The sequence below is a fragment of the Meriones unguiculatus genome, chromosome 10 (genome assembly GCF_030254825.1).
Source record: "Meriones unguiculatus strain TT.TT164.6M chromosome 10, Bangor_MerUng_6.1, whole genome shotgun sequence".
Taxonomy (NCBI): domain Eukaryota; kingdom Metazoa; phylum Chordata; class Mammalia; order Rodentia; family Muridae; genus Meriones; species Meriones unguiculatus.
In genome coordinates, this window is record NC_083358.1 from 118,605,249 (window position 1) to 118,749,427 (window position 144,179).

At 46.4% G+C, this 144,179-nt stretch overlaps 1 protein-coding gene, 1 non-coding gene and 1 pseudogene across 3 annotated transcripts; all 3 read right to left on the reverse strand.

Moving 5' to 3' along the window:
* Window positions 1–10,872: 10,872 nt before the first annotated feature.
* Window positions 10,873–12,470, reverse strand: LOC110547830 (large ribosomal subunit protein eL42-like; annotated as a pseudogene).
* Window positions 12,471–51,130: 38,660 nt separating this feature from the next.
* Window positions 51,131–112,519, reverse strand: Smad1 (SMAD family member 1). 2 transcript variants are annotated; one of them, XM_021635641.2, is made up of 7 exons: window positions 112,311–112,519; window positions 87,334–87,885; window positions 70,174–70,431; window positions 67,341–67,457; window positions 63,614–63,835; window positions 57,990–58,246; window positions 51,131–52,501 (listed from the first exon to the last, which is right to left on the reverse strand). In XM_021635641.2, exons 2-7 carry the CDS (start codon window positions 87,731–87,733, stop codon window positions 52,358–52,360), a joined length of 1,398 nt encoding a protein of 465 aa, XP_021491316.1. In that variant the 5' UTR covers window positions 87,734–87,885; window positions 112,311–112,519; the 3' UTR covers window positions 51,131–52,357. The 2 variants fall into 2 exon arrangements, with proteins under 2 accessions (XP_021491316.1, XP_060249197.1); XM_060393214.1 differs by lacking the exon at window positions 112,311–112,519 and adding an exon at window positions 111,316–111,582.
* A 30,093-nt stretch (window positions 112,520–142,612) lies between these two features.
* LOC132646148 (U6 spliceosomal RNA) lies at window positions 142,613–142,717 on the reverse strand. The gene has a single exon (XR_009584271.1). It is a non-coding gene; the product is annotated as a U6 spliceosomal RNA (small nuclear RNA).
* Between the last annotated feature and the right edge of the window lie 1,462 nt (window positions 142,718–144,179).

Genomic DNA, 144,179 nt, shown 5'->3' on the forward strand with positions numbered 1-144,179 from the left:
ACACCTAACAACCACTCCTGGGACCCATAACAGAAAGAACTGACTTCTAGAGGTTATCCTACCTCTAAATAAGTACATGAGTGTGTGCACATACACAATAAGAATGACAATAAATAATAAATGTAAAAAATAACATACAAAATCTCTAGACTGATATTTTCTGCCATGTTTTTTCTTGCATTCATCTTAATTGATTTCTTTAGGTCAACATACCCGATTCTGAAGCATGCACAAAAGACTCTTTCAGAAGATTCCCTCTGATGCTGGCATCTTATTCATTCTCTGCATAAGAAGAGTGATTAAGAGTGCAGCACTTGAGGCGCAAGTTGAGGTACACGCATGTACTCAGAGAGGCGCCCTGAATAAACTGACATAAGCACACAATCAACAACAATCAGCCTTGATGTGGAGGAAAGCGCGTAGGCCGGGTAGTGAGCAGAGCAGTGCACCTCAGCGATGGTCACAGGAGCCTGGGGCTTGTTCAGAGCACCTATACCCAGCCCCACACCAGCCTCTGAGGATGAGCATGCTCAGGTCGGAATCACCACCAGGTAAAAGCCTTTTCAGACTCACTCACCACAACTTCTCATCACGTTAGAGAAAGCTGACGTGCATGTCAAGTCAGACGGGACAAAAATTATGAGCCGTGGCCGCTCACTTTTGCTATTATGACTTAGGGCAAGTTATATAACGATTCTGTGCTCCAGTCTCCCCTGGAGTACACAGAACAGGGAAGAGCAGCGCGGCTGCAAGGATTAAATGACTTGAGTCCTATGAAAAGCCCAGAGTGGTCCGCATTAGCCCTTGCTGTTATTTTATCATCTTGTAAAACACTGTAATGCTAGGTCACACAGCCACTTCCAGGGGGAAGCTAGGATTTATAGGTGGACAGAACCTACTCGGCTGAAGTGTTGGTTTCCCTATACTTTGTGGCACATTGACTTACTTTATCACTTCAAGGTGCTTTCTCTAAATGGTACTCAAAGGCCAAAGAATATGAAATTTATTTCAGTTAATAAAAAACACTCTATTATGAATAAAGAAGAAATGGGTTAAAGTTTTTAATTTGTAGAATTAGAGCCATTCTGTTTTTCCAAGGCAGCAATCTTTTTTTTTTCTGTTTTGAGAAAGGTTGTGATGGCTATTCTTGGTTGTCAACTTGAACACATCTGGAATTAACTACAACTCAAATAACTGGGCACACCTGTGAGAGAGTTTTTTCTTAAATGATTTGAAGTTGGAAGACTTACTTCTAATCCAGACCTTTGAGCTGGGAGAATACATGTTTAATCCAGATCTTCTGAGGTGGGAAAATCTACCTCTCATCTGGGTACACCTTCTGCTAGCAGCCTATTTAAAGGAGACAAAAGGAGGAAGCCTTCCCTCTTTGTCTCCTTTCTCTGGCTCTTGCTCTGCTAGCAAACCCATTTAAATCTTCATTGGCATTAGAGCCTACTTCTTCAGGATTCCAGTGTGTACATCCAGTCTCATGAACTGAGCAACTACTGGATTCTTAGACTGTTGTCTTAGCTGAAATACAGTCTGTAAGCCAGTCTAATAAATCACATACATACGATTTATATATGGGTATATACATAGGAGAGCTTCATTTTATATGCTCTATTACTCTAGAGAACCCTGACTAACACAAAGGTACTATAACTTGTTTATATAAAATAATCTTACTCTAAAAGGACAATTAATAGATTATAATATAAATACATCATTTCTCCCTTCCCTTTCCCCATTCCAAATCCTTCGATATACACCCCCTTGCTCTCTTTCAAATCCATGGGCTCTTTTTCTATTAACTGTTACAAGCATGCATATTTATGTGTGCGTATTCCTATATATACACACATATATTCTTAAATATGACCTGCTCAGTCTATATAATGTTACTTATATGTATGTATTGAGAGCTAACCATTTTGTATTGAATAACCAACTGGTGTGCTCTTTCCTGGAGAAGACTATTTCTCCCACTCTCAGCATTCCTCAGTTATAGTTCTTATAGGGTTGAGGCCTTGTGGACTTTCCCTCATCCACTTCAGCATGTCTATTGTTACCCTTGTTCAGCTCATGTTTAGGCAATCATATGGTGAGATTTCATGTGTGTAACTTCTGGCTTCTTTAGGAGACACAGTCTCAGAGAAAATATTGTGATAAAAGGACAATTAAAAATGTGTAAAAAGAATTAAAGACCCATCACTACCTCTTATATATATTTTTTTAAGGTAGGGGCTAGAACGATGACTCTGTGTTTAAGAGCACATACTGCTTATGTTTCATTCCCAGTACCCACATCAGGTAGCTCATTCTACCGTATTTCCAATAGGGGATCTGATGCCCTCTTCTGGCCTCTGTGGACACCTGCACTCACTTGCACATATACACACAACATAAAATTAAAAAATAAAATTAAATATTTTAGGGGCTAGATAGGTGGCTCAGTGGTTAGGAGCACTGGCTGCTCTTCCAGAGGACCTGAGTTCAATTCCTAGCACCCACATGGCAGCTCACAAGTGTCTGTGACTCCAGTTCCAGGGAATCTGACACCCTCTTCTGACCTCTGATAGCACTGCAATGCAAGTACACAGGCTTATATGCCAGCAAAACACCCATACTAATAAAGTAACTTTTTTTTTTTTTGAAGCAGGATTTCTCTGTGTAGTCCTGGCTGTCCTGGAACTCTCAGAACTCACAGAGGTCTGCCTGCCTCTGCCTCTCAAGAGTGTTTACATTAAAGGCATGCATCACACCTGGTTTATAAAATACATTTTTAAATACATCTTTTTAAAAAATATTAAGAGGACTCTATCTTCAAAGGCTTCTTTCAGCGTAACTTTAAGCATAATTCTTATCACCACTACTACCAGTACCACTAGACCAACAGGGCATGGGCAAGACTGTATTTTCATTCAACTACTCTTTTCTGAGGACATACTATTCCCCAAGGTGATCAGAATATAGTGAAACATGGGTGGTGACAGAACTGATGCTAATGGTTTCTGCCTGCTCTGGCCTAAATGGGACCTGTTCCCTATGAGCCCGTCTATGGTCCCTAACTGCTGACAGTCTTAGGAAATCGTAGAACCTTTAGGAGTTGGGACTTGGCTGACACAGACAGTGGTTTGCTATAGAAGAAAACCTTTGGTGGTTGATTCTTTTTGCTTCTGACCCCAAGCTCTTGACTTTCTGTATGCCTGGGTGATATGAAAAGCCCCAACATCTATTCTAACCACCATGTCTTCCTCACCATAATGTGCTCAAATCATCTGGGAAAATGAGCCAAAATAAGGCTTTCCTCCCCTAAGTCACTTCTATGAGGTATTTTGGTCAGTGATAAGAAACAATAAAACAATACACAGCCATTACCTTTAATGTTCTATTTAGTTCCTCAGCAGTTCTAACAAATTACTATACTGGAATTAATTGCTACATTCCAACAAAAAGATGATTTTTCCAAGTAGGGTCACATTTCCAGGTTCAAGGATTAGGATGTGAATATATCCTGTGAGATTCCTATTCAACCTACTACATCTTCCTAGGATGTATGTTTCATTTTCTTCAGTGACATAGTCCTAGTACTTCAAAGAACTCACAGAATAATACATACCATGTTTAAGCAAAACAAAACAGCAAAGAGCCTAAACCACAAAGTGCTAAGGGAATAGTCACGATGATAGGAGCTGACTCTCCCTGAGGAGTTCAAATCACCAAGTAAGCAGTCAATGCCAAGACTAAGTCTGAAACATTAAAAAACCTAAAGAAGGTCAAGGCAGGTTTTCCAGGCTGAGGCCCTGAATGCTTAAGTTCAGAGCAGGTACTTGGTCTACTCACTGCTATATTACAGAAGACTGGAAAAGTCAGTGAAGGCAGAAGGCCAGGGTATACAGAACTAGCGATGGGAGATGAGGTTTGAACCAGGACAAAATCTGAGGCCCAAACCACCCTTTGTCTGTTGTCATGGGCAAATGGAAGAAACTTTCACAGAGGTAACACAATCAATTGCAGCAGCAGCAGCAGCTGATGCATCTAGAAGCACTGTGAGAATTCAAGAGTGGTGAGACTCTAATAATACAGAGCCAGGGCTACAGACCTGAGCAAGGGTCCCTAGAAAAAAAGCACAGGAGAAGGGGAGAACATACACTTGGGTGGGGCATTAAGGGAGAGACACAGAAGCCAGATTAAAGAGCTTCCTGCCCCTGTTAGACCCCACAAGGCCGACACATTTGGCATGCTGTAGTAACTTAAAAACAACCAACCAACCACAGAGGAAAGACGCTGCTGAACTTACTTCTTCTCCACTTCCCTGGCACTTCAGAGTTTGTAAACACTTTATATTATTCTCCAGCGCTATGAAGACAGTATGAGGACAGTTGATGGTCTCATTTAACATAGAAAAAAAATCAAGAGTGAATTAAGTATCTGTAGTCACAGATACTAAAACTAAAACTAAAATCCAGGACTTTCTGCTCTTTCTGACATTTTTTTCTTAATGAAGTATGTTAGTATAAAAGAGATGTTGTGTGGCTAAAAGGGAAATAGATATTCATAACTGCCTATCTTTCAAATTGTGTAACAAGAATTTTAGGTTACAATGAAGAGAGGCCAGACAACAGAGGAAAACAGCCTCATGTCAAAGAACATTCTTATTATCAAACCTAGTCCTGCCATCCTATGAAAAGATACTGTCACATGTTGTCTAAAAGCAAATCAGAACTGTTTAAATACATCCTTTTGTATTAACAGGTCCTACCATGACTACCTCTGGTTTCCAAACCAGCCCAAAGTAATACACTGAGGGTAGAGGGGAACCCCAAACCAAGCAGATGATGAAGAGTCATCGGTAAATGGCTGAGCATTTACTATGTTCCATGTACTAGCATAGCACTGGGAACACGGCAGCAACAACAAAAAATGCTGCTGCCATCATGAAGTTTATGTTCTTAGGAGAAAATCAATCTACTGTCTGTCAGTCAGGCAGTCAGGCACTGTGGCTGCATCTGAATGAACCACAGGAACAGTACAGGAGAGACAGTCAAAGGCAGGTTGAATACAGAACTTTACAGACAGATGAGTGTACTAACTTTGAGTGACATGGGAAGCCAGGACAAAGAACTTATTATACATATTTACTTTATCTATCTATTTATCTATCTATCTGCCTATCTGTCTGTCTGTCTATCTATCTATCTATCTATCTACCTATCTATTAATTGTATATGACTGCCCTAATTTCATGCATACCAGAAGAGTGAATCAGATTCCATTACAAAAAGTTGTAAGCCACCATGTGGTTGCTGGGAATTGAACTCAGGACCTCTGGAAGAGCAGTCAGTGCTCTTAACTGCTAAACCATCTCTCTAGCCCATTACACACGCATGCACACACGCACGCACACATTTTAGAGGATTTCTAGCTGCTTAATGTAAAATTCCAAAGTAGGTAGCAGGGAGCAAGATGTACAAACAAAGATGAGAAAACAAGTGAGGAAATTATTGTAACTGTACCTATGAGAGATGATGGCTTAGACCAAGTGGGGGTGATGATGAGCAAATTCTCAAGAATCCTCAAGGAGCTGTTTTCATACAAGATGTTGGATAGGAAACGAAGCAGTTAAGGCCCAGGTAAAGGTCTATCCTGAGCATGGGTATTTGTGCATGATAGCCAGGCATGTATATGTCACATGTATATGAAGGCTATAGGTTGATGTCAGATGTTTTCCTTGATTTCTCTCCATCTTGTATACTGAGGTAGGGTTGCTCACTTGAGCTCACTGTTCACCAATTTGACTAATCTAGTTAGCTAGCTTGCTCTGGGGATCCCTCTATCTGCTTCCTGGGTGCTCAGTTTACAGGCTTGTCACCATGTCTGACAGGTACTTATGTGGGAGCTGAGGATCTGAACACCAGTCCTCACACTTGGGTGACAAGTGCTTTATCTACTGAGCCATCCCAGCCCCAGACTTGATTTTTAAAAAGGCCCATTGGATATTCAAATGCATTTCAGACTTAGGTTTAGTGCCGAAATCAGAGCTGAGGCATAATTTGGGTATCAATGACATTTAGATGTTGTTTAAATCCATGAGCTAGAAGCTTATCTTAAAACTGATTAGAGATAGAAAAGGTAAAGGACATTTTTTTAAAAATCAAACTTCACATACATTAGAATTACCATGGCGCGTCTATGTTGCTTTTGGCAGACCATGTTTTTATGATTTTTAAAAGCAGCATATTGTTATAGTGTATAAGAATGGCATCTCTGACAGCTTCCATGTCTCTGACTTCCTCAGCTCTGAGAACATATTGTATTACTTTACAAACGGGAACTGAAATATGCTAGTAGAACTCAGGGTACTAGTTCGCTAAATTTAAGATAAAGAGATGAATCTATTAATCCAAGTTGACATCATGGAACCACCAAGGCCCTTTAAAATGAGGAGGGAGGCAGAAAAAAGAACAACCTGATAGCATGCGGATTCAATCCACTCTTGCTGGCTTTGAGGTTGGAGTATAAGGACCAAGAGCCAACCAATGAAGCTGACTGGAAAGTCTGAAAAACTCAAAGAGGCAGAATTCACTGGGGTGAGGATGGAAGAAAGCAGCAACAGCACCCTTGACTTTAGCCCACTAACCCATTGACCGATCAAACTCTAAGACAACAAATCTGTTGGTCCAGCAGGATAGTTCAGCAGGTACAGATGCGACCAGGCAAGCCTAGTCACCTGACTTGGATCCCCAGAACCCAAGTAAAAGTGGACAGAGAAAACTATCTCTGCTAAGTTGTTCTCTGACCTCCACATGCTGGATTTGGCATGGACGCTTTCCCTCACAAATCAATTAATTAGGAAGAAAAGAAATGTGTTGTCTTCAGGCCCTAAGTGTGTGATAATTTGCTACACCCTAAGAACACCAACGGAAAACTAATGCAGTTGCTATAGCAACCACAAAATCTTTTTTAAAGATTAGAATTTAGATTTTTAAATGAGAAATGTCTAATAAGCACTCATGATTTAATTATCTTTGCCATAACCTGTGACCTCTTCACTCCTCGCTTATATCGCCTCCTAACCCAGGACTCAACTTGATGGGTCTTTACTATTTACTGTCACCTTCAGTGTTACATTCAATCTATGTGCACGTCAACTTCCAAATTAGACATAAAATTAGCATATCTTCCCAAAAAGAAAGTAGTGAGAAGAATTACATGCCGGGTGAAAAGGGTAGCTACTGTTTTCACTATGCTTCTACACACAGATTTTTATCGGAATCAGACAGAGATTAGAAGTGCAACCACACTCTGAAAGGTGTTATCCGTGGGCCACTGCTCTAGTATTCCGCATTAATTTTTTTTGACTGACAAATGTCTCTTGAGTTGAAACAGCACCTCCTCTGAGACACATTTCTTCTAACCTTCCCAGGCAGTTAGCTGAGCTAGTTAATGCTCCATAACTTTTTGTTCACTTCTGCCACACAGTACTTGTTGCTTTGTCTTGCAATCTATTAACCAATTCTCATCAATCCTGTCAGCTGACGATCCTCGCACAGAAAGGGCAGTATATAGTCTTTACCTCCTCAGGCTCTAAAGCAGAGCCTGGGACACAGCAGACTTTCAAAACTGTTCTTTTAAACTTGTCAACACAACTCAGACTATGGGGAAGAGCTTCACCAACAATAAAACCTGTGTAATTTAAGAACCTTTACAAAACACATTCTGTTCTTCCAAGCACCATGCTGTCAATCAAGACAACTATGACATCTAACCAAACGTCCAAAGAAGAAACTAAATATGGAAGGAACCAATCCCACAAGAACTTGACCAGACTGTTCATTCATAACACAAATTCCCTTAAACAAATGACTAAAAACTGTATAATAAAAATAGTATAATTCCTTTAACACATAAAAAGCCATTTCTCAAAACAATCTAAAGATACTTTTATTAGCTGAGAATTTCATGCATGCAATGTCCTACAACAAATTATTGACAGTCTCTCTCCCTGCTATCTCATCAGCTTAGGGTCTGTTCCGCAGGCAGTTCTTTCATGCACATACAGATCTTAAAAGTCCTCTCAGTGAAACACCAGAACTAAGAAAAGAATGGTATTATTTTTACCTGTTCACAATAAAAAAAAGCTCAGAGTCGACTGTACCGTGCAGACTAATTCTGTGGCTTACTGTTTTTGCCCCATCTCTTGGAATTATGTAGATGGCAGACACCGACAACGCTGTCTCCCTTCATATGGAGGATGTGTGAGTTGTGTGTACTTTCCTAAATAATCCAAGCAATAATCCTACAACAAAGGTGAAGAAGCTCAGCACTGAGGTGGATTGGCAAGGCCTCACAACTAGTGGTGGGATTTTGCAAACACAGATCTATATGATGAGACCTCAAGAGAACATAAAACAGCCTTCACATTTGAATGTGTCATGGTTACATCTGGATTTTTTTTTTTCATTTTTGTCAAAATTAGAAAGTCAGCATGAAGTCCCAATAGTGAGTTAGGTACAGAACAGATTAAAATGCAAACAATTTAAAGTGTTTTTCATTTTACAGAAAAGTCACACCCAATAAATCCAAAACTTATATAACCCCATTATTTAATTAAACTGATTTTAAAGGGGCCAATACATTTCTTAAAAGTAAATATAACTTATGAACAACTTTTTATAATGAATATGCATGTCACAAGGAAGGACAGAGAAATAAGCTTGTAATTTTTTATTGACATTCTAGCAGGCTCTGTCCATTATACTGGCAGATGATCTAAGTGGGGACAAGGATCCCTCACTTGCTCATGTAACTAAGCATCTCTGCCTGAAGCACAGACACCAAAGACTGTGGCCATCAATCATATCAAACTATTCAATTAATTGCCATGATCTCTGACAGTAAGGCTTCATCCTTACAATCTGTAAGCTATGCGCTACCAAAACACTGAACTCTGTAGCATTCACAACATTCAGTCACTTACTTCAAAGTGCTGTCATACTGTCAAACCTAATCAAACCAGGATGCCAGTGTCTTAATAGTCAATGAAAAATAGTAAGTAGGCACAAAAACTGAAATAGATTAAGTCATGACTTCATGCTATGGCTTGGATCTTAAAAGTACTAAAGGTCTATGTGTAAGACGCTTGGTTCTAAGCCTTTGGTGCTATTAGGTTCAATAGAGTCTTAAGAAAATAGGGCCTCATGGAAGCTGTGCCACGGGGGTTGGGGGGGTGGAGGGAGGGCGGTACCCTCAAAGGAATACTGGAGCCCCTTCTCTCCTCCATTCCTGGCTCCATGAGGCAGGTATCTTCTCTGTCACACACCACCATAATACACTGTGCCACCATAGAGCCAACAGGGACAGTTGGTCATGGACCAAAGTCTCCAAAACTGAACCAAAATAAACCTTTGCTTTGTTACAGGAACAAAAATTAAATATACTTGTGTTGAGAGACAGAGTTCACATGGATAGTAACATGTTAAGTTCACGTCTACGTTCCTCAAAAATGACTTATTTATTCTTTCTTTTCCATTCCCCACATCTCTTTAATGTAATGGGTTTCAAGCTCTGTATACCCTAAGAAATATATTTAGAACACACATGTACACACATATGCAAGGAACACAAATATCACCAATACCATGTATCCCTTTTCCACATTAAGAACTCTACTATTGTCTCTTCTCGTTTTCTAATGCAGACTGCAATGAATACAGCCACAGCATCACTTGGTATATGTGAGCTTTTCTTCACAGAACAGTAACCACCTGAGGGTGGGGGGCAAGCAGTTAACAATTAAATGCACCTCCCCTATCAGTGGCCTTGGGGAGGGGCATGCATGCAGAGGGTGGAGGAAGGGAGGGATCGGGACGGGAGGAGGGAGGAAACCACAGGGAGGATACAAAGTGAATAAAGTGTAATTAATAAAGAATTAAAAGAACAACTAAATGCAAAGCACCAGACCTTGCTCCAATAGTGAGCTTAGAAGACCACAGTCCACTACAGCCATCTCTTACCATTCTGTAGTCGTCCTCCACACGGCCACGCATCCCACGTCCATATCATTCTCCTTAAAACATTGGAAGGTGTAACAAAAGTCTTCTTTTCTATGCAGAAGCTACTACAGGCAGGGTACTGCCCTAGACCGTGAAACGCGCTGACACATGGGGCAGGCATGACTCCTGGAATCGTGGAGTTCACAATCTCCCCAAGCCAGGCAGTGTGTAAGTATCTTATACTCCTTGTGAACTCTCGTCATCCTCTCCAACTTACCCCACCCCCTCACTTTCACTTCCCTGCTCTAACCATTCTGGCCTGCACATGGACCCCAGAGAAGGCTATCCTCTTTTCTAGAATGATTGTCATCATACTCTATGTGGCATGTCTTTTCCTCATCATCTCACAGAATCCTCTCAGCCTTCAAGAACAAGCTCAAGCGCTACTCTACAGAGCCACAGATGGCTCTCTTGATGTCTGTGGCTCATTCCTGCCTCTCTGACAGCCCTCATCACACTGCACTGGGGTCTCTTTTAAGATGGCAGGCTTCTGTAGACCACAGTTTCTCTGGACCTATGGCTTCCTGTTCACAAAATCAAAGAATATATGCAATAATTTTACATGAGCCTATGACACTGACTGCTGCTATTTTGAAAACAGAATACTTGTAAATATGCAGTTTTCTTTTTTCAAAGTCTGTTTTTCTTCATTAGGAGTCTGCAAGGCAAACTTCAGGGTCTGAATTAGGATATGATCAAATGAATATTTTTTTTCCACGCACAAACTTTAGTTTATTCCCGCTCAAAAGACCAACTACAATCAAATGAGGTGAACAAAAGCTCATGATTTTATTTTATTATCTTCATAATCAAATCACCTTAGAACTGAATCACTTGGCCCTTTCTCGTCTTATCGCCACCCAGTTCAAAATGCTTGCATCTTTCAAGAGCCAGCATTCTTTTAGATCTGCAGTTGGACTCAACACACTCAAGTCTCAGCACAAGCTTCTTTGTAGTTTTAGCCTTTTTGCGGAAAATAGGCTTAGTCTGCCCACCAAAGCTACTGTTTCCTGTCATAAGGCCACTTCCCCTGGGCATACAAAGAATCCTTGCCCTTCTTGTACTGTGTCACTTTGTGGGGCTGGTGCTTGCCACATTTCTTGCAGAATGTCCAGTGGGTCTTACGAACATTCACCATTTTCACGGGAGTGATATCAGCTCACAAACTCAAGTGAATATTCTTAATTATAGCAATTACCTCGGCAAGAAAAGGCATTTCAAACTCAGTATGAGGTAGCACTCTCCTCAAAGGCCATGAAATTGCCCCAGGCCTGGAGTCTTTTGGTTTGAGAGCCAAGCTGTTGGATAGGACTAACCTACTCTCATCTCCACCTCCCCTCTTCAAATGATCCAGGGGGTTTTGCTGGGTGGACCAACTTTGTTAAAGCAACTACTAAGCAAGGCTTACGCAGGTCAGTGATGTGTGAAAGTGACATGGGAGGGCTTCTGTGAGGCTCCCTGCCCACTTCACCTTTCACTGTTTCCAGAAACAGTCCAAATACCTACTCTGAGGTAAATTTCTGGTGGCAACCTCTCACTATCAAATGTTTTTATCCTTCTTCTGCTCTGACTGGGGTTCGAATCTGCAATGTTATGGGCTCTGAGACTATCAAGTAACTGAGCACTCTCCTACAGTCTCAGATTCTTCCTGTGCAAAATGTAAATAGGCTGACAGGCCAGTGGAAGAGCAAGCATGAATGTCTGCGCATACTCAGCTTGCATGAGGACCTGGCACCAAGCTCATGTGCATTAGCACTAAGAACACAGCTCTTCTCTCCAACTCCAGGCCCCTTGGACTGCACAACAATATTCATCTTGGAGCATGAATCTAGGCCTTTTACTCTCTTCAAATTCTTCCATATCCTAGGACAGCAAATCCCCAAACCATATCAGGAATACCTGATGAGAGGGAAAATCTCGGGCCCTGCTCCAGGCTTTCTGACACAGACTGTGGGGTGGAGCCCAACAGCATGAGGTTCCTAAGCCTTCTGTTTGACAACCGCCGCCCTGGGAACAAAGTCCAGCAGTCCCTATCTGGATCAGTTTCTGCTGAGCTATTTCCCTCCACTCCCCTTTCAAACCTCCTCCAAGGAGATTTTGTCTCCCAACCCACCACTTGGCTTTCCCGACTTCCAGATTCGGCCTACAGGTCGAGCCTCTCCTCTTCTACATTTCTCCTCCATTCAAGTCCCCTGTTTTCTTAAATCCTCTCCTGATGATCTTAGCCTTTGGGATTCTTTTCTTCTCTAATTCCAATTATTCTGAATACTACCTTGGGTGATAATCTTCACAGATCACTGTTCCTGGCACACAGACAGTGCATATTAACTCCACTGAACTCACATTAAAACCAAGGGAAGGCCCATATAAACGCTGAGATCCGAGCTGCAGATCAGATCTCTGTAAAAGACCCACCCGCACCTTTCTTACACACAGGATTAGGTCGTTGCTTTTCCCACATGACACCAATCAGCGACCGCAAGTTTCAACTCTCCATTTGCTTTATCCATTCCAAATAGATTCGTGTAACACCTTCAAATTCGTAAGCACCGATTCACGTGCATAATGGTTATGTAACTTGCCATGTTTACATCCTCTCCTAATAGGAAACAAAGTCTTAAGAGAACCATCCTTTTAAGCTGCTGCCCCTGAATGTTACTTTGTGAAAGAACATTCTGAATATTGTAGATGAGCCCCTAAATGTTTCGTTTCTCCTGGAAATTGCTTTCCTAACAGCTTAAACTCTTTTTATAGTCTCTTTGTTCTCCAAAATATATGCGTGGGCCACAACTCTTAAAGGCCGCAGTAAGAAACCCTTTTCACGTTATTATGGCTTAGGCCGTCTTTCATTTTTTCAAAAGAGAAACGCATATCTGAAGTCACATGACCTCTGCGGAGCAAACCCAGAACTGCTTCAGACTCCTAGTTTGAACCCTGCTTATATCCCGGTTTGAAGGTCCTTCCACAGGCGGAGCGGCCGCCTGGCCGGTCTCCCTCCCTGCGGCCCGCAGCAGTGAGTGTCTGCGACGCCTTCTAACGCGGGGAAAGCGCGCTGCCTCAGAGGCCTCCCTCCGGGCCGACCGCAGACGGCCCGCCCCCAGTTCAGCCACGTCCTCCTCTGCGGCCCCCGCGGGCCTCCAGGGGGCGCCCCCGACGGCGGGGCTGACCCCGGGCGGAGGACGCAAGGGCCCGGGCAGCCGGCCTCCGCGCGCACGGGGCCCCACACTCACCCTCGCGAGGCCGCGCGGCGTCGCACCGCCCCTTCCGCCCGCTCCGCCCGCCCCTTCCGCCGCCGGACGCACGCGGGCGCGGCGTGACGCTCCGCGCAGGCGCAGGCGCCGGTGGGCGGTCGGTCTCGTGGCTTCGTGTGTGCGCGCGGCAGGCATGGACGGCCTGGGCGGGAAGCGGGGTGGAGGCCGCGCGGCCGACCCGGCCTTTCCCCTCCGGAGCGCGACCCGGCTTGCGGCCTTCCGGTCCTGCCGAGCCTCGCCGCCCAGCCCCCTCCTCCCGCGCCTGGGAGCCCGACGTGGGTCACTGATGACGGTGTGGACAAAGTTTGCGAGCACGTGGCCTCCTGTTCCAATGACCGCTCCACGCCGAGATACAAGTGTGAAGGGTGGCGTGGAGAGCCTGAGGGCCCTCAGTGTGTCTCTTTAAAACTGACGCATAGTGGTAATATTTCGTAACATGCTCCGCATTCAGGGGCCGGCGCTCTCCGCCTCAGCACCGCCGGAGGAAGTGCCCCGGCCTGGGCAGGCTCTCCCTCGAATAACCTGACCGTGCGTGCGTTGGGCGTGAAGGGTAATTTGTGTGTGTGTGTTTTGAGGCAGGGTCTCGCGGTCTGTGCTGGAACGCACTGTGTAAACCCGGCTGACCTCTAGCAGATCCATCTGCCTCTGCCACCCAAATGCTGGGAGTAAAGGTGTGCCCCACGGTGCCTACTAAAACAAAAACCTTACATGATGTAACTGGTGGCGGAGCCGTTGTATAGTGGGACAAGGTTTTTAGGAGAGAGTTTTTCTAATACTCTAATAAGGCAACATCCACACTGACCTACACAGTATTTTTCTTTTTTTGATAAAAGTTAAGTTTTATGACAGATAAGTTTATGAGGAGGCTTTTGCCAATTAGAAAAGTGACTTCCAGCCGTTACTTGCTGTTTCCTCCGCAGACTCTAAAATTGAGTATTCCCCAACTCTTGGGGAATATCACCCCTTTGGGAAATGTGGAAAATGTTAGTAGATGCTAAAGCAGAAGTGCTGTCACCATGGGGCAGGGGTCAACGGCTGGAACCTACCTTGGAGGCTGTGTGAGTTCAACCCGTGTGCAGCGTTCTTCCCAAAAGGGTTAGTCTGAATGTCATTGTTAAGAGTTGTGCAGAAAAAAAAAAATCAAAATTGGTTTTATTTGGTCTTCAGAAATGTCAGTATCGAAAAGCATAATTATGTTTAAGGCAACTGAGCAATCGTAGGTGGCAGTAAGGGTTTAAAATTTTAACTCGAATACGCATGATTGACTTGAATGTCTCAGGAATGAATGACCTTGTAGAAGGATCCTTTTGTTTTTAGTCCTTGTGTAAGCAAATAGGTCTGAGGTCATGAGGTCTGCAGATTTCAGGTAATCCAGAAAAAAAAAGGATATCTTAAACACAGGTAGTTTAAGTGACAGCTATAAGTGTTGGAGCTATGGCTCAGCGATGAAGAACATACTGGCTGCTTTGCAGAAGAGCCAAGTTGGGTGCCCACAACCCACAAGGCAGTTCACAACTGTCTTCAACTCCAGTTCCAAAATAATCATTACCCTCTTCTAGCCTCTGTGAACACCAGGCACACACGTGGAACACATGCACACTTACAGAAACATACAAATATTTTTGAAAGTTAAAAATCAGGGAAACATTGTATTTGGCAATTATGTAATTACACGTTCACATATGAGAAATACAAAATTCATGGTACAGCAGTGCTCTCATAATCTGACCTTAAGAAATGCTGCACCATGTCTAAGAACTTCGTGTGGAAAGGGTTTAGAAATGACCTCACTGTTACAGGTATCACATTTAACTCCATAGACTGAGGCCTGGGAATTCACCAACCAAAGCAGTGTGTATCACCTCTTGGTCTCTGTGTGGCATGCTATAATAAGACTTGTGAGTTTTTGTAATCGGTCAGTTATGACTTTTTAAATATTTAGCAAATTTGAATAGCTGCCATGTGCAGGTTCCTGGAACTCCTGATAACACACTCATTCCCTTTTATAGGGCGGCATTGTGTTTCCATCTTTAGCTTGTTTAAAAAACACAACAGGGAAACCGGATTGGGTGCTATAAGCCACAATGAAGGGCAGGAATTGGATCAGCTGGGCAGTGAAGGGTTAGAGTATGTATCAAGCATATGCCTTTGCCTTCTTCCTCAGGTGAATTACCTTGTAGGAATCTCTTACTGTAATGCTAGGATATAGTAACTATATGTATCACTGTATTTGCTTTCTATTACTGCCATAAAAATTGCTACAAACTTAGTTTAAAAAAGAACCGAAATTTACTATTTTCTGTAGGTCAGGGTGCAACTATCCTTCCTGTGCTTAAGTCAGCCTGTCAGTGGACTTCATTCCTTTCCAGAATCTTAGAAAAGAGTGTTGCTATGCTCTTTGTAGTTTCTAGAAGCCACCAAGGTGCTTGCTTTCTTTTTCTTTCTTTCTTTTTTTTTTTTTTTACTTTCAAAGCCAGTAGCATCAGTAAAAGGTTCTCTAATTTTCAGGATTGGTATGGCAAAACTGAGTCCACTTAGGATAATCTTCCCATCACAAAGTCTTTAATCGTACCTATTTGCATTTTGTAAGGAAACATATTCACATGTGTTGGTGATGAGGGCATGGAAATCTTTGTGAACGGAGGGCTTTCCCTACCACAGTCCACCATCTGGCCCCCAAAGATTCTTAGGGTTTCCATGCAGAATCCATTCAGCCCTCGTTCCCCAGAGGAACCCTCACAGTTTCAAAACATTATAACATCTCACTTGAGTACAGTTCTTCTTTGCACTTAATTTCTTCATTAGCCCAAGTCAAATGATTAATTGCCAGTATTTACCTTTAAGTAAACACTTGATCAGTACTTCTGAAGTTCAGCATTTTAAGGAACTGCATTTTAAGCCATGAGAAGTGCAGATATGCCATCTAGTTTCTATGGGTGAAAAAGAATATAGTTTCAGTTTTATATTCAGGTCTCATTTTATATGCATCTCATTTATCCTAAAATTGCTCATTTCTTTCGGGCCCAAAGGCATTTTTTTATGTTCACTTTCATGGAACAGGCAAAGCTTTGCATACAAGGTCATCTCCGTAAACCTTTTAAGGATGCTGGAAGCCCGTTTTGCTTCCCAGTAGGTGGCAGCAGATGAGTGCTCAGTAAGGTGCAAGCCTTCACCCTAGTTGTCCTGTCCTGGTTAACGTGTTGGATGTGGCAAGCTCACCTTTCTTAGGAAGAAGAGCAAAAAGAATACTGAAGCAGCCCTTCTGGAATTTGAATCCGCTTATTGCCTGGTTGGGAGAATGTACTTAAATTACATAACTAAATTTTATTCTGCAGTTAATATTTTTTCATTTTTTCTTTAAACTTTGCTAAGGCATTTTATGTGGGACTTTGCATCTGTATTTATGGGTGATACTGGTCTGTGACCTTTTTTCTAAAGTCTGTCAGTTTTTCTAAGAGTAATGTCATTGTGCTTGGTGTCTAAACTTATGTAAGATTTTAAAATAACGTGTTAGCACTCAGGGAGGCAGAGGCAGGCGGATTTCTGTGAGTTTGAGGACAGCCTGGTTTAAAAAGTGAGTCCAGGACAGCCAAGGCTACACAGAAACCCTGTCTCAAAAAACCAAAATAATAATAATAATAATAATAATAATAAAATTGACATATGTTACCACTTATATTCCCATGTTATTGCCAAGGATGAACATACTATCCATAACCATCAATAAATTAATATCATCAGCATTATCTCAGAATTTATGCAATGCAGCTGATGTATTCTTATAGCCAAATATATATTTTAAGACTTTATTTAAAAAAACAGAGAAAAAATTAAAGCATTGAGACAGGGCCAGCACACTGGGGCACGGGACAGGTGAATGCACAGCCTGTTTTTGTGCACTGCAAAATTCTAGTAAAAACTACTAGAGGGATAAGGATAAAGAGACCCACTAGCCATATCTGGAGGAACTGAACACTTCTCTGTAGGCGTAAGATAAGAACCTTCAGTTGATCCAGTGCCAGGGCATGATGGTAATGGCTGGGGCCATATTTGGTTGTCACAATCCGGCACTACTCTTAATGGTGTAGATGAAGTGAGGGAAGCAGCTAAACATTCTGATATGCACACAACTATCTCCCTCAACCTTGCTGACCTCAAGTATTAGTGGTCCAAAGGTGGACAAATCCTATTTAAAACTGTTAAAGAAGAATACTATAAACCAATTTAGATCAATAAAATCAGATAACAGAATAAATTAATAAATTCAATCAAAACAAAAACTGAAGAGGAAATAGAAATTTTGAGTTAACAATTTTAAAATAATTTACAAAAAAAATTTCTAGGTCCATATGGTTTCACTGGTGAAATCTGTAAACATTTAAAAAACATGTGATGTCAGTAGTACATAAATTTGGAAAATAAGAAGAAATAATGGCAGCATAATCTTATAAAAACTGAGATGTTTGAAAAACAAGTCACCAAAAGTACCACGTAGAAGCACAGATGCAGAATTCTTACACAAAAGACCAGCAGATTTTCACAGCAAAAAAAGAAAAAAGAAATACAACAGCAAACAATGAGGTTTGTTCCAGAATGTAACTTTCACCCAACATAAATAAATCAAAAGCCTGATGGCACAGGCCTGTAATTCTAGCTTCTCAGGAGGCTAAGGTAGGATCACAAATTCAAAGCCGGCCTAGGCCATTGAAGTCCAGTCAGGTAGTTAGTGAGAGACAGAAACAGAAAGACATACACCCCAGCAGCAATGAACTCAACTCATGATTAAAACAACTGTGGAACTAGAAAGAGGCGCTTTATTACATAATGATGTTTGTGAATGACAAGGGGCCACCAGCAAGCTCACTGGTGAGTCAGTTGTAGGACTGACAACCAAATGAGGCTGTCTGCTCAAACAACTTATGTTGAGCTTTCTCAACAAGTCTCACAAGTATTCCAAAGAGGAAATTAGAGAGGAAGAGAGTTAAACTATTCACAGCTCAGCAGAGACAGCTCTGCCTTCAGTACTAATTCTCCCTGTAGGCTGAATGTACAGAGAGTCTTCATTCTGCTGGAGTGAATGCTAGGTCATGGGGAAGAAACTGTGTAAAAATATTTCTACATGCTAGCAAGTAAAAATTGGAACATGAAATTTTAAAACAGCAAAAAAATACTTAAAAATGCTTTTAATGAGAAATTGGAGATGTATTCTGAGACTACCAAAATGATTAACTGAAAACATTTAATTAAATGAAGTATGACCACATTCGAGATGGTTGGCCTGACACTCAGTGTCAGTCAGGATGGTTCAGACTGACACTCAGGGTGTGTTCTCCTCTGCGTGTGGATTCACGTGGGAAAAGAGTGTGGTATTATTGGTACCAATTCCCAAACAATTGCACTGACCTGGTTCTGCCCTGAACCAGGAATATTCTGGAAACACCTGAAACTGGATGTTTTTCTTCTTAATGTTATACCAGAAGTCGAATTATAGTCTATTTAAAATTCACAAGGTTATTGTTTCTTGTGTTCCTTCCCGCTGATGGCTTTAGTTGAGAAAACAGAAAATCTGTCTCTTTTGATGACTTTAGTAAATAGACAGAATGTAGACCACGTCCGCCTGATGGCGTAACAAAAATTCATCGAACAATGCTGTCTCTGCGGAAATTGCCATTTGCAAAGTAAGATTCTGGTTCACAAGATGACTCATTCTGTTTTATAGAGAGGCACAGTTTCAAGAAGGAAGCCCCTGGGATTTCCTCTGCCAGCTAAATCTCTCTCATCCTATTATTCCAATAAAATACTTGAAATTCATTCTTAATGAAAAATTGCAGCATCCAGCTTTGTGCTAACTGTCTCCCTTCCAAGGATTTATGAAGGTACTAATTTGGGTTTAATAGATCTTTTAGAAGTTTGGACTTTACATAATTTTTAATGTTAAAAATCCTTTGAAAAAACTTTTTGAAAGTGACTCTTAAAAAGGTTTTAAGTTATTCTTCTCTGTGCTTATTTTGACTGTCAATCATGTTTAATTTAGCAAGATTACTTTTCAAACTTTGCTCACACACAAACTTTGCGCACGTGTGTGTGTGTGTGTGTGTGTGTGTGTGTGTGTGTGTGTGTGTGATGTGTGCCTAGAGCATTCAGAAGCCAGATGACAGTGTCAGATCCCATGGACATTTGCACAGTTGTGAGCTACTTCATGGATACTGGGAATTGAACCTAGGTCCTCTGGAAGAGCAGCCAGCGCTTTTAACCACTGGGCCATTTCTTCAGCCCTAAAATTTGCTTCCATCTAGTGTTCTGAAAAATTTCCCCACGTTTCCTTCTCTTCTTCTAAAAAGAACACACACACACACACACACACATTTTTGAGCTATTATTTCAGTTTCTATGTTTTGCACTTTTTAATCCTGATAACTTCTAATCATTCTGAAAACAAGAATCTATTTTCCATAATCTCTGGGGATGTCTTCTTCTCTGAAACTCTTCCCATGAAGGGGACACCAAACATGACATCTCGTCTACAACTTTGCAGCTGAGGACTGAGTTGTAAGGTGGCTCCTGTCCTCACTGTGTCCCACCGTTAACTGTTCCTTCCCGTGTCCCTGGGGAGCAGATCTCCCAAGTCCTCATTTACCTGGGGAATCCCCTGTCCCTAGGAGTCAGCCCTGGTTCTGGAGTATGTGACAGTTCACAAGCCCAGGCTCCTCCTGATATTCCCTGCATCCCAATCGGCAGTAGGTTTACTCTCCTATCACCAAGCTATTTTGGCAATTTCAACGTGATCCTTCTATGAGATATCATAGACTATAATGGCACCCTACTGGCAAATTTTCCAGTGTTACTCAAAATTCCCACATGATGGTGCCAGTGAAATCATCCATATACTGATACTCATGAGGCCTAAATACGTCAATAGAAGGTAATTAAAGGTTTTTAGAATATAATTGTAAAAAGAGGATCCACAAAACATTATAGGCTAAGGCATCTTTTTTAAATGTAAGGAATGAAAAGACTACACCTATAAAGGGGGTAAGAGTGGCTGACTCATAGAAGTTAAAAATAAAGAGGTAAGAGACAAACCTTTGTATTCAGAAGGTATGTGGGACAGAGGTCAAAGCCTTTCCGCAGGAAGGAAAACAGCACAGCGAAGGAAGTGAATTAGATGACAGCAGGTGACTTTAAAACAAAGTAAGGCCAGCTGGACAGTGATGTAGTGCAGGGCTGGTAAGATTCCACAGTGGGCACAGGGGCAGAGCCCCATCACAGACGGTTTCCTTTTCTTACTAGGAAAAACATGCTGTTTTTTCCTGTAAAATCAAAGATAGCACCGACTATGGAAGAAATGAACAGTGCCTTTTAGAGACCACTGAAACAGATCTTCACACACTGTGCTATTACAATTTGACAATAAATTTAATCATTTCGGATCAGCAGAATCAGTATCCCCTGAGGTTGTCAGATGTGCATATTCCTTGCTTTTACCCCAGACTTACTGAGTCAGAATCTCGGGTCAGATGTTTCATGTGCTCACGCCAAAGCTCAAGATCTGTCCAACTACTGAGAAAGCAAAGGAAACTCCCTGAAGCCTTATAGTGACATAAAAGCATTAAGAATTATAGTCTAGCATTAAATAAGTAACAAGCAAGTGATAGACTATACCCAGGCATTTAAACATGATTCTGTGAACCCTTCCTGACAGTGGGACATGTCTGTGATGTAACAGTGGAAGTCTGTACATAAAATTCTTCTTCCGGCGGGGGTAGCTCTGTGAGCAAACAACCCCCTGGGCCACCATGTGTACCTGAGTTTGGAGCCCCAGCACCCACGAGGAGCCAGGCACAGGGCTGGAGAGGTTGCTCAGTGGGTAAGAGCGCTCGTTGCACTTTGGAATGCCTGAGTTTGACTCCCAACACCTACGCTGTGGTTCACAACTCCAGTCTCACAGGCCCTGATGTCCTCTTCTGACCTCTGGGGGCATTAAGCAGCCCCACAGGCACATACATAGGCAAAACACCTACACAAGAAATACAGTCTGCAGACAAGGAATTTTTAAAACCAGGCACAGCCACATGCAGCTATTGTAACTCCAGTTCAAGGCCACAGAGACAGGTGGCTCTCTGGCGTTCTCTGGCCAGCTAGTGTGGCTGGGGAGGTGAGAGACCCTGTCTCAAAAAACAAGGTGGAGTGCAACAAAAGACACCTGATGTCAGCCTCTGGCCTTCAGAGTGTGCACCTTCACACACATGCACCTCCATCATATGTGTGCTCACTTCTTGAAACATTTATAGAAAAAAAACATTAGAGGAAAACAAGGAAAATTGTTAACATTGGCCCTTGGGCCCTTAGGGTTGTATGCATATTCCCTCTTGTTTATGCTTCCAGTTTTTGCTCTTGTATTTTGAAAACAAAAAAAAAAAACTTATCATCACAGTGATTAAGGAAGGAGAAAGAAAAAGGGGTAGAGTAGGAATAAGAGAGAACTTGCCAGTTTGGCCAAGAGAGAAGAAAGCAAAAATCACTCTTGACAGACTGCAGTTTGCTTCACAGAGACAAGATCCTCAGCCAGTGTCTTGCAGATATGGACCACTGTTTGAGGAGAATGTGCCTTCGGGACTAGAAGGCAGCAGTGTCCAGTCCTGATGTTCACTAGAGACTCGCTGCTTCCCCACACAGTCCCCAGAAGCCAGCCAGGCACAGCCGAACACGCTGCAGCTGCCCAGCACCAAGCGAAGTGTGTTCCAAACAGTATCAACTGTAGAAGCGATTCAAAACTAGCCACCTCACCGCCATTGCCCCCGTTCCCTTTAAAACCACCCTTCCTTCCCCTGGATGGCACGCTTCTCTGCGCCCATCTCCCAGTTTCTAAATCTGTTCTACGCCTTTAAAAAAAAATTGTTACATTTACTTCAGCTAACTTCATGATTTCTTTGTAAATGAGGCAAAATAACAAACTTTACAAAGTCCTATTTAGACCTAACATTGGTAACCCGTGAGCCCTGCTAGGAAACATAATGACAGGAGCAAGGGACCAAAGCATTCCAAGCAGCCTCCTTGATCTTCCTTCAGGGACACAGAAAAAAGTTAATTTGTGTTCAGCATTGAAAGGGATAAAGGGAATAAAAAATGAAAAAGTGAGTGGAGAATTTTACTGCGACACTACACTTTGCTCTTTCAAGTATATTGTTACTAAAAATATTAAGTGTGCTAACGTGCTATTATGGGAAACTTCTTCACATTTAAATATGCTTAAATAAATTACTCTTAGGAAGGAATTTTGCTTGCTTGTTTGTTTTTTCAAGACAGGGTTCCTCTGTGTAGTCCTGGCTGTCCTGGACTCACTCTATAGACCAGGCTGGCCTTGAACTCACAGAGATCCACCTGCCTCTGCCTCCCAAGTGCTGGGATTATAGGTGTTTGCTGCTTTGTCGAGCTGGATTATTTTTAAATTACATTTATATATGTGTATGTGGTATATGTGCGCGCGAGCGTGTGTGTGTGTGTGTGTGTGTGTGTGTGTGTGTGTGTGTGTTTACATGTGCAGGAGCATGCTTCTGTGACAGCCCGGTGTCAATTGTGGGAGCTGGTCTCTCATTCCACCAGGTGGGTCCTGGGCATCAGGCTTGGTGGCAAGTGCCTTTACCCGCTGAGCCACCTCGCTGCCCATCTCATTTCACAGTTCTGCTATTTGAATTGAAAATCTGACTACTAAATGAGGGGACTCTGAGTAGAGTTCTAAAGTTAATACCTACCTGCCTGCTCACCCTCGCTTAATTTTGAATAGGATTATTTTTTGACAAGGATCAGGGCACTAGCAACTCAGAATTAGGACATCGAGATGTCTCAATGTGTGAAAGTGCTTGTCTCTGAGCCTGGGGCCACATGGCAGAAGAAAAGAACTGGCTCCTACAAGTTGTCCTCTGACACACACATGTATGCTATGGCACAGACACCTGCAGGTAAACCATGCGCATGTGTGTACACGCACACATACACACACACCACATAGGAAACTGATAAACGTGGCAAATATTTTGAAAATGTCCCAAATAGACCACATTTCTATTCTCTAATAAAACAATATGAAGATTAATACAAAATAATTGAATGAGGAGGGGCCAATCATTTGGAAATGTGAGGTGTGGGAAGATTCCATGTCTTAGGACCAAAAAAAAAAAAAAACAAAACACAATCAAACGTATAATTGTAGATTTTGGAAAAGCTATGAAATAATGAAACTAATGGAATGTGCACAAATGAACCAAAACTCAACTCATTTATTTAGGTATTTTCATCATATAAAAAAGTTGAATGAAATATTTAATTCAAAAATTAGAAAAATAACTTCTTCCTAAAAAAATTACCAATAAAGAAATAAATAATACACCCCTGACAAATCAGGAGAAAAGTAAGTATAAAGGTAGCTGAATTAAGAGCAGGTGCAAGACCAGCGCTCGGACCACGGGTCCATGGGCAGCCTGGTGTGTGGAACAGGCGGTCTCAAGAACAGCAGTGGAAACGTAGGAAACATGAAATAAAAGCTATTGGTTAAAAAGTAGGCTTAGGAGCTGCGCCTTTGGACAAAGCTAATGCAATGCAGCCCAAGAGAAGCACACACCCTAATACTACCTAAAACTAACACAACGTGCTGATGCTTGGAGAATGAGAAACAGGACAGCAATTGTATGATATATATGTTCTTTTTAACTGTAAAGGAGGTTGCCATTCTCACAATATGGTAGGCAGGCTAGGTCATCAGACCAGCTGTCTCCACAGGGATGGGGGCCACTGAGCATATCAAACAAACCCTTTAAAGCAATAAAGACCCAGTAAAACCATAAGGAGTTCCAAACGGAGAAGATTCCAGAGATGTTGGCGCAGCACAGAAATTGCTGTTATTCTAGGAACGTTTGCTAAGCCAGGTAAAAGCTGGCTTTAGTCCTTCCCAGTGTCAACAACAGAAATGAGAACCCAGGGCTGATCCAAGGTAAAGACCCAAAAGGAGGCACTTCTCCCACAGAGTCCAGCTGGAGGGTGATTTGCTCAATGTGAGCTTGAGCCCATAGTGGCCTTGCCCTGCATCCATGGACAGAGTGGCCTCAGCTCCAGATGAAGCAGCACTGGAAAACAAACAACTTAGAGAAACTGTTTCCTGATGAATGTCTCAGGAGCTCCAAGGTGGTATGAGAAACCCTAAGCCCAAGTTTAGCTGTTTCTGAATTGGTGGAGGGTCCTTGCACCAGGCAGAAGAGGCATCTCTGCTTTGGCCCTTAGAGATTCTCAGAAATAATTTGCCCAGGGAAGCCCAAAAGCAGCTGATAGAAGCAAGCAAGGCACAGGGAAACAAATCATGGTGAGCAAGAGCTGGGGAACAGCAAACAGCAAAGCCGAATCTTAACAAACAAAACCTAGGATGTTTGTAAGGACTAAACAAAACTTCTTGAAATGCAAAACAACAATGAAAGTACAAGTCTCAGATTTACCAAGGCACAGGAAACACCTAAAGGAGAATCACAGTGTTTGAAGACAGATGTGAAGAAGTTACTCAGAATGCAAGAGACACCAACAGGGAAATACAAACAAGAGTTTGTGTAATGTGGAGCTGAGAATCCGAAGGTCTGCCTTATATCTACTCAGAGTTCCAGGAAAAGGAAAGAGATAAGCTGCTGCTGGTGGTACACACCTTTAATTCCAGCTTTAAATCCAGACAGCTGGATCTCTTTGAGTTGGAGACCAGCCTGTTCTACATAGTGAGATCCGGGACAGCCAGGGCTACACAGAGAGACAACATCTTGAAAAACAAAACAAACAAAAAAGAAATCATACCTAGTGATGGGGTTTAATTTTAATATGATAGCACACTTTTTAAAGATTACATTAATAGAATGATCTGTTACCCTGCAGAATAATTCGGTACTGGCCCGAATCTTTGTGCATTTCTGTTGAACTTGGCAAAGGGGGCTTTGCTGTTGGGTGACTATTATCCAACGGCCTGTGATAATATTCTCTGCACCTTTACAACCAACGTAGTGTCTTGTTTTGTTTCTTTTCAATTTCACAAGAAAAGGGAACAGGATTGGAATGCAACTGCTTCTTGTTTGATCTCCGGCACTATTCCAGATTGTGGAATAAATGAGAAATGCCTGGTGATTTAATTAAAAGAACCCCGGTGGCTGCACTAGCCTGCCTGCCTTCTGATGCCCAGGCGAGCGCATTGATAAAAAGGCTCAAAAGTTGCACATTCACTTGTCCCAGATTTTGCTCGTCTATCGTGATATCTTTTGAGACCATGGGTCAATTTCTCAAAAATGGTTTATTGTAAGCCTTGCACTACCCAGTGCCTACATGGTATACTGTAAATCATTATTTTCTCCCTAGGGATAACTGGTGAACTCTCTTCAGAAATATATCCTTCTTGTCCATTGGCTCAAATAGCTGATTGGGAGGAGGCCAGCTGTCTCCTGGGGAGCACTGGCTGTCCTCCACAAGGAGGCCCCTGGAACTGGAGCCACTGCATGGGGAAGAATGCACTACCCTCCATGCAGACCCAGTTCCTGGCCTCTGAGGATATAGCTCCAGCATAAGACCTCCAGTAAAGACTCCTGCTCGGCCAAGTCACGGAGACTAGCAGGTGTGATCAGGGGGCCATGGCACAGCCTCGTCAGTCATTCTACAGGGGAGTTACCACTAACCGAACCTCAGGAGAAAAGCAAGGTGACCTCAGAGGCTGAGTGGTCCACCTGAAACACCAGCTCCCAGCCCTGCACTGCCTGTCAAAGTTCTTGTGAATATAACCTTTACATGCCTGAGCAAGCAGTCAGGTGATATCGGGTAAAAGTTACTTCTATTATTGTTCTAAAGATTTGTTTTGTTCTTTATTTGTGTATGGGGTTGTATGTTGTATATGTGTGGTGCGTTTGGGTCATACATGTGTATGCAAACATGTAGAGAACAGAGAAGTGTCCCAGTTGTCTTCCTCTGTTCCTGTCTATCTTATTGCCTTGAGGCAGAGTTTCTCACTGACTGGAAACTTGTGTTTTGGCTAGGCTGAATGGCCAGTGGTCTCTTGGGATCTTCCTCTCTTTGCCCCCTGCTTTCCCCAGTGCTGGGGGTTTGGACTTAGGTCCTCATGCATACAGAGCAAGCACTTTTGCCCGCTGAGCTCCAGGCCAGCTATGTTCTTTATAAATATTTTTAACATTCTAAGGTCTAGTTATATTTTCCTCTTTCATGTCCTGGGAAAGAAATCTCACTTCTAGAATAAAGCAATATGGGAACATGAATCCTGTCTGCTTGCCTCACCACTGTACACCCAGGGCCCAGAGCTGTGCCTGTAACAGAGTGGAAACAAAACACAGAAAAAGTCATTGCACAAGGAATCAAAGAAAAAGAGCAAGCCACGCCCAAGTATTTGTGCTCTGCCCTTCGCTGGGAAGAAACGGGTAGTGAGTACTTACACAGAGCTCTCTCCAGGAGGAGTTCCCCAGCAGACCCAGCGCTCATTGTGCAGGCCTTTGAGCTGTCAGTTTAAGCACTTCTTTTTCTTGGTGCCTGCCCAATCAGCGTTAATAGTTGGCGATTTGTTGGTGCCCCTGAGGTTCTCTCATAGGCTCCTAGAAGGCAGGCACCATGTGTGGTTTGTATGCAGTCTGTATCAATCGCTCCTCTTCCTGCTCTGACCTTCACGGTAACAAACACCGACTTGGGTCTGGTGAGCCAGGTCTACCTCACAAGCACAGGAGCAGTAGGTAACAGCGTGAGGGCTCTGCCTGATGGAACATTTCAGAGGCTGGGCAGCCATTTTGACGGGCTGAAGCCCTTCCCTCAGGGTTGATGTGCATCACTGACGTGCTCGGCTGGAACAGGGAGAAGGGTGCCTGTGGTTCCGTCCACGTCTGGCCTGTGCATTTGAAGGTTAAGACGGACTTCTGTTTAGCAAGAACGTGGCCACCTAGTTAATAATTCCCGTGTTCCCAAGTGAAGTCCCGCTCAGCTGAGAGCCAATGGTGTGCTTTGCCTCAACTACCATAGCTTACGTCTTTAAATGCTATTTACATCTAATCCCACATTTTGCGCTGTGTGCTGTGACAGCCGATTCACAGCAGAGAATCAGGGCCTTGAACGTTGTGAGCATGGAGCAGAAATCTGATGCACGTTTGGAATGCCCGGCTGGAGAGTATGTGAAAACTGACCTTTATCAGTTGCCCTCAGCGTGTCTCTGGCATCTGCGGCACCGGTGAAACCTCGTTAGAGTGGCAAAAAGCCACCGACACACGTGGTGTTTTCACAGGACCCAGGTGTTTCCCAGAAACAGACCGAATTGTTCCTAACGACCACAGAATAACGCTTTTGAATAGGAGGTTGATACGTTGTGTCATTTAAAGGAAGAGAAGGACACAGGTCCTAAAGCAAGATGATTCAAAGCGGGCACCCCAAAACAAATAAGAAGCCACGATGCTCAGGAGAGACCCTGATTGGATGCCGGGAGCTCCTTGGTCCCGATGGGCTGGCGTTTGTACGTTAGGCCGTGCTGATGGTACAGAGCACAGCGCACAGGACTGTGCCTGCTGACCCTGGGAAAGAACAGAGCTGCAGGGTCCCCCTCAGCCCGGGGCACGGAGGTGCAAAGCATTCTGGGAGACACAGAGCCAATGCCAGGGGACCTGCCCTCCAACCCTCCCCACCCGCCTCCTCTCTCTTGGGCTTCACTTTTTCAGTCCAAGAAAGAGGCCCAGGGAAGCATTTTCTCCTCTCACTGTGATTTTTCTTGTCATTAGATAGCTGAAATTCTCACACACAGGTCCCACCCAAAAGGCAAAGACATGTATAAAAGCGTTCGCCGAGTTACTGGCTAGAGTACAGCCCCATCTCCACCTGGAGGAGTATCTCCCTGCAGAAGCCAACGGTTCTGTGAGCATGATGGGGGCTCACACGAAAACTAGACACCAGCAGCAGCTGTAACTGGGGCACAAGCGGCTGCTTTCTGCTGAACAGAACCAGCCGCCCCCTCACCCATGATCTCATCCCCGGAGAGCAGCTTGTGGAAGCGCTCTGTGCTCTCAGACTGCTGCTCCAAGGGCCCGCTCTGGTCCGTGCTTCGGGAGAAAGGTGACAAGGCTAGCCTGGTGCAGAAGTGCCGCTCACTTCCATGAGAAGCATTTGCATACGGCTTGGAAACCTAGGCACGGGGTTGCCTTTTTATGATCCCACCGACCTCCTTCCCTCCCTCCTTCCCTCCCCTCTCCCTAAAGAAACGCAGTTTTATCAAGCAGCACATCACTTGCTTTGGTCCATCATGTCAGAGTGTATGCTTTCTTATCCTCCTGACTATAGTTATTGGAATTTCTTATGAAAACAAAAATCACGGCATGAATATCTTAACAAATTTGATTTCCACACTTTTTACCTTTTTTATTCACCAGAGAAATCAGTGATGTGACGAGATGCGGGTATACTCACATTTAACAAATAAACAAACAAAACAGATAAGATAAAGACAAGAAAATCAGAGTGGAGCATGGTGGCTCCCAGCACTCAGGAGGCAGAGGCAGGAGGATCTCTGAGCTCGAGGCCAGCCTTGTCTACAAAATGAGTTCCAGGACAGCCAGGGCTACACAGAGAAGCCCTGTCTAAAAAAAAAGACAAGAAAATCCAGACGATGCTCGCACATCTGCAGAAACACTTTTCAAAGCCATAAGGAAACAGTAAAGTAGGGCTCTGTTCATCACCATCTCCAAGGGAAACCCAAAGCATCCGTGTAATTAATTTATGTGCTTGTTTATGTGTGCACGTGTATGTGTGTGCAACCTGAAGGCATGGAGGCCAGAAGAGAGCAGCCTGCGCTCTTCCCTGTCGCTGTCCCTATTCTCTTGAGCCAGTCTGTCTCTTAACCTGAGGCTCTTGTTTTCTTTTTTATTTTTTTTGGAGGGAGAGGGGAAGGCATTTATCAAGAAACCAGGCAACGTATAGATTACTTCTGTGCAAGTTCAAGAGCACTGACGACAGAGAGGGCAGGAAGAGATTGGAGCCAGCCCTCCATGGATGACACCCTCATTGTGGGAGGGGAGCCGAGGGCGCAGTTTCAAGGTGTTATTCTTGTTGAGCTTCCTATTGCCTACTACCCTTCTGGGTGGTCTCTCAAATGTGAGGGGACCTAAGGAATTTGGGAGCTTTCCTCATCTGCTACCTATTTCAAGGTCTAGGAATAAAGCCTGAATTTATTATCTCCACCCACAATTTTCTTCCAACTTGTCAACCTCATTTCTGGACATCTTCATTCTGGCTGTAAAACGACTTTTGACACATTCAAGAGAGCTTAAGATATTCCTTCCCAAACTGTTTTCTCGAGGAAGGGATCTTTGTTTCCACCCTCTCTCACACATTTCATATCCAGTTCAGTGGTCAGTCCGGCATGCTCAAGCTCCCAGATATATTATTACTCAATTCTCTTAATTTCCATATTTTTCAACACCACAGTCAACGCTCCACAGCCTTAGGAACAGTCTTTCACCTTCTCTATCCAGCAACATTAAAAAAAAAAATGTAAATAAGATCAAGAAGTAATATGAAGGCCAAACCCTTGCTATTTCTGCAGTTCCAAGAAAGCCTCCAGTCTCTTGTGCCTTTGGTTTAAAACGTTATCCCTTCAGCACTTTTCTCCACCTTGGAAGACTCTTCCTTCTCCAGTTCTTTTCCTCTTAAACCTGGAGAGGCCTTCTCACCACTCCATCCAGTCTGGGGCAGCTCCTATCTTCTGCAATCATTTGCTTATTAATGAAAAGTTCAGGAAGAAGGCATCTTTCTTTTTGTCATTTGCTCATCTTGATAATGAAACTAGCCTTCATTGTCACATGAAACCTGAGTCCGGGTTCCCTTGGGTGGCCTTTCTAAAGGCAAGCACCTCTGCAGCCTCCTAGAACTGGCCCTGTCGCCTTCCATCTACATTCGAAAAGTCTGAAGGGTCCCAAGCCAGACCTCACCCACATGCCACTTCCCTTAGGCAGATCTCCCAAGGCCACGGCAGTGACACCAAGCCGCCTCACGAGGCTGGGGTCACACTGGTACATCTCCCAGCAACCCCACACCAGCACCCCATCCCTGCCCCAAGGAAGCCAACCCCTTTCCTCAATGCCCTGCAAGTGGACTCAGTAGGTGTCAGTCCTGCCTTCCCCCACCTACGGGAGACGGCTGGGAGGATGAGGTTCTTGTTTTCATGGTTAGGCTGGAAGGCCAGAAGTCCCAGCAATCCTCCTGTTTCAGGCTCCTTGAAGCTGTGTGTATAAATGTACATGGGTTCTTTTGATAGTGCAATAAGTTCTCTTAACTGCTGAGCCATCCGCAGCTAGTCCATAGCTCTACAGCAAATACCATATAGTCTGAGGTCATGTTGGAACCATGCATTTAGGGACAATCTTTCCCATCTTGATGACTAATAATTGTGATTAGTGCTTCCTATTCTAGGAGATACAGTATGAGAAGAGAAAAGACCCACGTGAGCACAAGTCTCTGCCTCAAACTTGCACGTTGTTACAAAAATCTCTGGTGGAAGATTGCACATAGGGTCATGCTGCCCCATATGAAATTATTATAACTTATGACTATGATTATGTTCATCACAATTATTGTGAATAAAAATGTTCTGTTTTGAATGAACACTGGAAAAATTATGGTAAGTGAATTAAGCCAAGAACAAAAGGACAAAGACATATTGATTGATTCATTTTCTTTGAGGTGCTTAAGTAGTAAATTCATGCAGAAAGAAAGTAAAATAGAAGCTACTGCTGGCTGTGGGAGACAGCCATGAAGAGTTAATAGTTCCACAGTGTCTTTTGGAATAATACGGAAGCTACAAATGTGGATGCTGGCAATGACAATATGAGCCTAAGTACGACCGAAGCATGTTCTTAAGAGTGGTTAAAATAATGAACTTTATTATGCATATTTTAGTGCAGTAAAAACTGTCTTTAATTATAACACAACTGCACTTACATGTATCCTAAATCGTGACTCCTGGGAGTACCAAACACCAGGGGCTGGTCTGTGGAGTCTGGAAGCCTCTCTTCACACTCTCAGTAGGAAGCATTGTTTCTGCAGAGCAGAGGAGGTGAGAGCAGATGGGGAGGAGAGAGAGGAGGGCTGACCCTGAAGCAGAGGCTGAGGCTGCTAGGGGCGGGCTGGACTCGCTTTTGAGACACCTGCTAGCACCCACACACACTCATTTAGGTCCGACCTTGCAGCACTCCGCCCTGTGCAATGACTTCCCTCCCGTCTACGAAGCCGGTGACAAAGATAAACAGAAAGCGTTCTAATTTCCTCCTCACTGAGGACAGCCCTGTGATAGACCTCAGTGGGCCATGGCGTACAATGCCTTTGTCCCTATTTCTGTTGCATTTTTATCTCAGTGAGCACGCTGATGTGAGAGTCTGTTTGCAGAGCTCCTTGTTTAAGTGAAGTTGTCACAACAGGAGGCCTTTGCAACTGAACGCAAAGATAGAGGTCTCTGTGGACTTTACTTGAAGATGGCATTTCCTATGGTTCCTATGAAAATGGAGTCTGTGGTTAAGTAATTGCTGTAACACAATTTTTCACTGCAGAACTTTCTGGGGTGCATTTTAAATTGGCAAAGGGGCTCAAAATCCTTTTTATCAATGTTCCTGGGGGAAGGATGCTAGGGATCATCAAACCCAAGGGCTTGTAGATGAAAGTAAGGTCTCCACCCAAGCTACTTCCTGATCCTGTCCCATAGGTGTGAACTGTTTTGGTTTGCGCTATGGACATGTGTTTGGGGAACACATTTTGGAAAAGGTTGACCTGTAAAAAAATAACTATTATATTGTTACTCATCAGCGTCTCACCTGCTAAGCTTTTCTGTGATCTGTGAGTGGCCCTGCTACCGTCTTTTTACCCTCATCCGTGTTACTCCTACATCAATGTATGGATCTCATCAGCTCTTCCATCCCTTCATGCTGAATCTTTGCTAATTAGGTGTAGCCACAGTTGATGGGATGCTATATGTAATGATAACACATTGACTTATTTTTTAAATTCGTTTATTTTTATTTTATGTATATGGAAATTTTGCCTGCATGTATGTCTGTGCATCACATTTAAGCAATATCCACAGAGGCCAGAGGAGGGCATTAGGTTCCCTGGAACTAGAATTGCATGTGGTTGTGAGCCATCATGTGGGTGCTGGGAACCGAACCCAGGACCTCTGGAAGAGCAGTCAGTGTTCTTAACTGCTGAGCCATTTCTCCAGCCCCACACCTTGTCTTTATAAAATAACTCTGAGAAAAAACATTTGAGAGACACCTGCTAGCAGTTTACACGAATTTATTCACGCATGCTGCTGCCTCGACGCACACTGGAACGGACGCGGCCATCAGCCGCTGACACGCAAAGCTCGAGACAAGGAACTGGGAGAATGCAGAGGACTCACTGTCGTGCAGGGGCCGTCCCCCACCGGCTCAGACGTCCGATCACGTGGTCGCAGCTGGTGGTGCTGTGTGGGGAGGTTTAAGTGGTTGCCTGCTGGAGGAAAGTGCGTCATTGGGGATGGGCTGTGAGACGAGAGGCCTGGAGGCATTTATTTCCAGGTCGCCCTCTCTGTTCCATGCTTGCGATGACGGTGTGAACTCAGCCTCTTGCTCCTGCCACCCCTCCTGCCACTCGCCGCCTTGCTTCCCTGCCGTGACAGACTCGTCCTTCTGGAACTATACGCTCTCGTACACCCTCTTTCTGTAAGTTGCCTTGGTCAAGGTGTGTGGCCGCAGCAACGGAAAAGTAAGCAATACACATACCAAGACCCTGCTTCTCTGAACTGAGGTCTGCAGAGAACGCCACTTTCTAAGGCCCACGCTGTGTAAACACTTCCCTGTGTGCTTCAAACTCCACTCCCCGTGTGTTCACACAACAAAAGACCTTGGGAGATCCAAAAAGGTGGAGGACCTCTGCCTGGTGGAGGAGCCATTGCTGCCCAGGCAAGGAGAATGTGGGTCCAAGAGATAGACCATCTAGCCTTTGCTTTGTTCCAGTGCTTGTGCCCCACCCCTTCTCAGTGGCCTTTCATCTTTGCTTTCTGCCCCCAAGCCTCTCAAAGGACTCAGCAGAGTCACCCCTTTCCTGGACTTCAGCTGAAGCACACCTGAGCTGCCACTCTTCAGCCTCGCCGATGGTGAAACAATGGTTACACACGTCACTAACCTGAAACTTCTGAAGAGCAAGAGGATTTAGTCCCAGTGAGGAATTAAAGTTATTAGTGGCTATGGGTACAACATTGTGCCAGACTGCTGGCCCAGAATTCAAGAGGCTCTGGCCTAGATCCCAGTACCTCAAATAAAATATTAAAAAAGAAACCAAAGGCATGAATATACCAGGGATGTCTTGGGAATAGCTTAGAAGACAAAAGTGTATATCTTTATTTAAAAACACATGGACAAATAATTCATTCAGAGCTTTAGTATCTAAACTGTGGGTATTGCTAATGAAGGATAAAGAAAGCCCACTGCAGAGCAAAGGGTTAAAGATCACACAGATCAAGAAGCACAGCTAGCCCGATTTGTTTGTTTGTTTATCTATTAATTTAAAGTTGTTAGGTAATTTTTAAAATATTTCAGTTTATTTACTTTACATCCCAAAGGTGCCCCCTCCCTCCTCTCCTGCAAGTACCCCCCTCCCCCTCCTTCTCCCTTTTCCTCTCCCTTTTCCCCTAGAAAAGGGGATTCTCTCCCCCAACACCTCGTATCAACCCTCCCCAGCACATCAAGTCACATCAGGACTGAGTATGTCCTCATCTACCGAGGCCAGGCCAGGCTGCCTTGCCAGGGGGAGGTGATCCAAAAGCTGCAATAGAGTCCATGTTAGAAACAGCCCTCACCTCCGCCCTCCAGGCAACCCATATGAAATCTAAGCCTCCCATCAGCCACATACGTGCAGGGGGCCTAAGTCCAGACCACGCATGCTCCTTAGTTGATGTCTCAGTCTCTGAAAGTCCCCATGGGACTGGGATAGTTGTCTCTGTTGGTGTTCTTGTGACGTTTCTGTTGGCTTCAGGTCCTTCCATCTTTCCCCCAACATTTCCTCAGAACCCCCAGAATTGTGCCCCATTCTTGGCTGCAAGTCCCAGCATCTGTCTCCATCCACTGCTGGCTGGAGCTTCTCAGATGACAGTCACGTTAGCTAGCCCAACTTTAGAAGTGAGTTTAAATGCTGTTGCTTTTCCAGCCCTGAATTTGAACCGAGGCTTGCTGCATGCTAGACAGCTGCTCTTCCCCGTCCCTGTTGCAGTCTGTTGATCTTATGCAAGCTTCTTCTTAAAATCTGTCAAATCATCTGGACAACCTAAGAAAGTTACCGTTTCTGAGGACTGAAAACAGTCATCTCACAATTCCCAAAGAGATCTTTTGTTGCCATAAACAGAGTACCCAAACAGACTCATCCATCTGCTCTCATAAATAATATTGCAATGGCAATAGCGAACACTGTTATGTTAACATTTTAGTCATTTACAAGTCTGAAATACACTCAGGAGCCAAAGTCCCATGGGACTACTTCATACCTAACAACTAATCAAGATTCCATTCTTTAGTCAACATGACTCCCAGAAATAATGAAATATGTGTTTGCTTATGTCAAGTCATTTTAAGTGAAAACGGAAGTCATTCTTATTTTGCATGTACATGTTTAACTGTTCTCTCTTCCAATGTGTGTATACAGAGAGGTGTGTACCTATGATTAAACAACAGTCAAAATGCTTTTCAAAGAAACTGTATTTTAGAACAGAAAGTATATGTATGTGTGACATATAATGCAAACCTGACTCTTAATGCACACATTCATATTTTGAATGTGTAAATTACCTAACAGATCATTCACCCAAGCTTATTATTTAACAGATGAAAAATAGAATAAAATACAGCCCACAAAAGAAGCTCCGTGGAACTGGGTGGGGGTCATGCAGGCATGGTGTTCAGCGCTAGCTGAAAAGACCTCCCACACCTCCTGATTGTGCCTCTGCTGTGCCTGGTGTGATCAGGCTGACCTGTGCACATGCGCACACAAAGGTAAACTGTGCAATAGCATTAGCTGATACTGTGTTCTCCTTACAGTCACCCCAGCTGCTGCAAAGCACAGGCCATCGATGCCATTTTCTAGAGGCCCCTGTGATTGCAGGAGGCATGCAGGGAATCTGTCTGACCTTTGCCCCCCACTGTGTCTTCAGTCCCAGACAGTAGTTGGTACAAAACATATATTTAACCAACTGTGTATTGAATGAATGATTTCCACAAGATGGTAGACCAACGGACACGATTGATCTGTGTTCGTTCGAGGATCCCATTAATACGATAATTTAAAATGGGAAACTTGCCCCAGCAATAGCAATCATTTTTAAAATGGCAAAGGACTCATCAGTTTCTGAATTGTGTAAGGAGAATGACGAATGCTAACCCCACAGCAGCTGTGAGGCAGCAGCATCCATAACCTTAGAGATGAGGGCCACAGCTGTGCGCAGAAGATTGGCACAGGCTGGCGTCACCCTAAAGGCATGGGAGATGAGGCAGAGAACTGTTCATCGCAGCTGCTGTCCATGCTTTTGCCTTATTTAGGCTTATGGGGTCACTTGCATCTCTTGGCTTGTTGCACCATCCTCCAGATCAAAGCCAACAGCCTAGCTCCTTCCTCACCTGTTTTTCTCTCTCATGAAAGACTGCCATGACAGACAGAAAATCAGAAGAAAACTAGAGAGATAATAGACAGGCAGAGAGAGAATAGACACACAAGGACTGGTAGAAGACAGATGATTGACAGACAGGCAAGGAAGGCGCTCGTGATGGTGGCCAGCTGTGCAGCTCTGCCATCCTCAGGCTGTCCAGAACTGAAGCTCATGGCCAGTGAGAAATACAGGCCCAAGCTGAAGCTACTGTTCACTGGAGCAATGGCCTCTAGTCTCTTAGGGAAACTTCCACCTTATTTTTAAGGATTAAGTCAGACCTTTTAATCCTGTCTGCTTAGAATCAGTAGACTAGGGACTTTACACCATTCATGTTTGAAAAACTGAACACTCTACATTAGGCAAATTGACAAAGCAAAAGACCAATCGAGATAGACAGACAGACAGACAGACAGATAGACAGATAGATAGAATCAGAAACTGGTATAGTGATGATGTCCCTTGTAATTCCCAAACTATGGCAGCTGAAGCAGGGGGACTGTGAGTTTGAGGTCAGCCTGAATTACCTAATAAGACTGTCTGAGGCAAACAAAGGGGCAAATTAAAAAAAGGATCAAGAACTATATGGAGGACTCCCCTCATCGGTAAGTTATAGTCTATTGTTGTTTTTTATTTTGTGACATTCGCTTGTGTCTGTGTGTGCAAGCATGTGCGTGTGTGCATGCTGCAGTATGCTTGCGGCGCAGTGTGCATGCTGCAGTATGCTTGTGGCGCAGTGTGCATGCTGCAGTATGCTTGCGGCGCAGTGTGCATGCTGCAGTATGCTTGCGGCGCAGTGTGCATGCTGCAGTATGCTTGTGGCGCAGTGTGCATGCTGCAGTATGCTTGCGGCGCAGTGTGCATGCTGCAGTATGCTTGCGGCGCAGTGTGCATGCTGCAGTATGCTTGTGGCGCAGTGTGCATGCTGCAGTATGCTTGCGGCGCAGTGTGCATGCTTGCAGTATGCTGAGAGGATGGCCACAGGGGTCAGGCCCCCTCTTCCACTGTGTGGGCCTTTAGAAATGAAAATCAGGTTGTCAGGCTTGGTGGCAAGTGCCCTCAGTGAGCCATCTCACCAGCAGCTCGTGTTTGGGACAGGGTCTTGTGCAGCCCGTGCTGTCTTCCAACTCACTATGCTGAAATCACTGACCTTGAACTCCTGATCCTCTTGCCTCCGCTTCTGAAGGCTGGGACTGCAGGTGTGTGCCTGCCTGTCCGGGCATTATGATCGAATGCAAACCAAACTGAAATGACAACACATGAAACACTCGTGCATTTGAACTTGGCCCTGGAAACATTTTCCCCTCAAGGGCTCAGCGGGTGGACCTTGGAGCCAGAGAGGAGCAAGGAGAGTTACCTAGAGTTCAGTGCGGGGGGGGGGGGGGCTCAGTGCGGGGGGGGGGCACTTGACAGCTGGGATAACGTATATGCTTTTATTGCCTTGGACACTTAGCATCCACAGAGGACAAATCGCTGAGACTTGGCTTAATGAAAAGACTGTGGAGTAAATGCCATCAGCCCTGACACCACTGTAGAAGCTCAGGGACCAGGGCCAGCTGTGAACTCTGTGTCTTCATCTAAGAGCCAGGGAAGAGGAGCCATGTGCAGTGCTGCTATGAGAAAGGGCGCATTACAGTTTGCAAGCATGAGGCCAGGGAGGAGGGGAGAACCACAACATTACTACTCGGGGAGCAGGCAGGAAGGGGATGTGGGAGCCTCGGAAGCCAGCTAAATCCTCTGTCACAGGCGGAAATCAATAAATAAGGCCTGAAGTTAATAAACCAGAAATAGACAGAGAAGTTTATTATTTAGAGCTATGGAGATGGCAACCCAGAGGAGAACAGTAACAAACGCTGGTGACGGCTCGCCCCAGGGAAGCAACATTTAAAGAGAGGACCAGTGGAGGCCAGCGCTGTACGGAATCATGTCTTTCTGTAATATTTAGTTATTAACTAGCCAAACGCCTGTTATCCCAATACAAAATTTTAAACTAATGTATTTAAAACACTAAAAAGTCCCAAACAAGACCAGAGCGGTGGTGTAGAAGACGAGACAAGGCATGAGGACACGTGGAATGAGCGTGGGATTAGCAAAGGGCGTCCTGGCGGTCATGCAGCTTCCTTCCGCCTCACTACATCTGCACCGAAGCTCCCAGAGTCGGGTTTGGAGACAGTGGGGCAGGTCAGCCGGGCAAGACACAGCAGGTCTGGCCCCTGGGAAGGATGCTGACTAGCTATGCAAGGATCAGGCAATAATTAAAAAAATAAAGCATTTGACCTCTAATTAGGACCCATCTGTGCCTTTTGCCACTCAGTCTGCAGCTGGACAGATGTGTGAGGGACCCCTGAGTGGAAGGGACTATTCTACCAGGGACTCCTGTCTTATTTGAATATGACCGCACACTGCAGGTGACCAAGGCTCTCACTGGATGGCTTCCAGGCTTTACTTCCTCCTTGCAATTTCCTGGCAGCCCTGCTCCAATGTTAAATAAACCTTTCCTCTTGCCAGAGGGTTTCAGTACGGGTGCACCGAACGAAGAAACACCAGAAGCTTCTTCCCCTCCTCCTCTTCCTCCCAGTCTTCCTTCCCATTTTCTCCCTCCCCCATTTCTTCTGGGTTTTGCCTGGCCATCCCTCTTGCTCACGTCCTCTGCTCTCTCCCGAAGTTGCAATTTGCATGCATTTGACCTTGTATATGCATAATGCTAATGTTTTATTTTACCGCATTTGCATAATGCTCAGATCTGTTTTTCTTCTGTCTTTTCTTTTTTCATAATTTCTCTTCTGTAAAGTATCCTTGGAGAAGGGGAACTAAGGCCTTCTGGCCCCCTTTGGCTTTTCTTTTCTTTTTTTTTTTTTTTTTAAATAATAATAGAACTCTTCAGAAGTTGGCCATAGTCTCTCCTTCCCTTGCCCCATTGGAGCAAGTTTTTTGCGATAAAGCCAGCTGTGAGTGGAACTGAGGCAGGCTGGCCAGCATCACAATAAGGCCACTCAAACATGGAAAGTCAAGACCACCTCAGCCAGCTGGAACCATGCTGCACCACGATGGTCCACAGCGGAATGTTCTTTGCTTCACAATCATGACATCTCCACATGGTCAGTCCTGCAGAACTGGCCATTCCAATCATACATCTGGGCGCATGTCTATCCACAAACCCCATGCAAGGATAGGAGAAGGACTTGAACTGTTCTGGACAAACTTGACTTTTTCCAAAGTCACTCAACCTGTCCCCACCTTATGGAGCTAGTGAATGACCCTCCCCTCCTTAGGACTGCTGTGATATAGATGGTCCATTTGGGGGTGACTTTCTCTGAGAATGCCAACAGTCTGCCTTTGGGTGTGTACCATCAGCAGGCGCGGGGCCCTTTTGCAGTTCCATTGTCCCAGAGAAGAAATTAAAAAACAGAATCTGAAATGAACTGAAGGACCCTGTTGGGGCTGGAGGGAAAACAAACAAACAAGCAAAAAACCAGCAGCTCGAGCGAGCTAGAGACCATCCAGTTGCCTGGAGGAGAGAGAGGGTGAAAGGAGAAAAGGGATGTTAGTTCTCTGAGATAGAAGTCAATAAAGCCAGCAACTACATTAATGCAAGTCTATGCAAGTTGTTGCATGGCAGGAGAGCCTTCCTAGAGCATGAGAAGGCCCAGCGTGCCAGGAAGCCTCTTAGGCAAGCAGGCACAGGATGTTGGCAAACGTCTGGAGAAGGGAACAAGGAGGAGGAGAAACACTTTCTAAGCTAGAACTCAGAATTTGAGGTTGACCAGTCCATCTGCATGCCACTGCATGGGGTGGGGGGTGGGGTTTCTGGAGTGTATAGGCACATATCCTATTTAAGGGGTTAATTATTTATCCTGTTTTCTTGTCCTGTCTGCAGGTGTGTCATGTTTCTTTCCAAATTCTGGCCTTAAGCTGCTGCTCATAGGTTGTAAAACAGGATCTGTTTCTTACCAAAGGTCTGGCCAAGGGAAGCACCTGCTGTCCACATCAAAAGGGCGTTCTCGGGCCACTAACCAAGCCATTTGGAAAGGGTTTTTCTGATCATCCACTAAGCTATTCAAGCAGAGGATGTTGATATTCCACTGCCCCCAAGGGGCCCCAGTATGGGAGGCACCTGCTGCCTCCATCAGGAAGGATGTTATCAGCCATGGTTCATGCCGTTTGTAGCACAGGGAGCTGACGCAGATACTCCTGTGGCTCAAAGGGTGCCGGGAAACAGCTGCCTGCAAATGTTCCTTCTCATGTTCTTCCTCCCTGCCAAGCATCTCCATCTCACTTTCACTCAGTGATAAAGCTTCCTCCCAACCCTTACATTGTCTTTGCATTCTTTCTTCAGCAAGAGCCTAAACTACTAGGCAGAGATCTTAATCTGGACCACTCTCTCTCTGCGTTCTCTCCGCAGCTTTCAGAGCAGGCTGTAGCTTCACCAAAGCAGGGGCATGACCTGGGAAGAGCTTCCCACTATCCTTCAGCATTATTCAAAAGCTATGAACGTGGGGCTGAGGATGGTCAGTCAGTCAAGTGCAGGCTGCACAGCAGGAGAGCGGGAGTTCAGATCCCCAGCACCATGGGAGATGTTAGTGCTGTGATCCCAGCCTGGGACTCAGTGGCCAGCTGGGCCTGCCAAATCAGTGAGGCTTAGGTTGAGTGAGAGACCCTGCCATAAAACAAACACACAAATAAACAAACAAAAAACAAAAAAAACCTCAAAAAGTCACTAAGTGACTGAGGTATGCATTCAATGTCAATCTATAGCCTACACACGCACGCACAAGCCACATACACGCCAACGCACACACACAATAAATAAATGCTGTGAACAGATAACCGGATGAGGGACTACGTTAGCCACACACATCAGCGGTTTTACCAAGTCACAGTACTAAAGACGCCACATTCACCAGCAACAAAAACACACAGCTTCCTCCTTATCAATGCCACACTAAAGGTGCAGGATGCTTTTATTTCCAAATAGATACAGGTGGAATTGAAACAAGAATCTTCCAAGGGCCTCAGATCATCATTTCCTACAGAGCCAACGAATGCATAGACCCTTTAGGAGTTAAAATAGTGTGGCTGCTGCATAAGTACAGCAAGTCATGTTTATTTTAGAAACTAAGAGCCTGTGAAACTACTACTTTAAAAGCTCAAACACAGCCCAGTAATTTCATTGCATATTTTGCCTTTTGACAATGTAAGTGGAATTAGAAAGAGTGTCCACAGCATTGTGGGGGGGGGGGGCAGGAAGGACCCTGAAAGTATCCTAGTGTAATGACATTATCTGGTGTGAAATGGACACCAAATGTAATAAGCATATCATTCACCCCTGTTTTAAATATTATATTTAATTTAAGATACATAGAACACTGCCAACAATTTATGAGGTGGTTATGGCTTAAATGCAAACTGTCCCCCACAGATTTGTGTATTAAATCACTAGGCACTGTTTTGGGAAGTTGTGGAATCTTGGGAGATGGGGGCCTACTTGGAAAAAGTGAGTCTCTGGGGGAAACAGGGAAACATTTCTTAAGCGAGTCTCGGTGGAATAGGTCTTGGGATTCACAGCCCAGCCTCTCTCTGCTGAATTAAGGCAACAACCAAGTGGCTACCACCGCAGCCCAAGCTGCTCCTGCCACAACCACCGCACTCCCTTCTGAGATGGCCACACCCTCAAAGCTGCCCCAGTGCAGTCTTTCCCACCATAAGTTGTTTCTCAACAGGTCCTTGTTTGCAGTGACAGGAAGGTAGCTAAGACAGAAGATGGGCACTGAGAAATAGTGCTGTTGGTGATAAGCTGACCGTCTTGTTCTTAGACCTTTGGAACCGGCTGCTGGAGGAATTCGGAAGAGTTAGAGGTGTTGTCTAAAGAAGTCCTGGAATACTGTAAGCAGAACTGAACAGCCAGATCTGGTGGGGATGTGAAAAGCCAGACTGCCCGCGGAAATGTGGATAGCAAGGGGAAACTCGTGCGGCTTCAGAGTGAGCACTGAGCTGGAGGCCGTTCCCGTTACTTTCTGGCCACATCTTACTACTGTCCTGAGACTTTTAGTGAGGCTGAATCAGCAGTGACGGACTAATTTGTTTAGCAGAGTAAATTACATGACAGCATAGCACTCAGGCTGTGGCACAGAAAGATAAAATGTGGTAGGTGCAGGAGGAGGTTAAAGTTATGGAGAAGGTGCCGTGGACAAAGCGCCTGCAGACAAGTACTGGGGTGCTCTGGGGCTCAGGCAAACACCCTGATTGGCCCAGTTTCTCCACCAAGGAAGAGGATGACTGGTAGGGTAGATGGTGGGTGCTTGTCAACAATCAATGGATTTGAGGATTTAATGAAGGCAATGGGCCCTTCTGCCCCCACCTTTCCAGGGCAAATACACACTGAAATTTACACGAAACATCCTATAATCAACGTCAGAGTTTCATCCTTTGAATCTAACCCCGCCTGTGGACCATCCGAGGGTTTACGGGATACATCATCAACCTGGTCCCTCAGACTTTCCTATGCCCAAAGCTGGGCTGTCTCAGTTTAACTGTGAACCAGGAGGGGCTACATTCTCTACTCTTTTGGAAACCCTATTACAATTGTATGTTCACAAATCCCTTCAATAAAATCGTGCTGGTCTACAGTGCACTCTTCACCTGCCTTCACATGGCTATGGCCTTATTAGACAACACACGGAAGAGCTGGAACCCAGCCATCCAAGGAAAGCTGAAGCTGTGTGTCCTAGCTGCATGAGGCCTGTATGTGGAAAAAGCAGTCATGTTCATCGTGTAAAACAGGCCAGAAGAAGGTGCCGATCCCTGGGAGCTGGACACGAAAGTAGTTCTGCGCTTCCTGACGTGGTGCTGGGATCTGAAGATGGGTCCTCTGGAAGAGCAGTAAAGCACATCAACCATTGAGCTATCTCTCCAGCCCCATGCTCAACTTCTAAAGGGTAAAAAGATCAGACTTAAGGTAGGAATGTACCTCTGTCATAGATATTTTCTTTAGTGCTCTGGCCAAATCCCTGGCAAGGAGCAACTTAAGAAAATAGGAGTCGCTTGGCTCAGAGTTTGAAGGTGCAAGTTCACATGGCTGGAAGCACAGCAGCCAGAAAGCCTGTGGTGGGTAAGCAAGAGAGCAAGGCGGCTCCTCCCTCTGCTCACAGTGAGGAAGAGAATGCTGGATGCCAAATGCTCGGCGTCCCAGCCTATAAGCTGGGTCCATTCACATTCAGGGGGAAAATTCCTTTCTCAGTTTAACCTCTGTAATGGAAGTTTGTGTTTCTTTGTAAACTCAGTTGTGTTATATAAATATGTTTTTGTTTTAATCCCAAGTGTGGGATTTTAGTTTCGGCTTTAGTTTGTCCCCAGATGGTAATTGTCTTGTGTGGACATGGCCTTTGGTAGCTGATAATGGCCTGCCTTCTGAGGTGTGGAAAGGGGCATAGTTTAGGACTCTGAGGGATATAAATAAAGAAGCCCAAAGAGAGAAGGCGTGGTGCAGCAGCTTGGAGGAGACTGCTTGTTACGTTTTCTGTTGATGGAGATTGGTATAGCCCTAAACAACCCCTCAACCTCATACAGCCAGGAGAAGGAAAAGGGTCTGTGCTCCCTCTCCCCACTGACCTTCTCTTTCCTACCTAAGGTTGGGGGGTTGGAAGAGAGAGGCTTTAAGGAACCCCAAATAAAGTAGAGTTTAAAAATGAGCACAAGTAACCACTCTGCAAATCCCCTCACAGACTCATCTAGAGTTGAATCTTGTAGGTGACTCCAGCACAGCCAAGGGGACCACAAAGTCTAACCATCCCGGTGTGTTCCTCTGTGGGAAGGGCTATCACGTAGCGCTGGTTCATTTGTCTGCTCATACAAGTACTTGAGAGCACTGCAAACTGTCACCTTCAAGCTCTGGAGCCCTGAGAGGAGTGCGATACGCTCCTTCTTCAAAGTAAAACTAGTAGAGTTGGGGGCTGACTGGAAAATCTCACTGGAAATATTTATTGCTTGAGATAGTGTTGTGTTCTGTAATGATGAATGTTGGTTGTGACTTGATTGGATCAGCTAAGATGTGTGTCTCTGCGTGGGTCTGTAAGGGTGTGTTCTGGAGGGATTCACTGAGAGAAGACTCCTCCAGAGAGAGTGACACCTTCCAAAGCAGGCACAGATACAAGGAGGTCCAAGGGGAAAGCTATTGGGTTGTGCTTGCTGCCTTCTCTCCCTGGTGGTGAGCACATCCACTCTGATGTCGTCACTGCTGCTGTCACTCTTCAGTGACATTGAAACCCATCTTTTCTGGTCTTCCAACGTGCACTAAAGACCCACAGTTCTCCGGGAATCCTCCAGGCCTTCATCACCAGATTGGGAATGCTAAACCCTTCAGGCTGTGGACTTTATCTCTCCCCAGCATATGACTGATCATTTAGAGGAGGCCAGTGTGTGTGTGTGTGTGTGTGTGTGTGTGTGCGTGTGTGTGTGTGTGTGTGCGCGCACGTGCGCGTGTGTGTATATATGTGTGTTTATGATGTGGGTGTATGATTGTGTGTGTGGTGTTTATGATGTGTGTGTATGGTTGTGTGTGTTTATGATGTGTGTGTATGGTTGTGTGTGTATGGTTGTGTGTGTATGGTTGTGTGTGGTGTTTATGTGTGTGTGTGGTTGTGTGTGTGTGTGTGTGTGTGGTGTTTATTATGTGTGTGTATGGTTGTGTGTGTGTTTATGATGTGTGTGTATGGTTGTGTGTGGTGTTTATGTGTGTGTGTGGTTGTGTGTGTGTGGTGTTTATTATGTGTGTGTATGGTTATGTGTGTGTTTATGATGTGTGTGTATGGTTGTGTGTGGTGTTTATGTGTGTGTATAGTTGTGTGTGTATGGTTGTATGTGGTGTTTATGTGTGTGTATGGTTGCATTTGTTTGGTGTTTATGATGTGTTTGGTTGTGTGTGTGTGTTTATGGTGTGTGTGTATAGTTGTGTGCTTGTGTTTATGTGCATGGGTAAAGGGTGGAGGCAGGGGGCTTACTGACGATTTTGATGTGGGATGAATGACAGTGGTCAGTAGTGACCAAGAAAGAGAAGATTGAACTATGAGTGAGAGCTTGATATGGACTCAAGAGTTCAGTTGTACCCAGCTAAGTCTGGGATGACCTTGGCAAGGAGAGACATGCCAAATTAGAGCTACAAGCTCTTGAGCGGCCGTGCCCTGCCTAGAGCCTCATCCAGGGCCAGCAGTGCGTGGGAGAGATTCAGAGCCCTGGGACTGATTAAAGAATGCAGGTAGCAGGGAGAAAGGGTGAATGGAGGAGAGAGGAACAGTCAGGACAGAGCCTTGGGGACCACAATACTATTAAACAAAATACTTCTCTATTAATTATTCCATTAAGAGGAACACTGACATTTCACACATTAATTTTAATGGGAATAATTAATGATTGATGACACTAGTTTTGGCTTATGGGTAAAAATTTTGGAACTAATTATACTCATTTATCAAAGCACGAAGATGTACTCCTTTATGTATTTCAAATTATTTCCCGATGCAGAGCATGGATATTATAATAATAGTATGCTATAAAAGTAGTAACTAATGTTTGCATTAAGGACAGACTACCTGAGGGAGCTCTCAGGCTCGGGGTGTCACGAAAGTGGCAGCTGAGGTGCAGTAATCGATATAAATTGATCACCCACAGCACAGGACTAGGGTTTTTCAGTTTAAAAGTCACTTACATATTTCCTAAGAGAATTTGATGGCTTCCACTTTCTAAGTCAAAGAAAATGCACAACCTTATTTAAGTATAACTTCCATACTATGCATACAACTTTAATATCTGAACTTGAAAGGTTACTGTACATTTTCAAACACACACACACACACACACACAGTGAGAAAGAGTGAGCACACACGTGAGATCTATCACCACACCAGCATATCCACACATAATAATATAACTACAATAGCCGTTGAGCAGGTAAGAGTTATGACCAACAGGACCTAATTATTCCTAATCTCCCAACATTCATGACAAGTAGGCCCCTTCCCCTTCATATAGAAAATATAGCTTCAATAGATCTTGAGAACTTTCCAGAAACTACTCAGGATGTCTGGAAGCAGGTCTCAGTACTCAAAGCCTTTTCTCCTGTCCTTTATTCGGTTTCCTAAGAGACGGAAGCTGGAGTCTGGAATAAATACAGAGCCCTTTGCCCACTTTAAAGATAGATTAATGTCACAACTCATTGATACTGGAGCCATGCTGGTTTGAACTTTAAAGCACTTTACTGTCATACGGGGATTAACTTTAAAGAAATGTCTGAAGGATGTTATGCTTAATGCCTATGCTAAAGCAGAATTACACAGCCTATAAATGTTAAATTCACTTACGTCTCCTTCCTCCGAGAAAGCAGGACCTATGCTAACTTAAGTTTCCAACTATATTTAGACAAGAGCCGAGTGCGGGATGAAGTAAAGACACCGGTGGGACAAGTGAATGGACCTTACACGCTACGGTGGGCAACTGGAGCCCGAGAGGTGAGGGCCCTGAGGCTTGCTTGGTCGATCCAGAAGCTGAGAGTGGGAGTTGGGAGTACAGGGTCTGGCGGAGTGTCTGTTCAAGACAGAACAGCCAGAGGTCAATCCCGGAATATCCCGCAGCATTCACGAAGACAGCGTTGTCCCCGAAGTACCAGAGAAACAGGGAACGGTGGCACACGTCTGTAACCCCAGCATTTGGAAAAGGGAGGACAGGAGGACACGAAGCTCAGGGTTATCTTTAGCTGCACGCTGAGTTGGAGTTTGTGGCCATTGTAGGACACATCACTCACTGCCTCAGAAGCTTTTAAGAGTTGTTAATACTTAATCTTTAAAAAGGAGAAGATGCATCCATGGCTCTCTGCTTCCAGACTGTAGATGCGGCGTGAGCAGCCACCTTGAGGCTCATGCCACCGTGCCTTCTGCACCATCGTGGACTCTGACCTACAACTACGAGCCCAACAACAAAACAAAACAACAAACAAAACAAAACAACAAACAGAACAAAATCCTCTTTCTGTACGCTGCTTTCGTCAGGTGTTTGGTCACTGCAATGAGACAAGTGACTAAAACAGGCCACAGTGTGGTGAAAATATGCAATATAGCCACACAGGCCTTACTCCTCCCGTGATCCCTGTTTGACTTCCCCAGGACTGCCTTGTCAACCCGAAGCTCTAGGAACTTGACCACAGTCTTGTTCCCTGTCCCCTGGTTCCAGCTGCAGGAACTGGATCGACGGGCCTACTGCCTACCTCAACCACGCACACAGTACTTCTTGAGGATGCTTGGTTCGTTAGGTAGCGCCCCCTTTCTTCTCCCACAGCAGGTTCTCCAGCTTCACCTCCGTCCCATGGATGGCTCACTAGGGAGACAGCTGTCACAGCTGTGCTCACAGTGCCTGTCCTAACACAAGCGTTCTTCCTGTTCATTCATCTTTCTGCCTCCATATTCTGTCCTTCTTCACCTTTGTCTCCTCCTCACCAATTTCTAGGCCTCAAAAATACTGCTTCCACTCCTCCCAACTCAGACTGCCAAACTGTTATGTGCTCCAGCTGCCCTGTCCCCAACCTGAGTTAACTGTCAGTGTCTCGAAATCTAGAATCACCTGGGAGACAGCCAGGAGGGGATTATGTTGATGTCTTGGTTAAGGTTTCCAGTCCGTGGCCACGATGACTCTGCAAAGGAAAGCATTTAACTGGGGCTGGCTTACAGCCTGTCATGATGGGAAGCACTGCAGTGTACAGGCGGCTCCGTGCTGGAGGATGGCAGGAAGTGAGTGCCACGCTGGGCATGCTTTGAGCATCTGAGGCTTCAAAGCCCATCTTCAGTGACACACTTCCTCCAACAAAGCCAACCCGACTCCAGCAAGGCCACACCTCCTGCGGGCCACGCATTCAGACATGTGAGTGTAATGGGCCTGTCCAAACCACCACAGTGGACCTTGTTCTTTGAGGTGGGTGGCTGCATTCGCAATACAAGTCCTAGACTGTGGAAATGGAGAAAGGGAGCCCGGCTGCAGCACTGCAGAGACCACGTGTCTGCTCCTGACGGTAGATGCAGAGTGGGCAGCTGCTGTAGGCGCCTGCCTTGACTCCCTCACCATGATGGAGTCCCACAGTAAGATCTTCCTCCCATAGTTATTTTGTCAGTGTGTCTCATCACAGTGATAGGACAAGAGGCTTAACACTCCCCAAACTCGTAGGTCAGCAAAGGTACCATAATTCCTAAGTGTAAGCCTATTCTCAGGCCCTGCCCTTCTCTGTCCTGCGTTGGCCTCCTATAAAGCAGACCTTGCTGTGGAAGCTTGCTGTCTTCTCCGTTTCTTTCTGCGATCCTTCCCTGGAATTGCATGTTGGGTGTGTGTTTGATCCTCAAGTGATCCTGTCAATCAAGGGGCTATAACCATAGGGGGGAAATCCCATTCCTTAGTATAATGCACCCAAGAGCATTAATGGTGTGGCCCTTGTCTGACTACCCTACACTTCCTGGTGTTCCCAAGTGCACCTGGCCCTCCTGCCCACCTGTACTTTTCTATCGTCTGCCTTGTTTGTATTCACACTTCTCCTCAGTAGTCTTTCACAGGTATAATCTCTAGGTAGCATACAGACAGCTCAGAGGCATCATCTCTGATGACTGGAGTGTGGCCTCCGAGGTCAAACCAAACAGTAGGCATTACTCACAGGTACCGGTGATCTCACTCTTCTACCTAGAAGTGTCTCCAACATCCAAATCCTTCCCAGGTTCATACTTAGAATGCCACCTCTGTAAAATCCCTATCCATCTCCCTTCAACAGCCAACACGATTTCCTCTCTCCCCCGTCCCTTGTTTTGTAGTAAGTCTATGTTTATACCAGGAGGCTTTGGACAAGAGAGCTAGCTTCTGGGCTGGCTTGTTTATATTTTATTAAACATCACTGCTGTGCAAGCCTTTCTTGGGGAGGTGTGTGCAGGTCCGACAGGGAACCGACAACGCTAAACAGGCCTACCTATGTCCGTTTGTTCATCGTGCTTATTTACAGGAACACGGTGAGAGGCTAGAGGAGCATGGGTAACCAGAAAAGGAACCACATGGCTGAAGCCTCACCCATTGGGCATGACCTCCTTATGGCTGCCTGGATGGGGTCTCTCTCCACATTCCATACCTATTCAAGCAGCAACCAGGACCCTGTGCTGATAGCTGCGGTGGAGGGGAAGGGAGTGGCCAGCCTCTCCAGAGGGCGGAGGGCCCTGCTCTCCCGAGACCTGGCTTTGAGGAATTCTTGCGGGCAGTTCTGCTTGAGGTGGTAGCGACTGTTATGCTCAGGGGACAGCCTTTCACAGCAGCTGTCTTAAAGGCTTGGCTTGCAGAACTGTGCTATCAGGAGATGGTGAAGCCTTTAAGGGGTGAGACTTAATCAGGTCTTCAGGCATGCTTTCCAGGGGGATAGTTAGACACCAATCCCGCATCTCCCCGCTGCTCGGCCAAGAGGCGAGCAGCCCACCTCTACACTGCGCTCCGGCAATGGCTCCTCCCCCCCCCCCCCCCCGTTTCTTAGAGGCCTGAAAGCAACGACTCTTCTTGGTAAAGCCATGGACCACAACCTCCACACCGTGAGCCGAACATAAGTGGTTTATTTCCTACACTGACCATCTTAATCGCTTATTTCAGCAAAGGGTGACAGGCGTTGGGGATGGAGTAGTTAAGTACCTCCTATGCTGTGAGGAAGGGAGGAACGATGTGGGAAAGGCCCTGGCACAGCGCCTGGAGCACAGAGACCTAGGCATTCATGGACTACCAGCATCCTCCTCTTCAGACTCCTCGGTGACAGGATTTCTGACTGTTTACTCTTTTAAAGGCAAAGTCTTCTCCAAATGCCAGCTGGATCAGAGCCCTGTCCCAGACAGACTTGGTAAGGTTTCATCACGTTCTGAGGCGTTCTGAGGGCTGTGCGTATGTCTGATCTCAAGATGACCCGATGAGGCTGGCTTTCCTATCTCCATCCACAGATGAGGGAACATGTGCGAGGAACTCAAGATTTTCTCGCTCGAACCCTGTCTAAGGACAGATGTGGTGGTGGAGGCTGTTTCATACCTCCGCTGCGGATTCTCAGAAAGCAGTCCACATCACCTTTGTCATGTTACTGGTCCTCTCATTATCTAGACAAACAGTTGCTTCGATTTTTCTCATTCTTTTAACAAAATACTTCCAAGAGACTAGCTCACGGACCTCCTCTGGGTGATGAGAATGTTTTTCATCAAGATTTTACCAGAATTCCATGTAATTGCCCTAAGCACAAAGGCCTTCTTCACAAGCACCCTGGGCTCTCCTCTAGGAGCTCTCAATGGAGAGATGACCCTCTTCTCCATCCAGCACGCCTTCAAGGCACTAACAGTGCAAAACTCAACTCGCTAGTATCCAACTCACTAAACGTTCAGCAGCCAACAAACGACCTCAAGGAAGGCAAAGGCGGCTTTCCACCAGGAAAGTCGAGAACTCTTGACCCGAGCTGTCTCTAGACACATTTCCAGGTATACTTAGTGGTAATCTTTCTTACTCCCATTTCATGGGTTTGTGGTGTGTATGTTGGCATGTGGGTATGTGCACACACGCATCGTTTTCCTCTCGTGTGGCCTCTGCTCTCAGCCACCTCGGCTGCATCCTTCCATGGTTACCCGACATATGTAGCTTTACTTCCAGCATCTGTTCTCCTGGTTCACCAAGGTGCCATCAGCAACTGTATCACTGCAAGTTCCTTACATTAAAACTCTATACATCTGCGGGCTGGTAAGATGGCTCAGTGGGGAGTGGCGTTTGCCCTCAATCCTGATGACCTCAGTTCGATCTCTGAAACCCACATCATGGGACGAGGAGCCAACACCACAACCTATCCCCCGACCCCCTCGGGTGCACCATGCACGGGACCCTCCACAAAAAATTGTTTTTAAGTTCACATATGTAAATGTTACCGCCTTTTCTTATTTTCCCCCCACTTTTCTGTATCCATTCTCTTCTGATTCCGAATCACTCTGCTCTCTTAGCAGTTCGGGTTCCATGTCTTGCTTCTGGCAGCCTACTCAAAAGAGCACCGTATCTTACTGATCCAAAATTTTAACAGGCAAAGAAAGAAAAATGACACATTTTTAATCAAAGTAAGCAATAATGACAGGTTTATTTAAAATTTTCCAGTAGAGAAAACCCTGCTAGCATTGGAATAAAAGTACTCAATGTATAAGAGCAAAGGAGAATAGAAAAAATTAACAGAAGAAAACAAAAGCAAACAGTACAAAAAACAAAACAAAACAAGACCATTTGATGTGGATTCCAATAGAGATTCTTTAAACCCATGACTAAGGTTTGGCAAACAATTTATTTGGAAATTAAAGCCTGTGTCTGAACTGTAAACTCCACAAAACTTGCTCATTGAACTCAAGTTTTTCATGTACTGGGTACTGAAATATAGAGCCAGTTGATTTGTGAATAGAAGAAACTGACCACTTGCTCTCACAGACACAGGGACTAACCAGCTGCTTAAATGTGCTGTGGAGTGGACAAGATAGAAGAAAAGAAAGAAAAGTCAGATAAAACTCTAAGAAAACTGAAACACAGCAAGTTCAGACTCCAGCATATTCGTTTAAGGCAACAAACTGAACTTTTATGGTCTGGTCTACATCTGTGTTGTCATTTCCTCACCCCCACCCGCCCCTCAGACACCTTCTAGATCCACTAGCCATTTAGACTGTTCATAACCTCCAAATGTTCTGTATATACATATTTAGCAAAGAGCATATGCCTGATATCATTCTGACAGCAGTACAGCCAGGATACAGTTTTACAAAGATTACTATGCATGTCATAAAGATTAACCTTTACTTTAAAAACAAACAAAAACCATTCATTTCTAAACAAGTTATTTTACAATATCATGAAAAACCATGAGAAGATGATTCGATGTGGGCTCTGAACCTGACGAGAAGTACACCTCAGAAAGACTACTGATGCCGGCCTTCTGCCAAAAGGATTGCTTAGTTTCCCTAATAGATATTTGTCCCTGGCTTGGCCATCTCTCTCTCTCTCTCTCTCTCTCTCTCTCTCTCTCTCTCTCTCTCTCTCTCAACTATACACAAAAGTTCTGCTAAAGGTCAGCATTTTAGTTGATTTCACAACAGAATTCACAATGTAAACTAAGCAGGTTCTCGATATCAACAGCATGTTACCAAGGCTTGTCAATTTCTCAATCCAACAGTTGGTCACAGAGGTCAAGTATTATCAAGGCTCTTTTGTCGGCTTTTCATCCTGTCTGACTTATCCATCCTTCAAGTACATGCAAGGCTCAAGAGTTTGCAAGAGACAGAAGTCCGAGGCCCTTAAGACACTGATGAAATAGGATTGTGGGGCGAGCCCATCTGGGTGAGCACTTTATCCAGCCACTGGAGAGGACCGTGCAGATGAATCTCGATCCAGCAGGGGGTGCTAGTGACATCCTGCCTGTGGTATTCTGCTCCCCAACCCTGGAAAAAGGAGACATGGGGGTCATTTAACTCCTTTATCTCAGCAATTCAGCGGAGTAAGTAAAACGATCATACAGTCAGTTCCTACAATTCAGTTTGGACCCATGGCTATGTCCGACATACACAGAAGCCACAAATGCATGCGTGATTTAGTGGTAATTTTGGGGGATGGACACTGACCACTGGAAGCCTATCCAAGGACCCCAGATTAGCCATTTTGTTGGGTATGGTGGCATACATCTTTAATCTCAGCATTTGGGAGGCAGGAGCTGGAAGACCTCTGTGATTCCAGCCCAGTCAGGGGTACAGAATGAGACCTTTTTTCAAATAAACGAGCAAACAAACAAACAAACAAACAAATACATATTAGTGGTCTTTATAATTAAAAGTTTAAAATATACTCAACAGCTGTTTGAATAAAGGCACTTTAAATGCTTGTTCCTGTCATGTTACTGTTGTGCTGGGCTTGATTATCTTTTACTGGCAGGTTCCCACTATGTCGCTGACTGGTCTGGGACTCCCTGTGTCAACCCGACTGGCCTCAAACCCAGAGCTCCCCGCCTCTGGTCCCTGAGCACGGGGCTTAAGGGCGTGCATCAGCAAACTTGGCTTTAGTTATATTTTTATGATTTTACTTTAAAAATCACGGGTGTGTTTGAATGTGGATTTATCTACAAATGCAGCGCCTGTGGAGTGTAGACGGTGTCGGGTGCCCCGGAGCTGCCGCTGTGGGCTGCTGTGAGCCATCTCAGCTGGGTGCTGGGAACCGAACCCGGGACCTCCACAAGTGCACTGCACACTCATAACTGAGTAACCCCTTACTCGCGTGTGCGTGCGTGCGTGTGTGTGTGTGTGTGTGTGTGTGTGTTCATTTCTGAAGAGGGCAGAGGTCAACACGGTCTGCCTGCCTCAGTCACTCTCCACTGCATTTTCTGAGACAAGGTCTCTCGCTGAGCCTGGGGTGTTTGCGCTGGGATTCCTGGGTGTGCAGCAACGCACCCAGCTGTTTTTTTAACTGCTGCACGTGTGTGTGTGCACGCCGGTGTACAGGCGGAGCTCTGGGAACAGCGTTGTGTAGCGGTGTCTATGAAGAGAAGACCTCCGACCTTCGAGGGGAGCTCTGTCACTGCCATGCATTCTAAGGCAAGGTGAAAGAGCCTCGAGGCAGACCCCTCAAACCTCGGGCAGAATCAACACACGAAACCGATTCACTGGGCCCCTCTTCCCTACGCTGAAGGAGCAGCAGGGGCGGCTGCGGCACTCAGGCCAGCTGGGCTGCGGGAGGCCTCGCGTCCCCGGAGCTCCTGGGAAGACCCTTTCCAGCCTGCGGAGCCACCTGCATGCTGTGCAGCGAGCTCCAGCTCTTGGGAACCGTCACCCATGCTGGAGTGAGTTTGGGCGACACAGGCTGTCATTGAGACACTTCTGTTCCTATGAGCAACCTCAATAAAACTCACTGGTTCACCATGATGGACATCAGTGGTATCCGTACTTAGGTCTGTCCCTGTTCTTCATGTCTCCCCAACAACCATGGGCCTCCCAGGGACTGAACTCCAGTGCCAGGCTTGTGTAGTAGGTGCCTTTGCCCACCAAACATCGCACCAGAACCCCGGAATTTTCTCTTTTCGAAATGGGTGTTAGCGACGCAAATTCAGGTCTTTATCACTGCACGGCAAGCCTTCTACTGACGGAACCATCTCAGTCCCTGTTTATTTTTTTCAGAGAGGGTCTTACTCCATCGTCCTGCCGGCCTGAAACTCACTATCCAGTCCTAGCTGGCTGCAAACTTGTAGCAATCCTCAGTCTCAGCCTCCCATGTGCTGGGATTACAAGTGTGGGCTGCCACGCTTGGCTCCCCTTGCCCGTGGAACCCAAGGTCTTTCACATGCTAAACAACACTCCACCGAATGATATCCCCAGGCCTCATAAAGCTGGGGACCATTACATTATCCCTTTATCCTCAATAAACACATAAAGGTGATGTCAGACAGACTGACATTCTGTCTCTTCCCCACTCTGGCAGATAAAATTCTACCTGTCAACAACACACACCTCTTGATCTTCCAGTTTCAAAATTGACAGGACAACAGTCACCTCCCCACCCCCAAATTTCATCCTGACATCTAGTCATTGCCTTGAAGCAATGGGCTCCATCATTCATCTGCTCAAGAAGGTAGTTTGCTACATGGTGTCAGAATGACCAATTAACGTTGGACAGCGATCAGCATGAAAGCCAGGTGATGGGATGTGCCTATAACCCTAGCACTAGTGACAAGAAGATCAACAAAGCCAAAATATCCGACCCCAGGGAGCCCAGCAGTGACTGATGCATCAAACAAGGACGATGCTTGGAGAGGCCCTAGATGCCCTGCTCAGAATTAGCCCATAGGCAGCTCAGTCACAAGTGGACTTCCTAGTAAGTGAGAGGCTGTGGCAGGAGGATCACAAATGACTTCAAAGTCTGGGCTACACTGAGTCTGAGCCAACCTGGGTTATACAATGAGACCCTGTCTTAACTGAAAAAACAATGGTGTTGGTGTGGAAAAGAAAGAGCATAGAGGTCTGAGTGATCCTTGTTTGCAAAGAGTAATGGCTACTGGGGGTCTCTGCTACGTCCCTTCTCCAGCGACTGTAAGAAATACACCTGAATATGAAGACATACGACAAAGCTGGGCACGTGAACTCCACATGTGGTTTGTGCACTCAGCAGCTACAGTTCCGTGCAGGGAACTCTCTTTGGACAGATGAGTTCTTTGAAGACGGGGGCTGCTATCTGACCTCCAACATCCTGGACTGTCACCAGTCTGAGGCAAATGCTCCACACCTACTTTCTGGGCCAGATTGATTTGGGTTTTTAACATTCATAAAGCATAGTTTTATATTAACACCAAACATGATCATCTCAAAACCAACATGTTTTCACCATTAACTTTAGTACAGTCCTCTGGATACTTTCTCCAAGACGCCAAGGAGGCGAGGCAAAGCCAGCATCCCTCCCAGCAGGGAGCAGAAAACAGGGCCACAGAAAGTGTGCAAGCTTTTGTTACTACCATACGGCTTCTTGGTGTGTGGAGCCTGCCATGTCCCAGGTCACCGAGCTTTTACAAAGATTTGTTATGTATTACCTGCTCATGGGGGTGGCTATGTGTATACAGGTGCCCTCAGAGGACAAAAGAAGGCATTAGATTTTTGGAGACAATCCTGAGAACAGGATTCTGGTCCTCTGTAAGAGCCCTCTCTCTCGCCCATTACCAACTTTTTAGTACGTGAGATCTGTCCGGCCTAAACTGCCAGCCATATCCATCCTACCTGGCACAGTTGCCATGCTAGTATCTGCTCAAATTCTTTTATGCTGTGTCACTATTAAGGCCACAGGGAGCCGATGCGTCCTGAAGCCAGAGACTTCAGACGCGGGTTGTTTCCTTCTCTGTGTTGTTGTTGTTTTCAATAGTATTTGCAGAAAGAATGAAGTCAATAAATCTTTAATCCACAGCTTCGGGCTGAAGAGATGACTGAGCAGTTAAGAGCATTTGCTGCTCCTCCAGAGGACCTGAGCTTGGTTCCAGGCTCCCACAATGGCATACAACAGCCTGTAACTCCTATACTCCTATAAGAAATAGGACACCTTCTTCTGGCCTCCATTGGCACTCTCTCTCTCTCTCTCTCTCTCTCTCTCTTTCTCTCTCACACACACACACACACACGTTGCACTCATACATATACACACACTGATAAGAGTAAAAAAAAAATCTTTAAATACCTTAAATTAGTGCAAACATCGTTCTTAGTTGTTTTTAGTTTTACACAACGGGAAATAAATGCCATGGAGACAGCTTATTGGAGCACCAAGAGCCAAAACTTCTTCAAGAATAATCACAGCCCCGGTACACAGGTCCCAGTTCCCTCCAGCCCCAGTTTACAGACCCTGAGCAGGAGGTCTGAGAACAACCCTGATGCCTCAACCACAGTTAAAACATCTGTTCTCAAGAGTTGTTCTTTCTCCCAAACAAAAACCTGGTAAGTGGCTGGCCTCATTTTGAAAATCGTCTGAGCCAAGATGCTAAGTCAAAGCTGAAATGGTGATTGTGAATAATGAACACGGAGAGGCTCTGTGGTCACATTTGCATACAATATACAGGTCAACTGCTTTAAGGGGTTTTGAAAAAGCCTCCTTTACTATTAGAGAGGTGCCACAACCAGCTGAGGAGGAGGAAGGGTGCCTTTGATCTGGACGGTGATGAAGAAAGCGGCTCCAGAATTGCCCAGTGATGAAGACGTCTCAAAACAGGCCCAGCAAGAAGTCAGGGCGCTTTTGAAGGCAGCACATGAAAGGGAACGTGCCTCGCCCAGGTCTGTAATTAGCTCCTTCCTCAAGGTAAAGCGGGATAAAGATTGACCTCTGAGACTTCAGAAACAAGCCAGTTACTAGAATGTGCCATCATCAGATATACTTTAAAAAAAAAATTCAATGGCATCTTAAAAACTTTCCTTCTTAGTGGCAGAAGTGGACAGAGGTATTTGCTGTAAGCAATGACTTGGGCCTTCTCCCGTCTTTGATATTATAGAACACTCTTGAAGCTGAGGGTAAGGGCTCTGCTAGCTTTTCAATTATACACAACGCACAAAATTTACTAGAGAGACTTAAAAAGAAAAACCTGACCAACGGAAAATAATTTCCATGTGATGTTTCTCACCTACTTGTTTTGCTCCATTTATCTACTCCCCTCCCAACCCCGTACGTGAGTGTGTGTGTACATGTGGAGGTCAGAGAACAACCTGAGGGTTCCTGGGTCTCTCTCCACCTCGTGAGCCCCAGGAACCATAAGGCTTAGCAGAAGGTCCCTTGCCGTGCCACCTCATGGGCCCCTGACCGCTGAACTGCAACCAACAGGCTCTGGCAACCTGACAGGACTAAAAGCTAAGACTGGGGAACAAAGGCGAATTTATTCTGCTGACCTCCTAGGATGATCGCGTACTTAAGCTACACGGTCAATCCGTCATTTTCTACGGTGTTAGAGCAGCTATGGAGCTACACACACAGAGCACCTCGGGAGGAGCACCGGCCTAGCACGGCAGAGACCGTACAATGAGGCAGTAGCGGCCCACGGGCCTGGACTCCTAGCCACTCCAGAGGTGGAGCTGACGGATAAGGACTTCAGACTGAGCTTCGGCCTCAACCCAGACACCTGGGCTATGTTAGAGCCTCTCAAAACTAACCAAAATGTGAGCAGGGCCAGCAAGGTGGCTCAGCGGGGAAAAACGCCTGCCACCAAGCCTGGAGATCTGAGTTCTATCCCTGGGACCTACGTGGTGGGAGGAGAGGATGACGTTGCTAATGTTCCAATGACAATCTCTGAGACACTAACCCTCTGGTTACAGGTTTGAAAAATCCCTTTGTAGTAAGTCTGCCTATAGGAATATATCCCGAGATTTATATATTGTGAGAACGCACGGCGGGGGCGGGGGCGGGGGGCGGGGGCGCGCTCACCTTCACGAAGCTCATCCGAATAGTGCACATTTTGGTGAGTTCATACACTGTCTCGAAACCGTGGTTCACAGACTGCGCCAGTAGCTGAGCAAATTCCTGGTTGTTGAAGATTTTCAGGCTGCACCCGCTGGGGATCTTGCAGACAGTGGTGGGATGGAACCCATGGTGGTAGTTGCAGTTCCGACTCTGCACAAAAATGCTGCTGTCACTGAGGCACTCGGCATACACTTCTCCTCCAACGTAATAAAGGTGGACTCCTGCAGGAGGGCACAGCACACAAGTCAGAGCGCGGACGGGCACCCAGGCGGGCAGGCTGGGCCGCTCACAGAGGCCCTGGCAAGACCCTCAGGTAACCACGTTACCCCGTGTCAGCCAGTGTGCTCGGGAAAGAACAAAAGTCTCTCAAAAATAATAAAGTGTAACACTTTCATTTCAGCAGTGTTTAACGCCCCACTTGGCCAGAGTTGAAAGTATATCTGCACTCTAAAAATAGAGTGCAAAAAAGCCAGGAGTTTACTGGGGCACCCCGTGCGTTTAAAGTCTCCTGCCTTCATGCCAGGGCTAAACTGTTCAGAAAACTTCAGAGAGAGAGAGAGAGAATGGATGATTAATAAACATGGAGGAACGAAACCCAGGCTGAAGAGGTACTGCTGGAAACTGGACAACAGGCATTCTAGTTAAAACAGGAGCTTTTTAAACAGAAGGACTGTGTGAAATAAGAGCTCACCAAAATAACTACTAAAAAATAACTGAAAATGTCTTATAACTTAGAATGCCAGGATCTGGGCAACAGCCCCCTTCAAGCAGGGGAGGATGGGCAGCGACCTGGACCCCTTCCTGGTAAGCGTGGAAGGAGAACCAATTCAGCAAAGCCGCCCTCTGAATGCCACATGCAAAATAATTACAAATACATCTTTAACGGCAAGAAGGAAAGCCCCCTGAAGAAGCCTTGGGAGGGGGCAAGAAGTGCCCAGCACACGGGGGTGGGGTGGGGTGCGGCTTCCAGCCTGCAGGTCACTGTGGCACAGCTCAGACACAAGCGCTGCACGACTGTGTGAAGACACAGCACTTGTCATTCCTACAGACTCCCAGGGCCAAGACTTCAGGGTCAGCTCCACCCACTGGGGTAGAAATCCATTTTGTTTAGTTATAGAGGAATATACTTAAGAGAGAAAAATACAGAGTAAACGATTTAAAAGGAAAAAACTCCTTTGATCCTGATAATTAAGATGATGAGTCTCTATTGTAGAAAATTAAGGCAGTGTATGAAAACGTAAAGGTGTGGAAAATGTTAACGATCCAGCAGAAAGATGCTTGCTAGTGGTGTGTGTGAGCATGCTGGGTTTTGCCATCAGTAAAGCTTCTGTACTAATGTCTAAACTTCTGCATGACTGTCCTGCTGTATCTCCCCAGCCTCCTTCAGCACCCCAGTGCTGACACACATTTTCTGTTACTGCGGTCATGACGGATGTCACTGGACTGTTTTTACTACTATCCATAGATGCCTGAAGTTAAGTGGCTGGAGGGAAGGCCTTTGCGTCACTCGGCCAAACGCCTTTGCAGAATGAGTGTGTCAGTTCACAGCCGCATCAGTGTGAATGCTGCACGCGTTTGACCCGCTCCAGCACTGGGCCTGAGCAAAGTGTTCGTAGCTGGAAAATGATGTAACTGTTTTCATTTGCACATGGCACTGGGCGTGCTCTTGTGGTTTAATGGCCATTTGGTGTCTCTCGTCCACTCTCTGTCTTGACTTCTCACTTGTTTTCTCCCCCTGGAGTTGTAGGATTTTTATTATTATTATTTTTTATGAGCTGTGCATTCAGGGCCAGATACAAATAATTTATTTTGCGTTTTCCTGTTACTCCTTTGTCTTTCAATCTTATTCATTGTATATGTGTGTGTTTGTGTTTGTAGATAGACAGATTAGATAGATAGATAGATAGATAGATAGATAGATAGATAGATAGATAGATAGAGATAGACAGACAGGCAGGCAGGCAGGCAGGCAGGCAGGCAGGCAGGCAGGCAGGCAGATGTTTCAACCTAGAGCAGTTTAAAACCCTTTAGTTTAATTTTTTATGATTTTTGTTGAGGCAAAAATACTACCTTTCTGATTAAACATATCTTAATTGTTGGCCCTTCCATAGACGGACATTAACTTGCTCACACGTGTGGTGTGTTCTACAGACTGACATTAACTTGCTCACTCGTGTGGTGTGTTCTACAGATGGACATTAACTTGCTCACTCGTGTGGTGTGTTCTACAGATGGACATTAACTTGCTCACTCGTGTGGTGTGTTCTGCGGGACCGTTAGGGGATGCTACTGACCTGTAGGTCATCACTTAAGCTCTCATGTTCAGAACAGTCAGAGTCTAATCTCACTTCACTGTTTTGTCTACGTGCTGATTGATGTACTCGGAGTTTTACTAGCCCGAATGTCGAGATTTTTTTCTTCACTCATCCATTAACATTGTTGGCATCACAGCATGCAGCCTCCACAAAGTGTCATACTGTAATCTAACTTGTGTTAAGTCAAAAATTAATGTATGAAGGCTCCCTGTCCACTTGAAATGCTCTTGCTGCGCTCAGCCGCCCCTTCAAGGGACAGAGGCTGCCTGTACATGCAGTCCTCTCTCTCAGTATAGCCCTGTGGGAGAAGTATCGCTAGAGGGGGCCTCTGAGATGCCGGCTTGTGCCGTTTCTAGTTCCCTCTGTTTCGTGATTCTGGTTGTGAACCTTCTGACTCTGCTCTAACCACCACGCCTCCTGCCCCACGCTTCCCTGTCATGACGGACTCTCATCCCTCTGGAACCATAAACCTAAATAAACTCTTTCTTCTCTGAGTTGCCCTGGTCATGGCGTTTTATCAGAGCAACAGAAAACTAACAGAGACACCAGGTGAGGAAAAGACCTTGTACAAATGTCTGGGCAAACAGAACGGACAGCCGGAACTTCACGAGCAGTCCAGGGCGAGGGGAAACAGCACAAGTCTATTTCTAGCAGAAGTACAAACTAGTAACAACTTTCTCAAAAAATGTATAACCAAGAGCTTCTGGCCTACTAGATTCATTCTGAGGGTCCATCCCAAGAACATGATCAATTATGACGTCTACATAATGTCTCTGCGTCCTGCTTCCGGTTCAAGATGTGAGCTCCCAGCTTCTACTTTTACGGTGATCTTGGCCTCTTTCTCCTCTCTAATTCTACACGGAGTCCACTCCTCAGGCATCTGGAGCGCCTTCAGTAAATGTACCCCCAGAATCCTTACCTCCTTCCAAACTTGCTGAAGAGGAGAGAAATTCTACAGTGTGGCTTTTTGCTACTTTGGGGGCACAGTGACCTTAAAATTTAGCGCAACACACACTTCTCCATTCTGAATGTACTTACATGAAACTTCCAAGGTTCGCGGGTGCAGGAAATGCCATCTGTGTCAGCTCACATTGGCATGTCCACCTGCCCTTCCTTTGATCGTATGAAGGAAATGTCTATCGAGTCCTACCTCACAGCTGTTGGCTTCCTCTAAGAACAAATCTTAAAATATTTTCTCAAGTGTCTCTTAAGCCCTTATTGAAATAGCCTTTTTGTTTTTTCCTTTATTTATTTAGAGACAGTGTCTCACTACATAGTCCTGGCTGGCCCGGAACTCACAGAGCTCTGCCTGCCTCTGCCTCCTCCGTGCATGCCACCCATCACCACTGGTGATGTCAAGATAGGGGATCAGTCAATTCACTGGCTACGCACATTTATCCACTGTATAATGTATTTTAATTCTGCCTTGCAACTAAAATAGCTTGTAGAGAAATATTTTAACACATATAAATGCCCTGATTCTCATAAAATTCTCTTCCTATCTGGTAAACATTTTTGGTTCTTTGTTTTTATTACATTCGTTTGCTTGTTTTATTGTGTGTGTATGCTGTGTGTGTGAGGCACAAGCCATTGTATGTGGGGATCAGAGGACTGTGTAGGAGCTGGCTTTCTCCTACCATGCGGTCCTGGGGATTGAACTAAGGTCATTAGACTTGGCAGCAAACCCCTTTCCCCACGGAGCCATCGCACCAGCCCTATGCTGATGACACTGGCTTGCTCCTTCCTACAGTGGTTACAAAGTGATGCTTTTGTATCCTCGAACTCACTGTCCATTTAGCAACTGCACTTCCCAATTAATCCATTTCTCTAGCAATGATTAGTAAGGCTGTGTCAAATAAAATGTACTTATTGGACAGAATCTCACTATGTAGCCCAACCTGGCTTGGGATTCTGCATTTTCTGCTTCAAGCCTCCCAAGTGATGGCATTACAGGAGTTTACCACCACGCCCAGCAGTATCTTAAGATCCACTACTGTGGTAAATTACAGTTGCTCTTCAGTATCTGTGCATCTGGAATCCAGTCTCAGGTACGCACAGATGGAAATGATTTCTTTAATGGCACCACCATTAGCATGTACAGACTTGCTTCTCACGATTCACTCTGCAACTGTTCACAAGACACAAACCCTGGAGCAGGTGTGACTCCCACAGGGACACTTGAATGGTGAAGCGTGTCATGTTTAAACATGGCAGGGAACTGAGCATCCATGGGCTTTAGCTTCCAAGGGTCTCAGAACGCCGCCGCCAGGGACACCAAAGGACAAATGTATTTTGGTACTTAAAACTGCACAGAACTGTAAGGTGTGAGTTGGATCCCAAGCCGCAACACCATTTTCAGAAGTCTTCTTCTTGTTCTGTCACATGAGATCCTCCAGGCTCACCCCACCCCAGCTTTGGAGGCAACCGTAGTGCCTCTTGGTGGGGACAGACATTGGCAACACCATTTTTTCCCTGGGTGTGCTTACTGCTGCTCTGCATCTTTACTCCTTTGCCCTTTCAGTAGGCAGGAAAAAACTACATGCATGTTCTGAAAACATACAGATAGGTATATGCATGATATAAGATATCATGGTATAAGATAGATATATGCAGGAGAGCATATAAACACACGCCGTGTCATTAAATTACGATTTTACACCAACACTCCCAAGGAAGGCCACACCCCTTCTTGATTCCTCGTTCCTTCTTCCACAGGGAGAACTGAGCTCTGATCGCTGCCCACACATTTAGTCATCTGCTTAATCACATAATATACACACATAAACGTTACAGAAGTGTTTTAATCTGCCACTAATAAATAATTAAGTCTATTAAGAGAGATAGGTGGGAAATCGACATGCCTCACTAGGAAGAGGTGCTTGCCACCAGGCCTAATGACTTGAATTCAATTTCCGGTGTCCGCAAGGTAGAAGGAGAGAACTGACCCCTACAAGCTGTCCTTTGATCAAGTTCACGCATGCACACATGCACACGAGTAACAAATAAATGTGAACACTGTTTTACTTTATAACAAAAACGCAAGGTTGCATAGTGCCCACAGAAGCAAGCCCAGTCTAAGCTAATTCCTATCAACATCCTGAGAGCTGGAAAACCCCTTGTAGCAAAGACCAGAACGATCTTCACACAGTTGGAATCTGAAAACACTTCAAATGGCAGCACGTGAACAGTTGCTGCTGTTTGCCACACGAGTGACTGAGTCACTTCTACAAGAGCAAGAGGAGACGTTTGCGAGAGGGTGAAAGGAGGGCTCGCCTTTTCCAATGTGCCGCCTGGTGTTTTCGATGGTGGAATTCCGGTTAACGTTGGAGAGCAGCCCGAGGCAGAATCGGTTCTTGTTGTTGGAAGGATCGGTGAAACCATCCACCAGCACGCTGGTGGAGGAGGCGTGGAATGCTTCCCCCACTCGGTTGTTGAGCTCATAGTACACGATGGAGCACCAGTGCTTTGGCTCCTCGTAGGCGACTGCTTGCACATCTGTAAGAAGGAAGGAAGGTCTGTTGCTCCGGGTTTGCTCCGGGTTTGCGCCGGGAGCGCCCCAAACCGAAACCACACTGTAAAACTGGCTGAGCACCATGGAATGAAGACAGGCAAGGGCAGCTACGATGACCACATGGATCGTTTCTGAGAGCTGAAGTGCTTCTTATTAAGGGTGGCGTTCTCCTTTAATTGGGTAACAATCGTCTCCAATGACTAGCAGAATACCAGCTCAGCAAGCCCAGAGACAGCTTTTGCTGAATACTAACGACCTCTTACTTGCTCATTAACATACAGGAATAATAGGAACCCCTCCTCCTGGCACACTACCTACAAGAAATACAACAAGAGGCCAGTGAAAAAGCAAGGGGCACAGAAACAAGGGGATGTACCAATGGGGCTGCCGTAGAAGGAACTACTTTTGGCAAAGCCTTGGTGAACCTCTGCTTTCTCAAAGCACCGAAAATAACTTCTACCTGTCATGGAGAAACTGCCTGCCTTCCCAAGAGCCAGTGATGGCTCCAGTTTTGCTGTGATTCTAGCTGAGGAAGAAATCTTGCCAGCTGGCCATTCTCCCTGAATGAATCATCTCTCTCTCTCATCCAGACTCCATGCTAACTTCCTTATATTTGCTTTAAGTCATGCCGAGCAGGTGTGTTTTGTCTCTCCCTTCCCAGAATGGGCCAACAATGGAAACTACCCAGCTTTCCTGACAGGACGCAGCTTGTTCAGTCCAATCTCTTAAGACTGATGAATCTCCAAACAGAAAATGCATTAAAAGCTTTCAACCAAAAGGCTGGGAGATGAATCCTTTCCGCAGCAAACCTCCTAGAACGTACCTTTGAGACCCCAGGGATACAAATCACACTATCGCTAACTTAATTATTACTGAGCTGAGCTTCACGGGGCCTCCATGGTCATCAGGGTGGTGAAAGGAGAACTTCCATGTTCTTCCTTAGTTACTCTGTTACCTAAGTGGCTAAGCTGAAAATAAACCATTTCCCTTGCTTTCTAAATAACTCCTCCCTGTCAGTCACTCTGCTGTTCTTCAAGAAGCAAAGCTTTATTAGTTCACAAGTGTCAGACCTCAAAGAGGGCTGCATCCGAGTCACACAGGCCTTTTATCAACTTTCAGCATTGTTCAAAATGCTATTCATCTAGGTTAGACACGGATACATTTTTCCCCCTCTAAAAGGCCAGAAAGATTTTGTGGGACAAATGGTCTTCATCACAACTATTCCCCTCTGCCTTTGTATCACACAAAGACAGCCATTTATAATGTGTAACAAATGGGCACAGCTGTGTTCTAATAAAGCTTTATTTATAAAAACAGAGAGTAGGCTGAACTGTCTGTGGGCTGTACTCTGCTGAGCCCTGCTCTGGGAAAACCACCAAAGGTAACAACAGGAAAAAAGCCAACTTTTTTTTCCTTTGAAGATACTAGGTGATTTTAAATTGGCTCTAATGGGGAACATTTTAAAAGCTGCTTAACAGGAAAAAAAAATCTTAAAAGGAAGGTCTCTATGCGGGGTATTACAGCTAATCTCATCAGTGCTGTTACAGGGTCCACACAGGGTATCCTGATCCCCAAATAAAAGTTCCAAAAATGGGTCATATAGAGGCTATTCTCTCACTCTTTACTTGTTGACTTCTAACTTCTAACGATGACCAAGACCCATAAAATACAGAGAGCCTATAAAAAAAATTTCAAAACAAAATTACTGATTTATATATGTTCTAATTTACTTAACTGTACATCTAAGGTTCTTTGAAGTTATCATTATAATTTTTAAATTTTATTTTTGGAGCAGTTTTGGGTCACTGCAAAACTGGCACAGAGACTTCTCCTATGCCTTCTTATGAAGACGTCAGAGTGTGCATTCGGTGATAACCAAGAACCAACATGGCACATTATCAGGCCCAGCCCGGAGTTAGCATTAGGGCTTGTTCCTGGTGTTGTAGTTTACGGGTCCGAACACATATGAACAGGGCATGCTGCTACCATCACACCGCCATACACACAGCATAACATACAAGCCCTTAAAACCTATCAGTAACTCAGACAAAACCCAAGGTCCAAGACAAATTCAGCAGTCCCCTTGCTTTCTAGGTTCAGTTTGCTTCACACCTGGGCTGCATACTTAGCGGAGAACTCCCCGAAAAAAATTCTGACTGGGGGTTCTGAATTGCCAGCACTGCATGGCACCTCATGGGGTAATGAGTGCTTGGTGTTCATGGCAGGGTCTGCACTTTTGGTCTCTGCATTCTCTGCTCCCTGAAGCCTCGTCAACGGGCCACTGTGGCCATGGGAAGCAGGTGATGCCATCCACCAGGTCCCTACTGTGCTGACATGCACCTGACGGTGAAGACCAGCCGCTCCCCAAGAAGGAAAAGTGAACTTCAGTTCAGCTGTAAAGTCTTTGAGGGGAGAGGGGTAAATTCTCATCTTTTCAGTTCTTCTGGTAACAAAGAGGGAGGCAAGTGTCATTACTTGTTTCAGCAACAGGTAAGGGCTATAAAATACACGAGGCTTATGAGCATCTACTCCAACCCAAAGGCAGCGGTCTGGATTTCTAGTGAGATCACCTATGGGAAACCTGCACTGCACTCCTGTGGATGGCCAGTTCCTCTTGGCCCACTGAAAAACACTTCTCGCAGCATCGATCCAAGTTCTTAATTACTGAAGGCTGAACACATGACCATCTAAATAACAGACATACCTGTTGTGTAAAGTAGGACTCAATCGTTTCCTCCCTGCCAGCTCCTCATGCCCAAGAGATCTCTAACAACCTCATGGGTATACAGGTACATAAAACAGCTATACAAAACACACTATTAAAAATAAACAGTTGTTTGGCCGGTTTGTCTGTCTGTCTGTCTGTCTATCTATCTATCACACTTAAGCATTTACTAAAGGTAAAAGCAAAGTAGCATGCTAATGAGATAAATATGCTTTTTTTTTTTTTCAAGACAAGGTTTCTCTGTGTATCCCTGGCTGTCCTGGAACTCACTTTGTAGACCAGGCTGGCCTCAAACTCAAGAGATCTGCCTGCCTCTGCCTCCCTAGTGCTGGGATTAAAGGCGTGGGCCACCATGTCCAGCCCGCTTGTTTATTCTTCACAGGAACAATAAATGTTGGCTGAATATTTGGTGCTGATGAACACCCAGCTTGCTGGTTGTCTTCAGAGCTCACTGACAGCTTGGTGATCACCAAAGCTGAGAACTCATTTCATCTAACCGTGCAGGACCAAATGCAAGAAGGGTGCTCACAGCCATTTCAGAGTCTATTGGAAACCTGAGACCTCTGTCTTCGGTTCTGAGATCTTTTGTGGGAAGGCGACAGAGTTTAAGCAAAGAGCTGGGCTCCACACAATTCTCCCATTATGCTTAAAACAACAACAAGAACCTGTTCTTCTACGCATCTCCAACAGCTGGTTTTTAAGGGTAAAAGTAACATCTGGACATACAGACAACTCTAAAGGGAGAAAGTAGCAACTGATTTTACCTCCTCTGTTGATTTCCGAGGGCAGTGAAGGTGCCATCATATTCGTGTCCATTGGCTGGGAGCCATCCTGGGCCATGGGGTCTTCAGGAGGCAGGTAAGCAGGCGGGGGGGTGTCAGCTACAATGTTTTAAAGAAAAACAAAGACACGCTTCAGGCCTGTACTCTCCTCTGTGTTGACAGTCTCGTGTATGTGCCCACCTGTCCATGTGCCTGCAGACGCACACGTGTGCACATGTATGTGGGGGTCAGAGGAGGGACATGTTGGGAGTGAGAGCATAACTTGGGAGTCAGGTCTCTTCACCATGTACGTTCCAGGGACTGAATTCAGATTTTCACGATGGCAACAAGCATCTTAACCCACTGGGCCATCTGGTCAACCCTCATGGGGGGAGGGGAGGTTCAGGGAAGCAAGGTCTCTCAGTGGCCTGGAGCTCTTGGCCAGTGAGCCCAGGGGTCTGCCTGTCCCTGTTTCCCTGTGCTGAGGTTATTAAGCACTCAGGTCGGATCAACCACCTTAACAAAAGGCTGTGGTGACATATGCCTACAATCCTAGCAGTTGGGAAACAGAAGCAGGAGAGGTCAAGGCAACCTCGGCTATATCATACCCTGCCTCAACGACCCCCCTAAAGACTAGATGAAGTTAAGGTACAGTTTCAAAAAATGATCATATTCCCAAACTTTGTTTCCAGTGTCTTTTCAGTGAGAAGAGAGAAAAAAAATGTAAGTCATCCCAGGAGTTTCCTTCTATCTGCGATCACATCACTTTCAATCCACTGCGCGCATCTGATCATGCTCTCTCTAATGCAGTGACTCTGAGAGCCTTTAAGTTTGGTTTCACAGGTGTACAAGCTGCCTGATAAGAGTTGGTAGGGAGAAAGTTTTTCCACGACCTCTGATGTTAAAACTATGGGCAGGAATTTGCTGTCTGGGCTCCTTACAACCTAGGTTTCCCATGACTTTAAGCAATCTCTTAGAAGATTGCCCCAACCATTTAAGCAATGACTAGCTTAAAAATCCCCAGTTACAGAATAGTAGGAAATAAATCAGTTTAGCTCAGCTGTCTTCTGTTTCAGAGTTTACATAGATCTCCTCTGAACACTTTCTAACATTTAATACTGAAACCGCTCACATTAATGCAAGACTGGTGTTTTCTTACTGCGAAACACAAGACATTCGTTTCCCTGCACTCAAAAGCCGAGTTCCTCACTGGCTTATGAGCTCGCCCAGCATGTAGAGCCCAGCCTTGAGAAGGAAACGTTACTTTAAGGATCCACGAATGCTTGGGTAAATACTTAGGGACAACTGAGGAACCCAAATAGCAAACTCTGCTCCTTCACGGCTCCCTGGCAACTCCTCCCACCCCTGACCCTGGCAGAATCACCACCCAGCTGCCAAAGAGCAGGGAGCCAGCCAGGCTCCCGGGCCTTCTTGGTGCTTCTCAGCTGTAAGGTCAACTCTTTTGCCTCAAGCCAGGGGCAAAGCAAGGAGCCTCTTAGAGCCCAATGGATTCCCACCAACTGGCTGGTGAGAATCTCATTAGCAACCTGTGGCAGCAGCAGGGCGCAGAGGGACTGGTGCTTACCATCTCCCTATCTTACCATCTTACACGCCCTTCCCCCGAGCTGCTGCTCTTCAGGGTTTCTGCTCCAATCCCGGGCAGCCAAGGACAAGAGTGAATTCTAGCAGCAGTCTTTGATTCTCTTTCCTGAGGCTCACCTGGGGTTGCCCCTGCTCAGAAGTCCTCTCAAACGGACCCTTTGACCACCAACCCATCCATCAGACAACAGGCGTGCCAGGGGATGGGTAGACACAAAAACACCGAATGTTATTAAAATAATCTATCTTCTCCCAATACCCAGGGAGTCAGAGGCAGGTGGCTCTCTGTGGGTCTGAGGCCAGCCTGGTCTACAAAGGGAGTCCAGAACAGCCAGGGCTACACAGAGAAACCCCGTCTTGAAAAACAAACAAGCAAAAATCTATCTTCCATCTTCATCCCAAACAGAAAAGTATAATGCCACCTTAAACAAGATGAAAAATAGGTGATTAAAAAAAGAGAAAGTAAACAGTAATAAAGTGTGGACCAGTTTTCAATTTCTGAAGGCTCTACATGGATGATGGATTAAATTTTAATTTAAAGCACTTTTAAGTGGCTTTGTAAATATGCCTGCCCGGTCATTTTCCCTCATAAAAATATTCAGATTTCAAGATGATCTTTTGTTTTTAGTATCCTTCTTGATGTTGACGGAGATGCTTGCCTACTAACCTGGGATTTGAAAAATGTAACATTCTAATCAATCACTTATTTTGATAACTATTACACCATCCGTTATGACTAAAACAGGAAAATAACTTTTTTGTTGTTGTTGTTTTGTCTTAGCTAAGTTAAACAAGCAGATGGTCTCCAGCACACTTCTGTTGCAATTTTTTGTTGTTAGAAGTAGATGCTTCTTGGGATTACATCACCGGCTAAATGGACCTAATTAACCTGGGGGTGCGATCCCTCGGGAAACGGTTCTTTGGTGGCTGTGCTGACAGCAGGGCTCTTCATTCGGAAATGCTGGCGGAACCACTTCTCAGAACAGCACTGCGTAACATGGCATTTCCCCCTCTCCTCTGTGGAGAGCAGAGACTGCAACAGCTTGCCACTCCCAGAAGGATGCAGCTGCTTCAAAACTTCTGAAAACAGGGGGAAAATACAGGCCATTTCCTTCTCTGGCCATGAGACTCCTCTGTGTAGAACTGGTGATCTGAAGACGGCTCACAGGGTTCAGACCTCCCTGGCCTCGCTCACCCACCTCCCCAAGCCCCAGGGTCCCAGAACGTAACCTCCTACCTGGCATCTGGAAAGGGCTGCCTGGGTCCGAGCTGGTGGGGGAGTGAGGGTAGGTGCTGCTGCTGCTGCCGGGGGAGTTGGGGTAGCTGCTGCCGGGGGAGTGGGGGAAAGGGTGGCTGTTGGGCTGCTGGAAGGAGTCTGGGAACGTGGCGTTCAGCGGCATGTGTGGCTCGTTCTGTCCCAGGTTGCGGAACTGAGCCAGAAGGCTGTGCTGAGGGTTGTACTCGCTGTGTCTCGGAACCAGCACCGGGGGGAGAACTGGAAATGGAAAGAAGAAACAGAGAGACAAATGAGAAAGGTGAAAACTGGTAACTGCCTCCCAGGAAGGGAGGACAAATGACCCGAACACCAGCTGTCACCTGGACAGCACGGACTAGAGGGACAGCGACTCTCCACTCCGGAGCAAGGACAGCCCAGACCACAGGACCCAGCCAGTGAGCAGCACCACTGGCCCGATGACCCAGGGATACCCCAAAACACAGCTTCAGATGAAAATGTGTTGCTTTATTCCCGTCTTAATTTTTCTATTCACAAAGAGCTAACACACAACTAACAATATACACGACTGGCCAACCAGATGGTCGCAGGAGTGAGGGGCTTGTCACACACTGGTTGGCCAACCAGATGGTCGCAGGAGTGAGGGGCTTGTCACACACTGGACAACCCGAGTTTGAGCCCTAGAACTCAGGCAAAGGCAGAGGGGCAGAAGAGATTCCACAAAGCAGGTCTGTGGCATGTGCATACCTCCACACACATTTCACACACACACACACACACACAACCAACTACACATACTGCACACAGACACTATACATACACACTGCACACACATTATATGCACATACTGCATATACACACTATACATACAAACACAGACACTATACTTACATATTGCACACACAATTACATGTTAATACTGTACCTGCACACACACACACACACACACAGCACTGTGGCATACACCCACAACCCAAGTCCTCAGGAATGCAAGGCAAAGGGTGCTCAGGCTGGAGTCTAGCCTGGGCTACCCTGTTTGCTATTTACGTATCACCACTGACATTCACTTGACAGCCTGCCAAGCTCTGAGTTCCTATGTATTATTTGCCAGGAAGTGTTTTAACTGACACTTTAACTCCTTTCAGAATAAAAGGCGGTGTCACAGCGGGCACGTGACACCCAGCAGCCCGGGAAGATGGTTGGTTACTTGGCTCTGACAGTCTGCGTGTCCTAGCAGCCACACGGACAAACAGCCTTTCTCTGAGGATCTGGATGAAGGTCCCTACTTCTCCATGACCCCCAGAACAGGATCCAGGACGACCCGGAAGTTATAGTCACATTTTGCTGAGGGCCCCAAGATAGGAAGGTCTGAGGCAGGTACCTAGACAAAAGCAAACGGCGCCGTGTGTCCTGAAAGCTATAGGTTAAAAACCTAAGATGATGGAAATCAGCACAATTAGACCCGCAAATCCTGGCAGAGCCACCACCAAAATGGTGACCTAGAAGGGAAAGGTTGCCTAATGCTAACCAGGGCGCCCTGAGTGACAAAGACCTTCAGAAGTCTGCCTTGTAGTCACAAAACGGTAGAGAAAAGCAACATGTTTTAAAGCTGCCTGAGAGAAGGAAGGAGGCTTTAAAATCGGCTACTGCAAATGCTGACTGGATACCCCAGTGCATTTCTCTAAAGAAACATTCAGTGACATCAGAAATGCGGTTGACATTTGGGGCTGTCCAGGAACCCTATTCCTGGTTTACAGTGCTTCTGCTGGAAGGCACGTGAAACACTGGGGCTGTCACTGGCTTAAGCTGTAAACTGTTCATGAAGTAGATTTTAATACTTGGGGAAATATTAAAATTCCTCACACTACATCCCATTTGTCAATTATGTAGTGACGGCACTTGTGGATTTCCTGCTATACAAGTATAATAAATAGAATTTGTTAATAGAGTAGCGATGCACTATGCCCAAAGCAAGTCATTATTTTCTGCTTCTACCTTCCAACAGTCAACTGAGGTGGAAACTATGTCAGAGAAATCCCTGGTCAAGGCCTTCCTACTGCCAGCAGAAATCTATCTTAAGAAGTAAATCTGTGCTCTGAAAACAGCTCAATATCTTAAAATTACTTATGTATCCATAAATTCCATCTTTTAGCTGCTGCAGCCTAAGTTCATTCCCCAACTGGCTACTCCAGTCACTTGCTCACTCCTTCCTTCCTTTCTTCCTTCCTTCCTTTTGGGGGCCTCATAGAACCCACACTGGCCTTGAATGTCCTACGCAGCTGAGAAGAACCTTTGGGTGCCAGGATCCCAGGCACGCACCAGCATGCCTGGCTTTCTTTCCCAGCATGCCTGGCTTTCTTTCCCAGCATGCCTGGCTTTCTTTCCCAGCATGCCTGGCTTTCCCATCTTGCCTTTCCCTGTCATCAGCAAGAGCTCCTCCAGTTAACCACATACTACAAATGCAGCACGAACAGCTTTTACTCTGTTAAGCAGATTGTACTTCGTAAGGCACCGGTTTTCACGGCTCTCACTGCCTGACAGCTTCAGAACAAGGAACTCAACTGTTCCCACTGCCAGCAGGTGGCAGAGGCCATGGAGGGCAAAGGGCACTGTGCCTCTGTATCCCAAATAGTCCTGCCATCACCTCGTTGCTTGATAGTGGTTCTCCTCAAGGCGCAGTGCCGAGATGGCCCCAGTGCACATCACAGCGAGAGCAAGCAGCATTCTTAGGTGACCACAGTCAAGAACTATCAAGAAAAGTGGAGAGGCTCTAGATGGATGCTCTCACAAATCCATGCCGGTGGCTGCTGCCCATGAGCGGGAGGCAGGAAGGACGGAGGAAGGCTGCTTAGGTTAGGGTTCTGACCGGGAAGTAAGGGTAACAGAATGAAAGAAAAGGCATTGTACAGCCATCCAGGCGAAGCTGGTTGAAGGGAAATAACATTCAGGCATGGTGAAGCCAGATGAGAAGTGCAAGGTTTACTCAGTCTGGAGCACCTGTCAACTGGAAATTACAAAAGAAGCAGTGGTGTGGGCAGCAGGCGATCTGGGCAGCAGGCGATCTGGGCAGCAGGCGATCTGGGCAGCAGGCGATCTGGGCAGCAGGCGATCTGGGCAGCAGTCTAACCAGGCAATTGAAAGGAATGGGCAGATGTGCTTGGCTTCTGGGCAGGCACCCAGAGAAGGGAATAGTGTCATCTGCAAACCTCGGTAGCCAAGAATTGCTGGGTTTAATTATGAGGCGATACCAGAGGAACCCAAGTGAAGAGGCAGTCTGTGAAGAGTCATAGCTAAGTGTGTCCGTTCCTGTGTCCATAATGTTCTCCTGTACACGCTGGCACTGCCAGGCAGTAGTTCCTCTTGACCTGTGGACCTACACCAGCAGCGGTGGGGTCACCTTAGGTGAAGGGCCGAGCATAGCTAGTGGTAGTGTACATGCTTTTAGTGTGTGCAGGCACTGGGCTGATCACAGCATTGTGAAATGCAGAACAACCAGAGATGAGGGGGAAAGGTCATTTGTCACAGCATAAATGGGCTGAAATGTTCCTGTTCTTGTCTATTTTTGTGGTTCATACTGTCCAAAAATTGGCCACTGTTTGCTTTTTGTCCCTTTAGAACACGCTACCACTCTTTTAAGCATTTCTTTGATTTGTGAAACTCAGTGTTCCAGATGTTTCTTTTGCTTCTCCCTCTTCATCCCTGGGACCCCATGTTCCTGTTAATGAGGGATGTCATAGAACCCGAAACCTGGGTTCTAACAGTCTTCTGGTGTCACACTAACTCTAGCTCTGTGTGTGTGTGTGTGTGAAGTCCTTGGTTTCCAATGCTCTCCCAAGTCCAATCCAGCTTCATGAACTTTTTATTTGTCCTCTTTTATGTTACTGATTTGGGAATCTTGAGACAGGGCAGAGGCTAACCTCAAACTCGTGGCTGGGGATAATTCTGAATTGCTGATCCTCCTGCCTCCACTTCCCGAGCACAGGGATGACTGCCATGAGTCAACAATGCATGCCACGAATTCATGCATTCCCTTAATTCTAAATACACTAACGTTTATTTTTTTCAAAATTACTATATTAATACCATCTTATGAACTACACCTAGGAATTTGGAATCTGTTTTCTCCTTAAATTTACTTTTGCGTCCAAAATACAAGTATTCATTTCCATTTGTTCAACATTTGTTTGGTACAACTCCCACCTTCAGTGTTAAGCTCATCTGCACAGTTCACTGTCCATCCTCACTGTTCTCCCCAGTTCTTGGTAAACCCAGAAAGCACTAACCTGGCTCTGAAGGTCAGACCCACACGCCTCCTCTCCCGGCTCCTCTGCTCAGTCGCCTCATTCTACCCTTTTCACAGGGTGGCTACCCACGGTCTTGTTTGTTTGCTCACCCTCTGGCTCTGTGTGTGTGTGTCTCTCTGTCTTTGTGTGTGTGTGTTTGCACACACCCATGCTAAACAGCAGAACTCGCCCCTGCACCCGTCTGGGGCGTGCAGAGTCCCCAGTTTGTTTAGGTTTCTGATTACGAGCTTTACCTGTGGTGTGAGGAAAGCATCTACTTTTACCTTCTTCTAAATGGTTAGCCAGCCCCTTACATGCCACTGATCAGAGTGCCTCCTGGCCCTGGGGGCTGAGGGGTTACCTCTTCATGATGCCCTGTGTATGACCTGCCTGTTCTCAGACATTTCAATCTAATCTGTGTCCATGACGCCATTTTGATTTCTTAAATTACATATTATTAATTGTGTGTTCGTGTGCATGAGTATGCTGTGCGCTTGTACACACGCTGCTGCTGTGTTCTCTGTGTTTCCTGGCGCTCCTGGAACTCGCTCTGTACACCAGGCTGGCCTTGAACTCAGAAATGAGCCTGCTTCTGCCCCCTGAGTGCTGGGATGAAAGGTGGGTGCCACCACCGGGGGTTTCAATGATTGGCAGGTCCAGCTCCTGCTGCTTTCTCTTCTCAGTTGTCTTTTTCCAAATGGCTTTGGTTACTGCCCAGCTACCTTTCAGAAACAAAAAGTTCTTGATTCCTCATTGAGAGGCCATTACATTCCAGTTGACAGAAAAGCATGTTGGTGTTGAAAAGTCTTCAGAGTGAGTAAGAACTGGGCTGTAGATGAAGGCAGGAGGGTGCTGAGTGCAAAGCTAGCCTGGGCAACTTAGCGAGACTATTCAAAAGGAAAAATAGAGAGGCTGGGGAGCTGGCTCGGCGGTGAAGACCACACACTGCTCTTCCAGATCCCAGCACCCACACGCCCAGCACACCGTTACCAGGAAGAGAAAGCACGCACAGCTTAGCGGCACAGCGCTTGCCTCCCATGCACGGGGACCCGGGCTCATCTCCAGCACGGGAAGAACAAACAAAAGCACCAGAAAGGCCTGTCCAAGTCTCTGTGACTTGGGGACACTGTCTCCATTGGTTTCCTAGGTAGGCTGTAATGAAATCCCAAAGAGTGGTGACGGCAGAAACAGAAATTCAGTTTCCTGTGGTCCTGCAGGCTAAAGCCAAAATGAAAGGAGTGGCGGGCTGGATTCCCCCCAGGCCTCTGTTCTGGCTCCTGATGGCCTCTGCCCCATCTTACAAGGGTGTTAAGCAGCCTACATTAGGGACCCCTACAATGCCTTCTTCTTAGTTTATCTTTTCCTTAAAAGGGCCTGTCTCTAAAACCCACATTCCATGGTATTTGGAGTTAGAGCGTCAACATTAATTTAGGGACACACATAACCTGGTCTGAAAGGCATGTGCAGAGTCTTCCAAGTTCTCCTACACCCCTAACTTCATATTAAGAACAGCATGCCTGGTTTCAGCATGTTCCCCTATGTTTCTGAAATGCTTCATTCTGTAAGACACTGTGGAGGAACCAGATTCCAAATGTGCTTTCTAAACATTGTCAGTCCTCTGCTCTTTTTGCCTTAGGTTTATCCTTGGATGTTAAGCCTTGTGGTTTTATTGAAATTGATTGAGTTGTGTGTTAGGGAAACCCTGGGAACTGACACCCTAGCCTGGTTGAGCCCTGTGCCCTTCCTGAAACAGGAGCCTGGCTGAGTGGAGCCTTTCTCGTACCTGACAAACACGCACGCGCGCGCGCGCGCGCGCGCGCACACACACACACACATTCATACACACATGCACGCGGAGGCCAGAGGTTGACATCAGCTGTTTTCCTCAATTATTTTCCCACTTTACCTTTTGGGAAAAGGTCTCTCACTCAGCATGGAGCTCACCAATTTCACTGAACTGGATGGGCCTCAAGCTATAGGGATCTTCCTCCCCACAGCTTGCAGGTGCTAGAATTTCAGACCCACGGGCCCATGGAGCTCCGCCCTGTGTGTGGGCGGGGGTCTAAGCCTCGGTCCTCAGACTTGTGTAGGAAGCATGTCACCAACTAAGCCATCCTCTCCCTCTCTCTCTCTCTCAAGTCTTTATTTTTAAAAACTATTTTTATTTTTACTTTTTATTCTTTAACTATGCATATGTATGTGGGTATCTGTGGATAGATCTGTACATATATGTGAATGCTGGTACCCTCTACGGCCAGATCTGACCAAGGTGGAGGTAGAGGCAGCTGTAAGATGCCCAATGTGGGTGCCAGGAATCGAACTTGGGTCCTCTATAAGAGCATTATGTGCTCTTCAGCACTGAGCTATCTTTCCAGACCCCTGCTGTAAGCCTTTAAAAGTGTGACACTCTCTCTTATCTTTTCCTGACCTTTTGGAAGGGAGGAGCCAGATTTCTCCCTTCCCTTCCTGCAGTTAAGGCTGCTTTTCAAACTCTGCATTACTTTCCGTGAAAAAATAAAACCCCTTTCCTGCTAACAGGAAAACCAAACTGAGACTAAAACTCTAGGATGCTGATGTCTGAGGAGACATTTGTGATTCTGCTCCTGGACTCTGTTTCCCGTGCCAAGGCGCACGGGAAAGGAATGACCAGGAACGGCTAAAATTACACAGCAGATCGCCACATTGGATCGCCATCCAGAGTCTCAGGCGTGGCCTGAAATTCTACACCAAATGGTCAGCGGCAACGTGTTCTGGTCTAAACCTGGCAAGTCTTCAGCTGCGCTGTGACCCTCCAAATGTTCTCCCAAAGGCAGCTGGCTTCGCTTTACCACATCTCGGACGAGGAGGCTGCCAGCCCCTCTGCCTGTGTTTGTCCATGCAGACAGAATGGCAATCCAAGCTACCAAACGCTTCCTGCCTGGTTCCGCGTGGCTGGGGAGGTCACTGGCTCAGCGACCTGAGCGGGACAACCACCTCCACGGCTCTGAGCGAATCATCAGACTTCTTGGGGCTTCTCACTCACCCTTGCTTTCCTCAGGCTGCCCTACACTCTGCACGTCTGTTGCCATGAATTCGGGCACCAAATTCTAGTTCTGCAGAGCTCAGTCCAGGTGACAGCACAGACATCTCACTGCGGTAAGAGCCGTGAGGTGGCCCAACCAGCCTCGAAGCAGCAACTCTTACCGAAAGGGTGAGCTGCCAGAGCAGCCAGCTAAGACAGATGTCTCTGACAGAGCGCTGGGTGCCCTTGTGGGCCAAGACTTTCATGAAAAGAGGTGGGGGTAAAACTGTTTCCAAGCTAATAGTATGTTTGTTTGCAAAATTAAACTCCTTACTTCAAGGTAGGTCTCAGAAACTGAAGAAATGGTTCTCTGCATCTTAACCAAGGTTAAATTTTAACAGCAATAAACAACAGCTACAAACCCTTTATCTTTTTGTTTGCTCATTGGTGGTGAGCTGAGGGTGGGCAGGTCTGAAGTGTCAGATGAGGTCTCCCGAGCTGCGATTATAAAAGTGAACGGGAGAGCACGGCCCCGCCACAGGTGTTTCTGTGCTGATTCGTTACAACTGCAATCAGTGTTTCTTGGGGAGCAGGCACAGCCTGGCTAAGTACCCCATTCTGGATCTAGTACCTGATGAAAGAGGCCTGAGTGAAAGCCTGCTCACAGCCAGGGGGCTCGAGTTAGACCACAAATCTGAGAGGAGGGCGTAAAGGCCAGTGCAGTTCTCCCAGTTTCTGACGTGTGTGTGTGTGTGTGTGTGTGCGTGTGTGTGGTGGGTGTGCATGCACACGTGTGTGTATGTGTGTGTGGTGTGTGTAGCTGAGTGTGTCTCCGTGTATGCAGAACATGTGTTCAAGTGTGAGAGTGTGTGCACATGTGAGAAAGTGGTGTGTGAGAGACACACACAGAAACAGTGTGTATGTGAGAGAGAGAGACAGAGAGAGGGGTGGTGTGAGTGAGAGAAAAACTGGGTTGGGCAGCGTGTGTGTATGTGTGAGAAACAGAGACAGAGAGAGAAAAAAGTGGATTAGGCTGGGAGAGAGAGAGAGGAGACAGAGACAGACTAGGTTGACCTCATTTCCTCAATCGCTTCTCTACTTTTATTTCTGATTTCTTGAGACAGGCTCTCACAAAGCCTTGAGTTCACTGTTTTGATGGACTGGCTGGGCCCTTGAGCCCCTGGACTGTCTGTCTCCTTCCCCCAGTATGGGGATCACCACTGTGGCAGGTGTGTTCCGTGTGCACTGAAGACTGAACTCAGGCCCTCACGTTTGCACAGCAAGCACTTTACTGAGCCATCTTCCCACACCCGTGATGAGGTTGCTGTTCTGAGAATCACATTTTCAAGAGACTGTTTTACACAAGGAGGACATTGTAGAATCTACTTTGTAGGAATGCAGCAATCACTCTGAAGTACATTCACAGAAGACAAGAGTGCAAACACAATTTCAACACACACAGAGGGATGAACTGTATTTAATACCTGTATTGAGCTTTTTTTTTTTTTTAATAAAAGCCAAACCTTCAATTTACTTTAAAAAATAGCCTAAGTGTAACTCAGCTTCTGAAAATTCAACTTCCTGGAAAATGGCAGCCAGTGATTTCTGGTCCACCAGGATGGCCCCTGTGAAATGTGTCTCTGTGAGACTGTGCCCACTCATGCTGGCTATGACTGGGGCCCGCCCGAGGTTCCTGCTCTCACCTACCTTAGAGGTAAGTTCGCCCTCCCCAGCGAGCTACGCCAATCGGCTGCAGTCTCCTAGCTGTCTCTGCCCACCTCCAACCCTCAGCTCCTTATCTTTCACAGGCACCTTCCCCAACCGCTGCTCCTCAGCAGGAGCACCTCCCTCCACCTCAGCAGGAGCACCCCCCTCCACCTCAGCAGGAGCACCCCCCTCCACCTCAGCAGGAGCACCCCCCTCCACCTCAGCAAGAGCACCCCCCTCCACCTCAGCAGGAGCACCTCCCTCCACCTCAGCAGGAGCACCTCCCTCCACCTCAGCAGGAGCACCTCCCTCCACCTCAGCGGGAGCACCTCCCTCCACCTCAGCAGGAGCACCTCCCTCCACCTCAGCAGGAGCACCATGCCCCAGAGTGGCTGCATGGTGGCGACTGCCATTTTATTACTCCTGTCACTTCCCTCAGCTGAGAGCGTCCAGTCTGCGAGGTGGCGGAACCGTTGCTCCGTCTTTGACATAAGCGTCACGTGTTCCCAGGCAGTAGGCCTGGGAGTCTGAACTCGACGCCGGTTTAAGCTGACGCGCACGGTGCAGCCCTTTTCTACGTGTGCCCCTCACAGCCTTGCCTAACACAGGAGACTGAGGACACCCTCCCAGACACACCGAATCAGAGCCGGGACCGGGCGGTCAGCCGGGGGAGGGATGCTGAGGGGCCACTGTACACCGGTACGGGATTTGGGTCTCTCTTTTTTTAATTAAATTTTTATTTTATATTAATTACAGTTTATTCACTTTGTATCCCAGCTGTAGCCCCCTCCCTCCTCACCTCCCAATCCCAGCCTCCCTCCCTCATCTGCTCTTAGATCCCTCAAAATGTTTTATTTATTTTTATCTTATGTGTTATTTTGGTGTTTTGCCTGCATGTCTGTATGTATGAGGGTGTATGATACTAGAGTTACAGACAGCTGTAAACTGCCATGTGGGCGCTGGGACTTGAACCCAGGCCCTCTGGAAGAGCAGCTGGTGCTCTTCACCGCTGAGCCATCTCTCCAGCCCAGGCCTTGGGGCTCTTGTTCATGTCTCTAGCATGAAGACCGAACTTCCAGTTTCTCACCTGTGTCAGGTATCTAGCAAGGACCCCTGCCTCTCTAAGACTACAGCGGGGGCTACAGTCCTCGGTGGAATACAGACTCAAGCTACAGGACTGGCCGGCCTGGCCTTGTACTGCTCACAGAAAGCAGCGTCCAGGGGCTGGCAAGACAGTGTAAAAAGCGAAGGTGCTTGTTGCTAAGCCCAGGGACCTGAGTGTGACTCCTGGAGGAGAACTGGCTCCTGCCAGTTGCGCTCAGAACGGCATTTGCCGCTCCGCACAAAGACAGACAGATATAAAGCAAAGCAAACAAACAATGTTCAGCAGAAAACATTAGCTGTCACTCAGGGCAGCTCGGGTCCCCGCTGCCAGCACTTGTTAGGCAGCACAGGCTCCTGCCTGGCTTTCCACACAGGTATCCCATGGCCTGAGTTGGTGACAGGCTCCTCCTACCACCAGACCCCTTTCCATCTCCCACCCCTGGGCCTCTTCTCTTTCCACTCTTTGCTCAGGTTCCTGTCCTTTGTTGAACATTCATTTGCTTCACTTCCACAGAGGAAGAGTGCTAAGAGAGGACAGGAGTCCTCTGAGGTAGAAAATAACTTTAGGGCATAAGCTAAAATTATCATACCAGGAGTTAAAACCAAACCAAAACCAAACAACCCACTGTGGGCAGTGCATGAGAGAGAACAATATAGTTTTAGATCCCCAAACTTAGGATTTTGCTTAACTCTTCATCAGATAAGTATCAGGAGAGATTTTTTTAACCCTTTTTCCTTTTCCTTTTTATTTATTTATTTATGTTTGTTTGTTGTTTTTCTAGACAGGGTTTCTCTGTGTAGCCTTGGCTGTCCTGGGCTCGCTTTGTAGACCAGGCTGGCCTCAAAGTCACACAGATCCTCCTGCCTCTGCCTCCCTGAGTGCTGGGAGTGGCCAGCTTAGTCTTTCCTTTTAATAGTAGACCTGGAACAACGGTTCCTCCGTCCAACACGCAGCACTTACGTACGCTGACGGCTACGTCACACGCTAACTGATGGAGCTAACCTTTGTGTTAGCTGATAAAGCCTCCCAACAACTGCGCTCTTACGCGTGAGCGTGAGCTCCCCCTGCCTCCTAAAAAAGAAACTGGGGGACTGGAGTGCTCGCAGCTAAGTGTTCTGTCTTCACAGAGGACTGGGGTTGGGCTCCCAGCACCCACACTGGGGCCCACGCGTCTGGCCTCCATGGCATCTGCACATGTGCGCATGTACATGCAGCAAGCATCACCCTTTTCTGTCCTGGACCTAAGAGTTCCAGGCTACCAGTCTAGGATGGGCTGGGCCCCTCTCACAGACACCACATGGGAGCTTTCAGGATGTCTGACCTGTCATCACCGACTCTTCACATCCCACTTCTGCTTTAAGGGCTTTGCTGATCAAACGGCCTCAAGTTTGAGGCCGAGTCTCCCGCCCCTGCTGCTGAAATGTGTGTGAGCTTCTGGCCCTGTCTCTCTTCCTACCTTGCCATAGTGGCTCTGGGATTACAGATGTGGCCCTTACATCTGGATTTAAAGAAGAAACAACACAAAATGCCCATGAGTTCCAGCCGCAGAAACAGAAACACCCAACTAGAGACAGGTCGTCCTCTGAGCTCTGCCTGGGTGACAGGTTGTCCTCTGAGCTCTGCCTGGGTGACGGCCGCACGTGCTGACCCTGCTCTCCTCCCACAAAACAAGAAAGAGAAACCTTCCAATTCTCTTGCCAAGGCCAGCTCTGACTGAACCTTTCCGAGGCGGGGGCTCTTTAGGTCATCTCATGGTTGTTAGCCTTACTTTGCTAATACAAACTCAACAAAAAGTCAGATGAAAGGGGGGAGGCTTGGGGGGTTGTCACAGGGTTCCAGCGGTTTTAGGTTGTTTGTCTTGGTCCCATGGGCCTTGGTGCCACGGCACAATACACATGGAGCACAGGGCACGCAGAGCTGCCCCGTCACGGCAAGCAGGGTCAGCAAGGACAGAGCCAGGCCCAATACCCCTTAAGAGTACACACCCCAGTGCCGGCCCACCTTCCACCAGGCACCACCCGCAGGGGCTCAGGCTGCTGCCACCTCCCCAGACTGGCGCACAGCGCATCTGTACGACTGCAATGCCTGTGCGCACATACTCGCTCATCTTCCCTGGTCTTGATCTTTTCCGTTAAACTTGTTTTCCTTGACTGCTTCTTAATAATGCTCGTTTGCTTTATTCCCTCTCCACCTAAACACTGACGGCAGTCCTCTGTACAGGGCTTGTTGGGAAAGGGCGTGGCCTGCAAGCATGAAGACCTGAGTTTCACCCCCCAGAATCGACACAATTCCAGGCATAAAGACTCACAATGGCCGCCCCCCCGCCAGCTGCAGAGGCGGGGACAGCAGGAGCCCCGTCAGGGCCGGCGACTAGCGACTGTGAGAGAATCCGCTGCAAAGGACTGGGCTCCTGAGAATGACGGTCAGTGTTGCGTTCTGGACACCAAGTGCGCACATACGGTAACAAATAAAAAAGTCCTTGGGATAGTGGACATCCGGGGACACCTCTGCACTGCACTACAGGCCAGTGTTGGCAAGAACACGCTGCCCAGGTGTGTTTCGGTTGAGGAAGTCTTTGTTAGAGCTATTCTGAGCTTTCTCACTTACGCTCACCCTTCATCCACACCCGTCATTCAATTCGGCATGTGCCACTATAATTACGCACCATCTCTTTTGGTGGGCACAGTTCCTGCAGACTCCCGTGTTTACTGTAAATGTCAGAAGGAAGAGAAATTCAGAAGTACTGGATCACAGTGCACGCAGCCTTGCTTTGATTGTTATAGTTAATAGAGTCAATTGTTCTCCACTCTTTATAACGACCACATCGTGGTATCTGACTTATGACTTCAAAACCTTCAAGGAAGTCAGGACCTGCTCCCTCCCCAGCAAACGTTCCTATTTACTGCCCAGAAGCTCGGTGACCCCCACCTACCCAGCTAACCCTAAAGCTCAGCATGCAGCACCGTGGGGACATCAGCCCCTCTGGAACGTCAAAGGATGCTGTGTGTGACGGGAACTCACCCCTCTGCAATGTCAAAGGATGCTGTGTGTGCCACGCTTCTCCCGTGATCACCAGCACTGTGCTGCCACTGCGAGCCCAGGAAAGAATCAGATTCGGAGGGGCCGGGGTCACTAAGGCGCTTCTGCACCTCCTACAGGGCCCCTGGTTCTCAGGGCAGAGCACTTGGGGCTGAGCCGTGAGACGCACCGATGCTGCTTCTCCACAGAACGCTTTTTGAGTCGAGATCACTACAGATTCATATGCAGCTTCTGCCACTGGCACTGACACTGTCACCTTCAGAAAAACTCCAGCACCCTCCAGACCCCCGGCTCACCTCGGTCCTAGGCATCTACTTCCCTGCCCTATCCTTGCTGGGCAATAAGGAATCATTCTCCAGTTCTATAACTTTTAAAAGTTTCTCTTTTAGGCAAAATTTACCAAGCCACAAATTACAGGCTGAGCAGGGCAGCTGGAGCTGAAGCCCATACTCAGTCAACAGGTGAGGAGGATTTTCAGTGTGTTTTAATCTTAAGCAGCCACTAAGCTGAGACTTCCATTTTCACTGTTAATGGAAATCTCAGACTTAATTGTTTGGGGGTGGTGTCTTATGAGACAGGGTCTTGCTATGTGGACCCAAACAATCTTTTCCTCAGCCCTCTGAGCGCTGGGATCATAGGAATGTACTGGCACACCAGACAAAAATCTCAGAATTTTAAGCTCAAGTTTCGTAAGGGCTTCCATAGTGAAGTTTAAAGTGCAAAAATAAATTTCAAGAACCACATGAGCAAAAATAAAATAAGAAACATAATGGCTTCCATGGTGAAGTTCAAAGTGCAAAATTAATTTTCAAGAACCACATGAGAAAAAAAAAACATGGAAGGAAGGAAGGAAGGAAGGAAGGAAGGAAGGAAGGAAGGAAGGAAGGAAGGAAGGAAACAAAGAGACCAGTGGACAGGAAAGCCCCATTAAGGCCCTTTGGGAGGAGCGGACAACAGCCGAATGGCCCTCTCAATACCACAATTAGGTGACTTACTCAGCCTCTGTCAGCATTTACTTTGGGAAAAGAAAGAGAAGCAATATTTAATCCAACCACTAATAAGCAGCCTCCACTGGGAAGGCTGCTGAAGTCCAAGCTACCAGCTGGACTGCTCCATCAGCAGCAGGGTTAGTCTCCGGACCTCTGAGAACCGTCTGCTCTATGCAAGTGTCTACATGTGTGTGGGAGGGAAATCCAAACGCATTCCGAGACACGTACGTTTCGATGGTGGCCTGAGCCCGACCTTCTGCAGAAGGAAGGGTCCCCGAAGCTATAGTGAGTACAAGAGACAATGTTTCTCAAAGTGCTGGGGTTTCCGTACCACTGTTTTTACACTATTTTATTTGTAACAAGATACACACCACAGGTTAAGGAGAAACCATTACTTGAAGCAATGAAATTATTTTGGGGCAAAGAAAAAGAAAGTGAAGGCATTCAAAGAAACAGGAATAAAATCGGCACAGAGACAAATGAAAACAGAATGAATTCTTTCTCTCACTAGCCTTGATGGGTATCTAAAGGAAGAATGTCAACTTTCTATATCTGTATTAGAACAAACACTCCCAAATGCTGAATGACTTAAAAGACTGACTCACTGGCACCCCTGCATGGGAGAATCTCACCAGGACGATGGGACTTGACTAGCCTGGACACTTAACCAGGGGTTCAGCAGCCAGCACCTCGGCAAAGCACAGCTGTCATGTGACCACACACATGCACCCTAAGGACACAATGCCACTTCACGGTGTGAAAAGAAAAACTAAAACCCCTGGTCTATTCAAATCAGAAACATCTCATCCTTACCCTCAACAGATCTCCAGAACTGTCCTGTGAATAGCTGGTAAGGTTCTTGGCTGAAGAGGAGAAAGGACATGAAACTCAGAGTCTAGCCAGCTCTCCACCTCCCCATCCCCTTAGGTTAGAGCACATTACAAAGTAACAGAGCTGCGCCAGGAATGGCTTCTGTCTTTATCTTACACCAGCAAGGAAATGACCGAAGACGGGAAGATGGTTTTCAAAGGATGCGGACAAACTGAAAACTCATCTCTAGGAAGACAGACAGATGGCCACATGGATAAACGAGTCACAGAGTTTTCAGTGATGGAGATGACTGGAGTCAGTGTGGCGGCTGCTGAGAGGAGGACGCCAGCACGCACGGTGCCGGCCCACACTTGCTTCACTCACAGAGAGCTGCTGAACAGCAGACGGCTGTGAAGTTTCTCGGGAAGAAGCGTGGGGTGGCTATGGCAAAGGCTAATCTCTGGGCAAGAAAAAGGCAGACTCAAGGAAGAGTTCTACCTAAACAGACCTCTACTCACTTTAGACTTAAAGGAGAAGGCCAAGTGAGCTGAGACAGGAGTTAGAAACCGAGGGAAAGGCACAGAAGTCAGGCACACAGCCATACAGGAAATGGAAAAGAACTGGGAAGTGGGGACCAGAAGCAGAACGGGCAGAGACTCCTGAAGAGCAATGGGAAGAGGACTTTTCGGTCACAGCCTCTCTCAGTGGACCACGAGCTGCAAGGCTAACCCAGCCGACAGCGTGGGGCTGCAGCAGAGCCGGGCAAAATGCTGGCAGGCTGGCGCAGCGGAGCGAGAGTGGGCGGCTGCAGAGGACTCACGCACGCAGTGCTCCTAACCGTGATCCTAGGTGCCAGAGTACTTTCCGTGCTCAGACCCCTCTGCTTTCCAGACGTCGGACACACAAGTCCCTTGGCTTGGAGGAGTCGCTTTCGTTACTAATGCGACATGAAATATTCCCTGTGGACCGTGAGCACCGGAACACACGCACCCAAGGATCTAATCTGTACATATTGCTTGCACGGTACTTTTTACTCTCCAAGACCCCCCAAGTCCACTTCAGTTCTGGCTAAAAGAAAACTGTGTCTGTATATAAGCTGCTCCTAAAAATACACAGTAGAATGGGCTGATTCACCCCAAGGCTATGAAATGGAGCCCACTGCCGAGGCGACGCTGTGGTGCTCACAAAGCTGAGATCGCCAGTGCAAGCCAACCTATACAAGAGCGGACAGCAACCACAGCTCACACTCGGGGCATCAGCACGTGGTGGCCATCCTGTGGTGGGGCAGAGGAGGCAGACCTACCCGCTAAGCGCTCCTGAGCCTGAGCCCCAGAAGCAATGGAGTCTGCTGACTTTTTCAGCCGCTAAAACCAAAAGAGAGACTGTCAGGAAGGAGGGGTCTCCTGCCCAGTAGAGACAGAGTTCCTTGGCTCAACGTTTTCAACTGGCTTCTACGGGTGGGTCCACAGACACCAAGACAGAGACTCCTACAGAGCAGACAGCAGCAGATCCTTGCATGGGAGAACACAGTCCTGCAGGGAACACATGGCAGGACACTTCCACACAGATGACAAAAGGCACCGCCATGAAACACGAAGCGGCTCTGATCAGGGCTGCCACGCGCCGCCCTTCCTTCGGGGCACACCGAGAGAGCCCCTGCTGTTGTCGTCTGGCACTGCATCGCATCGCACAGCTAATCTTTCGAGAGAGATACTCGGAGCAAATGCGCATCATACAAAGCAAGTTCAGACACTAAACCCAACTCTCAGAACCTGCTCCTTAGAGAGAAAGTCACTGAGAGAGAAGGGGTGTTACCGAGCGTGAAATACTCAGGGCTGCTCGGTCTGGATCTGGGAAGCACCCTGAAAACGTCGCAGGGCTGAAGGCTGCCCCAGAGCCTGCTGGGATGTCTCCCCGTCAGTGACGGGGAGAACGGGGCTCCAGCCGCTCCCTCTTTTGGCGTGAGTTCTGCACTGCCACCCACCAACCCTGGCAGTGCTGCGGGTCAGGTTCCGGACCCCGTGAGACCAAGGACTGATCCTTTCAAATCAAAGCGAACCTTCTCTCTTTATACAGTGGCTGCTACAGGTACTAGCTACGGCGAGCGAAGGCTGACTAACATACGAGCATTCCTGTGCTCTTTCCCTTTTGCACACGCATGTACGAATACATGCCAACTTTCCCCCAAACTTTCCCCTCGGCCACACAAAGTGCATGGAAGTCACTCACCAGGGCTTTCCACTCGCTTATAGTGGTAGGGGTTGATGCAGACCTCTTTCTGCTTGGAACCGAATGGGAACTCACAGCATTCCAGGGGTTTCAGTTCGTGGTGGCTCTGCAGGTCCGGCCAGCGCCACACGCGGCAGTAAATGACGTGCGGCAGTCCCTTCCGGTGGGACACCTGCAGCCTGCCGTCCAGGGAGCGGGGGATGGTGACACAGTTACTGGGCTGCCCTGGGCAGCTCAGGGCCTTCTCCAGCTCTTCCATGGCCCCTTTCTTCTTCTTCAGCTTTTTCACCAAAGCGTCCACAGCTTTCTCTGCCCATTTTTCTTCCTCGTCACCCTGCTTCCACCCTAGGAGTCTCTTCACAGCTGGACTCGTGAAGGAAAACAAACTGGTCACATTCATAGCGACTGGTCGAGTTCCACACCCTCCTCAGACGGCGAGGCTGACAGCTCCAGCAGGCCGAGACGGCAGCTTCTTTACATAGGTTCTCTTTAGCCTCTCGGTCTGTGCTTCTAAAAGGTAGAAAATGCCGTTCCTCCCGTTCCAGCTAGTACCTGCAAGGGAAAAGAGAAGAAGCGGCTTAAAATGACCTCTAGACAAGTCACAATTAGCTACGTGCTGGGGGCTGCAGAGGTGGTCCCCGGCTCATGTTATTCAGCCTCACAATTCAGTGTCTTTATTAGAAAGATGCAACCCCATGCTGAACTCACAAGCATTTACAGTCTATGATGACAGGAACTGAACTGTGTTCTCCTAAAATTCCCAAGTTAAAGGCCCAGTGACCATCGAAACCACTGAGACCAACTGTATTTGGGCTTGGAGCGGCTAAGGAACTCAGTAGGGTTAAATTAGATGATAGGGGTGGGGCCTTGAGGCAACAGGATTGACGGCCTTAGAGGAGGAAGAGAATAGATGATCACAGCAGCACCCAGGCCCTGGACAAAGGTCATGTGAAGTGTTTCCGGCACAGTGATCAATTTGCATATCGCCACCACCACCTGTGCATGCCAGTGACAAGCCTCAACAGACAACAGGCAGAAAACTGCACAGAATCAGAACAACTCTTGCATGCCAGTCGGTCCTATGGGAGACTGACATATTAACTGAGAAGTAAGAACTGACAACTACAGAAGAGTACAGTGTAAAATGGGACCAACTTTTATATGCAAAACCAACGTAGGAAGGAGTAAAATCATTTGGAGGATCAGATTTTGGGGGCAGAGGTCCTAGCTCAGTGTCTAAAGTGCTTGCCTTGTAAGCATGAGGGACTGAGTTCGATACTCAGAGCCCACACTAAGAGTTCTGTGTGCTTATAACCCCTCCCTGAGGAGGGCACGGCAGGGCTCTGAACTTGGTGGCCAGCCAGCCCCGACCACTTGGCAAGCTCGGATCAGTAAGGAACCCTGTCTGGAGAATGAACAAACAAACAAGGCAGCCAAGGGGGGCCAGGCCTGATGTCTGTGAGGTGCGCAAACAATCACATGTAACAAACAACACTAAAGGACCCCTCAGTTCTAACACAGCAAGGAATGCAACAATGATATTGTTATTGGAAATAACCACGTTTCAACCATGAGTCAAAGAAGAAATTACAGGAGACAAAGTATTTGAACTGAATGATTGTAAAAATGTGACGCCAAATATAGTAAGATGTGACAAGCTGTAATCATATGGGAATTTATAGCTAAAATCCATTTACTGGAAGAGAAAAAAAAAGCCGAAAAACTATGTTCTATGTAACCAACATGGGGAGGTGGACAGCGATTTAAGTCCAAAGGAAAATACAAGGAACTGAGAAATTATTTTTTTAAAAAGTGTACTAGAGAAAACCTATGAAGTCAAAACACTAATAAAATTGTGTCTTTTAGCAAGGCTGGTCAATAAAATAAAAAAGTCACAAATGACTCACAACAGAAGGAGCTGAGGAAAACCTGGTGGTCAAACTTAAAGCTACGATGACGAATGGTGCTGGCAGCTAAGTGGGCTAGCTGCACTTCCGTCTTCATCACTGGGGGAACCAATCTGGCCACGCTATCTCAGTGCCCTATCTTTGGAGCACAGCACGGTACCTGGTACTGGACAGACTCAGTAAATGCTCGGTGACTAACTCAGCTCCAGGAAGAGCTGATACTGAGATGAAAAGATTCCATATTCCCCAAGTTCCTCCAACATGAAGGCTGCACTTCGGTCAACGGAGAACTACTCGTTCTCTTTAAAGAGCTTCCCCCACATTTACTAGTTACTTTGAAGTTTTCACTTAACTGGAAAGGAGAGAGGACAGGGGTAAGCCACTATCGGAAGTCTCGCTTGATTGGCAGACACCTATTGATACGGTGATTCGCTGCTCAGTAAAACGGGGGGGGGGGGGGGTGTTGTTTTGTGTTATTTTGTTTTGTTTCAGAACTGGAAAGACTGGTTCTTTCCAGGTCTCCTGCAGCAAATTAGAGAGGCCTTGACTTTCTTCCAGGATCCCAAATAAACTTTTAATATTTAGTAACTGACTTTCAAATAGGAGGGATTATTTATCTCAAAGACACTTGAGGGTTATTTTCTGATGAGGGTTTACTACAGGAAATGAGTGTGTTGGGGTGGAGGGGTACCTAAGCACCACCACTGTGGATCTTTATGACCCTCAAAACAGTCTCCTACATACCTGGGACATAGTGGGTCGGGGGAGCGGTGACGCCCGGAAGGAGCTCGAAGTTTAAGGGACGAACACGTTGGAAACATCCCTGCAACGCCTACTGAGCAAGTGGCTATCCGATGCCAGGGCCCCAGGACTGCGCAGGGCCTCTGCAGCTACTCCAGGCCTCTGCCAGGAGGAAGGCTGATACAGCACCTAGGAGATGTGCCGTCGTCAAACACGCAGAAGCCAGGCTGACACGCACGCGTGTCCCCAAGGTCTTACTCTGAAATCCCAAGTCCTTATAGTATGAGGAGGTGTCCCCTGGGAGGGGGTCAGGTCACGGGAATAAAGCCTCCACTGAAGATACTGCACGGGATCTAATGTTGGGGCATTACAGGCTACGGTCCAGCCTGTTACACAAGCTTGGACAGGTGAAGTCAAACACCAGTACAGAACAGACAGGACGAAAGGGAGTGAAGAACGAACTCCAGGATTATCAGGAAGTTGTTCCAAAGAGGACGCCTCAGACGGCCTGTGAGAGACAAGAGTGAGACAGCGTCCTGAGCGCCCCCAACCCCCCGGTGCAATCCTCCAGCAAACCCTGAAAGGGGCTTCCGTGGTCTTCACTTTAGACACGAGGAAGTGGAATTCTGAAGAGTGAAGTGTTTTGCTTCATGCTCTGTGTCTGTCTGTGAGAGGCAGAGAGGCAAGGTGTGAAGACCTTTTCCCCAAGTCTACTGCACAGACTGCTGAAATGCCACCCTAACCTGCCTGCCTACAGACCAGGGACAGGTATCCTCGGTCTGGAGTGACAGAGCTGAAGCAGCAGCAGCAGCAGCAGCAGCAGCAGCCTCGGACAGTGTATCGGCAGGAGGCTGAGGCCAGGCCTGGATGTGACTCAAAGGTAATGCCTTCGGGGAAGCAGGGTCTCTCAGAACCACTTGGGAGTGGTCATCCGTGCAGCTGAGGTCTGGACGGCGCTCTCAATGATAAAACAAAATGGTCGAGCCTCGAATGTAAGCATGATGGCCACAAAAAGTACAGACCGACAACGCTTATGGGAGAGAGCTAAGGCTTTTCCAGCTGCCAGCCAAACAGGCAGCTCACATGAGGGACTCCAACATGAGCTCTACACACTTGGCAACACAACCAGATTTTTTTCCTGTCCCTTTTTGTACTTCCTGCCTTAGTTTATGTCAGAAGCTAACTGGCCTTATCAGTTTAAAGCGCAACGTAAAACCATGAGTCAGCATGCAGAGATTTCCTTCCCTCCTGTGCAAATACAAACAATTCACACTGACCAAAGGGGGGAAATCATCCAGTAAGGAACACTCCAGTCAACCCAGCCACTTCACCAGAAGCTTACATTTACCTGCAGAGGATATTCTAAATTGGCAAAGGGGGAAAAAAAGGAACAAAACTTCACACCAAAATTTTCAGCATAAAATTATCTACCACTGGAAAATAGCTATGCACACATCCACTGGGTGGACTTTATCAGCCCTGACACCGCGCTCACAGACCCGCTGGAGAGCAGACAGTGGCTCAGAGAAGTGGGGTACACAGTGGGCAGGGTGAGTATGCCAACAGTAACAGCAGCTGGAGCTCACAGAACAATGTCTCCCTCCCACTTCCCCAAACTTTCCAAGCAGTCTCTACAAAAAGGTTTTGAAACTTCATTATACAAATATTTGCTAACTAAACAACAACAGAAAGCTGGAATTGGAGAGTGTGCAAGCTCTTGCACACATGCACACACACACATGCACACACTAAGTTGCTGAAGCTGCCTGACTCCTTAGTCAGGTGGGTAAGAGAAAGCAGGAGAGATGATGGCTCGGCAGTTAAGGCTGGTCCTCCCCTTGCAGAGAGCAGCAGGCCCCAGGGGGTCCAGTGTCTCTAGCCTCATGCCTCTGTGGGGTCCTGCCTCACGCACATAACAGGATTGGCAGTGTGACCCGCTCCAGAAATAAAAGGGTAATCTTAAAGTGGTTCTCAATCCAGAAAAAGTCTCAGCACAGGAAGGATTTCAATCAGTACCATTGGAGACCAGGTCAGCAGCAGAATATTTATTTTTAAATGGCTAACTTTGAAAGTTATGGAGTATTCTTTATCGTAAAGGGGGGTGAAATTTAAATACTCGTAATTGCTGAGTAATTTGCTTTGTGTTAGAGGAAACTCAATCAACCAATTGCACAATGGACAGTTTCCTTATCTCTGACTCATCTGGTAAAGAAACATGTAATTACCTAATTGTGTAAATATCAGCAAAATGCAGCGTCTGCATTCAATGCCGAGTTCCTTCAGGAAGTTTTAACAGGCTGGCTAGCTTGTACCTGAAGACACAGCTGGCCCTCCATGTTTGTGAGTTCTGTACCTGTGGATTCAACCAACAGCTAATAAATCTATGAAAATGCTCGTGGGCAGGCAGGACGGCTCTGTGGGAAAAGGGCCCCGAGTCTTGGCAATCTGAGTTTGATCCCTGGAACTCACAGAAAAGGGGGAGAAAAGTGACCACACACACACACACACACACACACACACACACCACGGCCTGTGTGTCCACATGCACACATCATTCATATATGCACACACGTTCATTTTTAAAGTGTGTGGGCACGGAACACTTCACTTCCCTTCAACAGCGGAGACCTCTTTGCAGAGCGTCCCTACGGAGTTTAGGAACAGTGTTAGCGGCCCAGAAAGATGGGCTTACCTCCAAACCCTGCAGTCTGAGATCTCCACAGGCCCAAAGGCCTGAGGGGGCCTTGAATAAGATGGAGGGAAACGAGACATGTAAAGACGGTCACTCTTGGTCTCAGCTTGGACAGAGAGCTGTCTGTGGATTCCTACCTGGACATGGAAACCAGTGGACTAGACAGAGCACATGATTTCATATGTATAGAGGGGCTAATTAAATTTTCTAGTAAGATAGTCTCAGAAAAATGACTGAGAAAAATACAATCAAAGGCACCTACGGCCTTTAAAAGGTGACAGATAAGTGCTGGGCTGTAAGAGGCAGGCCGGCTGCCCCTCCCCCACCCCCTACCAGTCCTTCCATCTTAAAGAATGGCCTGTTTCCCCGACCACAGGTTAACAGAGATGGGCTGACCCTGGACCCAGAGTAAGCAAGGCCACAGAGAGGCTGGCAGAGCTGTGTCATTTGCTATCTTTACTACAGAAGACCGTCTTGCCACCGGCCCTGGGATCACCGCAGCCTACCCACCGGGAGACCGCTGTCCGGAGCAGCGGTTCTCAACCTTCCCAAAGCTGGGCGCTTTAACACGCTTCTCCATGTTGTGCTAGCCCCAACCACTGGAGCACTCTGTGCTGCTTCCTGACTTTAACTTTCTACTGTTGTGAACTGTAATGGAAATCCTGTTCTCCTACTATCTTAGGTGACACCTGTGAGAGCGTCATTCAAACTCCCTAAAGGGGTCTCTCCCTGAAGGCTGAGGACAACTGGTACAGAGTCCTCAGTGGGGCCTGAATCAGCATCTGAGAAAGGTACAACCAACCCATTCCAGTATCCAGTCTTAGGGAGGGGAATCACTGCTTCCTCGGAAAGCACCAAAAAGAGGCAAAGGAGCACACCAGACTCTACGATGAGACTTTTATTACTCCAGATGGATTTTTAAAAAGTTTAAGTCTTCACACTCACCGAAACCACAGCTAACAGAAGACTAGAGGCTGCAAAAGACAAAGGATGTAAAGGAGGTTTCCTTTTTCACAGGCTTACTGACAGTAATATATTATAAAACATAAAAAGCCACCAAAACCTATAATTCAGTGAAGAAATACAGTGAGTTTCATCGGTAAGAATAGGATGGAGAAGTTAAAAAGAGGGGGGGGTACAAAACCATCATTATAATCATTAGGCTTATGTGAAATTAGGCCACTGGGTTAACCAGAACTTCAGAAGACCAAAGTGCTCAAAACTTTGAATAAAGTATTTCTTATTTAAAAAGCCAGACAGCAGAATCCCCATGGAATGGGCCCAAAACAGCTACACCCTCACTGCCTGACAGACATCAGCTTTCTTAAAGTAATCTTGATTGTCAACTTGATTAGGTTAAGAAGTTCCGAAATTAGTGACTCACACCTCTGGATCTATCTGCCCAGAGGTTTTCCAGAGAAGATTAGCTAAAGGTGGTAGAAGCCCAGCCTGATTGCCGGCTGCCCCTCCTCCCGCCCTGGATTAAGGGCTGGAGGGGATTGGCAAGGCAGAGTCAGGAACCCCTTTCCTCTCAAAGCTCTGGTAGGCAGAAATATGTGAACCTCTGAGTTTGAAGACAGCCTAGTCTACAGACTGAGGTGGGGTGTGTGAAAATCTGGTATGTCTAGGCCTCTCCCACAACAAGCAGAAGAAAAAGTTACTGTACTCTGGTTAAGGAAAATGGTAAGACAAGCAGGAGAAAAGAAGTTAAAATTGCTATACGATTCAGTGCCATTACATGAGCATAAAAATGAAGGTGGGCCTCACTACGCTGCTTTCAGAAAATATCTTCTAGTAGAAATGCTTTGGTCTGGGTCACATGGTTGGACGGGTTTGCTCTGCGGGCAGACACAGTTGAACTGCCTGCTCATTCCTTGTTCCCACTGAAAACAGCAGTCAACTGTAAATATATCCCCATCAGAACCCAGGTCAAGAGCAGATGGTAACCCTTGCTGCTGACCCAAAGAAAAAAGAAAAACCCTAGAACAAAAGGAAATTGAAAGTCATACAACCTCTCAATATTCCTTCTATGGCATCTAACTAAATTTTTGAATTACATTTATTTACTTGTTAATTTGTGTGTGTGTATGTGTGTGTGTGTGACGTGCACATGCAGAGGCCAGAGAACAACTTTCAGGAGTCAGTTTCCTCCTGAACTGACTGACTCTGGCCAGCAGGCTTTTTGGAGTACTTTAAAGGTACTTTAAAGCAAGTACCTTTACCTACTGAGCCCTGTCTCTGACCCTTGATGTATGTTTTAAAGACTTTATTTCACTGCCAGAAAATTGGGCTAAAATGAACTTAGTCAAGTCCCAGAAAAAAAAATGTTTACAAAATTGCTAAGAAAATAATATGAAGATGTTCAGAGATCACAGGAGTCTTCCCTGTCCTGATCAATGACGGGATTGATGACGCACAGTATCTAATTTACCTTGTTTTCATTTAAAAAAAAAGAACAAAACCTTTTCCAGCGTTGGATTTTCCTCAGTGGGGGAGGGGTGGTAGGCAGCGACAGGAAAGAGAGCCAGGAGGTAGAGGGCTCAGCTGGCACAGATGCCCTTAAGATGCAGGCATTAACAGCCAGGCTTCCAGCCTCAGTGTGACAGGCTATCAGGCCATATGTTCTCTCCTGAGCGCTGATGAAGCAGAAGCCTTAGAAATCAGCAGAGAGAGTGTGTGAATCCCACATTACCGTTACAAACCTAGGAGGGCTGTGACATTGCAAATGACTTCAGAAGTGGTATCCCCTTGATGAAGAATCAAAGAGTTTATGGCTGCCACCCCAACAGGGCTTCTCAGGACTCCAGTGCAGTTTACTGTTTAGATGACCAGGTATGTGTGTCAGGGTGGCCTTCCTAGTCTATCAGAAAACCCTACCCTCTGCATTCACAAACCCTTTCCCCAACATGTAGGCGCAAGTGGGGTGCTTGGCTCATTTCACTCAGATTCTCAAAGAATAGCCAAGTTCAGGATTTTTTTTCTTAATCTCCTTAGATAATTACTTCTTTGAGTGAGATTATTGCCAATTCAAAGTTTCCTTACCATCCCTGACTTCAAACATCAGCCTTGTTTTTTCTCCATCTCCTTGACATTTCCCCTAAACCCTACTGGATGATGTTTCTTCAGCCAGCATGAAGGAACCTTGGGCAGATCCAGAACCCCATGACCTTCCCCGAAATAGCTCATCTGTGTACTCATTCCTGAAGAGCAGGGGAGATGAGCCCCTTAGTTGTCCCCTACGATAAACACAGGAGCAAACAAACAAAACCCCACTATTCTCTTTGACTTGTTAAACAGTACTTTTACAGACTACAGAAGGCTAAACGGGACAAACTTCTGCTGGTGCCCAGTAGTGGTGCTGTTAGCTGAGCTCCTGCTGGGAACAGGGGCTGCTTCTGCATCTCACAGACCCTCCTCCTAAGATCTATGGCTCTCTCACTTTTACCAAGAGTCTGGATGCTCAGAGGTTCAGTAGCTTCTCTGGAACACACTGGAATAAGAACCTACGCTTAGCCAGTACTGACATAAAGGCAGTAATCTGCCAGGTACCGTTCTGCACAGCTTTAACCCACCACTTGGGAAGCTGAGGCAGGTGGATCACCTTGAGTTCAAGGACAGCCCTGGTTACCTGGCAAGTTGCAGGCCAACCAAGAGATACACAGTGAGACCTAAAAAAAAAAAAAAAAGAGCAAGAAAGAAAAGAAAAAGTTGATGAATCAGGTTCTAAAAACCAAGCAATTCAATGGCAAATCCACAGATGCGAAGGTGTTTGAGCTCAGGCGGGAAAACCATCCCTTTCGCCTCCAGCTCCCACTGCCCAGCATCTTTCAGAGCACAGTCTGTTTTCTTGCTGAACCTGCAGGTGCTGTTTGTCACAACAGCCACATCTGTGGGGCGTGCTGGGGTATGCTGCGCAGGACAGCCTGAACTCTCTCCCTATATTTAGAGCCGCTAGCTCCTGTCTTAGCTGCTTAATTTACTCAGTGCCCTCTAGAAGGGAAACACATCCATGCCCATCACAGGCATCAAAGGAAACATCTTTGCAAGTTATATCCTTTTGCAAACCAACATATGGTCTCACGCCACTCTCCCAATTGTTGAGGCCCTCCTGTGGGAAGAGCATGGAATTTTATTTCTTTTTATCACTTGAAAAAATCACTTCCCTCCTAATTCAGTTAAGCTGGGTGGAGGCCACTTCCTCCACAGGTGAGAGAAATAAAACTTGTTGCTTTGACATTGTCAGGAATTTTAGCATTAACCATTTATGTTTTCAAAATGGAAACAAAAGGCAAACTTTAACCAAAATTAGCCAGAGCCTGTTTTTCAGGCGTTCAAAGAAAGCCTTTTTTTTTTTTTCGGTGATTTTATGATGGCTCCTAAATAAAAAGCAGAGTCCTTAACTTGAAGACGCTTAAGGTGCGGCTCCCCACTGAACAGCTGCCGCCCCTCTGACCCGCAGTTCCCTCTGCCACGGCCTGCTGAAGCCACTACCAGCCTGCCCAGGATTAAATGTGAATATATAAGGGTGGTCTGGAGAGGTAGCAAACGAAATCTGAACATACTCTGTTAACGGAGCAATTTGCCAAGTGATGCTCTTGAAACTGGTTCATTTTCTTTTTGTTTAAGTTCTAACCTTATCTTTTTAGTATTTAAAAAAAAATAACTTCCACAGTTACTTAATTCAGCGAACCCCAATGTGGACCAAGAACTGCTGTAAGTGCGGAGACAAAGGCAGTGCTCTGAAATCTACGGCTCCCATATTCTGCTGTCAAGGGAGCCTCGCGGAGAACACGCCCTGAAGAGAGATCCAGGAAATGCACGGTGAACAGCGGGAGCGGGAGCAAAGACCATCTGTCAGGAACTGCCCACAGGGTTCCCGGAAAGCCGGAAGCGCAGTACGCTGCGGCGAAGCTCGAAGCTCGGTGAAGGGGACGAGGGGACAGGGCCGGGCAGGGGACCAGCGTGGGGCGGGAGCTCAATCAGTCACATCCGACTCTAACACAATTGCTGCAGCCTGCTGGGCTGTGACAGACTGAAGGGGCAGAGAGTGTGAGTGGGAGAGTCTGAGGGGGGGTGTTAAAGGCCGGGACTAGCAGAGGTGGAGGTGACTAAAGGAAAGCTTAGCTTCCTTAGAACGACCGTGGATATCTGTGCTCACACAGATCTAAAGAACGCAGGCACCTGACAGTACCAGATTTAAACACACTGGGCACACACGCCTATTTCTGAATATGCAAAAAAAGGAGAGATACATTTACGAATCACACTAAAAATTGAAATTTTCGCTTAAAAGATGCTACAAATCAGTGTCTCTCCCATGAAACCTTCAGAAGTCTGAAAGGAACAAAGGCTGTTTGTGTGCTGAGGGGTGCACCTGAGAGGTGGCGGTGAGCTGCTTTTCCGTCTGTGCTGGGGCTGGGGCTGCCACTTGTCTGAGCAGACTCTTGTTCTCACGTTTAAAACCCCAACAATAAAAGCTGAAAGTAGGTAAAAAGGTTCATTCTGCACAGCCGCCAAAGACCAACAGGTGCTGTGACTGGTTTTTTACATCTGTGAAGGGGAAGGGACTGGAAGGGGCGTTTGCACACTGAATGAGTTCCACCCAATTGGGACTTTCAGAGAAGCGTGTCGCACCCCTGCGCCCATTTTAGAATCTGTGATCTCGCCTAGATAAACGAATGTGGATGCAAATGAACCCTTTCATTAGGCAACTCAACGAGAAGGTCAAAAATTCAATTTCACACGATGGTTTCCTATTAGAGAAAAGTAAGTTCGTGTTTCCCATTAAATCCTCTTTCCATCAACACCAAGATTCTCAGCACGTACAATTTTTACTGAGAAAAGAGGGGGAAATGTTCTGTTACCCAAGAATCGTCCACAGCACACTGCACCTCTTTTTCTAGAGCTGGGGAAAGTACTGTGGGGATGAACTCTGGAGGACCACTGACACCCATGCTGCGAAGTCACTTTCTTCTACACCATCGAGAGCCCATCGTCAGCCTCTCACACACAGACGGACCACTGCACATGCAGCCAGGAGAAACCAGCCCATCAGCTTTTGTCCCATTCGTCAGAGTTCCCTCCACCTAAGAGATAATAACAGAGGCCTTTTTCCCCTATATTTAGAAAATAAGCTTTAGATCTATGCAAATATAAACCAAAAGGTCTGCCTGTCCCACAGTCTAGGTCTTTCTGCCTTGGATTAAGTCCAGTCCTATCCAGTAACCCTCATAAAACTTATCAGTCAGAATGAGGGACCCACACAACGCTCTCAGGAAGGCTTGAGAACCCGTCTCAAGCACTGGACAGCTTTAGTGTCCACTAATCCATAACTGAACAAACTCTTAAAAGGCTCAGCACTGACCCCAAAGCGCAGAAGACAGAAAGCTGGAATGAAAAGGGCTTCACATCACCACCGAGCTTGCGTGATGTGGAGGGAAGGAGCATAAGCCTGGCAGCTAGGACACTGGAGCCGGACAGAGGGCATTCTCTGAGCTATTATCTGCCGAGGGGCACATGAGCGCAAGTGGACGGGCATGGCTGTCCTCTTCGGGGCCACCACCTCTCCCCTGGGTCCTGCACTGTGCATCCTGTATGACGGAAATCCAGCAGAGGTCGAGGAACCCCGAACAGGTCACGGCTCACCAATTCCCTCCATCCCAACGAGAACCTGGTAAGGCCTGCATTCCTTTAGAGGCTGCAAAACTGAGACACGAGGGCACAGTGGGCCAAGGGAATCCGGCAAGGCCTCACTGCTGCCCTGTTTCCTGAACAACACCCCCCTTTGCTTGATGCGCAAACCAGAAGGGTTTGTTTAGTATTTTACCTTAATCCCCCCAACTCTTTCCCTTCCTAACTTACTCCTGTGGCTCCTGTTTTCCTTAGAACATAGACAGACCACGGGTTTTGTCAGGATGGCCATGACAAAATTCCATTCAATTCAACCTACAGAGCTTTGAGTAAAAGGCAGCAAGTCAAGGTCCACACGGAGGCTCCACTCTTGCTATCCCTTTCTTACCTGTCTGTGGAACACCAAACTGCTTTTAGGAATTCATTTTCTCAGCTGACAATATGAGTCAGCAGGCAGAGACGCTTGCTGCCAATTATGATCCCAGGGACCCACCTGGCAGAAGGAGAGAGCTGAGTCCCAAAGGTTGTCCTCTGACCTCCAAATGTGCACCATGGCACATATGCACCCCTCACATACATTCAGACACGAACAAATATAATTTAATTCTTTTATTTTCAAGGTCTCTTATTAAAGATATAAAGTACAAAAAAAGAAATTCCTAGGCACATTTCCTGTTCTTGGGATACTACTTTTCCAATTGAGCAAGCATACAAGTGAAGAAAATTTAGCCAAGAATTTTTTTCAAGCATCTTATTTTAGTAAGATAAAAATATTACAACAGCCATTGTACAGTCTAAGACACAGCTGCACGCCCCAGTGCTGTCTGTACTCTGGAGAAGTGGGGGGAGGGGGGTAGTGAGAGAGTGGAGAGAGAGAGAGAGAGAGAGAGAGAGAGAGAGAAAGCGGGTGTGGCCGACACACTAGTCAGTGATACCACCTTCATTATCCTCCTGTCTCCTGATCCTCCTTTCCATGCCCTTTTCCAGGAGTTTTCCACCTCAGCAGGACAGCAGTTGAGACACATCCCTGGCCTCTGGCTCCTACAAGCCGGCTGCAGCCCCCACGCTCCACCCCCAGACTGTGACGACCGAACAATCTGCCAGATATTGCCAGGGGAGCACACTCCGTTCCTCCACACCTCGCCTCCTTTTCTCTTCGCAATCTAAGCACCTCAGGTCTCAGCAGATTTACTCTACTGTACTGCTAACTCTTCAACTTGGGGAGTTTCTGGTTCTTGCCAGGACAGAGGGAATGCTGTCCGATATACATCCTTTCTTTTTAAATTATGAGTGTGTGCATGTGCACATGAGTGCAGTGCCTGCAAAGGCCAGAAGAGGGCGGTGGAGCCCCTGGAGTGCAAGTTACAAGTGACTGTGAATTGCCTGGTGTAGGTGCTGGGAACCAAATCTGGATCTTCTGCAAGAGCAGTAAGAGCTCTTGAAAGCTGAAATCATCCCTCCAGCCCCACATTCTTTCTGTCTCTCCTCAGTGTGTAACTGACGTGCTTAAAGGCTTACACCAGTCCCTCACCCTACCACGGGCTACCACGCACGAAAGACAGGAACGGTTCACACCCACAGGGTACCCACGGCACAATACGGCAGATCCCTGACGTTTACAAAAACATCAAAGTGGAAGAATGCACTCCACACATAGCCAGGGTGTCAGGCTGTCAGCTGACCGCACCAGGGTTCCCTGTGGACGTGCCGGGTTCTCCTGCAATGGCACCTGCTGACAGGCCAGGTGGGAACCACCGTGCTTTCACACAGAGCTCATCAAGACACTCTGCATCCCCTCAAGGAAGTAAGCGTTAACGTGATAACCGAAATAAAGGGTATTACAACAGAGGCCAGACTCGACAAGCAGGTCTGTGCTGCTCCTCACAGCTACAGGCTCCCTTAGTCAGAGTCCTATATTTATGATCCTTTATCCCAACTTTATCAAACTGTATAAGATACGTATTAAGTATAAATACACATTTTAGGCCTTTGGAAACTTGCTGGAGAATTAGCTAAGGGAGAAAAGCAGGCTGGCAGAAACCACTTTCCCAGACAGGCAAGACGGCTCACGAGGGGTAAACGCTGCTTGCCTCCACACCTGACGCCCTGACTTCAACCCCTTGGAGCCACAGTGGAAGGACAGAACCAACTCCATGTTGTCCTCTGACCTCCATCCCAATCCGTTGACTTTTGAGACTACCCCAAGCAAACGTGAACTGCCTTTAAATTCAGCCACATACTATTAACAACAGCTTTATTATCCGGCCTTTCATGTTACTTACTGTATGGATACCGTACCAATTGGACGGGAACTACATGCTTTTCTTTCCCTCTCATGCTGCACAGCCTTGGGCAGGATGCCAAATGCAAATGCATGGAGTGTTTGCTGGGTTGGCTAATACTGACTTAAGAACCAAAATCCCAACACAAGATGGTGCGGGGAGGAGGTTTTCCTGGAGCACAGAACAGCCCACCATGTATGACCTGATAACACTCTCTTTAAGCACCGATAAATGTCATCTACTTTTTGTGCCAAATGTTTTTCAATTAGCAAAAAAAAAAAAAAAAAAATCTATCAAACATTCCCACAAGCTTGGACAAGCTAAACAGAAACTATCTGAACACAACAGGGAAAATAAGGAGGCTGTTATTCATCACTCCAGACTGCAGAGCCGGCAGCCAACAACAAAACAGGAAGCTGCAAGAGAGGAGATGGCAAGCCACACGCCACCAACTGTCCGAGCGCTTAGGAGGGGTCATGTCTAACTTCTACAGAGCTGTTTTATTTCCCACCCAGAGGAGCGACCGGGCCTGGGAGACGGCTCGGCAGGTAAAAGCGCTAGTCTGACACACTTGATGACTTGACTTCCACACGGAACGCAAGTGAAAAAGACGTGGTAGTCGGTGTGCATCTATAATCCCAGCACTCCCATGGTGAGGTGAGAAGTGGAGGCAGGAGGATTGCTTGGAAGCTCAGAGACCAGCTATATTGGAGTAAGCGGTGCAAAGACAGGAATGTCAGTGACTTCAAACACGGTCACGCTGAGGGCAGACAAGGTGGAGGGCGAGGACACACACACACACACGCACACAGAGAGGTCGCTGTGTTTAATGATATCAGCATCTCAGCATTAATTCTTCCTGTCCTGCTTAGCGCAAAGTGTTTCAGCGACACGTCTGACCAGTGCACACCAATTCAGGTCCCTCTTCCTAGTCACTCATCATTGTGACTTAAAGGATGGGGGGGGGGAGGATGGCCACAGGCTGAACCAGGAGCCTACAGGTGACATATGAAGGCTTTCTCCTCCATCTTGGAAATATTTTTCAGGCCATTTAAAGGCAATGGTGAGAACATAAACAAATTCAGTCTAGTAGCTATGCAAGTGCCTTTCACCTAATGCTGGAACAAGTCAGAATTGGACTCAGCTGGGTCAGGATCCTGTCCGTCACCAGCAGATTCCCCTCTGGGCAGTGTATGAAAGCCTTTTAAATGCTCTGGCCACTAACTATTATCCATAACAGAAAATGAGATTAATCTGGGTGCCTTTTGACCTTTGTAAGAGGTTTGGCTACATAGGGGAACCTTTCTTGCTTTGATTCTCCATAAACCAGGCTGCCTTGATAATCAACGCCATATTCCAAAACATCACTGAATCTCATTGAAATGACTAAATGCCGCTCTGAAACCTCACACCACCACAGGCAGGAGAGGATCCTGTTTCAGAGTGTGCTGGGAAGCCTAGTGTCTTCAAGACTCCTCAGTCCTGCCAGGTGAGTAAGCAATGGGCCTAACAGGCCCAGAACCGTGAAAGTCGAGGGAGGAGACCCCTGGCCCCGAGGCCTGTCGTGGAGGAAACAGAAACAGGTGAGTTTGCGTGTGACCCACACCACCCTGCAAGCCCGGTTCCTCTGAAATACCGGGCTCCTTTTCTTCGTTGAGAGAAGCCTGGAGTTGCCAGACAGGCGGCACGTTCTCATCCACAATGAGAAAGTCACTACGGTCCACGAAAAGGCTCTGCTCTCCTCCCAGGGATGACCAGAGCAGGCCACGTTCACACGCCTGTGCTTCAGCAGGCTGTGACTTGGTCACCCACGTTTCCCCCAAGGTTTTCCCTTTGGGCGTTGCTTTCTGTTGTGTCTAGAAGAGCCATGGTAACACTGTTGAGGCCGCTGTCCGGCTGTCTGCATATCGGTTGACAGGACAGCAGTCACGTCGATAAAGCTCTTCTTCTCTGGTTTTGAGACTCGGAGCCCTCAGACCGTCGTCACACGCCAACCTTCTTTCCACCCAGCCTGGTAAGAACCCATCCCAGAATCTGTCAACTAACTGTCAGAAAGGGAGACAAAAACTAACACCAACAAACAGAAGCTACAGATAGTTAACCTCAGTGCTGGGTGGAGGGCCAACCAAAAAGGGCAGGGGGAAATTCAGAATGCTAACTTTTAAAGGCTTCGAGCAATCTAGATAACGTATCTAGATATTACAGCGATCGCCCGTTTAATGATCCAGATAAGTCACTGACTTATCTAGATTACTGTACTTTCTAAAAACCTTCATCAGGAGCTGCCAGGGAAATGCTCTAGGTACAAATTCCCAGTGCTCAGCTCTGCTGGGTCCGTAGACTCCTCCTCTCCTACTCCTTTACCCAGGATGGACGAGGTGTTGCCCTCATCAGTAAAACATGGATCTGTATAAGCAGCTGCCACAGCCGAACGCTCATTAGGTGGCTGGTCCCATGCTGAGCCCTTTGTGTGCTCTGCGCCTGCTCCCGAAGAGATGTGACTCCTAGGTTTTAACCCTGTTTTAATATCCCCAAAGCGACACCCAGCATGATTCCCAGACCTCTGTGTTTAACCAGATAGGTGGCTTTCCTCAGCAGAACATAAAATACGGCTTCAAATGAGATGAAATAAAAAAACCATCTCTTCCAAGTCCATAGCAACCCTCCGGCTGTACCATCGTCTGTTTTTCTTCTAGTGAGGAAGAATCACAAGCTAATAGTAGTTTTCCAAAAGGTGCAAAGTGAGTGTGTTTGGGGCATGATCTGAAACCCAGGCAAACCGCTCCCTGCAATGCCAGGACAAGCTGGTGTGCGCGCTGATGTGGCACTTTCCCCTAAGCCTGGTCCTTGCTCAGACACTACAGGGGTCAGTATTTTGCCATCTGGGCTCCAGATCATGACCACACTATCTTCCGTTCTCCAACTCTCTATATAGACTCATATTAAAAAAAGAAAAGAAAAAGAAAAGGGGCTAGCGGGAATGCAAGAGTCTAGTTCTCGCTCCTAATGTGCTCATTCTCTCACGACAACATTCACTCGGTTACGCCCCTGCCCTTTAGCCCACGTGACAGCACACCCTCTCTGAGCCTACTTTGAACTCCAGTGGAATCCTGGTTTGTCGCCAACTTTACATCTTTGTGACAGCTGCCTCTTTTGACTACTTCAAATATGCCTCCTCCTAACTCCTACATGTGGGCTTGGCTGGAAAAGTGAATCTTCGGGCTGTGCCTCCTCTTCTGGGTGCACAGCAGGTGGCTGGAGGGACATCACCATATCCTTCGCCTTGCACACCAAGCCCTAAGTTCTGCGCCTCTGACTTGCCTACAAAGCCTAACTGGGCCTCCCAGCACATCAAACCTGCACAAGTCTTAGCCCTCCCTACGCTGTCGGCTGCTTCAGGTTCCAGACGCTGAGGTTCAAAACTTAAAGGCCATCTCTGATAGCCCTCCTGTACCTCCACAGCCATAGAATGGCCACACCGCCATTAGGTTTTCGTTTGTTCTTTTTCCATTTTCTCAAAGATTAATTATCATATAATTAATATAAGCTTTTTAAAAATGTTGCATACAGCACCTACCCACCGCAAGTCCAAACTCATGACCAAACTTTTTTCAGTGACCTCCCAGCGCTCCTGCAACCTGGCACAAGACAAGCCCTCAAATGTACGGCTCAGCTCCTGCGCATCACCAGCCTCTCTCCCAGGCTCCGTCAGGAATGCCCGCCAAGGTCAGACAGCTCAGCCCACCCGTGGGCAGGTCTGTGCCGCTCAATGACAGCCACACGCTGCTAATGGAAACACGGCTGCACACGGGAAGGGACGTGAGCAAAGGCAGCCGTCGGATGCACGGGCGGCACGCAGGGCCTGACAGCCACCGTGCCTGCAGCTCGGGGAGGCGCAAGCACACCTGCACCGCTGCACCGCTGCAGAACGTCAACGTCGCTGTCAGGGCTGCCACACGGCCACTCACTCTGGCTTCTCCATGTGCGCCCTGCTGTGTACTTCCACCTTAGGCGAGCTCCACGAGCTGTGAGACTGAATCCTGCTCTGTAACAATTCCTACTGTGTTAACGATTTTTTTCTTCCAGTTTTGTGTCTTCTCATGAATTACTGTAACTGTGTAAAAAAATCATGGGTTAACGAAGCATACACTAACTATAATACTACAACAAAAGTCACCAAAGAAGGGGCTTATATCCGTCTTCCATTAAAAAAATGTTTTCTTTCAATCTAAACAAATAAAAAGAACTTACATTTAACCAAATGAATGACTTAATTTAATGCCTAATTATAGTAGCTGAAGATAATTAGCTACTTTCCTTTTTTTTCCTTGTGGTGTTTGAAACTGAAAGGAAAAATGGCTGCAGAGATCTGAAATACATCTACTCTGTTTAGGCACAGTTTTAAAGAGAAACAAGTAGCAGGAAGAATGAACAGTTTGAATAACTATACCCAAAAACTATCAGGGATTGTAAGGAAAAGAGAGCCCTAACATTAAGGAAAACTAAATAAAGCATTCCAAACTTTGGTAGAGGGCATGTTTCTGGGTCAACATGCAGGGTCTTTTACATCTCTCCTTCCCAAATATGACCATGAACATTCTCTGACACCCTGAGCTAAGGAATAGACGGACGTTGAGTTAGTGGTTATGCATCCTTTCAATTCAGGCGTGTCTCTGATAACAGTAATAATGAGGGTGAGGATGAGGAGGAAGAAGCAAGCACCACCACACATGTAGGTGCTTCAAAGAGAAACACGGGGTTTCTTTTCAGACACTTGGAGCCACACGGAAAAGAGATGCAGGAGAACCGATGGGCAAGGACTCCTGAGCCTGAGTGCTCTAATGCTTTTTCTCAGGAGGGAATCCTTTCTCAAATTCTGCTTTCAGTTTATAAAGAAAACTGCAAAGATGAGCTGTGACACTATCCAAACACAGCAGTTCCTGGCGCCTCCCACCAAACTGATGTAGTCACTGAAGTTTGAGCTGTTCATGAAAGCTTTTGCTCTTCCCAAGGGAAAAATAGCATCCTTTATGCAAATGAGCACCCTGGAGATGCTGCTCATCTCTGCAATGATGTTTGGGCACAAGCTGTGCCCCATCTCGGCACACACCTCAGTGAACACCTTGGAACACACGGAACGCTGAAGCGTTACTGTATCATGCTTCCTAGCTCCATCTCTTTCCTTAAAGGAAGCAATTTCAGAGCTAAGTAATTGCTGAAATACTGCATGTGTTTCTGCTACAAATCAGATCACTGATGGCTAGATTGGACAGGTTGGACTGAGTATTTCTACCACCAAATATCGGCAAAAATATGAAAAGATGCCCCTAGAGGTTTCAAAACATACCCCGCAACCTTGGTACCAAATTATAAGACCACACAGAAATACCAAGACATTCCACCAACATCATTTTGACTTCTATTTCCTCCATCCTCTTATAGTTAAATTATCCTTTTTCTTCCCACATCTTCCCATGCTCTCCTCCCACCCACCTAGCTACAGATTAAAAAAGTTTTAATCTGTAGAAGGCAAGCATTTCTCTATGGTTGTCAGATTTAATTGCTACTTTGCTCTAACAATGTTAGGTATAAAAGCATCAATATCATGCCAAAAGAAACTCTTCTTTCTTCCCCTCCCCAAATGATCCAGGATGTGCTCAGCCCAATGCCTCGGGAAAAAAAACAAATAAATGAACCCTCCACACTCAGAGGATTCAGGTCTGGCTTCTGTTTCAATCAGACGGGAAACATCACACAAACCAGGTAACCTCTCTCGGCCTCAGACTGCCCAACTTGGTAGGAACCAACTGGATTAGAAACTCTTCAGAGCAATGTTTAACAATAAGCATCTTTAGTCTCTGAAGCACTTGACAAGATAGTCTCACACAGTGTACTTCACCTGAAAGCACATAGCCTTATGCACAAACTCACCAGGGCGTATCAACATTTCCGGAAAGGAGGGAAGGAGTGAAAAGATATAGGAACCAAGCCATCATCAGATTCTTAAATAGCTCTGACCCTTCCTCCAAAAAAGGGTAAGGGCAAGTGAACTGTGAGACTTCCTATCAAGGTTGACGCCCATCCTTAAAACTAAAAAAGCCCCCCAAAAGTTTGCAATGAACTACTTTTATCTCAAGCTGCTTCGTTTAGCTGCTCAGGGGAAGCAGAGCACTTCTGACAGGACAGATAAAACGAGACCATCATCAGCTTGGGACTGATCACAGATATGAAGGGCGAGTGGACGTGATCACGCAGAGGGACGACTGACCGCACTTGTAAATGCGTTGCTTTCCTGTCAAATGCGTCTGCAAGTCACATGCTGCTCAGGAAAGTATGAACTTCAGTTTCTCTCTTTTAGATGGAGGTGACCAGAGAAAGCACCCTCCAAAAGGAGGATGACACAGAGAGCAACGTCCACATCAACAAGAGAAACCTCCTGGGTATTCCAAATCCCAGCTTAAGTGAAGCTGAGGGTCCCCCAAAAATAAATATATAAAAATAAAAAGGCACCATGCATCAGCCACACGACTCAAAATGTGTAGTGACTCCAAGGTGTCCCTGGCAGCCTCTGCTGCATGAAACAGCGCCGCTGCATTCACTGCAGCTGTGGGCTGGAACACACGGCAGGCATGCTCGCTGCCCACGCCCTCACGCCACACAGAAACACCAAGGCAGCACTTCCACTCAGATCTGAGACTCACATGTTACGAATTTCGGTGAGGTTTTGTTTGTTTGTTCATTCTTTGTTTTTTTACTATGGACACCAAAATTTCAACTTTTGACAGAACCGCAACGCCTTGGTACGGCCCGAGGCTCAGTGGGCAAAAGCGCCTGTCGCCACACCTGATAACCCGGGCGTGACTCCTGAAGCCAGTGAAGGCGACAGCAGACCCAGCGCTAACCTCCGCGCGTCGTTCGCTGCCCCTCGCACACACGAATGCATATTTGGGTCTGTTTTTAAATAATAGTTTAATTCTGGAAAACAAAAGCTTTCCCTGTTTTCCTACCCCACCCCTCAGCGTGTATTAAAAACTAGTACCCCAGGCTTGGGTTGCATTAGAATGTCTAATTCTAAAAATTGATGTCCGAGTCGCTGGCTTGAGTTTTAGAAGATGTTCGATGAATGTGACTTGGGATTACGTTAGGATTCTCAGCAATTTCTGAAACAGTCCTGAGCATCTTTCTGCCACTTTACACCACTTATCTAGGCTGAAGTGGCATTCTCAGCCTCGACAATTAGAAAGTCAAAGCGTCCATCAGCCCTGAACAATTCTGCGGAGGCCCTGTGTCCCGCACAGTTCAGCACTGTCCCGCACTGTCAAACATCCAGCCAATTCTAATGTAAAATAAACAAACAAGAACTTCATCTGGCTCATTAGCCAGTTTACTTTCCTCTTTAGTGACGGGTAAAATTAGATGTATACCAAAGAATTATCTTTAAATAAATTTAAGATGTTTTTGTATTTAATTTATTTAAGAAGGTCAGAGGCAACCTGTGAGAGTCAGTTTTCTCTTTGTACCGTGTAGGTTCAAGAATCAAACTCAGGTCATCAACCTTTAGCAATGTATATTTCTTAACAATTTATTGTCAGTAGGTATTTGATTCTTAGACCTATTTCATATACCTGTGTGCTTAGAATCACAGAACAATTTCCTGGGTATGAAGAGAGCGTGGGAGGAAAAAAGAGTTTAAGAAGCCCCTTCTAAACAGAAAACAGACAGCTAAGAATGAGGCTCAGGACAGACTTGCTTGATTCATATCCCTGCTTAGGTGGTAAGTCATAACACCTCGCCAGCTGTGCCTCAGTTTCCCCACCTGTAAGGGGGGGTAACAATCTTCTGGGGGTCGAAGGCTTAAATGAGTTATAATCACCATAAACAAATCCTGGCACTCAGCAAACACTCAGAAAAAAACAGCTACAATAATTTCCACCACCAACCCCCCCCAGCGCTCTGAACCGTGAACACGCACGACGAAAAAGACCTACGGAAAAGCCAACTTCGTCGGCCCGTGATTTTCAACCGCCATTCCAAATGGCCTTTCCGGAGAACAGCCGTTTGTACAGAGGACGGTCCTGGGTCACCTCCGGAATGAGTCTAGAACTTTCTGTGAGGATACACTATCCCAAGCACACTCCACTCGCGGCTGCAGCCATGCACAACTACTTGAAGTGTGGGTGATAGACGGCACTGTATCCTAAATCACGATTAGCTATGCAGACAAGGCTATTTCTACGCTATCAGACAGACAGCATGTCTAAACCCAATACATTTTTACCAGAACTTAAGCAAAAGCGGGTTCCCCCCACCCCGAGTGGCTATTAGGTCTTCAGTGAAAGCCTGATGACTCTGACCTGTTAAAGCTACAACACGCTGACTCACTTATCAACACAGCACAAGCTCACAGCTAATAAATGGTCAGAAACAAAGACGTGGTCCTCTGATTATTTCAGAGGATCCAGAAGGCCAAGTTAAGTTCACGCTGTCATAAGCACGGCTTGATGCGCAGAGCAGAACCGCAAAGGTCCCCATCACTGAAGCATCGGGTGAAAAGCTGCATCTTTCAGGAGATGCAGCCGCTGCCATGCAGTGTCTGCCCACCCCCAGAAACCACAGCTCAGAACCCGTCCTCTTAGAAACACCGAGGCTCTTGACCATGCCCCTCCCCATTATAAACAAAATCCATGCACCACCCATATCTGCAGCATAACGCCAGACTGCTGCTGAGCTGCCCCTCTAATACGGTTTAATTACGATGACTGAACTAATAGGCTGACATCATAGACTTTTACAGGCTGACCCCATGTCATCCTGATGTATCATTTTGCACCAGTTCAGTGCTGTAAATCAATTTAAGATCTCAAGCCGGTTGAAAAGGCTGGTAATGATGCTCTCTCTGCCTCCCTGGAGACTCTACATTATACACAACTTACATTATTTATAAAGTCTCGGAGATGCCTCCATTAGCCTTGTAGGACCACACAAATGAGATCTTTTATACACACACAACTTGGCCTTGATTATGTAGGCGACTGCAGCTTAAATATGCCCGTGTAATTACAGCGGGGTTTACTCTGCCTCCAATCTACCGCGTTATTGCATTTCACCCTGAGCCCAGAACCGCTGGAAATCAAGATTAGAAACCGAAATTCAGTTTTTAACTAATATGTGGAGCTGGGGAACCAAGATTTGCTTCCTCTTAATGCTCAAAGGAACTTAACAGAAAAGGAATTTAAATTTCAGGACTAACATGAGTTTAGCATTTTTAATTGCCAAAAAAAAAAAAAAAACAAAAAACCTCTCATTCCTCCAAAATGTAAAGGCCACCATCTCTCCAAAAGTATAAAACTAGAGGGTGCTGCTAGAGGAGGAACGTATCTGGTTACTACCTATGGTTGCAGGGGTCAAAACTAAATCAAGGACAAACCCCTATCCACTGAAGAAACCTGAGAGTCCGAGGGAGCCTCTGGGGTCCCCACTCCCAGGAAAGTCATCTCTCAAAACCCTGGTTTACTGTTTCCTAAAAAATGCAGCATTAGAACAAATGGCACCCCATCCTCACAGAAACACATGTAACTGAAAACGAGAAAGGCAGGGGAGGGAAGGGCAACAGCGCTGGCCACTCAGGCCTGGCACCTACAGGGTAAGAACGCCGCCGCAGAAATATCTGCACCAACTGAAAACACCGCCTCTGCCTCGACTCTCCGCGAACCGTCCCGGCACCGCTCACCTGCTTCCGGTACAACCTCAAGTGGTGATTATAAACAAGATGAAAACCGAACCCGGCCGGGAACAGCTTTCTCATTGTGCTGCGCTGTGGGCACGCCGTCCACCGCGGGCAGGCCCTCGGAGGGAGGGATGTCGGAAAGGGCACGCAGTGATTTCGCTCCGGCCACAGCAAGACCTTACATAAACCGAGCAACTCCTCTGAACCCTTGAGATGTCACCCAGGGACCCGCGAGAGGGGAGGGGGTGGCCAAGCGCGGTCCACAGCGACGCTCTCCCGGACGGCCGCGGCCTGGCTCGCCCTCGGCGGGGCCGTCCGGCGCGGGGCGAGCGCTGCCGGCACCTCCGAGTAAACAAAGCCGCGCCCGCCGCAGGGTCGGACGTGGCCGGCGACGGTCCTCGCGGGGCCGGTCCGCCGCGGCCCCGTTCGCGGTGCGCCCCGCGGCCGCGCAGGCCCGCGCTCTCACGCCCACCGCCCCCTCCCGGGACGGGGCGCTAACAAAGACGGCCGCGGCGAGAACAGGGGCTCCCGGCGCTCGCGGCGCGCAGGGAGGCAGCCGACGCCGGCCAGGGGTGCGGGCGGAAGGAGGGAGGACGCAGGCCGCCGGAGGGAACCCCGAGGCGGGCTGCGCGGGGACCCCGCGGGGCGCGCGTCCGCCCGGGGGAGAGCTCGCTGCGCGCGGCGCGGCCCCCGGGGGTCTGCAGGCCCGGCGGGGACACAATGGGCCGCGGCGGAACGGGGGTCCCCGGAGAGCCGGACACGCCCGACGAGGGCGCGGGGAGACGGAGCGGAGGTCGGGCGGTGGGTTCGCGGCCGCGAGGCGCCATCATGGGGGGGGTCGCGCCCCGGGGCTCCCCCGGGACCGCCCCCGGCGCGGGTCCGCGAGCCCGTCCCGAATGCGCCCCGGAGCCCGCCCGGGGTCCCCCCGATCCGATCCCTGCCCCGGAGCGCCGCGCGCGGCAGGTCCCCCCCGGGGGCTCGGGCACGGGCGGCTTTACCGGCTCGGCGGTGCGCCCATCGGCGGGGACGCACGAGCCCGGGCGCCGGGCCCCGCGCTCCGCTGCTCCGCGGCTCCGCGGCCCTGGCCTCCGCCGCCGCGCGCCCGCTCGCTCCCGGAGCCCGGATCGATCTGGTCGCGCTGGCGTCAGGCAGTCGGAACCGCCCAGCCTCCGCCGCCCTCCTGCCAATACCCGGCTCGCAGCCCGCCCGCCGCTCGCCCTCGCTCGCACGCGCGCCGCGCGCGCCCGCCGCCGCCTAGGGATCCTCTCCAAATTCCCGGCCCAGCCCGCCTCCGACTCCGCAGTCCCTGCTCGCTGCCAGTCAGGCTCCAAAGCCAATATTGTCTTCCGAAAGGTTCCGAGCACCGCCACCCGGCCCACCCAGCCGTGAAAATCGCCTTTTAAGGGCCCTGCAAGCACTGAGCCGCTGATTTACAGAACCTCCTGGTGGCACGAGCCCCAAGTCCGGTGACCTGTTAACTGTTGCTGCTGATGACACCAACCTCGCCCTGGGTAGATGCGCTGGTTTCCAGTGCGTACCCGTGCCGCATCAAATGACAGAAGCCATCTGTGTGGCTGATACGCGGGCTCTTGTAGCCCAGGATGACCTCGAATTCGCTTTTTAGGGGGAAAAGACTTTTCTGTTGCGCCAGCCTCCATAGCCTAAGTGCTGGGATTACGCGTCTGCAGTACCACATACTTTTATTTATGAGATTCTGGGTATCAAACCCATGGCCCTTTGCATGCTGAGCAAGCACTTTACAACTTCACCCCAGCCCCTTTGTTTGCTTACTTGGGGACAGGGTCTGTCTGTACATCCCAGGCTGGCCTTGAACTGGGAAATATACTTTTATTATTGTAAATTTTTGATGCAGTCTTTTAGACGTCATAGTCTTGCCTCTAGTCCCATTCCCACCCCCCGCAATACAAACAAACAAACACACAGAAATAAGCTCACATCTTCCTGAGCTGTTTGGTTAAGGGCACTGACTGCTCTCACAGAGGACCAGGTTCAAATCCCAGCACCCACATGGCGGATCACAACTGTCTGTAACTCCAAGGTTTGACACTCTCACGTAGACCTACATGCAGGCAAAACACCAATCATGAAACAGATGTAAATAATTGTTTTTTTAATCAGCTTTTTCTTGGTCAGTTCCTGGAAGCTGGCATGAAATCTTGGACAATTATTATAATGTTGAGTTATGTTCAGTGAAGAACTATTGTAGGAGTAAATGCCCCACAAACCAAAAAAAGAAAAAAATCATTACCAGCAATATAAGGAAATACCGAAGGCCACTACAAATTAATGATACTCTCCATTTATTCCTGTACCTTTACATGCCTAGCATTCCACTTAAAATTCTTATTAATTATTTAAGTATTATATCTGTATTCCATATTTAATTATTCAAAGGAAATGCAACAAATCCCATAAACCCATAAAATGCCATTTATAAATTATACAGAAGAATATTTCTGCTAATTAAATTCCTTTCTTCATTAAACTATTTGAGCACTTACTGGTCAATTCTTGGATCTCTTCTTATTTTCCTTAAAAGCAGCATTTGACATAGTTGGTTATTCCCTGGTCCTTCATGCAGCAGCTGGGGTGAGCCTGGCCTAATGACACTCAGAGTCATTCCCTACCCTCTACAGACCCTCCTTTGATGAAGAGAATGGGCTGTATCCATACACGGAGCATTATTCAGCCATAGAAAAGGAATGGAGCACTTCTCATTTCTCCCCGGATGGAGCGAGAGCCTGGGCTTGATCCTCCGCGCCGAATAAAGCAGATGAGATTGTGCTTGCCTGTACTCTCAGCGCTGTGGAGGCTGGAGCAGGACCAAAAGTTCAAGGCTGTATAGTAACTCCAAGGCCACCTTGGCCTGCGAGAGACCTAGCTCAAAAACAAAATAAAAACAACCAAACAACAGGCACTCTTCCAAATGAAAAAAGAAAGACCGCGTTGTGTTTGCTTTATTCTCGGGAGGTGTGCCTAGTAGGCAAATCCATACGGACAGGAAGTTGCCTGGGACCGAGTGTTGAGGTGCAGGATTGAGTGAGCAAAGGGTTCATGGTGGTAAACGGATTCTAAAGTAAGATTAATAATAGAGGGTTATGGCTACACAACTGTGTGGATATAGCAAAAGCCATAGAATTCTGTATTTTGAATGACTGCATTGCACGATTTGTGGATTTTATCTCAGTACAGTTGTTTTTCTTAAAAAGGCAACTACTAAAGGCAGTGCATAAATTCTAAATTAAATTCTTATTTAAGTCCTGAAGGGAGGGCTAGAGGGATGGCTTAGGAATTGAGGGCACAGACTACTCTTCCAGACGATGGTTCAACTCCCAGCACCCACACAGCAGCTCACAACTGCATCTCCAGTTCCAGGGGATCCGACACTCTCTTCTGGCCTCCAAGGGCACCAGGCACGCACAGGATACACAGACACACACGCAGGTAAACACCCGTACACGGATAGTAAAAATAGATAAAAATCCTACAGGGGAGATACACAGTGTCATGACATAACCGTTCACTAAAATATTTATAAAACTGCAGGTGGCCTTTCTCACCGTGCTCCCAGTCTAAATGATAATTACTAATGCTATACACGCTATAAGTTGTTATTTTACCTTGTGCAAGTTATTTCTTTAAGTGGTAATAAAAAAATTGGAGAACTCTTTCAAAAAAAGGCATTTTTGAGACAGTTGTAAATTCTGACTAACCTCACTATTAAAGTCGTTTAATTTGTTTATTTTTTAAAGCCTGGATTCCCACTCCACTCTGAATAACAGTCTTACCTTGTGGAAGGGCCGTGCATGATCTGTCTTCCCTCCTCCATTTTCCAGAACAGTTTGGACACAGCTCCACCTCAGTTCTGGGTAGCCCCTTCCCAGGCATGTCCATGAGGCTTTCCTACCCCACGTCTTCACTCCAGGCATGTTTCAAGGAGGCCTGCCCTGTCAATATCTGAAACTCCTACTATTCCGCAATCCCACACCCATGTCTTCTCTCCTCACTTGTCAATATCTGAATTGCTCATCCTCCTAGTACTGTACTGAATATCTTAGCCAATCAGAGAAGGACCCAAGGTGAGCTCCTAGTTTTGCTGTTTGGGCTTTTGTTTGGTTGGTTTGATCGTTTTGCCTCCCTTCCTCAGTGCCACCAGAGCCTAGCTTCTCTGGCCTTTCAGTGTGGACTAAAAACCAACACAGAACTTCAGCAACAGACTGGCACGACTGAGGCATCCAGCCTTGTGGACTGGCAGCTACTGGGCTCTCTGTCGTGCTTATGACCATGGTTGGATTAGCCCTTCATGTAAGGCAATCTAACACATTCCTTCCACAACATATATTCATCCTATTCCATTCTTCTAGAGAACCTTGACTAACACAGAGGAAAGGGCGAGTGTGCCTCGCAGAGTCAGGGAAGAGCAGAAGCTGAGAGAAGCAAGGGCTGGGAGGGAAAGCAGGGAGGTCCAGCTGCACAAGGCTGATGGCTGCCCGGGTGGGAGCTCCAGGGACTTCCTGCTCTCTGTGAGTTTTCCCAGGACTGCTTACTGAGATGGAAGAGGGTGGCCAGGAGGCTAGAGGGTGGAAGAGAGAAATGAGTTCTAAACAGTCATCTCCTGAGAGTTAGGAAGCACAGGAAGTATGAAGTGTGGTGGGAGTGCCAGGCCACAGTGCTAAATGCCCATTTGAGGCTAGCAATGATAACTTTTGAAGTAAGCCCCGTCAGTCAGGTCCAGCTGACTGAAAGAGGCCAAGCTGAGCTTCACCAGAGCTGTGGCTTTGGAGCTGAGCACAGTGGAGAGAATAAAAGAGCGGGACAAGGAGAGATCATCGAATGTTGGGAAGATGGCAGGGTCAGTGGTGGCATTTGTGAGTTTCTAGAGTCCAGGGGCATTCCCAGAGCTGGAGAGCAGTTTGAAAAAGGGGAGCTTGGTGACGTGGTAGTCTGAATGTAACTGGCCCCTATAGACCCATAGGAGTGGCACTATCAGGAGGTGTGGCCTTTTGGAGTGGGTGTAGCTTTGTTGGAGGAAGTGCGTCACTGCAGGGGTGGGCTTTGAGGTCTTATATGCTCAAGACATGCCTGTTGGACAGTCTCCATCTACTGCCAGCAGACTGAGATGTAGAACTCTCAATATCTCCAGCACCGCGTCTGCCTGCATGCTGCCATGCTTCCCGCCATGATGAGAATGGCCCAAGCCTCTGAAACGCGAAACCAGCCCCAGGGAAATGTCCTATGGAAGAACTGCAGTGGTCGTGGTGTCTCTTCACAACAGTAAAACCTCAACAAGACAAGTGGACAGAGCTCACTAAGCATGAGGACACAGGACTGAACCCCAAAAACGTCTGGTCTCAGTCTCAAAACATCACCCGAGAAGTACAAGCCATCCTCGTGATCTGATACCAGAACCTTCTGAGTAACGGTTTGTGAGGAGGGTGATGAGGACTGGCATTGTTTCTAGCCTTTTAATCCCCCGAAACAACATAGAAGTTGGCTCAGCAGTTAAGAGCACATACTATCCTTGCGGAGCACCTGAGTCTGGCTGCCAGCACCCACAGTGGGTAGCGTCCATCTTCCTGCACCTCCATCTCCAGGAGATCTGATGCCCTCTTCTGGCCCCCACAAATGCTTACACTCACGTGCTCATGCCCTCCCACATACATACACGTGATTAACAATAAACTGTATCTTTTTAGTATGGATGACATTATTTCTGTTTTGTAGATGAGCTAATGTGCCAGCTGCTACGTGATTCGCCGCTGGTCATACCACAAGTGTGTTGATGTCTTTCTGGTACTCAGCATGGCCTCTACCTGGAGCCTACACACAACAGGTAGGCCACATTATTTTCCCGAATCTTCATAGTGCTGTGCTGAGAATAGTTTCTGTCTCCAAGCCATGAATTCTAGGCAAGCTCATATCAACAGAACAATGACTTTTTGAAAGTGACTTTTAGTTTTTGTTTTGATTTTCAACAGTTTTGCTTCCAGTAGCAATGTCCCTTTGGTAGGTCTGTGTCCACTGACATGCTAGAGGAGTGACTTTGCTTTTAACACGTAGCCTAAATAAGCCAGAGCTTAAAGAAGACCCAAGAGAGAATTTCAGGCACTGTGAGACAACCTCATTAAAATGAAGTCCTCCCCCATCGCCTTGGCTTCTCCTTCATGACTACCTACAAAATGGCTGCTGCAGCCTCAGTCGAAAAAGTGCTCTGAGCCTGAAGGCGCTTTAAAGGAGACGCTCACTCCGCGCCAGTGCCACCCCTGGCCGTCCGTCACCAGTCTACAGCCCCTGCCAGCGTTCACCGATGACAGCTCTCCTGTGGTCTTTCCTGTCTGCAAGGAAGGCTGGGGAGCGGGGGACCGTCCGTGTTTACCCTGGGCACGCTGGCCCTGTGAGGAGAAGGTGGGGGGAGCTTCAGGAGCCGTGTGCTGACGGCTTGCGCTGGCTCGTGAGCCCTGACGGGCCCGGGGTGTGAGCTGACGTGTGCACATGTGCCCTGACGGGCCCGGGGTGTGAGCTGACGTGTGCACATGTGCCCTGACGGGCCCGGGGTGTGGGCTGACGTGTGCGCATACATGTTCACATGTTCTTCCACGCTCACCGTTAGACGGCTTTGTCACCCTCTGCCTTAGCCTGTGTTCGTTTGTTTGCTGGAACGTTCTTCTCAGCGAGTGTTTCCAAGGCTCATCATTCCACGTAGGCTGGCTGGCGGAGAGCTCTTGGGACCCCCTCTCTCTGCCCCGCCCTCTCCCTACCCGCCCTCCTGCTGTAGTTACCTACATGTGCAGCCAAAGCCAGGTCGGGTTTAAATGGTGCTAAAATTCAAACTCGGGTCCTCTCGCCCAGCCAGCACCCTAAACCACCTACCCGTCACCCTGGGCTCAGTTTTCAAGATTTTTGCGAACGTTTTTCACACATGAGTCGTGGGAGCTACTCATGGTGAAAACGTCTGGGACAACAAAGCGGACAAACACCGTTTGAGAGCTAAGGTCCTTCCGGCTGTCTTTGGAAAGCCTGTTGTTAAACATTTACCAGAATCGGGCTAGCAACCATGACTTCCTGCCACAAGAGGTACCCCCCCACACACACACACCGCCTTCATCAGTTCTTTCTGACTCTCGAGCCAAGTTTATTAAGGATTAATCGGGTAAAGTTCTGAAGTGCTCACCAGGACACACCCTCTTCTTCCGTATGTAATAGTTCTAGGCTCCTACCTTCCTTTAAAGACTGCTCCGCGATCTTTGCTGGTGGTTGGAAGTTCCGTAAAACTGTTGGCACTTCTGTTCAAGTCATTTAAACATTGCTCTTTTTCTTCTTCCTCTGTTTTTTGTTCGGGGCCATTGTAGGGGTTAGGCAGGTCGTTTGGGGGGAGGGCGGTGTTGGGGACCATTGCAGGGTCTTACTATGTAGCTCTGGCTAGCCTGGAACTGCCTGGCCCCGCCCCGCCTCAGGAATAGGGGCTTACCTTCACCTCTGGGGCAACCGAGGGCGTTAGCAACAGCCTGTTCGACAATCCTAACCAATAATCTGAAAGAGAACTGAAAGAGAACTTCTCACACCCAGCATTGGGATATTTCATAGATGATCTTTCTGGGTCTTGGTGGCAACATTTTCAGCCCATATGGGGACATTTCATTTAAACTGTGTGTGTGTGTGTGTGTGTGTGTGTGTGCGCGCGCGCGCGCGCGCGCACTGATTTACAGGTGTTATTGGTATTTTTAGGTAGATAGTTAATATGATTCCTCATGACTTTTTCAGACATTCTTACTGTCATTTTATGTGTCCCACCACCATCCCTAATCAGAACTCCACTCTGTTGTTTCTGTTTTCCACTTCAGAGTCCGTGTGTCTGCGACCCCCGTTTGCCCCCTCACTAATCCCTCTCCCCCCCCATTCCCTACAATGGCCCCTCTATTGTCCACAGAACCCCACAATGCTCCCCACCCCACAATGAGCCCTCAGCCCCTGCAATGGCCTACTCTTGCCCCGTTGGTCCCCGACAATGCCCAGCCTCCATAAGGCAACTGTGGCCCCCACAGTAGCTCTCCTGTTGTCCCCTTAGCCCCCTGTATTGCTCCTCCAGCCTCCTCCCTGCAATGCCCCCTTTTTTTTTTTACTTTCCTGGTTTCTGCAGTTACTCCAAGTTGAAAGTATAAAATTTAGTGTGAGGCTTCACAACTTCCATTCCAAATGTCAATTCTAACTGTGAATTTTGGTGCGTGACATTTTTATTATTTGCAAGGCTTTTTTATAGTAAAATTCATTTAAACAGCAAATACACACATACACGTTTGCTTACTCTCCTGTGAAGCCGAATCAGAAAGCAGAGGTGGAAGTCTAAAGGAGACTGTCACCTCTGTGGTGCTGGAGGATTGGTCTTGGTCTGTGGCCAGCTTTGCCTGCCCGCCTGCAGCAGCACTGTAGAGGGAGAGGGACAGGCTGCCTCCTGTGTGGCTGGACAAGCAGGACCTCCCTCACAGGACAGGGGTTCCCCCAGGACTGCCCACACTGCATAAACACTCACCCTGACGTCTCCTCTCTCTCGAGGAAGGCTGGCACAGGCTGCAGACTGGCACTGCGCTTTTCCACTCGAGACAAACAGCTTAGGTTTGTTTAGTTGTTTGGGGGTTTTAGTTTTTTTTTTTAGAGTCCCCCTCCCCAAATGAACCCAGGGGTGGCCTATTTAGCCTAAATAAAACTCTCTAAAGTTTGGAATTTTTAGAAGATCAAATTTGTTTTATTTAAGTTATTTATTTAAATCAAATTTAAATTTGTTATAGTTGTATCACCCCAATAGCCATCAACATTAAATTAGAGAAAGAATAGATTCAGAGCTGGGTATGATGGCACAAGCCTGTAATCCCAGCACTCAGGAGGCAGAGGCAGGCAGATTGCTGTGAGTTCAAGGCCAGCCTGATCAACAAAGCGAGTCCAGGACAGCCAAGTCTACACAGAGAAACCTTCAATCAAAAAACCAAAAACAGAAGAAGGAATAGAAGAGGAGAAGAAGAAGAAAAGGATAGATGGAAAAGTTGTTATAAGAAGTCCTGATAAGAGAGAGAGAAAACAAGATTTATCTAGTGAGCATTTCCTGAGTTCCTGCTGCGTGCTGGACACAGCTCACTGCCTTGGGCTGTTACATACAGAAGCTTCATTTTGCATTGGCAGTTGTGTCATCACCAAGGACACAATGATCAAAGGACATGAGTTAAGATGTGGTCATTTAAGTGTCGAGAAAACCCACACAGTCAGTAATAAGGCTATTTGATGCTGAACAAGGGCCTGTTTAACAGGAGATCAGAATGGCTTCCCGGGCTCTATGCTGAGGTAGGGACAATGCGGATACCAAACAAGCGCCACATCCTGTTTGAACCCTCACCCAGACTTCAGGGTTTATGCTAAGCATGATGGGAAATGATCATATAGTCTAAAGCAGAGGAAAGAAGGATTGGGGTTACATCTCCAGGTTTCTTAATGGAAAAACAAGAACTACAAAGAAACAAACATCTTGTTGACCCCCAAAAAGCATAGTATTAAATTTGAATGCTTTATATAAAGTCACAGAAGAGACAATAGATGATAATTCTGCCCTTGAAAGAAGCTGGGTATGATTATTAGTTCTTTTTGTTACCACCGGGATCAGACAGCTCACAAAGCCACTTAAGGGAGGCAAGATTTGTACTGGCTCACTGTTTGAGGGATACAGTCCATGAAGGTAAGGGAGATCTGGCAGCCAGAATTGTGAAGCAACTGGGCACATAGCATCTGCCATCAAAAAGCCCAGAGAGATGAGTGCCAGTCCTCAGCTGACATTTTCCTTTCCACTCATTCCTGACAACACCCCCCTACACACCATGGAATGGTGCCACCCACATTTAAGGTGGTGTTATGATATATGACGAAGATGAGGCAGCGGGGTGAGACCATGGCAGGCCCATGCCAAGCTGTAGACCCCTGAGGAATTATGCACCACTGCAACAGATCTGGTATAAGGAAGATGGGGTATAACAGATCAGGTATTGTGGGAAGGAGGAGGAGGACCTGGGGAAGGGGAAGGGATGGTGAGTGAGCCCTAGGGGCAGAGAGAGAGAGGGGTCAGGGAGGGAGAGAAAGGGACACAGAGAGAGGAACAGTGGAAACAGAGAAGGGGTGGAAAGGGAGGGAGGGGGAGAGAGACAGAGCAAGAGAAAGAGAGGGAGAATATGGGGTGGGGGTAGTGTGTGTGGGGTTCTTATATCCAGCGCACAGCTGGCAGCAGCAGGTGATGACATAAGCAGTTTCCAGGACCCTGAAGGCAACTGAATTGCCTGAATGCCAACAGATGGGTGTTCTCATCTCAGTAAACCTAATCTAGAAACCCCTTCACAGATGTACCCTGAAAATGGTCCCCTAGGTTTTTGGATTCCATCAAGTTCACAGTCAACATTAGCCATCACACTGAGTCGGCCAGCGGCTGGCCGCCATGAGCAGGAGTTTTAGGTGTGCTGGCAAGGCTGGTGGCTCAGAAACAGCAGGGCACGGTGAGCGGGCTACTGAGAACTTCAGCTGGACTGCAGGTAGCCGAGCTACGGTGGCCTGTGGACGTCAGGAAAGACCATCATCGTGATTACCATTGTTTTATTTAGTGTGCTCCTATGCTATGGCAAGGGAGTGGAAGTCAGAGAACGGTGTGCTGGAGGCTGCTCCCTCCCATCACGTAGATTCTTCCCAAGGTCAAACTCAAGTTGTCAGAATTGGCCCCAAGCACCTTTATCCACTGAGCCATCTCACTGGCCCCAGGAAAGGTAGTGTGTGTGTGTTTTTTTTTTTTCCAGCCATTCTTCCCACAACTGGAAAATGAAGACTAAACATACACATGTTCTAATATCTTCCATAACAAAAATAAGTACATAAAACATTGTAACCAAATACAGTATGTGCCTTGAGGGTTTGTATTTCAGCCCCATTTCCTTTCTGCTCTGCCTCCTGCCTGCACACTACTGTGTGTCAAAACATTTCGGGGGGGGGGGCATAACACACACATCTACTCACTCTAGACAGGAGCCCCACTACAGACCACAGTAGGGATAGCACCGACGTTCAGTTTGGTGAGCCGATGAGTTAACTGGGGTTACTTTCAGGAATGCGGATGAAGGGTTACTTAGAGGAGCAGAAATAACTCAGCTGCATCATCAAAGCCCAGGCCAGCACGGGGACAGCTCACAAACCCGGGAACCTGAGCACACTACAGTCTGCAGGCAGCTCCACAGGCTGGAGAGTGCCCTTTCCCGGTTCTGCGGTCGGCCTAAACCTCTTCAGGCAGCTTGGATGGTTTTTGCTTCTGCCAGGCATCTGGTTTGTTTTAAGATGTCTTTGCAGCTTGTCTTGTGTGAGAGTCTTCTTTCTGGAGCTCTGTTTGCTTGAGAGGGACTCTCAGTTTTGATTGCTTACTATGCAGGGAGGGGCTTAGTGAATCTGGTTAGTTTCAGGGACTTCCTAAAGCTACTTTGAACTGTTTCCCTTCCTGCTTAAGGAGTTTCCTGCAGGATGGAATGTTTTAATCTTGGAGGAAACTGTTACACAACACACAGGCAAACCTACAGCCACTAAATGCTCTTTCCCACCCTGACAGATCGTATCCTTCTTGTACTGTCAATCACAATACACCTTTCCTTCCTCACATTGCTTCTGTAAGGTATTTCATCACAGCAATGAGAAGACGGAGTAAGACTTCCCGTTTCCTCATCACCCTCTGTAGCCTGATTTCTGTTTGTGCCATGCTATTGGACTGTCTTTACTGAGCTAGCCCGCTGCCGCCAGCTGGCTAGGCTGTCTGTGCACAGTTTTAGCTTGCCTAAAATGTCCTTGTCTTCATACCTAATGCACACTTTTTAGTTCTCATTTTGTTGAATGGCTCAGATTTACTACACACTAACCCATCTTCCACCATTAAAAACTTCGGTTTTCTAAAGCACTGGAATTAAATCATCTGTTCATTCCTAAACAGGAATTAACAAATGTAGTATTTTCGAGCCATGATAAGGAATTAAAATTGTTTCTTATGCTACAGAGTCTATCAAGTGAAGAAACTAAAGTAGGAAAAAAGTATGTATTATGCTATTATTTGTCTTTGAAGGCTGGAGGTCTGGGGTTGGAGAAATGGCTGGGTGGTTAGGAGTGCTTGCTGCTCTTTCAGGGGGCCTAAGTTCTGCTCTGAGTTCCTGCATTGGGCAGCTCACAGCCATGTATAACTCTAGCCCTCAGGAATAAAATGTTGTACTCTGGTCTCTGTTGTATCCTTACATGCATGTGTGCATATATGTGGAAAGCACACACACTCACATGCATGCACACTTACACACACAAATAAAACACATCTTTAAAAATGATCATGGCTATGAGGATATATGCATTTGCTCCCAACTAAAAGTATAATAAAAGAATAAGCCAAAACATGTTCAAAAGTTACATAGATTTTTAAAAAGAGAGAAATGGAATGGAAACTGGAATTTTCTGACTATAACATGTTTTATGAATAAACATTGAACTATAGTCATACTTTACATAATTAAAAAGCAAACATGTCTGGAGAGATGGCTCAGTGGTTAAGGGCACTGGCTGTTCTTGCAGAAGACCTGGGTTCAATTCCCAGCACCCACATGGCAGCTCAAAAAAAAAAAAAAAAAAAAAAAAAAAAAACCTGTCTGTAACTACATGAAATAAAAATAAATAAATCTCCTAAACTCTAAAAGCAAATGTATTCTTTTGAAAAAAAAAAAATGAAACAAATCAGCCTATAAGTGCAGCCTATGACACAAAGTGTCTTACAAAGATACAGTCTCACACACACACACACACACACACACACAATACAGTCACATTGCTAGGCACGGAGGCCCACACCTCCAGTTCCAGTGCCCGGAAGACAGAGAAAGGCAGATCTCTAGAAACGCATGACTTTCTATGCCCACCCTCGTTCTGAATGACACTGAGATCTTTATATTTATTAAAAGCTTCAGGCACTATAGCTGGACAGATACTCAGCTATTCTAATCCGATAATCCCAGCCACGAGGCCCTTCCTGCCCTCTTAGTCTCATCCTTACTGCCATGTCCCAATGGCAACTTTTCATGGTCCCTACCTGAGACTCTCTCTCTCTCTCTCTCTCTCTCTCTCTCTCTCTGCCCTGAAAGTCCCACCTTAGCTCTCCAGCTAAGTTATTGGCCATTCAGCTCTTTATCTGACCAATCAGAAGGTGATGGAGAACAATGTTTTTCAAAATACAGAGTCAAGAGACGCTTCATAATAATGACAGTACCAAAGACCAGAATGCAAACAGATCTCTGCGCACAGAAAGCAGCATTCCAGTACACAGTGCACAAAAACATCCTCCAACAGATCTCTGTGAGCTTATGGCCAGCCAACCTGGTTTACACAGTAAATTCCAGGACAGACAAGTCTATGATACTCTGTCTCAAAAAACAAACAACAAAGATACAGTCACCTAACTTAAATCTTTAGTGAGATATAATCTAAGGACAAAGAGAAGTGGGAGAAAGAAAGAAGAAAGACTATTCTCCATAGTCATGTCATTAATAATACTTGACATTTTGAATTTTAAATTGCAATAAAATATAAGACAAACTAATTATTTTAACATTGTTATAAACCACGATTGGGACATTTCCAGGGCTATGGAGCCAGATGAGCCATGGGAGTTTCATCCACAAACTTATACTCTTTGCTTCATTGAAAAAGAATTAATAGCCCCATATCACAAGATTCTGAGAAATTAGGAGGTTTACGTATGCCTGGCTGGGTTGTTATGACTGCAAACGTAGAGACAAAACTTAACAGGTAATGATGTTAAAATTTATATGGATTTCCTTGTTAGTAAACGGGCCATTTAGATGTCTGAAAAGCACTTTGCCAGAAGAAGCTGCAAGGGAGATGGATTCACAGCAGTGTAATGATTAGAAAATGTAGACAGGTGGAATAAAGCCAATCAAATTATGATATGTATTCAGCATGCACTTGTGTGTTTTATATATATATATATATATCAACAATAAAGACATTGATTCATTCACAAGTTTTTTTTGAGCACTGTCTTTTTTAACTGTCAACTTGACATATCCCAGAGTCACCTGAGAAGGAAGTCTCAGCTGTGGGATTGCCCAGATCGGATTGGTCTGTGGGCATGTCTATTATGAGGGATCCATGTTTAACGTAGGAGGACCTAGCCCGCCGTGGGCAGCACCATTCCTGGGCAGGGGGGCTTAGCTGCCTTAGAAAGCTAAGTATTGCCATGAGTATTGCCAGCAAGCACTACTCCTCCATGCTTTCTGTTTCGGTTCTTCCTTGAGTTTCTGCCCTGACTTCCCTTGGTGATGGGCTGTGACCTGTAAGCGAACATAAGCCCTTTCCTCTGCTAACTTGCTTTTGGTCAGAGTGTCTTATCACAGCAGCAGAAAGGAAACTGGAACAGTTCTCACTGTGCATGCTGTTGAACACTTTGCTACCCTCAAGCAGCTCGAGGGAGGAGTCTCACAGAGGGAGGAGTCTCACCATGCATACACATGGGTGACACTGGGAGCCAGCGCCTGAACTCTCAGACGCTCCTTGCCACTGCTAGGAGTCGCCTTGGCATGTGCCACCTCCTCACTGTGCACTGCCTGTGGAGAGCAGCGTCCTCAAAGCATTGTAGCCCAAGATTTCTGCAGGCTTTGAGTTTTCTCAGCTTTCCAGACGTCTGTGCTCTAGCATTCCCATTTGAAGGCCTCCAGTTGATCTTTCATTGTTTTGAATTAGATAAAAATGTCTTTGTCTTTAAAATATGGTCTCCTGTGCAGTCCAGGCAGGGTTCAAACTTGTGATTCTCCTGCCTCAGTTTCCAAAGTTCTAGAACACAGGTATGCACCATCACAAGGTCCAAACGTTTTAGCCAAGAGAGGTCCTGTGGCTTTTCAGCGTTGCATTCTTTCAAAACTCCTCCCACTTAGCAAATAGCAAGAAATAGGAAGTTTATTATGTGATGATAAATATTAAAATAAGAACATGTGAGAAGGAGTCTCTTAACACCCCCACAATAGATTTTCCAGCAGCCTTTTTATGTTTCTAAACAAATTAAAAATATGAGGCAAAATGACTCAGCAGGTAGCGGCACTTGCCGCCGTGCCTGGTGACCTGAGTTCGAGTCCCAGGTGAGACCCACATGGTAAAAAGAGAATTGACCCCTGAGCTCTGCGTGCATGTTATAGCATAAGCCTTCCTTTCCGTCCCTTATAAATAAATAAAATATAATGAAAAATATTCTTCCTTCCCAATATGTATAGGCTACCCTGCCTCTCAGTTACTCTTTGGTGAAATAACAATGTCAGCGCACTTGCAGCGCAGGAATGCTGGGATCAGAGGCAGCTGGCGGCTTCCTTTACCTAGAGCCCGCCCCGCTCACCCCTCATTAGCAGGTAGAGGAACCCAAGCCACACCAGTATTGCAGGCCCTAAAATCACGGAGTGCTGGCCTTGGGTTACTCAGCTCCAGCTAACCAACAGAAGATGGGCTGCGCAGTCTGGAATGGGTCTTAGGGCGCCTCCTCTGTTGTCTGTCATGATTAATGTGCTACACTGTCTGGCCTCGGGCCCAGAAAGTCAAGGTTGACTTCCTCTCCTTCGAAGGTTTCGTTTCCTCTCTGTGGGGATACTCCTCTGTGGGAGAATGCTCTCCGCAGCAGTCAGGACTGACGCCCCCTGTCTCAGGGGCCTTCTCCCCGAGCATGCGCATCAATGCGCTCCCGCTTCTCCCGGGCGAGCCTTGGTGGCCAGTGACCGTTCGTCTTCAGTCCTGTTGTCCTGCACAGATGCTTCCACGTCCATTAGCTCATTAGATGGTTTATTAAGTCCAATAAGTACTTACTGAGCATCTCCCAGGCCTGCTGTAGGTGAACAGGCCACCCGGGACTCCTGCTCCCGTGGAGCCCATGTCCTGTGGACCCTGGAAAACACTCAGGGAGCTGGCTCCCGGGAGGCAGCCTGATGGCATCGGAAAGCACCTCGAAGGGCAGGCTGAGCAGGACGGCTTCTTCTCGGGCGCTGGGTGCTTGCTTTTCAGGACACCCCTGCCAATGTGCAGGGAATGCGCACAGAACGGGCTGCGCGCAGGCGTTGGGAGAGTCTACGACAACTCAACGGAGACGGGAGGGAGCTGACGCACTGCGAGATTCACGTCGCCGTGTCTGGAATGACGTTTCCCGGCTTGCGAGCGCAAACCCAACACCTCGCCTTTGTGTGTTACCCTTGCTGTTTGAGAGCCGCCTGCCCTCCGGGACAGAAGTCCCTCACCACCCTACAACTTCCTGAGGTCGAAGGAACCCAGAGCTGTTACAGAGAGCCAGGAAGAGAGAGAAAACAGCAGTGTCTTGGCCAACAGAAATTAAAGCGAGCCCCGAGCGTTCCAGTGCTAGAGCCTTTATCCCGGCCGTCGGGGTATTTCTACAGAGGCACCTCGTCTCCGCCCCTGGCCTCAGCAGCCTCTGAGCCATGTCCATTTTCAGTTGTACATGCTAAGCCATTCCCCACAATGCTCAGCACTTTGACGGTCATGCTGGAACAGCGTCCCACAAAGGCAGGGTCTGTCTGTAGGGTGGCCGCCTGGGCACATCCTGCCAGGGATCGCACGTGCACACAAAGGGACAGGGCAGCATTACTTAGACGCAAACACTCGGACACCTACACAGGAACGTTCACAGGGAGGGACTGTCTCTCCACCGAGTGTTTTCACAGCACCAGGGATCTTAAGCCCTTGTCGGCTCTGATCCCCTACAATGAAGCACTATCCTTTTCAGAACTGTGTCCTCCCTCCCCGCCCTCTGCTGACAGCTCCTCTGCTGTTGAGCTCTAGAAGATCAATGCTTAAGATTCCATATTGGTGAACTCATGGGGCGTTTGTGTTTCTGTGTGCAGCCTATTTCACTAGCACAGAATCTTCCACTCCCATCCACGTTCTCACACACCGTGAATGGATTTCATCCCTTCTTACAGCAGAACAGATTTCCATTGTGTTTATTACCACATTTTCTTTACATTCATGAGTTAGACAGTTAAGTTGCTTTCATTGAAAGCCTTACAAGTTCGAAGATTATGAAAGAAGTCAATGCACGTTAAGAAATTCTAGGGAGCTAGAGAAACAGCCAGTGGCTGAGAGAGCACGCTGCCATTGCCATTGCGGGGACTCAAGCTTGCTTTCCCAGCAGCTGTCCTGAGTACCTTAAACCGCCTATAACTCCAGACCAGGCGACCTACAACCCTGTTCCAGCCTCCCAGGGCATTCCCACGTGCACATACCCACACAATACAGTTCACTCAAAAATAAAATAAAAACTTCTTTGTTGTTGTTTTGTTTTTTCAAGACAGGGTTTCTCTGTGTGTAACCCAGGCTTTCCTGAAACTCACTCTCTGTAGACCAGGCTGCCTGCCTCTGCCAAGTGCTGGGATTAAAGATGCGCATCACCACTGCCCAGCTGTGAAGACAGTCATCAAAAAATATTCTGAAGTACAAAGATATAAAGTAATAAACACTTTATCATTTTTCAGCCTATTCCTTCAGGACAGATTATTTAAAATTGTGCCCTTGACATATACTGTTTTTAAACTCATAAATGCTTATAACCATAAAAGAAACGTAACACTTGTGGTCTGAAATTTGTAAAATGCTCAAGCTTCTTTTGACTACATGTAGTTCCAGCTCCTCGGGAGGCTAAGGTGGGAGAGTCATCAGAGGCTGAGAGATCAAGGCAGCCTGGACAGCACTGTGAGAGCAGCCTCAGAAAACAAGAGAAGGAAAGACAAAAACAAACTCAAACCTTTAATTTATACAGAATAATAAACGCAAAATAAAAGGCCACTAAATCCAGAAAAAAAATACGTGTGGAACTTTATCATAAAAATCTCTGTAAGTTTTACAAACATAAACTACTTTAGGTTTTTGTGTGTGCATGTATGCGTGTGTACACATGCATGTGTGTTCATGTACATGCCTGAAAGGACCCGATCTTGGTATCTCTGTAAGTCTCATGTGCCCAGGTATCCCCACTCCTCCGCTTGTGTCCACAGTTGCCCCTCCTTTAAAATGTTATTGCAGGTATATTTAATGTGTGTGTGGGAGGTGGTATGTGTGTGAAGGTCAGAGGACAGCTTGCTGGAACATTTCTCTTCTCCCGTCATGTGGGTCCTGGGAATCAAACTCAGGTAGCTCCTCAGGCTTGGCTGGCACCTTGTCCACCACGCCTCTTAACTGCTCCAGGGATTCTCCTCCTACCACCACGTCAATGCCGATTTCGAGACATCAACACACTCCTCTCCTCTTTTTTCAAGCTGTTCCTTTGTGATTCCAACTCTGAGTTTCTCTGAAATTCCTGTTCCTTCCTCCACTTCCTCCTCCTTGGAATATTCACATTCTGAGAGTTTTTCCATTAACATGTCCCCTCACTCTACTCATCTACTGCTAAATGTCTTCCTGGAGTTCCTGAGCCCACACTCAGCCCCCGGCCTGACTCATCCACACTGTGGTCAAATTCCCTCTGAGGTCCTGAGGCAAACCTTCCACACAGACATTCTAGTGGCCTCTCTATAGCCTTCTGGGCACAATGACCTCTTCTGTTGCAAACATTCTTGCTCTGTTGAGCTGTCGCAACCTCCTGGTCCTTCCTCTGCCTTCAGAAGTCCCCCTTATCCCAGGACAGCCCTCCAGGGGCTTCTGTTCTCCCTCTATCTGCTTGGGGATCTCCAGCTCCCACAACGATGAACACGTTGACTTCACCTGTCTGCCACGAACTCACCTCTCCAGTTTCCCAGTGCCAGCTGCTCCTCCCAGCTGCCGATTTTACTTCAAAGCTAGCATGTCTCAACCGTAGCCTGCTCCTCACATCTTTATTTCCATCGGTGGTTTCTGCGCTGTGGGGGCCAGAGAGGTGGCAGCGTAGTCATGTTTCCTGCGGTGCTCCATGGATTCCTTCAGCAACCTGTCTCTTCTTCCTGCCTCCCTGTGCTGCGTGCATCATCTCCCAGCTTCTCAACTACGCTATTTATTTATGTTTCTGTTTGTTTAAATCAACAAGGTATTGGGCGTCACTGCAGTCTTCTCAAACAGAATGGTTTTAGTTGATTTTCCTCCCCCTCACTTTCTTCCACTTTTGCATCTTATAACATTTTCCCCTTTTCCTTCTTTAGCTTCTCTTTTTCCCCCTTGATTGCCTTTTCTAGATTTTGTTTTGTTTTGCTTGTTTTCAGCTTTTACCCATGACTCACAAGATCTGCATTTGAGAAAGAACACTCAGTTTTTATCTTTCTGGGTATGGATCCTACAAATTTCATAATTTTATTTTAATAGCTAAATGAATACAACATTTCATTATCAATTTGTGTGTTGTACTTGTAGGTTGTTCCGTTTTCTTACCACTGTGAAAAAAGCAGCAATAGACGGGTCTGAGGAAGCTCCTCTGCGGTAGGGTCTGAGGAAGCTCCTCTGCGGTAGGGTCTGAGGAAGCTCCTCTGCGGTAGGATGCAGAGTTCACAGGTATAGACTGAGGAATGCACAGCTGGATCATAGCCTTCTAATTTAAATTTTTGTGAAAACTCCATAATAATTAAAAAATAATTTTATAATATTTCAAAATAGTGTGCGCAAATGTGTGCAGGTGTCCACAGAGACCAGGGACATCAGATCCCCCTGGAGCTAGAGTTACATATGTTTGTGAGTCACCTGATGTGGGTGCTGGGACTTGAACAGGGCCGTCTGGAAGAGCAGGAAGTGTTCCTAAGCACTGGGTCATCTCTCCAGCTCTCGCAACATCGATTTCTCTAATGATGGTAGTTTACAATGCCACCAGTCGTGAATAACTGTTTCTATGTCCCCACATCCTCACCAGCATTTGTTGTTAGGTTTCTTGATGACAGCTCTTTGACTGGAATGAGATGGAATCTCAAAGTCGTTTTAATTTGCATTTTCTTAATGGCTAGGGATGTTGAACAATTTTAAAACACTTAAAATTTGTATTTTTTCTTTTAAATACTGTTCATTTTATTAGCCCATTGTTAGTTAGCAGTTTTAGGGGGAAGAGTGATGTTTAAACCTGACAGTTCTTTATATATAAATTCCAGATATTAACCACCTGTCTGATTTCCCATTCTGTGGGGTGTCTGTGGGGTGTCTGTTCATGCTGGTGATAGTTCTTGCTTTGCACAGTTTTTAATCCCACATAGTCTCATTTGGTAATTTTGAGGTATTTCCTGTGCCATTGGAGTCCTGTTCAGAAAGATCATGCCTGTTTGTACATCTTAAAATGTGTTCTCTGTGCTTATCTCTAGCAATTTCAGTGTCAATTAAAAGACCCTTTTAAATAAGGGTCTTTGAGTGACTTTGAATTGATTTTTGTGTAGGATTAAAAATGCAGACCTGATTTCATTTGTTTGCAGGTAGATATTTGGTTTTCCTGGAGCAATGTGTTGAATAGGGTCTTTCTACCACTGAACAATTTTGACACCTTTGCTAAAAAAAAATTAGGTGGTCATTGCCACATGGATTATGTATTAGTTGCTTTCTCTCTCCCTCCCCTCTGTGTGTGTGTGTGTGTGTGTGTAGGGGGGGAGACTGTACTGTGCTGTTTCTGTCACTATAGCTGTGAGTACAGTTTGAGGTACTGTGCTCAAACGCCCAGCAGCACTCTCCCTGTTAGAGTTGCTGCAGCTGTTGTGGTCTTCTGTGTTCTCCCTTCTCCTTCAGAGATTCCAATACTTTGCCACATATTCAGGTCAGCACCCTTCTCCTTCACTTGTGTTTCATTTTGAAGTTTCTGCTGCTAAATTCTGCTAGTAAAGTTTTAAAATTTACTAATCTTTTTCTATAGTGTCTACTCTTCTTTAAATCTCATGAATGCACTTTTCATCTCAGTCTTTGCATTTCTTATCTCTGCTCTGTTTGGATCTTTTTAAAACTCCGCTTCGTGTCTCCTCTGAAGATGCTTCTGTTTTTGCTCGTTTGCCTTCTAGAACAGATGAAACATGTCTACTGTCATGCTGCGTTAATACCCTCGCCTCCTGATTCTCCTCCACATTACAGATCGTACTTCCCTTTTATGAACTATTTTCTTCTAGAAACTTTGGTAGCATACCAGACACGAATCTCATGTTGCTGTAATCTGGGTATTTCCTTAAATATTCTCAGACGTTGTTCTAGGATTCATTTAAGCACCACGAGACAGGCTGACAATTTGCAGAGCTTAATGCTCAGCTTTCTTAGGTAAAACCAAAACAGACTTCAGTTCAGCCCTGTTGCTGAAGGTGAAGGATCGCTTTCTAACGTATTTCCATTCAGTGTCTTGTACAGACTATATAGCTTTGTGTGATCTTTGGAGACCCCTCTGTTCCTTTCTGGTAAAACAGCAACAGCAGCAACAACAAAACCCAAAATAAATCCCATTTAAATTTTTTACTTATTTATTTACTTGTGTGTGTGCCTGCATGTGAGTCATTTCTGTCTTTCCATCCTGCGGACCCTGGAGATAAAGTTTGAAACACCAGGCTTGGCAGAGTGCCTTTACCACTTGCGCCACCTCACCAGGCCCCTGGTGGCTCTCTCTACAGCTCTCAGCGTAAGTAGGAACAGGCTAACAGTCCTCTGCAGACATCTCAGCCTCTGTGTGAGTAACCATCTATGTGGTACTTGAACCTTCACATTCCGGATGCCTTTCTCTTTTAATGCCCATCTGTGTCTCCTCAAGCCTGGCACCCACCAGGCTGTAAATTTGTCCTTCCTGTACCACAGCCTGGCAACTTCCTGAGAGCACTACATGGGGATCATCCCGGGGCTTACCTTGTTAATATCTCTCTCAGGAACTGCTGTTGCCAAGCAGCCTTCCGCTCAGTGTCCTGAAATCTTGTGTTTTACCCCGAATCCTTGGCTGATCTGAAATATATTTCCCCTCTTTTCTTCCAGTGTGACTGCATTTGGAGACGGGGCCTAAGGAGGTAGCTAAGGTTACTTGCGGTCATCAGGGCCGGTCCCTGACCCAGGGAGGCTTTTCCCTGTAAGAAGAAAGTGACACACCACTAGCACACGTGGGCAGAGGACAGGTGTGGTCAGGACACGGGGAGCAGTGGCCATCTGCACACGAAGGCTGCAAGGTTCTCTGGAAATTGACCCTGCCGGAGCCGGATCCTCCACCTCTAGCTTACAGATCTATGAGAAAATAAGTTTATGCCACTTAAGAAATCTGACCTATGAGGCTGTATTTATTGCAGCTTTAGAACAGTTATGCAGCAGCTCTCCGACTTTGCTGGGCGATAACCAGCACACTCGTTGTTGTGTTTCCGGCTGGCCTGGAAGTCACCATGTGGCTCAGGCTGCCCTCCGCCTCACAGAGATTCATCCTTCTCTGCCTCCAGAGTGCTGGCCTTAAAGGCGTGCACCACCATGTCTGGCTGAATTGATGGCCCTTTTTTTTTCCTCCCAGAACTGCAGTGCAGCCTCCTCCTATCTCGCTTCTCTGGTTTCTATTCTAGTCCACTGATCAATGGGTTAATTATTACACTAAGATAGCACTAACCCAATTACTAGAATTCTTAATGCTTTAACATTGAATGGTGAATTTATCTGATTTATTCTCTTATCAAGACTACTGGTGAATCTTGGTGCTGGGGAGATAGCTCACCGGGTAAAGGTTGCTCAAACATTGTGACCTAGGATGAGATCTCCAGAACCCAGGTAAAATGGCAGTATGTCAGCACACGTCTGCAATCCCAGCACCTTGGAGGCTGAGGCAGGTGGACGCCAGAGCTCACCAGCTAGCCTTTCTTGAGAGGCAGGCTCGGCGAGGGACCCTGTCTCAAAAACCGAAATGGAGAACAATAAAGGAAGACACTCAGTGGCACCCTCTGACGTCCACTCCTGGGTGCGCGCACACGCACTCTCTTATCCCTGCCTCCCCCAGCAGACTTACACACACACACACACACACACACACACGGACACGGACAGGGAAAGGACCGCCGATCCTTATGAACACGTATTAGAATTAACTGTCAAGAACCATCATCATGGGGGGGTAATTATGCCACATTAAAACTGTAGGTCAATTTGGGGAGAATTACTGTATTATAGACCTTTGTTTTCTTGTGTTAGTCTGACTTGTCGCTGTGGTGTGCCATCTGAGCTGACAGTTTAAGGGAAGAAAGGCTGATTTCAGCTCGTGTTCACAGAGCTGCTCCAGGCTGCCTGGCTTTACTGTCTGAGATAAAATGGTGGTGAAGCCTTATCCAGCGCTGTTCACGTCACGGCAGCCAGGAAGCAGGGCAAGAGAGGACACCTGTGCTGGCTGGCCTCCCCTTCCCCTTCTGCTCCACGCAGTTTACTGGATAGTGTTACTACCCACATTCAGGGCACACCCCCCCAACCCTGTCTCTCCATACATCAACACCGACACACCCAACACTCATCTCCTTGGCTGTTTTCAATCTAATCACGTTGACAGTCAGGATGAACCGTACTTCCTTTTCGGTCTCCATGTATGGAGATTTTCTTTGACATTTTTCTGGACAATTTTATAGGAGAGCCATGAAAGTCTTGCATATTTTTTAAGATTTATTCTTAAATACATTTTAATTGTTGTTATAATTATAAATGGATTTTTTTTAAAAACTAGTTTTCTATCTCAAATTTTAACCAAGCTGCTTTCTTACAGTTTATTTGTTCTCTCCAAATCAAGAAAAACAAAGACCGCGGCTTTATTTTCTAAGATACCAGCGGTGATGCAGAAGAATGGAAGAACCTTTCAAGGTCCAACCCGTATGTGGTACGCTGCATCATACAGTTTGTGCTTGTCAGTCCAAGGTCATGTGATCTCGCTCTTTGGTGATTACAGCACGTAGAACAGCAAGGCCTCTCGAGAATTCTCTGCTCAGATCTATAGCCCATTATTCGCCTGTGCTGTCTGTTTTCTTGATAGGTTACCTCTGAGTTCCTTGTGTTTTCTAGACATGAACCCTCTGTAGGATACACAGCTGCCTAAGGTCTTCTCACGGTCTGTGGGCTGTCTGTCCTCTTCATTGACTGGTTTCTTTGCTTTACAGAAAGAAGCTTTTCAGTTTCGCGAGGCCCCGTTGTCAACTGTTTGCCTTATTTCCTGGGTGGCCAGAGTCCGCTTTACAAAGTTCTTATCTGTGTCTGCATCTTGTGGTGCCGTCTCTACCTTCTCTTCCAGCAGTTTCCGGGTTTCGGGTTTTCTGTTGAGGTCTTTGGAGTGATGATAAGGCTAGCGATAAGGATCTGCTTTCCTTCTTCTCCATGATCCCATCCAGCTTCCCAGCACTGTGTGCTGAAGATGATGTCTTTTCTCTCGTGTATGTTTCTGGCATCCTTGTTAAATGCGGCTGTGATTCTGTGGATGTAAGTCCGGGTCTTCTGTCCATTACAATTCATGGTGTTTTTATTGTTATGCTGTCCTATAACTCGAGATTGGGCATAGCAACGTCTCAAGCACTATTCTTTTTGCAGTGGATTGCTTTCCTTACCAGGGTCTTTTATTTTCCACATGAATTTTAGAATAATATTTCCTTTCTGTGAAGAATGGCCCAGAGATTTTGATTGGGATTATAATAAATCTGTATGTCGCTTGTAGTAGGATGGTCATTTTTCACTATTAATTCTACCAACCATGAGCATGGGAGGCCTTTCTATGTGTTTGGTTGTCTCTACTTCTTCCTTAAGAGTTTTAAATTTTTCATTATAGAGGTCTTTCACTTCTTTGGCTAGATTTACTCCAGGAAATTTTTTTATGCTCTTGTCAATGGGATTGTTTCTTATTTTCTTTCCCATTGTGTTTTTGTATGTTAATTTTGTAACTTGCCACTTGCTAAACGTTCTAGGAGTTTTCTGGTGGAGTCTTTAGGATCTCTTCTGAGCATATCATCTACAAAGATGCTTTGACTTATACTCCTATTTGTATTTATTTCCTTCTCTTGTCTTATGTGGAAAAAAGGGGGGCAGTGTGGTTGCTTTGACTATTTCTCCATTTAGCATAATGTTGGCCATGCTGGTTGTATACAGCCTTTATTGTATGACCCTGTGATTTTTGCCTTTATTTCTGTTTGTATGATGTATTGTATTTAACCGCTTGGACAGGGTAAACTATTCCTGCATCTCTGGAATAAAGCCAACGTGATTATTGTCACTGATTTTTTTAATGTGTTCCTGTATTCAGTTTTCAGCTGTTGTGTTGAGAATTTTCACATATTTGTTTATCAGAGATATTGCTCTATAGTTCTCTTTTGTTTTGTTGTGTCTTTATCTGGTTTTAGCGTTAGAGTATAAATAACGGCTTCATAGAAGGAGTTAAGAGTGCTCCTGTTGCTGTTTTGTAAAATGCTATTAGAAGCGCTGGTTCTAAAGGACTGGCAGAATTCTGCTGTGAATCCACCTGTATCTTGGCTTTTTTAGTCAGTATATTCTATGACTGCTTCAACTTCCTTGCTTGTTGTATGTTTGCTTTACGTGTTGGTGTCATCCTGATTTAACTCTGGTGGGTCAGTCAGAAATATACAGAAATTCACCTACTTTTTTTTAGGTTTAACAACTTGGTGAACTATAAGTTTTTAAGTCATATCCTTTTGATTTTTTTATTTCCTTGGTATCTGTTGTGATGTCTCCCCATTTCTCTCTAATTGATGACCTTGAATCTTCTATTTTCTTCTTTTAGAAATTTAGTTAAGGGTTTGACAATCTTGTATGTAGTTTCAAAGAACTAACTTCATTTCACTAATTCATTATTTTTTTAAGTTTGCTTTCATTTCATTAATTTCTGTTCAAGGTTTGATTATTTCTTCCTATCTACTATTTTAGGTTTGGATTCTTTTTTCCACTCTTGAAGTACATCATTAAGTTGTATATTTTGCTCTTTCTAATATTTTTAAACTTGTACCTAAAAGGGTACAAGTTCCCTTTTAGGACTGTTTTCATTGTAGCCCAAAGTTTACATATTGTATATTTGTTTTCATTTTTCTTCAATGTCCCATTTAATAGTGTGTTTATCTCCATGAGCTTGCATATTTCCTGGAGTTTCTTTTTATGTTTATTTCAAGCTTTATTACACTGTGATCATATAGAATCCATGAAGTCATTTTAATTTTTCTAATTTGGGGGAGATTTTTCTTTATGTGTCCCAAAATGTGATCTACTTTAGAGAAATTTCTGTGGGTTTCTCAGAACATGCCCTCTGTGGTGTTTGGGTAGAATATTCTGTAGGTATCTTTCGGGTTTGTTATCTGTGATTTATTTATATCCAACCTTTCTGTATTAATTTTTTTCTGGATGACCTATTTATTGACAAAAGAAGAATATTCAAATCGCCATTTGAGCTCAGTGAGTATATGTTTATAATGGTAATGTCCTCTTGGTGAAATGTTCCCCTTTTCAGAATAAAATTACCCCTTTAAATCTCTTCTGAGGAGTTTTATCTATTTTGCCAGATGTTGGAAAAATATTGCCCCTTGTTTCCTTTTTCTTGGAACACTGAGTTTTCCATTTGTTTCCCATCTTTTGTTCTAAGGCTGTGCCTATCTTTGACAGTAATGTGTGGTTCTTGTAGATGACACAAAGAGCCTGTTTTAAAACTACATTTATTTATTTATGTGTGTGCATGTGTGTTTGTGTGAATTTGTGTATTTGTGTGTGCGTGCACATGCCACAGTACATTTGTGGAAGACAGAGAGGAAGGTGTAGGAGTGGGTGCTTTCCTTCTGCCGTGTAGCTTCCAGAGATGGTTTTCAGGCTTGATGACAAGCCCTGTTAATCTGCTGAGCCATCTTGACAGCCCTAGATCCTGTGTTCTAATCCAATCAGCTAACTTTTGTCTTTTGACAGGAAACGGAGGCCAGTAATACCATTCTCGTTAAGAGGAGTCTGTTACTTGCTGTCATTTTGTTGATTTTGCGATGTTTGCTTTCTTAGTCCTGCTTTGCAAAACTACTACTCTGCCATCATGCATTGTTTTTTCCTATAACCTCTTTCGGGTGTTTATTCTTTTCTTCGTTGTGAGCTATTTCTTCCAGGATTCTCTGTAGAGCTGGCTTAGCAGTGATCTACTCTTTTAGTTAGTTCCTATAATCAGAATCTTTTTTTTTTCCTTCGGTGATAGATAGTTCTGGTAGATAATGTAATCTGGGTTGGTATCTGTGTTTTTTCAGAACTTGAACCATGGTGGTCCCAGCCTTCTAGCTTTTAAATTTTTCACTGAGAAATCAGATATTATTCTGATGGATCTGCCTTTATATGTGACTTGAGTCTTCTCTATTGCAGCTTTCCATGTCATTTCTTCGTTCTGTATATTTAATCTTCTAACTATAACATGACGTGCTGGTTTATTCTCTAGACTTGTCTATTTGGTGTTCAGTGTGCTCCTTATGCACAAACAGGGATCTTTTTCTCCAGACTTGAGAAATTTTCTTCTACAATTTTATTGGAAATGTTTCCTATGCTTTTGATATGAAATCATTGTCCTTCTTCTATGCCTCTACATCGTAGATTTGATCTTTTCCTGGTGTACCAAAGTTCTTGCATACTCCAGATGCAGGTTTTAAAAAAGTGTTTCTTTTTTATTATTATTGAATAGTTCTATTTCTCTGCCTTATTTTTGGGCACTAATGTTCTGTTTTCATTGTGGGCTATTCTGTTGGTTAGGCTTCCACTGTGTTTTTTATTAGACTTACTGTATTTTTCATTTCCAGCTTAGTTTTAGTCTGAGTTTTCTTCAGTATTTCTTGCAATTCATTGAGTTAACTATTCAATGAAGTTCCCTTATTTCATTCAGCTGTTTGTTTTCGTGAACTTCAACCATCTATTTGTTCCTGTCCTTAACCTTTTTTATGTCCTCTTTGAATTCTTTGAATATTTTTATAATTGTTCTTTTGAATTCTGTGTTTTGAATTCACCTAGGTTTTTGCCATTGGTGATCATTACTATGGAATTAGTCATTTTTGATAGACACATATCATCTTCTTTTTTGTTTGTTTGTTTTTGTTTTCTGAGACAGGGTTTCTCTGTGTAGCCTTGACTGTCCTGGACTCACTCTGTAGACCAGGCTGGCCTCGAACTCACAGCAATCCCTCTTGCCTTTGCTGGGATTATAGACGTGTGCCACCACATATATATAGCTAGGTATGGTGCTGCATGTCTACAGTCATATATATGACTATATATATATATATATATATATATATATATATATGTTGCTTTTGAGATAGAATCACGACATCTTCAGTTAGGGCATTGGTTGGATCCTTTGCTATGAGTTCTTAGCCCACAAGTCAGAGTTCCAAGGCAAGGCAGTGTGGGCTGGGCAGATCCAGCGAATCCTAAGGGTGCTAAGACAAGGTGAGTTTTCCCTTGCTAGGACCCCATGGGTAGTTGAGAGGCCTGAGGTGGAGCATGGCACCAGGTGAATTGGGAGCAAAGGCCAGGTGAACAGGTGTGTTGCCAAAAGAAAGTCTCAAGGTGTGGCAGTGAGTTAGGCACCTGGAGAGAGTCTCAGGGAAGACGGGGTGGAGCCAGGCGGGTAGCTCGTTTTACAGGTCTGGCTCCGGGGGCTGCATGCCCAGAGAGGTGAAAGCGGACATTGAGTGGCCATGTTCTCCGCATGGTTAGTCTATACGAGTACATAAGAGGTTTGTGTTTTCACCACCTTGCCAGACTATTAATTTGAGTAATTTGAGCATGGATTTTTAAAGTGTCAATTTATGTATATCATTTATGAAAATGACGTTGTTTGCTCCTTTCAATTCTTGTACCTATCATTACTTACTCTTGGCTTATTGTGCAGGTTTAGAATATTTAATACAATGTTGAACAATGTATTAAACAATGTTAAAGGGAATTTTTTGTATTTTCCCTCATTTTAAAAGGGATATTTTCATTTTTCTTCATTTAAAATGATATTTTTAGGAACCGTGGGAAAAATGCTTGTCGTGTAGGCATGTAAACCTAAGTTCACTCTCCAGAACCCATGTTAAAAAAAGTTGAAATGTGAAATAGTGTGGCTATAGCCTCAGCGCCGGGAAGGGACAGGAGGATCCAGGGGCTCCTTGGCCAACTAGTCTAGCTGAGACAGCAGGCTTCCAGCTCAGGGAGAAAAAGAAAGAAGTAGAGACTCGATTGAGAAAAGACCTGACCTCAATGCCTAGGCTTTGCAAGAGAGAACACACAGAGACAGAGACAGAGAGAGCATGCGCGCACGCACACACACACACACACACACACACACACAGAGAGAGAGACAGAGAGAGAGAGAGGGAGAGAGAGAGAGACAGAGAGCATGCACACACACACACACACAGAGAGAGAGAGAGACAGAGAGAGGGAGAGAGAGAGACAGAGAGCATGCACACACAGAGAGAGAGAGGGAGAGAGAGAGAGACAGAGAGCATGCACACACACACACACACAGAGAGAGAGAGAGACAGGGAGAGAGAGAGAGACAGAGAGCATGCACACACACACACACTCACACAGAGCACGCACACACACATAACCACAGAAGAGAGAAACAAACAAACAAATGACAAGTTATATAACTTTTTGGTAATTATCCTTTACCAGGCCAAGAAATTTCTCTTTGGTTTTTAATTTCATAGGAGTTTTGGTTTTTTGTTTCTGTTTTTGTTTTTTTGCTGTTGTTTTTTATTTTGTTTTCTTTTTGTTGTTTGTTTTTGCAATAGTTTCTCTGTGTGTAGCCCTGGATGCCCTGGATCTTGATTTGTAGACCAGGCTAGCCGAGAACTCACAGAAATCTGACTGCCTTTGTCTCCCAAATGCTGGGAATAAAGGCATGTGTCACCACGCCCAGCTTAGTTTTTTGTTTTGAAATGAGTAATGTATTAATAAATTTTTATTCTACATCTGTTGAAAGGATTACTTTGTTTCCATCTTTAATGCATTTTTGGGTAACTTACATTTATGGATTTTTTAGTACTAATTCTGCATTCTTAGGATATGGATACAAGTTAGTCATGCTGTATTTTTTTTACACATTGGATTCTATTTGCTAACATTTTATTTAGAAAATTTACAGGGCCGGAGAGATGCCTCGGCCGTTAGGAGCACTGGCTGCTCTTCCAGAGGACCTGTGTTCAGTTCCAAGCACCCACATGGCAGCTCACAACTGTCTGTAAGTCCAGTTCCAGGGGACCCGACACCCTCACACAGACATACATGCAGGCAAAAATGAATGCACATAAAATAAATAAAAATAAATAAGTGTAAAGGGGAAAAAGCTCATCAGAAATTTTATATCCTAGCTGGGTGTGGTGGCTCACGCCTGTAATCCCAGGACTTGGGGAAGCAGAGGCAGGTGGAACTCTGGGAGTTTGAGACCAAACTGGTCTACAAAGCAAATCCAGGACAGCCAAGGCTACAGAGAAACCCTGTCTCAAAAACAAAATTGCTTTTTACATCCTGTTCCTAAATTTGATTGCCTCTCTCGGTTCAGTGTCAAAGCCGAACTGCCCCATAGCTGGTTCTCAAGTTTTACAGTTATAACATTTGGTAAAAGCTGTGCATGCGCAGATAGATACATTTTGAATTGCACTAACATGTTTTTTCTAATTTTAATTAAAAAAAACTATATTTTCTATTTTAAAATATAAGCCAACTGTGTTGTTTATATCACTTTTTTCTTGTTAACAAACAAGTTTGTTAACCCACCCTTTTCTGCTCAGGGTTATGAGACTTGTGTTTTAGTGGTTTCAGATTAAACCTTGGTCTTGTGACCTTTTCCTTTTGCAATGTTTTTCTAACTTGCTAATCTCCGCTCTCGTGTTTATTAGCTCCTCGCTGCCTCAAGCTGTTCTGTGTTTGAATTAATAGCAGACGCTCAACTGCGTTCATTTTCTGTTATACTTCTCAAATGCTCATTTTTATCCTTATCCCTGAAACTGTTTCTCTTTTGTTTTGTTTTGTTTGTTCATTCGCTTGGTTTTTCTGAGCAGGGTTTCCAAGGCCAGCATCAAACTTGGTCCACAACCAAGAATGATAGGTGCATGCGCGCACACGCACAAACACGCACAAACACGCACAAACACGCACAAACACGCACAAACACACACAAACACACACAAACACGCACACACACACACACACACACACACACACACCTGCTTTTTATCCTACAGGTTTTCAAAAGTCCACATCTTGGTAGCACAATCAGTTCTGCATTTTTAAATTTAACGTCAACTCTACTTTTGACCGTGCTCTGCGGTCTAGTTTTAACCTCTTCCTGGATTTCCCTGTCATCCTTGCACAGGGGCCACGCTGATCTCTGTTATCACTCCAGTCTTAGCACCTGTGCTCCCAAAGGGAGCACTACTCTTAACTCCTTTAATCTCTCAATGACTAAGAATATCCCACAGAAAGTCTGGGTTGTTGTTGAGTTTGTAAAAGCTGGATTCGGGTGTTTTTTAATACAGGAGAGCCAGGGGATGAGGAGTACGGGGACAGTCATCCGCGGTGGAGGGAGTACAAACCTGTCCAGCCACGACGGAGGTCGGTGTGGTGGTCCCTCGGGAAGCTGCGGACCCGGCTCTACCGCTCTAGAGCTTATCCCCGAAGAATGACGCATCCTATTACGGAGATACTTGCTCCACTATGTTCATGGCTGCTCTATTCATAATAGCCATAAACTGAGAACAGACTAGATCTCTGTCTATGGATGAATGAATAAAGAAAATGTGGTAATTTACACAGTGGAATATTACTCAGCTGTTTTAAAGAATGCAATTCAAAGGTGAATAGATAGAGCTAGAAGAAATTACCCTAAGTAAGATAACCTATATCCCCCAAAGACCAAAGGGGTAAATATTTGCTTATATGTGGCTGTTGTTAAGGCTTCAGTAAGTAGGCTACAATCTGTATAACCACAGAGGTTAATTACAGAATAAAGGATTTGTGGGGAGGGTTGGAAGGATCTCCCTGGGTAGGGGAAATAGACCTGTTAAGGATGAATGGGGTGGGCTGGGAATGGAGTGGGAAGCTCAAACAGGGAGGAGGAGGAGGAGAAAGGCGGGAAAGAGGGAGGCACAGCTAAAGCCAAGGGCCATCTGAGGGGCTCCTGTGGAAACCCAACACAGTAGAAGCTTCTTAAAATAGACACATGTATGAAAGAATTCTAAATGGATCAGCAAGCAAAAGGGGAGAGAAAGCCCGAAGGAGACACCTCTCACCACCACGTGAGAGCTCCAGGGCCAGGAACAGCTCCTGTGTTTGTTATCTCCAACTGATAAGCCCTTGCTAAGGAAAAATTGGTTTTCCCTCCAGGGGTCTCAGTGTGTGTGCAAACCACACTTAAGGGCGGGCCCCTGCACAAAACAAACTCAACGATATTTTTGGAGGACTTTTTGTTTTGTTTTGTTTCCTGGTGCTTTGTCTGTTATTAGACAGACAAATCTAAAAGCGAGCTGTTAGACTCCAGGGTATTTTAACATTGCTGGTAGGGGACAAATTTTATTTCCATTATTTGTTTGTGCATGTGTGTACATGTTCATGTGTCTACATGTGTGTGGAGGCCACAGTGTGATGTGAGGTGAGCTCACTGACTTAGCCTGCTGTCCAGACAGTCTCAGCTGCCCTCCCGTTCTCCTGCGTCTACGCGTGATTGCAGGTATGTGCCATCACACCCGGCCTTCAAAGAAAAATGATTTATTTTATTTTTTAGTTATGTGTATGTGTGTATTGCCCATGTAAGTTTGTGCACATGTGAGCGCAGGTGCCTTTGGAGTCCAGGAGAGGACACCAGAGTGCCTGGAGCTGGAGTGACAGGCAGTTGGGAG

Coding starts and splice junctions, on each gene's coding strand:
- Smad1 (XM_021635641.2), bottom strand. CDS start 87,733: ATGAATGTGACCAGTTTGTTTTCCTTCACGAGTCCAGCTGTGAAGAGA. Junction 63,836..67,340: donor CTCGGAAATCAACAGAGGAG/GTAAAATCAGTT, acceptor TCCTTCTTACAG/ATGTGCAAGCAGTCGCCTAC. Junction 58,247..63,613: donor CAGGCGGCACATTGGAAAAG/GCGAGCCCTCCT, acceptor GCCCTCCTGCAG/GAGTCCACCTTTATTACGTT.